General features: G+C 47.8%; 1 protein-coding gene, 1 long non-coding RNA gene and 2 pseudogenes across 3 annotated transcripts; 2 read left to right on the top strand and 2 right to left on the bottom strand.

The window, feature by feature from the left end:
- Positions 1–3185: 3185 nt before the first annotated feature.
- On the top strand, positions 3186–31402 carry LOC149361245 (uncharacterized). 2 transcript variants are annotated; one of them, XR_016288386.1, is made up of 5 exons: positions 3186–3301; positions 3383–3481; positions 17629–17721; positions 29713–29769; positions 31298–31402. It is a non-coding gene; the product is annotated as an uncharacterized LOC149361245 (long non-coding RNA). The 2 variants fall into 2 exon arrangements; XR_016288385.1 differs by lacking the exons at positions 3186–3301; positions 3383–3481 and adding an exon at positions 10636–10792.
- Positions 31403–46319: 14917 nt separating this feature from the next.
- Positions 46320–97430, top strand: LOC149361246 (neprilysin-1-like). The gene is made up of 8 exons (XM_089568032.1): positions 46320–46483; positions 47621–47714; positions 49841–49894; positions 62215–62319; positions 76426–76515; positions 81659–81987; positions 94441–94855; positions 95596–97430. Exons 1-8 carry the CDS (start codon positions 46320–46322, stop codon positions 96892–96894), a joined length of 2550 nt encoding a protein of 849 aa, XP_089424158.1. The 3' UTR covers positions 96895–97430.
- Positions 97431–100971: 3541 nt separating this feature from the next.
- Positions 100972–102157, bottom strand: LOC149361247 (uncharacterized; annotated as a pseudogene).
- Positions 102158–124846: 22689 nt separating this feature from the next.
- On the bottom strand, positions 124847–131526 carry LOC149361248 (uncharacterized; annotated as a pseudogene).
- Positions 131527–144179: the final 12653 nt, after the last annotated feature.

The raw sequence follows: 144179 nt of genomic DNA on the forward strand, positions 1-144179 counted from the left end.
AGCTTATTTAGCAGACAAGGGTAGGAACAGGAGCAGCTTCTTAGGACATGCGCATAGAGCAAGCCAACAGTCACCGTGACCAAAGGAGGCATAGAGAATGTTTATATTTTTATTTGGTGCGCTTATAAATGAGCAATAAGTAGAACAGTCATTTTATGCTTGAAAGAAAACTGAATAAAAAGTAGGAGAGAATATACACATGCTAATAGTGCGATTCTACCCACGAACTTATGACACTATCAACTGACTGCACAACACAGCTATCGACCGATGGCTCGATTAATGTACCCAAGATCAGGCGAAACAATGGCGGTCGTGGCGAAGACGAAGATGATAGTGTATGTCCCTTTTTTTTTGGGTGTAAGTGCGGCAAACATGGGCACTTCTGTTTCCATGTAGTGCGCACCAGCGTCCTTGAAGTAGAGTTTTCTCATCGCTATGCTCATCACTAGTCTCTCGCGGCTCGCGTTTGGGGAGGATATCAGGAAAGCAAAGACGCTGTATGTGCCTCACTTAAGCTTGGTACTGCAACAATTGTTGAAGTACCAAGAAATAAAGAATGAGCAAAACGATGGACATTTTAAAAAGCTGGGGAAAAAAAGTCTTGGTGCACACCACGCACGGTTTAAGGTGTAGGGCGGAAGCTGCTCGAAGATCCTCAGACAAGACAAGACGTCTGTGCTGTTCAACCGTTTATTCTCTGAGTAACGGAGCTGCGGCGCGGGAGGCGCGCCCCACCGCTGCAAGAGGGAAAAAGGAGAACGAAAGCGCGCGCCAGATGGGGGGGGGGGGGGGGGGGGGGGGGGTGCGGTCTGGTACTAAGCATACTAAGCAGCTTACAGTGTGTTGTTGTGTGGTGCCTATCGTTACTTTTCTCCTTCAGGCGCCCGACGACAAGAGCAACTACTCGCTAGGCCACTCCAAAACCAAGAGGAAGAAGCACCATTCAAGGATGCACACGAAGGGACCAGAAGTAAGAATTTTGATTTTATAAACTACCACGAAGAACTACTTAAGCCGAGTACATCGACGCATCAGCCGTTTACACCCTCTTCCAATTTAGAAGAGGGGATTTAAAAGTAGTAACGGCCATCAACCAGCCAATAAGAGCGCATGCTTATGCGTACAGAGTACTCAAAAGCGACATCTATTAACGTGATAGCGTTAGACGAACGTTCGGCGGCAACTCCGGGTCATTAAGAATGAAGTTCTTTTCGCCGTGAGCCTCTACAGTGTCAAGACGATTATTCCTAGAGGTCGGCGAGGACGTGTAGTCAGAGTCGGTCGACGTGTTAAACGGAAGCATGACGCCACAAATGAAAAATAAAAAAAGGAAGGAATTAAAATAAGTTTCAAAAGCTGCGAGGAATGCACCGTGGTAGTTTTATTTGTTTTATTTAGTGCTTTTCGACGACCCCCGTTCGCTTCTGAAGTGTGATGTACAGGCGCGGCCATAAGTAAATGGAGCACGCTATTTCGTTCGACGTGCAATCACGATTTCTCCATTGGGAATGAAGAAGCGTTGTTTGTCTACAAGAAAGCCCACCAACCTCCTCTACCAGCATGCGCGTACCACTGCTGGAAATTTCAATTAGGTGATGCGTGAAAAATATTCGAAGACAGTTGCGTGCTCAGTTTACTTTTGTCCGCGCCTGTACATTCCTTTCCGTCAGAAACTTTGTCGAAGTGCTTAGATTCCTACAAGAAGCAGGCCAAAAACTTGCAAACGCTCAGATGGTCAGATGGCACGAAACGCTTAAGCGTATGTACTTTTCGCATATACCTTTCCCTTTAGATGCTTTTATACTTGACGCTCTTGTATTTGACGCTTTTCAATTTCATACTTTTCCCATTTGCCTCATTCAATTGCATTTAAGTTGCGCAAGTTTATTTCGCTTTACATGGCTAGCTTTTATGGCTGAATAATGGTTTTATGCTTAACATTTGCTGCATTTGCATCTTGCTTCGCTTTGGTTGGCTCTGTAGCTCGCTGGTAATTATGTGATGATTTTACATTTGTTCCACTATACACATTTCTTCTCCCACTGTCACCTTCCTCCCTTCCCTTACGGCGCGGTTCAGGTGTCCACCGAGGTATGTGAGACAGATACTGGGCCATTTCCTGTCCTCAAAAACCAATTTACCACTTGGCATGCCGCGTTGGGTCAGCCGATGACGCGTTCTCGCTATTGGCGCCGATTTTATGCGAAGCATACTACTTTAGCTACCACTTCAGCCCTTCACCGTGGTTATGCGCCTCCAAATCACGTGATACATGACGTCACACCACGTGACACGATGACGCCACGACAGTAGAGAAACGGGGGCCCACTTCGCGCCGTCGCTGTTGTTGTGCGCCTCCAAATCACGTGATACATGACGTCACACCACGTGACACGATGACGTCACGACAGTGGAGAAATGGGGGCCCACCTCGCGCCGTCGCTGTGGTTGTGCGCCTCCAAATCACGTGATACATGACGTCACACCACGTGACACGATGACGTCACGACAGTGGAGATACGGGGGCCCACCTCGCACCGTCGCTGAGGTTGTGCGCCTCCAAATTACGCGACACGATGATGCCACACCACGTGACACGATGACGTCACGACAGTGGAGAAACGGGGGCCCACCTCGCGCCGTCGCTGTGGTTGTGCGCCTCCAAATTACGCGACACGATGATGCCACACCACGTGACACGATGACGTCACGACAGATCGCCGTCACGCGCTGGAAGAGGGAGAACGATGCCATCGCACAGACGCCGGAATGTCCTCGAGTGGCATTCCCGCTCATTTCGAACGCGCGTTCACACTCGGTGTAGGTGAAACGCTCGCTCCACTGGGCAGCCACCGGGCAGGCGGATGCGGCTTCCGTGGCAATCCAGGCGCTCACCCAACGCGCGTCTCGGGGTTAGTCGGCGTTCCGCTGTACCCATGCCGTTGTCTTCCACCACGACGAAGGCTTCTAGTGGTTGTATTAAAATGACCAAGCATTCAACCAAGGAAAGCCATGTATTACCAAGCCTAGCCATCAATATGCTTCGCATCTGACTAGGCTTAACCTTAGCTAAGCCTCAGCCATTTTTTCTCACTCTCCGCACTCGCCGTTCGCTGGGTACCGGCCGGCGCGTGCACCTTCGCCGGCGCATATTCCCTCTCGTACCGGGGCTTACTAGGGCTCTTCTCTCTGCCCGCGCCGCAGGATTCGCTCGCTGGCCACGCAGAGACGCATGCCGATATTTTCGCTTAACTGCGATGGAGTGAAAGAAAAAATGGTTGCAGTGGATATCAATTAGGTATTATTAACGCTGAGTTCGGTAAATTTTCAGAAACGATATAAATTTGTTTCCGAACCACTGCTGCACACTTCCCCGCAGGAAGCGGTCGATCCCTTGATCCATGTTGCGGAAAATGCTCTTCACGCCGAGGATACCAAGGTGGCAGAGCCTGAAATCGACCTGCAGAAGCAGCCATTGGTAAGCAGGTGTCTCTTCCAATGCCAGCGTGATACGACAGCAAGAAGCGCTGAGAATGATATTTCTTTCTCATTCATGTCTCAACATGCGCCTCTTGTGAGAGCTTCAAGCCTTGTTGCTTACACGCAGGGGATGTGATACGACTAGAAGTAATGACGAAGTGGGCGGGGAGGTGTAGTTGACAAGGCTTCCTGCCGTTCCCTGAGCAGCACGCGAACGTAATTTCGTGATATCACCGAAAAACTGTGGTACTCAATGACCAAAAATTATTTGCCCCTGTTCGATGCCGATGACACCACGGAGAAATTAGGACATTCAACGATAAAAATAATTATAGGGTTCTTAAGGTTCTAATCCTAAAGGAAGTTTCATGCTTGTCATAAAATCTTCCTGTTTGAAATTTTCATGAATAAGCAAGGGAGTACGTTCCTGTCTTAAATGTACTTTGCCAAGAACGCTCGAGCCGGTCTGGCGATCTCGCGGCATCTGCCCGCATTCAGAGCAAGCAGATGTCACCTAAGAAGAATAGGCGACAGTTCTGTGAATTTTGGGAGTTTTTATTGCATGGAAGGTATAGTACAGCGCATACAGAAGCACAGAAATCATAGAAATAGACCAAAAGGGATGAGGCCTTGTCTTTAAGAGACTAGTTTACATTAACTGTTGGTTCTTGTGGAGAGCAGACAGGAAGGAATCAAATGCATGGGCAGTATTAAAACAGCAAATAGGGTGTAGCGATTCTTGCAGTGCGAGAAGCACACCAGACCAACTGTTCACCCTCGGAGCGCAGAAAAAGAAAAAAAGCCTCTTTTATGATTGAGATCGGAAACTCTGGACACTGCCCGGTTTTTACAACAACAGCTGTTCTAGGGAGGCCACCCTGAGCCTTTGTATAAGCTTGGTCGGTGTAAGCGGGACTGGCCTGTTCTTTCCTTTGAGTCCTAAGGTGCTAGGTATTGTGTGTTCAAAAGATCATTATCAACTAGCCAAACTTCCGCTTTGATATGATTATGAGCCTCAGTCCACAGGCTCCAGAGGTTGTGGAAGACAAGAAGGGCAGTCACACACGCCTAAGTAAAAATTCGTTCTACGCCTGAAAACTTCGCCCAGAGCGTCACTTACATTCGTGAGGTATAAAAATGTTATCTAAAGCACCCCTAATCACCAAATCACCTTTATTGGTGATTTAGCAGCACCGGCGATGCTTTCATGTTCACGTGGCAACGCAAGCAATTTGGACTCTCTTTTTAGATCACACTGTATTCATAAATCTCAGGGCAGGCAATGAACAAGAAATACATACGCCACAGCCAAAACTGTTCCGCAGCGCGCAATATGTCAGTCATACATGATCGACATGATATACGTTTTTGCCACTGGATTTCAACACACCTATTTCTATTTTCACACAACGTGGGGCTATTTTATTGTCACAGGCTTCCACAGTAGCAATTACCAAATTTTACAACATATACTGCGCGCTTGTGACAGTTTTATACACAAAAAGTCAATCGACCGGGCAATGCATGTATGGACGCCCAGCGCTTCGCAGCTGTACAGTCGTGAACATGTTGTCAGTTGGATTCCCTCTCGATCTCGTAGAGGGAAATTTAGTTAATAATGATTGCTGTAGGATTCTTGACGTCTTGCAGATTCGTTTTGCTTAATCACATTGCAAGAGGACACTTTAGGAGAGGTTAACTTTTTATAACAATTAAAAGCACAAAGGAGGATACAAGCAAGGAGAAAACATATTTACACTAGACTGGCTCGCAGTTCTAGGTGACGAAACCAGCCCTCGGTCCTGCCGAAGCAGCGGGTTTTAAATCCTATGTCCCCGCCCTCGGTGGGAGAATAACCAATCAAGTACTATACAAACATCCACCCAATAACTTATTGGGGAAAGGAAAATACCACCAATCAGCAGTTGGGGAAAGAATAACACAACTAATGAATGATTGGGGAAAGAAGGTAACTCATCGCGACACTGTACACATATGCACACTTTCCACCATCACGATTTCGGATAATTATGCTTTCCCGCTGCGAGCTTCGCGAACACTCGCTTTCCCAACGTCCGGTTGCCGCCAAGTTCGAGGAAAGCCACTTCAATCCATCTCTTTCCCATCGTCGCTCCTCATGCCTGCAGCTAGCGTGACAATAGGTCAAAGCATGCCGCTGCAGACATGGTACAAAGAGCCACGCACTGTGACGCGGGTCAGCCTCGCCGTACACACGTGCACACAGGATGCCGCCTAACGACTCCGTCCATGAGGGGAGTTTGACGTCTCCTGTAATCCCCCGCCATTCGGCGCCTCCCTTCTCCCGCTGGGTTAACTGACCCCTTTCTGTGCGGTTGTACGGAGGGCCTAAGAAAAAGGACTTAATGGGCATTCCCATAAAGCGACCGGATGCAGCAAACAAAACACGGCACCGCGAACTTCACTCCTCCCAACCAAGAATGTCACACAGACACTTGTTGTCAGTGGGACATTAAAGTTCAGCCACGGTGTCCAACAACAAAAGTACATACGCACGCACACACACGTACGTCGGCTGTCCGGTCAGTCCACCAACACGCACACATGCGCCGGCTGTCCGGTCAGTACACCAGCACGCACACATGCGCGTACACAGCGGATATTTCAACCCGCACACACAAGGCTGAAGACCAATCTGCACATTCCAGAATTCACCATGTCAGATCGTTGCCCCAAACTGGCAGAAATTACTTCTAGCCGCCTACATCTCGAAACAAAACTTGTTTCTTTTGGGCTTTGTCCAGAAGACTGGTCCAAAATTCCGAATTATCCGGGACAACGCCGGTTGCAAAGGCTGCCGCCGCTATCAGATTAGTAGAGCTGACTGGCTCCCCGCGGGCTACGAAGATTGCTGCTGGCCTCGCGTCTGCATTATCCGCTTAACCGGGGAAATGTAAGCCGATGAAGAAGTGTCATTGAGAGAAAGAGACAGCAAAGGAGAAGCGAAATCGGCCGGGGAAAACAAGGTCTTTCGAGCAAGATGTAAAGAGAGGGAGGTCGAAATAATTTCTATTCATCAATTTGGTGGAATAAGGGGCGGGGGAGGGGGGCGCTATATACCCTCCAGGTGGTCACGAGCTCTCGGCGCACGGCGATCCTTTGTGCTCGGTACACGACTTGGAGAGTTGCTGATTCCTATGGAGAATGTCTGAGGGACAGGCAAGAAGAATGTAATTGAGGTGACCTCGGGAAGATAGAAAACATCTTTCAGGCTCCTTGCTGCGCGTCTGCGTCTGCACCTCCCTTTCAATTTTACATTTCGTTCAGGCCTCTCATCGGCTACTTCACATGCAGTTTTGCATCGAGATTCAAGTAGCGCTAGCTCTTCGTACAGGTGCCCACCGACGTTCGCTTCAAAGAAAATCGTGCTGTCACGCCTTCTTTTCTGACAACTACCTTCACCAGCTTGCTTCCCCACTTCTGGCGATGAAGCATACTGTGTCTCCTCCACGTCGATACCCACAGGGACAGACGCATTATCCGAATCCTGCAATTCCTTATCAGCTTCGAAAACCATTGCAGTGATCAAACGCGCATTCCTTCCTTCCTCGGCATCAAATGCAGCCTCATCGCTCGTTGTTAGCTCACAATCTGCTGCAAAAACTTTTGCAGCTACCGAATTGGCCTCAAGCTCTACCGGCGTCTCAGATTTGTCTCGAATTTTGAAATGCTCTTCCAAATCAGCTCTCTCATTTTCTTGATGTAGCCGCTCTCTTTCTATCTGGTCTAACAGCGAGTGCGTCTCAGGTGTCACCAACTTCGCTACACCGTCAGCTACATCTGCTGTCACTGCGCAGAGTGTCAGCTCCGGCTGGCTAACCGATTCATCTTTGGCAGCCAGCTTGCCTTCGCCTGCAAAGGGTGTTCCCGTTATGCGCGCCTGCTCTAGCTCTTCGTCGAGCGTTACAGCTGCGCCAGAGTTTGCGCCAACCTGTTCTTGCTCAATGCTGAACTCCTGTTCACAAACAAAACACTCCTGAGCCTCCTGGGTCTCCTCTATCTCGGCTTGCTCTGACAAGCAGCGCTTCAAAGGCGTGACTAACGCCCCTATGCCCTCGGCCATCTCTCCTGGCATGGCACACACGGTTGGGCCCTGCTGCCTAAACGCTGCAGCTTTCACACCTATAGCCATTGGCCCACAGGTCACTCTCAATACGGGAACATGCTGTTCTCGCTTCGATTTCGGACAGTCAATCATTAGATGCCCAAATTCCATGCAGTCAAAACATTGAACTGCTGCCAATAACATCCCTCTATCAGATTTCGTTCCCTGGTTGAATTTAGATTGCATCTGTGCAAGTTTTATCTTTTCTCGTTCAATTTCGAGTTTCAACTTGCCAATTTCAAGCAGCTGTTCTGCCTTCTGCTCAGTCTCCAAACATCGCATCATGCCCTCCCGATCGTACCGCACGGCAGCCATCTCCCTTTTCCGTGCTATCATCTATAGCACGAAAACACTACACCGACATGGTGAATTCGGAGGAAGCAGAAAGGTCTCCTACCTCGCAGGTTGCTTTCCTCTGCCACGGTAGTCACGTCGCCCTGAGTGACGACAGCGGGCTCCTCGATGCGGATGAGTTGAGTTGAGCCCCGGCTCTCACAGCAGCTCGCTGACTTGTCCTGCCTCGTTTGACTTGCTGGTCTCCTGGTTCTTCTCTTGAACCTCAACGTGGACGCCTGGTTCCTTCCGCAGCTCACGGACTAGGCACCTCCACGACACGTCGGTCGCCTGGCTCCTTCAGCTCCTCGCCGACTTGAGCCTCCTACGTCCCGTTGACAATGACCAGCAGTCTCATGAAGCTTTCAACGTCGCTCTATGACGCTGACGTTCCTCCTTTAGGACGTACCGCTCTGCAGCTTGTCCACCGACTTGATCCTCCGCCCCTCCGTCAGATACCCCGAGCAGGAAGACGTAGCAAATCCTGTCGCGACTGCGCCAGTTGGATTCCCTCTTGATCTCGTAGAGGGAAATTGGGTTAATGATGATTATTGAAGGATTCTTGACGTCTTGCAGATTCGTTTTGCTTAATCACATTGCAAGAGGACACTTTAGGAGAGGTTAACTTTTTATAACAATTAAAAGCACAAAGGAGGATACAAGCAAGGAGAAAACATATTTACACTAGACTGGCTCGCAGTTCTAGGTGACGAAACCAGCCCTCGGTCCTGCCGAAGCAGCGGGTTTTAAATCCTATGTCCCCGCCCTCGGTGGGAGAATAACCAATCAAGTACTATACAAACATCCACCCAATAACTTATTGGGGAAAGGAAAATACCACCAATCAGCAGTTGGGGAAAGAATAACACAACTAATGAATGATTGGGGAAAGAAGGTAACTCATCGCGACACTGTACACATATGCACACTTTCCACCATCACGATTTCGGATAATTATGCTTTCCCGCTGCGAGCTTCGCGAACACTCGCTTTCCCAACGTCCGGTTGCCGCCAAGTTCGAGGAAAGCCACTTCAATCCATCTCTTTCCCATCGTCGCTCCTCATGCCTGCAGCTAGCGTGACAATAGGTCAAAGCATGCCGCTGCAGACATGGTACAAAGAGCCACGCACTGTGACGCGGGTCAGCCTCGCCGTACACACGTGCACACAGGATGCCGCCTAACGACTCCGTCCATGAGGGGAGTTTGACGTCTCCTGTAATCCCCCGCCATTCGGCGCCTCCCTTCTCCCGCTGGGTTAACTGACCCCTTTCTGTGCGGTTGTACGGAGGGCCTAAGAAAAAGGACTTAATGGGCATTCCCATAAAGCGACCGGATGCAGCAAACAAAACACGGCACCGCGAACTTCACTTTGTCGTTCGCGTTTTGGCGCAGAATAGGCAACTTTATTGGCTGTAGACAGGAGCTGAACGGTATACCTTTTAAGCAGAACATCAAAAGCTATATTTTACCTCTTTTTCCTTTCTCTGACAAGCAGCGGCATTCCAAGCCGCCAGTCACTACGATTCCAGTATACCTTTCTTGCGGCAAGGCTTTAGCGTCCGCACGGGCAGCAACAGAGACAGCGGGGAGTAACTCATTAACGGGGACCAAAGACGTCGATGTTCCAGCCGTCTCCTTAATGGTTTCGAGGATAAACATTTAGTCCTTAAAGTCTGCACACTGTGGTCGCGTCGGCCAGTCAGTGCTTTTTATTGCGAAAGCAATATTGCTAGCACTTTTCTGCCGTCGGCGGAGGTCGTTCCTTCGCTGTCACGTGGCACGACCACGTGACAGCGTGACGTCACAACCACAGGAGAGCAGGGGCCCCAACTCGTCTGTTCGGCCGTAGTCGTTCCTTCGCTCGGCGTACGACCACGTGACAGCGTGACGTCACGACCACACGAGAGCAGGGGCCCCAACTCGTCTGTTCGGCCGTAGTCGTTCCTTCGCTCGGCGCACGACCACGTGACAGCGTGACGTCACGACCACAGGAGAGCAGGGGCCCCAACTCGTCTGTTCAGCCGTAGTCGTTCCTTCGCTCGGCGCACGACCACGTGACAGCGTGACGTCACGACCACAGGAGAGCAGGGGCCCCAACTCGTCTGTTCGGCCGTAGTCGTTCCTTCGCTCGGCGCACGACCACTTGACAGCGTGACGTCACGACCACACGAGAGCAGGGGCCCCAACTCGTCTGTTCGGCCGTAGTCGTTCGAGCGTGACGTCACGACCACAGGAGAGCAGGGGCCCCAACTCGTCTGTTCGGCCGTAGTCGTTCCTTCGCTCGGCGCACGACCACTTGACAGCGTGACGTCACGACCACACGAGAGCAGGGGCCCCAACTCGTCTGTTCGGCCGTAGTCGTTCCTTCGCTCGGCGCACGACCACGTGACAGCGTGATGTCACGACCACACGAGAGCAGGGGCCCCAACTCGTCTGTTCGGCGGTAGTCGTTCCTTCGCTCGGCGCACGACAACGTGACAGCGTGACGTCACGACCACAGGAGAGCAGGGGCCCCAACTCGTCTGTTCGGCCGTAGTCGTTCCTTCGCTCGGCGCACGACCACGTGACAGCGTGACGTCACGACCAGAGGAGAGCAGGGGCTCCAACTCGTCTGTTCGGCCGTAGTCGTTCCTTCGCTCGGCGCGGCGGCTACCACGTGACGGCCTCCTCGGCCCGCCGCGTGAGGGCGCTCGTTAGGAGAGGATAAACGGGGCACCGCTGGCGCGCTCCGCTTAGTCATGTCTGAGGAGTTGTACAAGGCGTCGCTGGAGCGACGTGCTACGCGCAAACGCCGGCGCCGTGCTGAGGAGACAGATGAAGAAAAAGAAAGGCAAGAGCGGTTGGCTAAGCAACGCGCCTATGCCGCAGAATGGCGAGCCCGGCGGCGTTCTACAAGTTCTCTTTCTTTCAGTCGCAACAAGGCATCGTGGCGAACGGGTGCTGGCGTTCTTCCCTTCCTTTACGGTGCGGTTAGGGTGTCCACCGAGATGACAGAGAATTACTGCGCCATTTCGTTTCTTCAAAAAGCCGGTAGCCACGCGTTACCTGTACACGCGGCGCACTGCGTTCCAAGACGCTTTCATTCGTCGCGGGGTGGTGGTGGTGGTGAAAACATTTATTACGAATGAGCAGGAGGTATGTTTAGATCAGCCCGTAAGGAACCGATCCTTACAAACACTAGGTGGAGGTCCCTAGTATGGGACCCCAGTGGCGGTGGCCGCCGCCCGGGCGCGCCCGACTAAGGCTTGTTGGGCCTGTAAGTCGTGGAAGCCGAGCAGGGTCGCCTCCCAGTCCTCCCGGGTTGGGTTGGGGATGGGGGGAATAGCGGGGTTGGAGGGGCAGGCCCACACCATGTGATAAGTGTCAGAAGACACTGCACTACAGTGTGGGCAGCTGCCGCTAAAGGAGGGGTCAAAATGTTTTAGGGCTGCCGGGCACAGCAATGTATTGGTGAGAAGGCGGAGAAGGAGCCGCTCATCCGCCTTCTTCAGGCCTTTACATGGGCTAGGGTAAAGGCGATGACAATTTTGATAATATGTTGTAATATCTTTGAATGTATAGACCGGATTAAAATCGGGTTCCTGATCGGACGGGGAGGAGAAAACAGCCCGGTGAGAGAGCGCGCGGGCGGCTGCGTCTGCTGCCTCGTTTCCTGCCAACCCCTGATGAGCAGGGGCCCATATGAGGTGACGGTGTGCGGGGTCCGTATCCCGTATGCAATTTTGGTATATTCGATAGGCTAGGAAGGGAGTGCAGCCTTGTTCGACGTTCCGACAGGCCCCTCGTGAGTCGGTGATTATGTATTTTGAATTGGAATGTGAGGCCGCGAGAGCAATCGCGACCTCTTCTGCTTGTGTTGCACTGCGGGCTCTGAAAGTTAGGCCGTTAACTGTGTTGCTGTTGTGAACTACCGCGGCCGTGTACCATCCCCCGTGGTGAGGGCCGGAGGCGTCCACGTAGTATACACCTGTTTTGTTGCCATAATATCGGGCTAGCGCTTCCGCTCGTGCCAGGCGCCGACCATTATGGTCTTCATGTGACATGTTTGCTGGAATAGGCCGCACGTGGAGGGCACGTCTCCACAGTTCCGGGATGCGAAACCTGTCTTCCATTGGAGGGGTGTGTTGGATATGGAGTCGAGCAAGAAGGCGGCGACCCGACTCCGTTAGCGACAAGCGCGTGTACTGGTTTGTAAGGTGCGCCTCCCGGAGTTCCCGGAAAGTATTCACCACCCCAAGAGCCATAAGCCGGCTGTTTGAAGTAGTGATGGGGAGGTCGAGGGCACGTTTAACAATTTTGCGAAGGATGACCTCAAGGGCGTCCTCCTCTTGTTTCCGTAGGTGGAGATAAGGAGTCCAATAGAGAATTCGACTAGTTACGAAGGCGTTTGCCAGCCGCAAGGCATCCTTACTTCGTAACCCTCCGCGTTTGTTGGAAACCCGGCGGACCATGCGGCCCACCTGGTCCCCCACCTTACGGAGTTTGGCCAATGTAGTGTCTGGCCGCCTGTGTTTGTGGATGTAGAGTCCGAGTACCCGTATCTCATCACTTTCGCGTATGGGACCACTCTCAAGAGAGAGAGATATTTTAGTTGTGCACTTCTGTGAGGGGCGGAGGTGCACAAATTCCGATTTTTGAGGGGAACATTGAAGACCGCAGCGGCGGGCGTAGCGGTCTACTATCGTCGCCGCTGTTTGCAGGCTGGTTTCAATATCTCCTGTGCTGCCCTGCGTGGCCCACAGAGTGATGTCATCGGCGTACAGGGCGTGCTGCACGCCGGCGACACCACTCAGCTGGGCCGGCAGGTGCATCATGGCCAGATTGAAGAGCAGCGGGGAAAGTACCGCGCCTTGAGGGGTTCCCCGCGTGCCGAGTAGGTAAGGACCATGGTCTCTATCTTGAATTCGAATGTAGAATTGACGATCTATTAAAAATTGGCTTATGTATTGGAATGTATTGAGGCCGCAGTCGGTGTGACTTAGGTTAGTGAGTATGATCTCATGTGTTACATTGTCAAATGCCCCTTTAAGATCCAAGGCGAGTACTACCCGGTCATTATGGGGGCATTCGACGGGGTCAAGGACTTCCCGATTGAGTTGCAGGAGGACATCCTGTGCGGATCTGTGTGGGCGGAATCCGAACATGGTGCTCGCAAAGACTTGTTTGTTTTCAAGATATGTAGATAACCGATCCCGCACCATCGTCTCCATTAGTTTGCCCACACATGAGGTGAGAGAGATGGGGCGGAGGTTATCTGTGTCAATTGGTTTGCCAGCTTTAGGAATAAAAGTGACCAAAGCCGTTTTCCATTCGATTGGCGGGGGGGTGTCCCCGCGCCAAATCGCATTGACGTATTCCAGGAGGGACTGGTATGCCAAGTCGGGCAGGTTCGTCAAAAGCTTGACGGTGACCTTATCCCGTCCTGGAGCAGTGCCCCGTTTCATTTTGGCGAGAGCCGCCCGCAGATCATGGAGCTGGAAAGGTTGATCCAGCTCCGTGTTCTCTCTGCCTGCATAAGAGTACGCAGATCCACGGGGGTCTTGGGCTGTACACAGATACTGGTCCCGAAGTTTCTGTGCCAGTTGAGTCGTATTGCCAGAAAAAGCGTGCAGGGCTCGGTGCAAATGTTTATGTGTTTCGGTTCGTGTTTGTGTTGGGTCGATTAGGGCTCGAAAGAGACGCCACGTGTTTCGGCTGGACATTTGTCGCGCGGCCGTGTTGCATCTATCTACCCAGTTGGAGTCGGCGAGTAGGGCCGCGTACTCTGCCGCTTTCTGGGTAAGCTCGGCAATTCGAGCTTTAAGCTTTCTATTGCGTTACTGGCGTCGCCAACGGCGGACGAGGCTGCGACGGGCTTCCCAGAGGTGTAGAAGGTGGTTATCCACGTCCGTGACCGCCTCTGAGAGCTGGATGTGTGTTTCGTGCGAGGAAAGGTGTGCCAGCAGCTGTTGGGACCATGCTGTGTAGCCTTGCGCGGAAATGGGTGTATTATCAAGTGAGTTAAAATTTTGCCTGAATTTCGTCCAATCTGGGATATGGGCTTGTGTTCTGGGACGCTTGAGGGGGCGTGTGCGTAGTGTAGTGTTAATGATGCAGTGGTCGCTACCGAGGGTCTCCTCGGTGTTGAGCCAGTCTGCGTGTCGTATGTTGCGAGTGAAGGTTAAGTCCGGACACGTATCCCGTGTCACGGAATTTCCTAGCCGGGTTGGGTGGACAGGGTCCGTGTGGAGGGTGAGGCCCAACGTGGACGCAAGCTCCGCCAGCTTACGCCCGCGCGACTCCTCCTTGCGATACCCCCACTGCTGACTGGGAGCGTTAAAGTCGCCCACAATCAGCAGGGGATCGCGGCCCGCTACTCTTAGCGCGCGGCTATACAGGTCCGCAAAAGTCACTCGCTTTAGTTTGGGAGAGCAGTACACGTTGAGTATATGCAACGGTGGGTCCCTGCGGCGGACTGGTAGGAGGGTCACCATTACATAAGAGTACTCTAGTTGGAGGTCGAGATCCACTAGATTGGCTGTGTAGTCTTTGTGAACGAGAAGACAAGACGCGGGATCCTGTTGGAACGTCGTGTAATTTGAAATTGTGGCGCCCAGGCCTGGCTCTTGGAGGGCAACCACGGCTGGTAAGGACTCGAAAGTTTCAAGGTAGAGGCGGAAATTGGCCCGCTTAGTGCGGTCCTTAAAGCCTCTACAGTTCCACTGTGTTATTGAAGTTGACATGGCCGAATTGGATATGGCGGAACTCCTTTGATTAAGGTGTCTCGCCATGATTTAAAATTCTTGAGGGGAGGAGGAGGGATTGGCTGCCTCAGAGCCAGCTACTTGCGCCATCAAGGGGGTGATGACGGAAGGAGCGGGGCAGCTGTCCTCATTGTCCGAATCAATAATCAGACGGTTGAATTTTGAAGGGCGGGATACGTCCCTAATGGGTCCCGTCCGACGGAGGAGGCGGGGGTTGTCCGAGATGTGTTTTGAGACCACCGCGGGGACGGCAGATTTGACCTTTGTCAAGATCTGGTCCATGGCGGTCTCGATCATATATCGCAATTTAGAGGTTAAGCGCTCCTCCATCGCAGAGATGGCTGTCACGAGGGCAGGCGGATCTCCGCGTCGCTCTCCATTGCGTCCGAGTTCTGCGGGCTCGGTGCGGCGGACGCCAATTTTGACTCTAAATTTTGAATTTTGTTGAGCAAAAGCTCATTCTGTGCCCGGAGCACGTCTATCTGTTTTTTGTACTCCGCGTCGGGTGCGGAGACGGTTACGGGGGAGGTTGAGGGATGGGAGGAAGAGGAGGCGATCTCAGCCCAGCTGCTCACCTGTTTGTCGTGTTGAGGCGCTGATGCCCGGGCGTCGGCAGCGCCAATTGTCTTGAGGGCCGGGAAGTGGCCAGTGTCTCTGCCGCTGGGCGGTGGAGGCGCCGTCTTCTTCCCGGGCGCTGGCTTCACCGACGGTGAAGAAGGTGACGATGTCTTGTGGTCGGTGCCGTGAGCACCACGCGGCGTTCCGCCACCGGCACCTGGTTTTGAGTGACTTGGCTGCTTGCCAGGCCTCTGGTTTTTTGGCACCTCTGGGCGTTTAGCCTTGGGGCCATACACCTTGAGCTGCCGGAATTTTCCCGTGCAGTCGCGGGAGTTGGTAGCGTGGGCTTGCCCACAGACTGCACAGGACAGAGTACATTCATGCGGCGCCTAGACTCCGTCGACGGTCGGCGCCGTTTGGCCACACAGGCCGCACTTTTCATCCGGGCAGGGGCAGGTGTCTGCTCGGTGGCCCACAGTGCCGCACCGCACGCAGGCCGGAATGGTTCTCTTGTACGCACGCACAAGGGTCACCTCAGAGTTATAGTGCACATATCGCGGCACCACTTTTCCCACGAAGGTGAGCGACGCGACGTCGGATTTGCCAAGCTTGCGGATATCGGCAAGCTCTCCAGCACGCCACTGGATCTTGTTTTGGAGGGACTCACTGGTCTCGTGCTTGGCCACGGTGATGACGCCGCGGCACACGTCTCCAGTGAGTTTCAACTGGCCGTACATAGAGAGCTGGCCCTTCGGTGATGTTAGTTGAAAATCCCGCAGAAGCTTGTCCGCGACGTGCGGCTCTCTGGTGCCTGCGACGATGAGGTTTTGCTCCCATGTGGGGAGCAGGCTGAGGGATGCTGCGGCCTTGGCGCCCAGGTAGGCCGCGAACGCTGCTCCCAGCTCGCCATGTTGGTAGACATCCCTCAGAGCGACGGCCACCCGGGGCTTCAGGATGATCACGATGTCTTCTGGATGAAGACGCGGCAGTGGCTTTGGTTTCCAAGAGGGTCCCGTCTTAGACTGGGCCCCTCCGTGAAGCGCTGCAGCGCGCGCAGCAGCGTTGTCCCGTGTTGAGCGGCCTGCCGACGTGGCGTCCGCTTTCTTCGAGGCGGCGTCCCGCTTGCGGGAGCGGCGTTCCACTAGTTTGAAGAGCCTCGGGTTCTCGATGGGCGCAGAATCCGGACTCTCAGGCGTTGGAGCTGAGGGAACCTCGGACCAGGCCATGGCGTCCGGGTCGTAGCCGCGTTGTACTTTTTGGGCAGCCATCTTGACACGGGTGGGCGACTCACTCACGGCCGAGCGTCGGCGTAGGCGTTAGGCCTAGCGCCGTCGCCACGAAACGCAAGTGAGGATCGGCCCTAAAATGCGTAAATGTTGCCCCACCTGTGTGTGAGTGGTGTCCACAGGTAGCTGTCGACTTCGCGAAGACAGACGCGGCTGCGTTGACGGGGTTCCGGCCGAGGAACCGTGGCTCCAGCCAAAAGTTGGCGGAGACGATGCGCTGTACGTCCACTCGCTCCGCGCGCTCACAGCGCCCCCCTTCGTCGCGCAGCGGCGGCCGGTAGCCGCGCCTGACCTGTAGACGCGGCGCACTGCGTTCCTTCAGTTGGAGGCGCTGTGCGCTTTCTCAACCTACCAGGCTTAACCAAAGCTAAGCCCCCGCCAATTTTTTTTCCTAATCTAACGTCGTGTACTAGGAGCAACGGTAGTTTTTAGTTTCAAAAGGACGAAAAATATCTTAAAGTGAACTTTCGATGCACCTCGCTCCTGTTGTTTAGGTATTCCACTCGTTTTCCATTTATTGATAAGCCTTTTTCTTCAATGATCGAAACTTCATGGTTAACGTATTTTTGTCCGTTACCGTGTTTCGCGGCTCATGAGCTGCTTGGGGACGTTTAACCCCACATGACATGGCATAGATGTATCCATGACGCCTCAAAGGTCTCGGCGCAGTACATTTGCAAACTCAAATTAGACTAGATACTCAAACTAGCAGGCTCTATTGAAAAACGTCACGACAATTAGCGACGTGGGAAGAAATCACGAGCATTCGTAATTTCCGATTTGTCAAAAGGCTCGAGTGCTTTGAAAAGAAAAAGTGCGCGAAATAATCGAATAGAAAGAGCCACTCGTAATTTAAGCTATTTGCACCCAGTAATAGTTCTATCTCTGCGTCTACGCGCTCTTCTTCTGTCGGTATTTTAACGATCGGTAATATCGAAACCCTGGAGGTTCATAACTTGCTTAGGATGCCCATGTGTCCGGAAGTGTAAACTGGGTCATACGTTCTGGCTTATGGATAGCTAGTCTTCAACAACGCACATTCTGTCTCATTGCGGCGTGGTCTGTGTGTTCCTTGGCAGGAGACACTGGACGACAAGAGCAACTACTCTGGGACGCAGTCAAAGAGCAAGCGGAGGAAGCACCGGCTCAAGCACCCTGCCAAGGGATTCGCAGTAAGAACTAAATGTTTCTCCGCGCTCACCTGGTGACCAATACACAAGACCATCTCGATGCCTGAACGAATAATCATATTTTCTAGCTTTAAAAAAAAAAACAAAGGAAGCAGCTACGCTATGCACATTGGTTTATTTTCTGGAACAACACGAGCACATGTGCTGCGAAAGAAAGCGGGATGCTGATTCCACAAGCGATCAAACTGCCTAAGGGTGTGTTCAGATAAGGACGGAAATACAGGTCGCATATTCATTTTTTGTTTACAATAAAATTTTTATTTGTGATGGCCAAATGTGTCGACACAATAAAATTGCACCTAGTTTTGCAAAAAAGCGCTTTAATTTGTAAAAAGCAACTGTATATCGCACAAGGCAGAAAAGTCGTCTTTGCGATTTCCAAAGGCGCTATATTAGACTGTTGGAGAAAGGAAAATAATATTTTGTCAAAGCTAATTATCTTTCTGTAACTGTATGCAAACTTTGCGGTTGCACGCAGTACAAGAATATTTTTTCGCTGCTATAATTCTGCGAGAAAAAGTCGCAAGCATTGTTGATAAAGTAAAAGCATTCGAATATGGGCAGTTTTTAAGTCAATAATTGGACAAGAAAGAAAAAGAAAATGAGCCTGAATTCTTTTCAGTACTAATACGTTCTTCTTAATACCGTCATAAAAAAAAATTAATTTCTAGTGCGGGCAAAAACATTTTTATTAGGCCTTGAAATCATCTGCTGTTCGGAATATTTGAAAAACGACGCCCTCTCCGATTTACATTAAAATTCTCAGAAGGCCTTCAGTGCCTGTCTATTCCAGGTCAAGAAAGAAGTTTGCATTATGCTGTTTTGAGCTGCAAAATCAAAGGCCTAACAGAGGCCATATTTCGTTCAGTTACTATTAGCGGATGTTGTCTGTTTATGGGTTTAAGGGGGTTTAACGTCCCAAAGCGAATCAGGTTATGAAAGACGCCGTAGTGAAGCGCTGCGGAAATTTCGACCACCTGGGGATCTTTAAAGTGCACTGACATCGCACAGCACGCGGGCCTCTAGAACTTCGCTTCCATCGAAATTCGACCGCGGTGGCCGGGATCCAACCCGCGTCTTTCGTGTCAAGAGCCAAGCACCATAACCACTGAGCCACCGCGGCGGCCTGGATATTGTCTGTTAAAAAGAGTAACGTCACTAATTGGCTTATGTATCAGCGCTTGATGTTGCATATTATAATATTGTCATTATCTCATAAACTGCCTTCTAAATATTGTTTTGCTTGTCAGCCCAGCTTTAATCACACTAAGAGTTAATATAAGCCCTCTATTTGTTGTAATCCCTCGGTCTCGCTAATGCCAGCAAAGACAAATATTCCATCGTTCGTAACCTGATCATTGTAATGTTATTTTATTTGTTAGCTATTGTGACTATTGCTACGTATTTTTTATTTAATGTCTTATTATCTTCTAATGAATATTATGCAACCTCCGATTGCCCATAAATTATTATTTGTGCGTTTTAAGAGAGAGAACTTTTCCCTATAAATATCGGTACTTTCATGTGAACAGGATATTTTAACTGGCAGGTTAATTTAGTCTCAGGTACAAGCGCAGAGGGTTCAATTACTGCGTGGACTTTCTCTACACAGAGCATTTGCAGAGCGCAATAGCTGAATAACGCTCTCGTCTCTTGGGAATACATCATTTTGCTATTATGCCGGACCTACATGCCAATGTTTGCTGTCACGTGTATTAGGTCAGCACTCCTCCAGTCATGTCCTCACAGAATGGGAATAATTTTCGATAGTCAGGTTCAAAGACCTCAAGAAAGCAGGCTTCCCTGCTGATGTTCCAGGGTCAGTCGCAGAAGAGTCAGAAAAAAGCTAAAAAAAGAAAAACATGTCCAGCTACCTCAGAAAAATGCGGTTGGAGAAGAACAGAAAGAATATTTGATATTATGCCATATTTACACAGGCTCTCGCACAACTTGAATAGAGTGGCAGCAAAATTTTAGGTCTATATCGTCTTTTCAGCGGCCCTTAAGCTTGTAAGGCTATGTGCTTTGGTGGACCATGCGGGGGTCAAGAGTTCGGCATGTGGCACAAAACGATGGAAGCCGCTCGTATCATGCGCCACCGGCATTTTTTTATCAGTTCTCTCTCAGCTCAGGGGGAGTGTACACTGGGCAGACGGGAAGATGCCTACACGTGAAACTGAATGTGCATGCCTCTTCACCTAGTTACCAAACGGCGCATTCTTGCCAGAGCACTGCAAGGGCTGCAAAGATTGTTATCCCTTTATGAATCGTACTCTGATATTACGAGGTGATATTTATCAATTGGCAAAAGAAATCTTGGGAGCCACTGAAATAGCGAAGTACGGTAGTGATAAACGCATTAGCGCACCATCTTTACACATCATGGAAAAGGAACGAAAGTTTTTAGAACGCATCTAAGTTTGCATATCAGCCTACATCAGCGGGCGCTCCTCTTTTTACATTTTTTTTCGGATATTTTTAGTTTTATTTTACCGCCTCTTTTCACATTATCAGTTTCGGGCATTCTTTTAAGATTTGCGCACGCGTATGCGTTGTTGTAGAGTGGTGGGACTTTTTCGTTGTTCAGTTTCATTCAGTTGTAAGTGTAGCACCGTCCTGTCGTCGTCTCTCTCCGTCCCGTCTTTAAAGTACGTTTTTGTTCTTTATTTCTGGATTGAAAGAAAAAACAGACAGCAAAGCTTCGGAAACAAAGGCAATTGCACAGCATAATAATATGTATACAATAACGAACAAATACAAAAGAAAGTGAAACTGCATTATACAATATTGAAACGATATTCACACTGCAATAAACAAGTCTAAGCTATTTAAGTGTAGTTTGGCTCCGACGTTGCCGATAGGTTTTTGTGCTTTGCTGTTTCGTTTTTTCGTTCTTTTTTTTTTTGTGGCGAATGTTGCCTCATTTATGCAAAGCTTGTCCTTAGCGAAGGCACAAGCGGGCTAGCTTGCCGACGTATCCACAGATTCTTCTTGTTTCTGGGATAGAGGAGGGTTCCCTGGCTCACTTTGGAGCACCAGAAGCACGACTACACCATTACGCGCACCTTTAGTTTAAGTTTAGTTAAAGGAGCTATGGCTGATCTAAGCGCTATAGATTTTAGGCGCACATCCATTTAGGCGCCCCTGACGACGCTGGTTAAGCTACAGGTTTTAGCTTGGATAACTTTGTTGGAAAGTAGAGATTTGCTTCCTCTAGTAGAGATTTGCTTCAGAAGTTTTATCAAAATTATGGAAGGATTTTCTTTGATTTTTTAAAAGCCCACGCTATAAAGATAACGGATTGACGGCACTGGTTCTCGCGCTTTTCTATTATATATAACAATAAAAGTCGGCAAACTCTTTTGACACCTAGACTCTTACCCTTTCTGTAGATTTCTAGATTACCTGCATTAAGACCCGGAAAAAAAAAAACTTGAAGGTAGCCTCTTCTGAAACTTGTGGCTTTTTCGAAATTTTTCTAGAAAGCTGAGTCCTCACATTGGCGTAAATTAGTCTGACACATTTTGCTGAATACTAGCTTTAGAATAAAAAACATATTCATCTTAGCTTCCATATCTTGCTTCTTACGTCATTGCAAAGTTCCGAAGCAGCGCTGTGCACGAAAACAGTGTTTCTACCACGGCGTCATTCCTAATTTTTGTCCCGAAATATTAGCATTCTTACGAAACAAGAGCGTCTATTAGCCTACTGCATAATCTGTGTATGAAATATAAAATATTCTTATGAAGAAAAATTTCAAAATATGATATATTTAAGTGCTCTGACCTTCTATAGAGCCACCCGACAGACTCCTGCGAAGTTCTGGTGAAAAGTGCCTAATTTCTTCCCCTGCTTACACGCGCTAACGAGTCATCACTGCTGCACCACGTCTGATGGCCAGCTTTTAGGTGGCGATCGATCCTTACGCAATTCGTATTGCGGAAAATTTTTTAAGGACGATTACGATTCTCCCTAATGCGAAATTTTAGCGCATCTCGGTCGATGTTTCAGGCTCTGTAGGCTTATTGTCTTGCTTTTCTCTGTCGTCGCAACGTTTGGCGAAAATATTAGTTGGATAGCAGTGTTAGCTCGTGAAGACGACGGCGTGCAATGCACGGCGCGAAAATGAGTATGCTAGTTTGATAGCAGTATTAGTAAAAGAAGATGATGATGTGCAATGCATAGCGCAGAGTGGGTTGCAGTTAACACAAGGCGTCGTCGGTTGCGGCGATAGCTTAGTGTGCTCGGTCTCCGTAGGCTGGTTGTTTTTCCTTTGCTGTTTCGTCGGGATTTCTAGCGACGATATTAGTTCGATAGCAGAATTAGTTGATGAAGATGGTGATCTGCAATGGATAGCACGCGAGAATGTGCAGATTATTCTGATAGCAGCATTAGTTGAACACAACGAGGATGTGGAATGCACAGCGGGAGAGTTTGCTGCAGTTTAACATGAAGCCTGATCGGCTCCGGCGGTAGCCTAGTGCTCTTGTGCAGTGGCCAGCGAAGCGCTTCTGTTCGTGGTGCGGCGGGCTCGAGTCCCAGTCACGGTGGTGTTTATTATTTATCTATTTATTTACTAATGGGTTCGGTTACATCGATGGCGGCGACACTGCTCAACGTACGAAGGGGCGCTTAATAGGTGCGCTACAAAAATGCAACGCGGCGCCCCGCGACGAATGCGTCGCGCAATCCCCCTTGCGAGGTTGGAGCGAAGGAGCACCACTCGCGGGCCAGGTGCGGTGAGTAGCCGTCGTTGCCCTCTAATATAATACCTGCAGCTGCTAGGCGCTAGAGAAGCGGCTACAGCGTACGACCAAATCGTACGCCAAAGGCAAAATAGCGCCACGACAAAAACAGCACTACGGATAGCGGCATCCTACCCTCCATTTTTCAGCAGCAGCCGGGCCAAAACGGTGACTTGACAGGCTAGTACGTATATTCACTGTAGCCGCAGGAGTCAGTTTACATATCCAGTGTAAGCTTTCTCCTCAAGCTTGCTTTGGAAAGCATCATATCGCATGAGCCATACGCTCAAGAGTGGTTCTGAGCGCTTTTTGGCGCTTTTTACCACAGCGCGAGCAAACGCGGCAAAGGTGATCGCGCGAGCGCATTCAGTGTCTTTTGAATCTCTCTGATGATTCCACGTCACAACTGAAGCACATGAGAAGACTTATTCTTATTCCTTGCAGCATTTGCATTACAACTAGCCAGCCTATTTGCATGATTTGAAGAGAGGGGAAACTTGTATTCAGTTCCCTTCAGAAGGCACCAAGCGAAGCTCGGCGTCGGCACATTTTGTAGCCTGAGCTACATCGGCCACTGTCTCGCCGTTTCGCGTGCTCTCTTGCTCGACCATACTGCGCATGCGCGAGCAGCAAGGGACGTCACTACGGACCGCTCGCATGCGTCGTTGGAGCGGCTTGAAAAAATGGGGGTACACAACAGATGGGTTGAGCTGGCAGAGGGGGTGAGGATATCCCAATTAGAACGGCTCGGCCAGTCTGAAACGGGCAGGACAATACTCGAATGGGTAGGAATCCGGCCAGAAAGTAGCACGCACAAGATGGTAAACATCCCGGCAGGAATCAGGGCCAAGATATGCGTCCCACCTATGCCGCGGAACATGCACCCCGTGTATAACAAGGAAAGGCGAGAACATAGGGCTAAGGCCTACGAGAGGAAGATGAAGGAGCGACCGGCAGACCAGGTGGCGTACGTAGACGCGGCGTGCGGACAGCACGGGGCGGCTGTATCCGCTGTGGTCGACGGGGCGGGAGTACCAACGGTAGCGGCTTCGAGCCGCACGAGAGATGCCAATGCGGCGGAAGAGTTGGCGATAGCGCTCGCTTGCGTCGGTACCAAGGCCACGACGATTTTAAGTGACAGCAAAACTGCAGTAAGAAACTTCGCGAAAGGAAGAATCTCGGAAGAGGCCAAACACGTCCTCGAGGCGAGGCCGATAGAACGTAACATAGAGATAATATGGATCCCAGCGCATGAGTCTATTGCAGGAAATGAGGCTGCACACGAGCTTGCCCGAGCTCTCTATCACCGGGCGGCCGCAGAGCAGCCCTCCCGCATAGACATGAAAGATAGCCTAATTTCATACCATGAGATCACGGAACATTATAAGCTGAGCAGGAGGGTCTATCCGCCGCCCGACCGTTCCCTCGCAAAAGAGGAGGCAATTGCGTGGAGAAGATTGCAAGGGGGGAATCATATAAGCCCCTTCTGGGTATACATAACAATCTCCAAAGAGGAGAAAGACCAATATTGTATAACGTGCGGGGAGAGGGGCACTCTCGACCATGTCATATGGGAATGTGCTGGAAGCCCGGGCGCCGAGCAAAAGATAGAAGATAGAGAAGCCTGGGAGACCTTGCTGCGGAGCGAGGACCCCGCTAAGCAGCAACAAGCCATCCGCCTGGCGGCCAGGGTTGCCAGGTCCTAATCTCAAAAAATAGCCAAGAAAATGATAAAAGTAGCCAAAAAGTAGCCAATCTACGGCCACGGTCTCAAAAGTAGCCAGAATTGGCGCCAAGACACCAAAAAAAAACGTCACCAGAGGCAGGAAATTTACGTTTTAAAGACAGAGGGCAACCTATGGGGCAACAGTGCTTGTAAACCTTGGGTTGGGCCTAGTTGGTACATGATGTTGTGAAGGTGTAGGTTGCGCAACCAAGGGACGAACCACGAAGAAAGACACAGAGACACACACAAGCACTTGTGTGTGTCTCTGTGTCTTTCTTCGTGGTTCGTCCCGTGGTTGCGCAACCTACACCTTCGCAACAGTGCTTGTAAATAACTTGGAAGCATAAGAGGTATTTATGACATGACTTGAGAAGTGACCAGAATAAATCATTTTCTCTTCGGCAGAGCAAATACTTTGTGTTCTTTTGACGCAGTCATAGTTATTAATGCGTGAGCATTAGAGGGGACATGTCGCGATTTCGTGACGGGTAAACAAAGTGAAGCCTTACGTGAAGCCCGACATGAAGCCCTTGTGAGTCCTACGTGAAGGCGTACGTGGAACTCTAGGAGTGAAGCACTGCCTACCAGATTATGAGTGCTCTCCCCACCATGGCTTGTGGAGGTTAAATTACTGGTTGGTTGAGACTGGTTGCTTGGGAAGAGCAACCTGGGCACAAGTAGCGTCACGACGCCAGGAGTGGTAGGACTCACACCGATCAGTAAATGTAGATAATGACCAGTTCCACATATCTGGGCATTAACCCATTAATGCTATCCGTCATGCCCTTAAGACGGAGCTCAAGTCTGATTAAGTTGCCGATCTTTGTCTGAAGCCTGCTTGACGTGTAAAACCGAGCCTCGAACCGAAACTGAAGTGAAAACCGAAGTGCCTGCACAACTAATTCGCATTTGGCCTAACCCCGCTAAATTGTTCCCCATTTATCGACAACAAGGCAGGTACAACAGGATAATGGTGTTCATAAATAGCACTTCTAAAGTAGCCAGAAAGTAGCCAAGTAGCCAAGCTCAAATTTTTGTCGCCAACAGCTCTCAAAAGTAGCCAATTTGGCGCAAAGTAGCCAAACCTGGCAACCCTGCTGGCGGCTGAGGCCGTGAAGAGACAGTGTGTCTTCACCAGACCTTAGTTTGCGAGGCTCCTAAGTAGGGCTCCCTTAGGCCTGCGTGCCGGGGGGTCCAAAAAGGAGTCTCATTTCGGTGGAAATAAACGTTTTGATGATGATGATGATGCATGCGTCGTTGCGCGCGCTCGGCGTCCACTGACACAGGGAGCCATTATGCACACTTCATTTCCTCAAAATGATCGCAGTGTAAAACGTTATCATCGCCAACGCCAGTGAATACAACGCCTACTACGGCCTATGGTTTCAGCGCTGCGTTTCTGGTACAGCGTTGTCAATGCCGACGCATGCAGCGTTCGTCTTTCACTACCGCCGCTTAGCTTAAAGAATGATTGAGGTGTCCACTGTTCCAAGAGGGCAGTTTTGCGCCTTTCATCCGGTTCAGGTGTCCACCGAGATGTGGACACCTCTCCGCTCGCCGCAGCAGGCTACTGCACATTCGCGAGGAGATTTAGCCGCGTGTATAAATGTAGAGGGATAAACAGCTATTGGGCCGTGTTCCATGGAGGAAAAAGAGAGTCGGGCTGCTGCAGAGCGGCGCAGGAGAGTTGAAAAAAAAATTCATCACTCCCCGAGGTTCTTGCGTGACGGTTAGCCGTCGAGAGGAAAAATGATACCAACCTGCGAATTTCACTGCCAATAAGAATTGATGCTGCACATTGTCTCGCCTTTAATTTAGTTATAGTTACACGTACCGGATTTTCAAGGTTTGACAGGGGGAAGCCAAGCTAATAACAACAAGCTTAACCAAGACATAACAAGGCCTCATGCTACGTATAGCCTGGCATAGCAGAGCTAAGTCACTGCCAATTTTTTCAAACGGTGCCTCTGGAGTGGAGGGACTAGCTTCGATCCAAGAGTTGGTTGTGTTTTATCAGAAATGTGAAGATTCATGCGAAATGAAGCGCTGATTTTACAATCGTTGCAAGGTTTTGCTGGAATCGTTGTGAAAGCCGGCGGCGGCAGCCATTGCGAGCGGGCGGGCAAGGAATGCGGAGAGCGTAGACCCAAGAACCACTTCTGCGCGTTGACTGGCACGGTTGGCAAGCGGCGGACGCCGGCCTAAAATATTCAAGCTACATCGGGAGCGAACAGGCTTTCTCCTGAATACAGAGACTCCTTCTTTTCTTTCGAGGTGCGTTCGTTAAAATAATTATCAACAGTTGGCGACATCGTGCAGATTACCCCTGCCCAATTCATAACTTTTCATGCTAATACAGGCTCCATCGTCGGGGAAAAGTGGTAGTGAACTTAAAATGCGACGCTTCGTAGTCTCGTATCGGAACCTAAGTGGTGCTGCACGTGAATGCAACGCGACAATAAGCGTGATGAAAAAATCACGTGACCACACGCATTTACAGGAATTACTGAGGGGCATCGGTTAATTAACTTGTAGTTTTTCGGGCTTGTAGAAGCTAGGTAAAACTGAATTAACACTAACCTCTCAATGTAGGTACGCGTCGCATACTGTTTCAGTACACCTTTCCAGGTAGCACCGAATCATAGAATAATGCTTTAAAATTTTATTTCAGTTGCATCAACGTTACCTTAATGTTAAAAAATTAAAAGTCTTCTCTTATCTTCAGCAGGCCTTCTAGGCCCTTAACGTGTGGTTCTGGTGCTGTAGGTTGAGGTCCTCAACATTTTCAACAAGCAGAAGTTGCTAAACTCTGCGTACTTCAACAGTGGGGCCGGCGTTATTTACCCGGTTTACGTGTGTCCTGCAGCTGTCCTTATAAAATTTCAAATTAAAACAAGCAAAACTCAAGAAACACTGATACATATAAATGAGGCGTAAACGAGGCACAGTCCATGGTTGAAAAGTGGAACTGTTTTGTCCTAGAGGTTTAATTTCCAGTTACTGTCGAACAGAGCACTGACCTAGAGGCGACGCTCGTGCGTGTTGGAGCATTTCTTTAGTAAGCAACCCTTAAAGCCACTATGAGGGCAAGGTCTAAAAAACACATTCTTGGAGACCAAGGCCACAGGTCACATGAATGAGAAAGGCAGCTGTGTTGAAGCCTACCAACTCCCTCTTTCTATGTTGGCTTTACGTCCACTGAAGATCCCCATTACACCCATCTGCCGCACCCAGGCACTAGAAGAACACACTCTGCTTCTTAAAGTCTCTGGTCCGCGCTGTGCTTTCGTCTAGAAGCGCCTTCCAGCCTATTAAGATGCGAGTACTGCATGGCGGTTATTAACGTTGTGCTGTCGATGTCCCACAGGAGACCTACGGCCGGGCCATGTTGTAAGGCAGGATGCTTTCGAGTAGAGCTATCCGCTTGATGACAAGCCACCTTTTTTCTTCTCCTACGATGGTTTTGATTAGGATTCCTAGAACTTTGTTTTGTGAATATCCGAGCGAAGACCTCTAATATTGTTCACCACTCGCCACGCATGGTGCAAGTGTCATCAGGACTTTCCCCTCAGGCAAGTCACACTATTACAGCGCATGAATGAACCAGCTATATAGGGTGACCCAAGAACATTCAACCTCACTGAGACAAATACACTCAGCAGTTGTTGTAAACATCGGCAGATTATTTCGTTCTGGTTTTCTTAGAGCAGCAGCTCCGTACGGAACTTTCTCCATAGGCTCAGTGGCACTGGAGCTTTCGCCGTATGTATTAACCGAGAACGAAGGTTTCCTTTACTGGGCGAAAACTACATTGCCCTGATTAGCTTGAGCCGCTAGGACTAAAGCTAAACACATCTGCTAGCTGCAAAGATGTAACCCTAGCTGCGAGCGTACCTGAGCAGGCGCCATCACCTTTCAGATGACCATGTTCGTCATGGCTGGTCGCACATTAGTGAGTTAGTGAGTGATAGAGACTAAGGTGGTACGAACAGCTATCAATCTCTAATTCCTTGCCCTGGTGAACGCTGTGAATGTGAGAATCTACAAACGCATCTTCTATGGAAGAGCTGTGGCTACATAGATTGAGCTCTGTGAGCCTAGGCAGCTATCCAGGTTAGAGGCAGTGTTGTAGGTGCCGTAGCCAAATTAGGGAAGGGTGCATTGCGGAGCAAATAAACACACAGGAAATAGCTCTGCCATTTGGCATACTAAATACAAATACTATAACACCTAGCACTGTACCAAAAAGTCTAATTTCAAAGGGCAGTCGCTACCGCACTCTTAGTTTTTGTCCTTTCAGGCAGCACAAGATAAGCGACGCTGCTTAATGGCACACACTATCTTCTCAGGTTGCAGCGCCTGCTCGATTTTGCCGCAAGGGGTCAGTGGCTTTGTCGTTCGGCTTTTGCCAGACCACGATGGCTATTACCGAAGCCGTGGCAGCCCCATCTCGATGGAGACGAAATACTTCGGGGTGCCCGTGTACCCTGCGACGTCAGTGCACGCTGAAGAATTCCAAGTCGTCTGAATTAAGCCAGACCTTTCTACTAAAGCTTTTTACATAGCCCACTCAAAATTCAGGACGCCGGACATCTCGATGGAGATGAAATCCTTTGGGAGCCCGTGTACCCTGCGACGTCAGTGCACGCTGAAGAATTCCAAGTCGTCTGAATTAAGCCAGAGCTTTCTACTAAAGCTTTTTACATAGGCCACTCGAAATTCAGGACGCCAAACCCTACATCTTACATTAAGCGCTGCAGTGTGTGCACTGGTCTTGAAATCAAGCATTATAAGCGATCTCCTAAATTTTGGTTGCAAAGCAGTTCATCCATTAGGCCTACGTGCGTGGAGATGCATTTCAAGAGTGTGTACCGAACGCTTGTAGAGTAAAATCGAAAGCAACGGCTCCTTCCACGTTTTCACAATTTCTTGTCATGTCATCTGAAGCAAGGAAACTTCAGGAAGCATATCGTTTTTATTTACTGCTTTCCTTCAGTTTTCGTTCCTCTAATCCACAGCGCCTCTCGACAGCTTGACAAGAGATGCATTGACGCCCCCCTCCCACGAGTTGTCTTCTGTGTGTACGCACAGAGGTTCTCCCAAAAAACAGTTGTAGCTCTACGCCAACCTTTCTAGGCCGTATACGTCTGTTTTTTTGCATTCTTCCGTCCCACGTGAGATACCTTTTTTCTGGCGGCATTCCCCCGCTTACAGGCAGCTGCAATTCGGACGGGAACAGGTAGTTCACATAGAAGAACGAATTCGGTTGTTGCGGCCAAGCTAACATTAGAATCGGCCCAAGGACATTATTCGTTCAGAAGCGAACTATTTACAAAAACAGATTTGTAGTTTTCAGTCACACATGTGACGTAATGCGCCATTGCGAATAATATACTCCCGTTTAGATTGGACGCACCCGTACATGCAGTGAGTGGCAATGACGTTCAAACCGTGTCTAGTATGCCTGTACATAAATTGTAACAAGACGAAAATCGCTTGCAGCATTCTCCACAGGCCTACGATGCCAAAACTGCGGAGGCTGAAACGGAACTACAAAAGGTGAGCACCGAGTTCACTCTCCGTTCAGCGTGTTATTTGATTTTTTTTATTGAAATCATATAAGCTCTCTCTAAAATGCATAGTGCCATGCTTTCGTTGGTGCCGTCCTTAAGAGGTGCGTGAAACTTGAAGTGCCGCAGGCTATTTGTGGTAGTCTATGGTTCTGGCGGTGGTTTGTGATGGCGCGGGTGGCGACAATACCGACACTTCCGCGTAATGGGGCATTTGGTTGTTCGAGCGTGAACTTTGTGTGTCAAGTTGGCAGCAGTATGAGTTGGACAGGTGGCCTGCGCAGCGTTGTAGGAAAGCCGACCCAGATTCTAGCCATCTTAATTAGCTTTTGGGTGGAAATCTGCTTTGTTGTTTTGTTTCCGGGCAGGTATTCAACGGCCAAGCGGGTAAATCAGTCGCAGATGAGAGGTTGTTAGTGGTTACAAGTTTTAATCTCACCTAGTATGTGGTCCTCACGCGTAAGACTATTCTAAATGAGGCGTTTATGTAGTATAAACAAAAAACTTTGCTCTTCATTTCATTATAGCTAGAGGCTAGTTTATTATTTTATTTATTTATTTCGAAGTATTACCAATTCCGTCCCGGTTATTTGCAGGAATGGTTATAAGGGACTACATACATTGTGGAATAGGCATTCATATTAGTATACAAAAGGATAACATAAAGTTTAAAGAAAATGATCCTATGTTAACAGCCATGGGTAGGGCAGGATGATAATGCCTAATAAACTTGTCTGAGTTTCATACGATATACTGCAAAAACAAAAAGAAAGGCGAGCACCTGATATCAACAAATTATAATAGCGTCCACAGTTTCACATAATCATAGATTCCCATAGTACATGGAACGTAAAAGAATGGTAAACTCTATAATGATAGCTTCACTTACTCGTTGCTGAGAGTACACCTTGGCCAGTAAGTTCAACAAATCTGTCAACCGTGGACTGTGCGACCACCGTTCACTGACCAATGAAGAAATCTAGCGCAAAGTTATTATTTTATTAGTTACTACAGAAGGTATTCCGTCGCATAGATGGACTGCCTAAGCAGAAGCAGTGCACTTAAGGTGCGTAAGTGAAATGCAGGCTGGTATATTTGTTACATTTAAAATGTCACTGTAACAGACTATTTAACTGGCGGTGGAAATTTGGAGAAAAAATACACTTTCGAAGAGGCTGCAGAGGACGTAACCAGAAAAAGAATAGAAAAATTGGTAGCAGCTTCAGTTCTTTCAAGCTTTGTGGGTTGGTGTAAAATCACGAAATTTCGATCGCTTTAATGTCCTAATGTAATTCTTCAACTGCATCTCAGAGACACGTTCGAGAATATAAGCTTTCAAGAAAAACATGGCGCCCTTCCCGGAGGCAGTGAACCTAACCAAGAAAGAATGTTATTAACAGATCGGAGTTCATTGTATCTTGCAAACCCTTGTTGGCAAAATTCTATCTCGTTCTACTACTCCCCACTTTTTGAAGGAATTCGATCACGCGCATGACACAAATGTTCTTTTTGTTCAGGTCGACGACACCAAGCCTGCAGACGGGACAGGCGAGCTGCAAAAGCCCACAATGGTAAGAATCTCTGCGATTCGATACTGTCCTTGGTAACGACCCATTCCAGCCTGTGCCAAGGTGCAGCCCTAGAGGGGGCTTATTATTAGTCAACGCACCTGGTGTTCAGTGTCGTTTCACGCGCAGTTCGGGCAAACTGTCTGCATACCAGAATTTATTAAAAAGGATTACTATGAACCGTATCTGGAACCAAGAACTAGTTAATGCCGCTTTCAAACCATATATATAGCTTAAATTACACAGATTCACACAAATTTCATTGTTTTTTTGGCGGCATTGTTTGATAAAATAAAAAAAATAACTTAATTCCAATAACCACCGGGAGGGACAGCGAGCGACCAAAGTTAAGCGTATGAAGCATTTGTTCCCTGGCGAGAAGCTGACGCTGACAGATCAATTCGTGCAACTTGGACTCGCCCCTGCGTTCATATCACGAGCCATGGCTACGGATCATGTGCAACTGGTTCATGAACACTCCATGGAATGAAAGCACGTTCTAGACAAGATTTTTGTGACAAACGTTGGTGACAAAACAAAATATTACTATACAAAATGTGGTATCCTCCTTTTGGAGGGCGGCTAAGGAGGACTTTGAACTTGCAGTAAATTTAGGAAACTGTCAAACCGGTTCAAATTTGTACCTTGCTGAGATTAATGGCAGTCAAGTAGACGTGGCAGTGGATCGCTTAAGAATTGGCTGCTCCGTTGTGGCAGTATTATTGAAGGGTTGACATAAACATATATATGCCTTTCCAGAAGTAATGATATTCAGGACAGTTGTTAAGAAGTTCATCTCCTCGCGGGCAGGAAACCTCGAAAGGAGCCTAATAGATTGTTCTTGACATAAGAGACAATGCGCTGCCCATAGAACTTGCTCTTACTTTGCCAGTTATATTAATAAACATGAAACAAGGTTACCCACTGTTTCACGCACGAATCTACGGATTGAAAAATTAATAAGATTATAAGCACAGTTCACACCGGCCATCTTCTGGTACTCAACATAGCATACTTGGAACAAAATGGTTACACCTGCATGCTAAATCATCATCTACGCCACCATCCCCTTCTCCCTGGCCTGTGCTGTGTTTTCTGATGGCAGCAGAGCTTTCCTCACTGCTTTCAAGGAGCTCTAGTTGATACTTGCCCATCTTTTATGGCGACGACTGCAACAAAACAGCGCTACCCAATGGAATTGGTTTACTAGCAGGCTCCTTTATCCTACGACGGGCTAAGTTACACATGAAATGCGTCGACACCAAAATTTTCTTACGGATATATGTATTGCTGTAGTGAACACCCAAGTAGATTTCAGGTATATTTTTGTACATTGCTACAAAACCTTGCGGTGTTTTTTTTTTCTATATTGCTTGTGGATACCTGCCGCAGGCCGCTGATCCATTGACGATGTTCATTTGACGATTATGATTTTTTTTCTTTTTGCCGGGCCCACCATATTGATTTCACCCCCAGCGTCCCGCAGCTTTATCGCAATCTAGCTACGAGAGAGTCAACAACACTGCTCTGCAAAAGCAGTGATCACGTAGGGTTTTTTATATGATGTTCCAAATTGTGCTTGTGTTTCAGTTTCTAGTCTCGAAAATTTGATAGCGTGTTTAAATTGAGTGAGGCTGAGAGCGATGGTCCTACTCAATTTTCGACGCCTCATGCCCCCCCCCCCCCCCCCCCCCCCCCGGAGTTGTTTTCTGTGTGTACGGGCGCAAGTTCTCCCAATAAACAGTTGAAGCTCTACGCCAACCTTTCTAGGCCGTATACATCTGCTTCTGGGCGTTCTTCCGTCCCACGTGAGATACCTTTTTTCTGGCGGCGTTCCCGCGCTTACAGGCAGCTGCATTTCGGACGGCAATAGATAGTTCACACAGATGAGCGAATTCGGTTGTTGCAGCTATGATAACATTAGAATCAGCCCAAGGACATTTTCCAATCAGAAGGTAACTATTTGCAAAAACAGATTTTAGTTTTCAGTGACACATCTGACGTAATCATTAGCCACAGAGAATAATATGGTCCCGTTCAGATTGGACGCACCCTTACATGCAGTGAATAGAAATGACGTTCAAACCATGTCTAGTAGGCCTGTACATAAAATCTAACAAGACGAAAATCGCTTGCAGCATTCTCCACAGGCCGACGATGCCAAAACTTCGGAGGCTGAAGCGGAACTACAAAGAGTGAGGACCGAGTTCAATCTCCGTTCAGCGTGTTATTTGATTTTTTTTATTGAAATCATGTAAGTTCTCTCTAAAATGCATAGTGCCATGCTTTCGTTGGTGCCGTCCTTAAGAGGTGAGTGAAACTTGAAGTGCCGCAGGCTATTTGTGGTAGTCTATGGTTCTGGCGGTGGTTTGTGATGGCGCGGGTGGCGATAATACCGACACTTCCGCGTAATGGGGCACTTGGTTGTTCGAGCGTGAACTTTGTGTGTCAAGTTGGCAGCAGTATGAGTTGGACAGGTGGACTGCGCAGCGTTGTAGGAAAGCCAACCCAGATTCTAGCCATCTTAATTAGCTTTTGGGTGGAAATCTGCTTTGTTGTTTTGTTTCCGGGCAGGTATTCAACGGCCAAGCGGGTAAATCAGTCGCAGATGAGAGGTTGTTAGTGCTTACAAGTTTTAATCTCACCTAGTATGTGGTCCTCACGCGTAAGACTATTCTAAATGAGGCGTTTATGTAGTATAAACAAAAAACGTTGCTCTTCATTTCATTATAGCTAGAGGCTAGTTTATTATTTTATAAATTTATTTCGAAATACTACCAGTTCCATCGCGGATATTTACAGGAGTGGTTATAAGGGTCTACATACATTGTTAAACAGGCTCATGATGAGGAAGTTAGAGCGCAAAAAAACAAAGACAAAGTGGAGACGTGGACGGGACAAGCGCTAACTTTCAACAACTGCTTTATTGAAGTGCGGGAAGGGAACCTAGCGGGGCCGCCGCGCATGCGCTAAACCTATTGTCTCCCAAACTTGCTGTTGTTAAATCCGGAGGCGAGTGTGCAGAAGGTGGGGAAGGCATACATGGTTCAAAATAGTTAAGATTGTACACATTATGATGACAAAAATCGATGTTCTTTTGGAGTCATGTGCACTGAGGGAGGCGTGCTGATGCATAGATCGTTCTGAGCGATCTTAGCGGCTCCAAACAACACACGTTCGAGCCTACCTTGATGCCTCCCGATTACCGAGGTGCTTTTCAGCAGCGGTAGACAGTTGCAGTCCTTACAATGGGGTGGGAGGTTCGAGCCGTAGCCTTTATTTAGTGAATTGGCGTGCTCCCTCAATCTGTCGTTTAAACAGCGACCTGCCTGACCGATATAGACTTGACCACAGCTCAGAGGGATATGATAAATAACGCCTTCTTTACAGGGAACAAATCTTTCTTCGTGCTTCTTATTGCACCCAGGATTCTTTTGACGCTCACCGGTCACCATGGGACATAACTTGGATAGCTTGCACGGCACCTTGAAGACAACATTAACCTGGAATTTAGCCGCAATTCTCTTCGGATTATGCGACACGCGGTGCATGTAAGGCATAACAGCGAAGCTTTTGCTCATTTGTTCCTTCGTGCGCCTTTGCAAGGGTGTGTTTATCTTCTTTATCAGCGTTTCCGCCACAGCTACGATCATTTCGGCGGAGTAGCCAGAACTACCTAAACGGTCCACTTGGGTGTGGAAACTTTCTTTTGTTTTATGGTGGTAAGACTTCAAGAGCGCTGCACGAAGACACGATGTAGCTATCCCTCTTTTGACTAACTTGGAGTGAGCTGAGTGAAAAGGAAGCAATGCCTTTTTCAAACGTGGCGTGTACGCCCAGCACACATGTCCAGGGGTAGTTCAAGGGTAAATTTTAGGCTTGTCGAGCACCTGTTAAAACATCTAAAATCGAGGTAGCCAAGAGGTGTAAAGTGTCCCCCGGCTTCACGTTAACAAGAACAAGAAAGTCATCAACGTATCTACAAACTTTTACAACAGGTAGGTCGTTAAGATTGTCTAAAATCAAAGAATCTAATTTAGAGAGATAATTTCACATAATACAGGTGCAATACGAGAACCAATGCATATGCCGTCCTTCTGCAAAAAAACAAACATCTCGGTACCTCACCAAAGTACAACTTAAGTAACAGTCCAGCAGGTCCAAAAGGCTTCCGCTGTAATGCCACAGGAGTTCTGGAAAGCCACGGTGACAGTCCTATCAATAACTTCACTGAAAACAGCGCTTTTCTGGGCAACAGTGCTTCAGAGAGTACAGGAAAACGGCAGAAGATGCAACGGAATTCCTTTGGAAGACAGTTATTCGCAATTTGCGCGAGCGAAACAAGAAGAAAGCTGGCATGGTTCCAGTGAACACCTTGGGCGACTTTTCACTCCCAAACAAAGTTCAACGCGTTCTGGAAAGAGGTCCTAAGTTCAGCTTGGAAGACCCAGGTGACAAGGTGACTCTTTTAGCAACTGTTCATAACATAGCTAGCAAAGCACCAGTAGAGGAGAAGGCACGCTGCATTTCAGAGGGCGTTGACGCATTGCAAAGAACATACCCCAGGAAGAAAGGTGGTCGTCCTATCCTACGTGACATTACTAGCCATTTCTAGGACACCGGCTTGTCACTCCTCTTATCTGACAAGGGGGCGGCTTTACTGTCATGCCGCAGGGCTTATACGAGGAAAAGGCCAAGCAGGCTGTAAGCAAAAATTTCAAGCCAGCAGGTATACGGCCAGGAAGAGCGAAATCAAAAGCACTCTCTCTGCTTGAGGAGCTCAACCTTGATTCACTTCCGAAAAGTGTTCGTGCCACCAAGGTTGATGTCCTGAAACTATTTTTCGCTGCCAAGACACACAAACTGCTTTGTCCTTTTAGGGTAATCGTGTCCGAAAGGAGCAGCTGGCAGGAACACGTCAGCAGGTTCCTCTTGCCACACCTGAACAGCCTTAATGTGGACAATCCCTACAAGATTGCAAGTGCAGACCGTTTGGTTGAACAGCTCTAGGAAGGTCTTCCCGGAGCGAACTGTGCCTTTTCAGTGGATGTGGAGGACCTCTCTACTCTGTACCTCGCGTGGAACTCTTGACAGCCGTCAGTGAAGTTATTGATAGGACTGGTACCGTGGCTTTCCAGAACTCCTGTGGCATTACAGCGGAAGCCTTTTTGGAACTGCTGGACTGTTACTTAAGTTGTACTTTAGTGAGGTACCGAGATGTTTGTTTTTTGCAGAAGGACGGCATATGCATTGGTTCTCGTATTGAACCTGTATTATGTGAAATTTATATAGCTAAATTAGATTCCTTGATTCTAGACAATCTTAACGACCTACCTGTCGTAAAATGGTAAAGAGAGGGTGTGGTAGATGGCCCTTGGCGATCACAAAATGAACAAGGGAGGGGAAAACCTCAGGTTGCTTGAACCAACGTTTCGACAACGGGACTTGTCTTCGTCTGGGCAAAGCGTTCATCATTGGCAGAGATTAAATAGGGCCTTCGCTTCGAGTAGGAAGGCCCCGGGTGGGGGAAGGAAAGTGGTGTGAGAGGGGATGCGTGTTAGGAAGGGGAGGGAGGTGAATCTTGATTCATTAAGCTGCAATAGTGGAAAAACTTATATCCGGGGGGTGTGTAATCCTCTTATCTGAGTTTTACAGGTCCACCCAGCGCCTCCCCCCCGTCGCAGCCCCTTCAAAGCCTTTGTTCATTACACACCCCCCGGATATGTTTTTCCACTAATGCAGCTTAACGAATCAAGATCCACCTCCCTCCCCTTCCTGACACGCATCCCCTCTCACACCACTTTCCTTCCCCCACCCGGGGCCTTCCTCATCGGAGCGAAGGCCCTATTTAATCCTCGCCAATGAAGAACGCTTTGCCCAGACAAAGACAAGACCCCTTCTCGAAACGTTGGCTGAAGCAACCTGAGGTTTTCCCCTCCCTTGTTCATTTTGCGATTACCTGTTGTAAACGTTTGTACATACGTTGATGACTTACTTGTTCTTGTTCACGTGAAGCCGGGGGACACTTTACACCTCTTGGCTACCTTGATTTTAGATGTTTTTAACAGGTCCTCGACAAGCCTAAAATTTACCCTTGAACTACCAATCTGAGTCGTTACAGTTTTTAGACATTCGCTTGTTTTTTAATGACCCGGGACATGTGTGCTGGGCGTACACGCCACGTTCGAAAAAGGCATTGCTTCCTTTTGACTCAGCTCATTCCAAGTTAGTCAAAAGAGGGATAGCTACATCATGTCTTCGTGCAGCGCTCTTGAAGTCTTGCCACCATAAAACAAAAAGTTTCCACACCCAAGTGGAGCGTTTAGGTAGTTCTGGCTACCCCGGCGAAATGATCGTAGCTGGGGCGGAAACGCTGATAAAGAAGATGAAAACACCCTTGCAAAGGCGCACGAAGGAACAAGTGAGCAAAAGCTTCTCTGTTATGCCTTACATGCACCGCGTGTCGCATAATCTGAAGAGAATTGCGGCTAAATTCCAGGTTAATGTTGTCTTCAAGGTGCCGTGCAAGCTATCCAAGTTATGTCCCATGGTGACCGGTGAGCGTCAAAAGAATCCTGGGTGCAATAAGAAGCACGAAGAAAGATTTGTTCCCTGTAACGAAGGCGTTATTTATCATATCCCTCTGAGCTGTGGTCAAGTCTATATCGGTCAGACAGGTCGCTGTTTAAACGACAGATTAAGGGAGCACGCCAATTCACTAGATAAAGGCTACGGCTCGAACCTCCCACCCCATTGTAAGGACTGCAAATGTCTACCGCTGCTGAAAAGCACCTCGGTAATCGGGAGGCATCAAGGTAGGCTCGAACGTGAGATGTTTCAAGCCGCTAAGATCGCTCAGAACGATCTATGCATCAGCACGCCGCCCTCAGTGCACATGACTCCAAAAGAACATCGATTTTTGTTATCATAATGTGTATAATCTTAACTATTTTGAACCATGTATGCCTTCACCACCTTCTGCACACTCGCCTCAGGATTTAACAGCAGCAAGTTTGGGAGACAAGAGGTTTAGCGCATGCGCGGCGTCCCCGCTAGGTTCCCTTCCCGCACTTCAATTAAAGCAGTTGTTGAAAGTTAGCGCTTGGCCCGTCCACGTCTCCACTTTGTCGTTGTTTTTTTGCGCTCTAACTTCCTCATCATAAACCACCAACACGCCCAAATTACTACTCTGGTGTAACAGGCATTCATATCAGTATACAAAGAGTTTTAAGAAAATGATCCTATGTTAACAGCAGTGGATAGGACAGGATGATAATGCCTAATCAACTTCTCTGAGTCTCATACGATATACAGCAAAAACAAAACGAAAGACAAGCAGGTGATATACAGAAATGATAATATCGTCCACATGGAACGTAGAAGTACTAGCGGCCAGAAAATAAAATGGACCACCGCTCATGGTAACGGAGCGGCTGCGGGGCCGCCCTGGGGCGCTGTTATCTCGGTTCGCTCACTGGCAGCAGGAGTGCCCCGAGTGAGAAGAAACTTCCCCCTCGCCCTCGCGCGGGGACTTGTCGCTCTTGATAAATATTTAGTGTTGCGTTCAGCTGCTCTGCTGTTGACGGTCCCGACGAAAGGGAGCGCGCATCGCCTATTCATCGAGCACATTGCGCTGTGGCAGATGAGTTGTGGCAGATCATCAATCCGCGGCTGTGTGAAGAAACGAGTCTAAGTTTTTTTTTGTTTTACTTTTATATTGCCCTCATGTTAGATGTTACTGCTAAACTCCTGTATCCACCATAGCCGGATTTTAGGCAGCGCGGTTGAAGACGCCGCATCGGCAGCCACCGTGACGGGTGCTTTTTCACGCCAGTGAGAAAAGAGAGACGGCGAACTTCTCTGGGGGCACTGCTTCTCTTTCGAAGCTGTCGTATTGGCACTGTGTTCGCAATCAGCTTGATATTCTGTTCACCAAAACATCTGAAATTTTTTTCTTTAGTTGGGGTCTACGAAACGTGGTCTTTGACAATAATTTCTTTACTAGAGTTCAGTCCCGAAGACATTCTTAGGAAAACGAATCACAAAAATTATAGTCACTGATGAAATTTATTTGCGAAAGCAGATTAAATATCTCATTGGCATTCTTCATAGTGACCTTAGTGAGACGAAAAGTTGCCGTCTGGAGCGGTGACTTGACTTAGTCGTCTTGGCATAGTGATATAGTGCCGCCACTAGGTCTGGTCGACAGGGCAGGGCTTCCCATTCCTCTTTGACGGCATGCCAGAGCTGGTCAGCTGTGCCACCACAAGAGCGCCGTGAGGAAAGTTTCTTCTTCATGACTCCCCAGTTGTTTTCGATGGGGTTGAGGTCAGCCCCGTTAGGCGGCCACTGGAGCTGACGCACGGCGCAGCGCTCAAGAAGGTCGCTTACAGCACGCGCCTTGTGCACGGGGTTGCGGTCGTGCTGGAACACGTAGCAGCCATCCGGGAACGGTCCGTCCAGAACGTAGGGAATCATGTGACCGGTAAGGATCTCGCCGTACCTCGGCCCGCTGAAAGAGCCCTCGATCCGTACGAGTCGGCCGAGGCCGTCCCTACTGAGGGCGCCCCAGACGCTGACTGAACACCGGCCCCTGCTGAGGACTTAGTGGGTGTAGTCATGGAGATACCTGTGCATAGGACAGCAAAGATTTTCCAACAAACATTAGCATATGTCTCCCCGCAGGGAGGCGTCTGCAGCATGCAGACGTTGGTGAGTGGCGACACCACGGGGTTAACCTGAGCATCCGCAGGGACATCCTCGCAGGGGGATGATGGTGAACAATGCGTCACCACGGACCCGAGCATCCGCGCCTAGCCGTGCGTGGCATCGCCGTGTCCGGGGAAAAGGGGATCCTGGTGGTTGAGCCGATGCCGAGCGTTTGGACCCTTAAGGCCCCTCGGCGGAGGCAACACACCACTTTGGCCCCAGCTTCCTGTAGACGGCACCTCCGGCCTGACCCGACCGGGGGAAATCGGCAGTCGCCTTTTCCTATCCTCCCCTATATCTTTCACTTTCCTATCTCTTTCTTACAACTCTCCTGTCTCCTCCTATTTTCTTTGTTTTTTCCTCTTTTTCCTGGCGGCGAGGGTTAACCGTGTGTGACCAACTACCCTGAGTTGAGTCATATTAGGTTATAGTTAAGGTGTACAGCTGGCGTGGGCAGGACTTGCCTTCAAGTTCCTGTCGCGTCCCCTTGTTGGACTCCATGGTGGGTGGCTGCCACCATGACCGAAAAACCAAATATTTTTATGGCTCCCCCCCTTTCAAAACTAGATCGCTCTCTCAAAAGAGTGCGGAACGAAGCATCAGACTTTTTCATGAAAAAGAAACCAACTTTCACAAAGTTTCACGTAATACACAGCAACTGTGAAGAAAAACAAGCCCGAATCATATCCCCCTTTCTTGTCACCAAATGCTTAACAGATGCCTTAGGGCCTGGCTACAAGGTATCCAAAATGTCCAGCGGCGACCTACTCCTCGAACTCCGTGAGAGCATCCAATGCTCAAAACTCTCAAACATTGCTTCCATAGGGGACATCTCTGTCTCCGTGACTCCCCACCGATCTCTTAACACAGTTAAAGGCGTTATCTCAGAGGCTGACTTCATCCATCTAACAGAAACCGAAATGCTTGAAGGACTTTCTGATCAAAATGTAATTGACGTGCACAGAATCAAAATCCGCAAAGACAACAAAGAAATAGACACCAAACACATGGTCCTCACGTTTAACACCAGCAGTTTGCCCGAAACGATCGATGTTGGATACCTGAAAATCACCGTCAGACACTACATACCGAATCCCCGCCGCTGTTTCAACTGTCAGAAGTTTGGCCACGGCTCACTGAGTTGCCGCGGCCGCAAAACCTGCGCGAAATGCGCTTCGAAGGACCACCCTTCTGAGGAATGCGACGCAGCCCTACGCTGCGCAAATTGTGAAGGAGAGCACGCTGCATACTCCAGGGCGTGTCCGTCCTGGAAAAAGGAGAAAGAAATCATCACCATTAAGACTAAAGAAAACATTTCATTCAAAGAAGCGAGGAGGCGTTTTGCGCTTACCAATTCATTCTCCTTTACAGCAAAACCAAACTTCGCTGATGTGGTGCGCGGGGGCGTAGCACCACACAGCGCTCCGGCATCTGCCGCGGCCACTTCCACCGCGCCTGTGGCAGTGCCATCCACGCCCCAGGCTGAGACAGCGAAAGCTGCTCTGCCAACTACAAGCCAGGGAGTGCCGGCCCACAAGTCAGCATCCCGCAGGACTTCCCCCCGTCGGGGGAGGCCTGACACCCACACACCCGCGGCTTCTTCGCGGTCGTCCAGCACCTCTTCCGATGTGATGGACCAAACTCCCAGCCCGCCTGCTCTACAGCGGCGGAACAGCTCTCTTGAGCGAAAAAAAGGCAGGGCTACCATAACGGCCCCAGAACATAAGTAAACCTCTCGTTGCTCCTACCCCAAAACATAAACATGGCTTTTCTAGTTCAGTGGAACTGTAGAGGAATATTGAGAAATTACGATGACATAAAAAACATTTTAGGATCAATGTCACCCGTAGCCTTATGTCTCCAGGAAACCAATCTAGGTCCACAACATATGAATATCCTGAAGCATTATAAAACTTTTAGACGCGATCGTGAGCAGGCAAATAGACTCTCTGGAGGCGTCGCGATTATCGTACAAAGCGGCGTTCCTGCTCGAGAAATAAAACTCAAAACAAAACTTGAAGCCGTTGCGGTCAGTGTCGTCAGCCATAAAACAATTTCTCTCTGTTCTGTATATATTCCTCCACATTCTACATTAACAGTCCGTGATTTACAAGAATTTATCAATGAACTTCCAGAACCGTATCTAGTAGTTGGGGACTTCAACGCTCACTCCCCTTTTTGGGGAAGCGAGCACTGTGACTCTAGGGGTCAAATAATCGAAGATTTTATCCTCACAAACAATGTATGTCTTTTAAATACAGGAAAAGCCACCTACTGCTCCCCTGCCTCGGGGAAAATGACCTTTTTAGATTTGTCTTTTAGCTCACCTTCTGTTTTTAATGATTTTAACTGGGACGTCATTGACAATCCATATGGCAGCGATCACCTCCCTGTACTAATCACTTTAACATCCCCACCGGAAATAATCCCCACAAGGCCACGGCGCTGGAAGCTTCACCTCGCCGACTGGTCACTTTTTAGAGCAAAGGCAACTTTAGAAAATATAGTTTTAGAAAATCTTACTATCGACCAGATAAACGAAAAGTTTACTAATTGTATCATAACTGCCGCACTCACAGCTATTCCTCAGTCGTCAGGAGTGACGCGACAAAACCATAAAGTATGGTGGAAAAAAGAATGTAAAGAAGCTAAAAAACAACAAAACAGAGCTTGGGGTAAATTCCGTAGGTATCCGACACATGAAAATCTCTTAATTTTTAAAAAAGCAAAAGCTAAAGCTCGGTACGTCCGTCGCAGTGCCGAGAAAGCTTCATGGCAGAATTATGTTTCATCTATCAACAGTCAGATCCCATCTAAAAAAATGTGGGAGCAGGTTCGAAAATTAAACGGTAGCTTTTCACCATTCACAATTCCGCTTTTAACAACACCCGGCACACAAACAAGCATAGAGGAACAGGCAGACATACTAGGAGAACATTTCGCTGCAGTTTCAAGTTCATCTCACTATACACAGTCTTTTTTAAAACACAAAAACACAGCTGAAAAACAGAGGCTCCCAACAAGTGGAGGCACAAATGAAAAATACAATTGTCTAATTACCCTCCAAGAAATCAATAAAGTACTATCTGCCGGCAAAAAAACTGCTCCAGGACCCGACGAAATACACTATGAAATGCTTGCGCATCTTTCGGAGCCAGCCGTGGACGCACTTTTAAGATTCTTTAACACAATATTCATGACTGGCAGAATACCGGAAGCCTGGAAGAAAGCTATTATTGTACCGCTTCTTAAGCCTAGTAAACCCCCAACTTCTCCTAGCAGTTATAGACCCATAGCCCTGACTAGTTGCCTTGCCAAATCCTTCGAAAGTGTCCTAAATATAAGACTAACCTTTGTTCTTCAATCTGGTGAACTTCTTGATATCCATCAGTGTGGATTTAAAAAGGGATGCTGCACTACAGACCACCTAGTCCGCCTTGAAAATACGGTCAGAGAAGCTTTTATACACAAGCAACACTGTCTTAGCGTCTTTTTTGATTTAGAAAAAGCATATGATACTACCTGGAGGTTCGGGATTCTTCAGGACTTAGCTGAATTTGGCATCCATGGCAGAATGCTGAACTCAATTAAAGACTTTTTGACTAACCGTTCATTTAAAGTTCGTCTAGGCTCAACCCTTTCAAGGGATTTTATTCAGGAAAATGGAGTGCCTCAAGGGTGTATTTTAAGCACAACTCTTTTTATTGTAAAAATGAATTCTCTTAACAAAATTATACCAAGGTCCATAACACATTCAGTCTATGTCGACGATCTTCAGATAGCGTGCACATCTTCCAATATATCTACATGTGAAAGACAGGTACAACTTACAATCAACAAACTGGCAACATGGGCAGACAAGAATGGTTTCCAGTTCTCACCACAGAAAACAGTAGCCTTACTTTTTTCACTCAAACGAGGCTTGCACACAGATCCCACATTACACCTAAACCAAACCAAACTGCCTTTAAAAAAACAACACAAATTTCTAGGCATCACCTTCGATAAAAAGTTTACTTTCCTGCCTCACATAAACGCACTAAAGAAGAAAGCGTCGCTATCACTGAACATACTTAAAGTCCTTTCACGCAAACACTGGGGTTCTGATCGGGTATGCCTTCTACAGATTTATCGCTCTGTAGTACGTTCCGTTTTAGATTATGGCTGCATAGTGTATGGATCAGCAAGGCCGTCGTACTTGAAGCGACTGGACCCTGTGCACAATATGGGTCTGCGTCTTTCAACTGGTGCTTACAGGACATCACCCATAAAAAGCCTTTACGTAGAAACTAATGAACCACCACTTGCAGACAGACGAACAATGCTAACATGCTCATACATCTTAAAGATCCGTTCCCAGCCTAAACACATCTGTTACCCACTCGTTACAAAGTGTCCATCTCGAACACTATTTACCAACAAACCTCTAGCAATCAGACCACTTCTTCTCCGCTTTGAAGAGAAATGCCAAGAACTAGACATAATGAACATATTACCTAATATTGCCCGCAAACCTGATCCACTCCCGCCTTGGTACTGCCTACCATCTGTGTGCGACTTCACATTAACACAATTTCAGAAAAAACATACACCACATGAACAGATATTACAAGAATATTTAGCACTCAAAGAAAAATACGGAGAATACGAAGCATTTTATACCGATGGATCAAAATCGGCGCACTACGTGGGAAGTGCTGTAGTTCAGAATAATTGGGAAAAAATAGTACGGCTACCTGAGTGTGCATCCATTTTCACCGCCGAGTGTTACGCAGTCTTACTGGCATTAGAAAAAATAATAAATGAGAACATTCAGAGCAGTATCATTTACACTGATTCTCTGAGCATACTAACCTCACTTCACCATAGAACTGCAGTGACACCACTAATCGGGGATATCATACATAACATAACGAGCGCCACAATACAGGGACAAGACATAAAATTTTGCTGGGTTCCCAGCCACATTGGAATCGCTGGCAATGAGAAAGCAGATGAATGTGCTGGAAAAGCTCGCAACAAAGAAATAAAGAAAGTGAACATTCCCTACAAAGATGGCATGAAGTTAGTACAGTTTAAGCTCAGAGATAAATGGCAGTCTGAATGGAATATTGAAGGTAATAATAAGCTCCACTTAGTAAAACCATTTATAGAAGAATGGAAGTCATGCTCCCACCAAGAACGTTTCATCGAAGTTATTTTATGCCGCCTCCGTATTGGACACACACATCTCACACACAACTTCCTACTTACAAAAGAAGACCAACCTCTTTGTGAAAAGTGCGGATATGATCTAACAATAAACCACATATTATTCTCATGTACAGAACTTGAATCACTAAGGAAAAAACATTTTACTACCTTTTACAAAGAACACATTCCTTTTCATCCAGCATTGATTTTAGGCGAAGATGCACTTGTCAGTATACCCTGTGTTTTTAGCTTTTTAAAGGAAGCCAGTATTCTTCATCAACTCTAATTTACTCACCCTGTTCTTCACTGCATACAGTTATACACCTCAGCCACTTTCTCAATCATGAGAAGGAAGCTGAGGTCTTTTTCTGAGTTGTTGGGAGCCTCGAAATCCTTGCCGAGCCAAGGATGTCTGCGGAGGTAACCCAACCTTTAAAAGTTTCTCTATCAGACATTTTTAAAATTCTTGTCTTTTATCAGCTAGTTAGTAAAATAACTTTTAGGCCCTTTACACCAACGTTTTTATCCACTTTGTTTTCAAACTCTGCTCAAGCATATTTTTTCCATACCTTGTTCTTGGCGCATGATAGCCTTAGCTGCTTATGCGCCAATAAACCCAACACAACACAACACATTAGCATATGTCGGCTCCCAAACTTAAATCAAGTAGCGCTAACATAAAAAATCCAACACTCTGCTGAAGCTTCTGTTCGGCAGAGGAGAATAGCCTACTTCGTATTCGATACTGAATCTACGTCAAATCAAACAAAAGGGAAAAACGAGGCTGGGCTGTATTCTCAATACTACGATGTGTGGCAAAACATACTTCATTAGATGTAAGAATGACAGGTCATACCTGCTGTCGAGCGGGCACCACTCACGTTGCTGCTGGACCCAGCGCGTGCAGAATGTGGACTCATCGGAGAAAATCACATCCCGCCACTTCTCTGGAGACCACTGCTGGAAGGCTCTGGCGAAGCTAAGTCTCTCTCCTCTCTGGTTTATTGTGAGGTGTGGCTTTTGAGCTGCAACGCAGTTCATTACACCTGCTTCTCGCCACCCGGGTCTAATGGTGTCGCAGGAGCAGCTCATGCCAAGTTCGTCACGAAACTACCTGGCGTTCAAGAAGGGGTCTAGAACTACTGCAGCAAAGATTAACTCGTCTTCTTCAAGCGTAGTAGTCCTTGGCCGTCCACTGCGCTCAGCATCGGAAATTCTGCCGTGTTCGTCCCTGTATGCTCTAAGAATACGGCTCACCGCTGTTCTTGTCCTTCCGGTACGGCAACATATTTCACTCTGAGGGACGCCTTCTATGCCGAGTCGCACGATCCGCCTTCTGTCCTCGATTAGAATCCTCAGTGGCATTCTTGCGAAGTACTGCAGCCGATGCAACCGTTCTCGGTTTTATACGTTCCGCGGTTTCCCGTTATCTAATGGTGAACCTGGATTGAATGTTCGTTTTTTACTTTTGTCAACGTTATAGGCCAGAGCCTTTACAGTGCGCGCTGCTATCCTGATAACATTCTGTCTGGTCATTGGTCACTGAGGGACCACTGAACCTATAAAACCGAGAACGGTTGTATCGGCTTCAGTACCACGCAAGAATGCCACCAAGGATTCCAGTCGAGGAAAGAAGGCGGATCGTGCGATTGGGCATAGAAGGCGTCCCTCAGCGTGAAATCTGTCGCCGTACCGGAAGGACAAGAACAGCGGTGAGCCGTGTTCTTAGAGCATACAGGGATGATCACGGCAGAATTTCCGATGCTGAGCGCAGTGGACGGCCAAGGAGTACTACGCTTGAAGAAGATGAGTTAATCGTTGCTGCAGTAGTTGTAGACCCCTTCTTGAACGCCAGGGAGGTTCGTGACGAAATTGGGATGAGCTTCTCCTGCGACACCATTAGATCCAGGTGGCGAGAAGCAGGTCTAATGAACAGCGTTGCAGCTCAAAAGCCGCACCTCACAAGAAAACAGGGAGGAGAGAGACTCAGCGTCGCCACAGCCGTCCAGCAGTGGTCTCCAGAGGAGTGGCGGGAAGTGATTTTCTCGGATGAGTCCACATTCTGCACGCGCTGGGACCAGCAGCAACGTTTGTGGTGCCCGCTCAACAGCAGCTATGACCTGTCATTCTTACAGCTAATGAAGTATGCTTTGCAACACATCGTAGTATTGAGAATATAGCGCAGCCTTGTTTTTCCCTTTTGTTCGATTTGACGTAGATTAAGTATTGAATACGAAGTAGGTTATTCTCTCCTGCCGAGCAGAAGTTTCAGCAGAGTGTTGGATTTGTTATATTAACGCTACCTGATTTAAGTTTGGGAGCCGACATATGCTAATGTTTGTTAGAACATCTTTGCTGCCCTATGCACAGGTATCTCCCTGACTACACCCACAGCGTGCTCAGCAGTGGCTGGTGCTCAGTCAGCGTCTGGGACACCCTCAGTAGGGACGGCCTCAGCCCACTCGTACGGATCGAGCCGGGCCGAGGTACTGCGAGATCCTTACCGGCAACATGATTGCCTACGTCCTGGACGGACCGTTCTCGGATGTCTGCTACGTGTTGTAGCACGAGCGCAGGCCCGTGCACAAGGCGCGTGCTGGAAACGACCTTTTTGAGCGCTGCGCCGTGCGTCAGCTCCCGTGGCCGCCTAATGAGGCTGACCTCAACCCCATCGAAAACATATGGGGAATCATGAAGAAGGAACTTTCCTCACGGCGCCTTTGTGGTGGCACAGCTGACCAGCTCTGGCATGCCGTCAAAGAGGAATGGGAAGCCCTGCGCCGACGACCAGACCTAGTGGCGGCACTATATGACTATGCCAAGACGACTAAGTCAAGTCACCGCGGCAGACGGCAACTTCTCGTCTCACTAAGGTCACTCTGAAGACTGCCAATGAGATATTTAATCTGCTTTCGCAAATAAATTTCATCACTGACAATAATTTTTGTGATTCGTCTTCCTAGAATCTCTTCGGGACTGAACTATTGTAAAGAAATTATCGTCAAAGACTACGTATCGTAGACCCTAGTTAAAAACAAATTGCAGATGATTTCTGAACAGAATATCGAGCTTATTGCGAACACAGTGCCAATACGACAGCTTCGAAAGAGAAGCAGCGCCCGCAGAGAGGTTCGTCGTCTCTGTTACTCACTGGCGTGAAAAAGCGCCCGTCACGGTGGCTGCCGATGCGGCCTCTTCAACCGCGCTGCCTAAAATCCGGCTATGGTGGATGCAGCGGATTAGCAGTAACATCTAACATGAGGGCAATATAAAAGGACAACCAAAAACAAAACTCCGACTCGTTTCTTCATACAGCCGCGGTTTGACGGACTGCGGCTGTCCATTTGATCTTCCACAGCCCGATATGCTCGATGAATAGGCGATGCGCGCTCCCTTTCGTCGGGACCGTCAACAGCAGGGCAGCTGAACGCAACACTAGATATTTATCAAGCGCGACAAGCCCCCGCGCGAGGGCGAGGGCGAATTTGTCGTCACTCGGGGCACTCTGGCTGCCAGCGAGCGGCGCGAGATAACAGCGCCCCTGTGCGGCCCCCCAGCCGCTCCGCTACCCTGAGCGGTGGTCAGTTTTATTTTCCGGCCGATAGTACATAGTACATGGAACGTAGAAGAATAGTGAACGCAATAGTGATAGCTTCACTTACTCGTTGCTGAGAGCACAGTTTGGCCAGTAAGTTCAACAAATCTGTCCACAGTGGGCTATGCGACCACCGTCCACCGATCAACAAAAAATCTATGCATTATTAGCGCATAGTACTTGGAGCGTAAAATAATGGTAAAAAATAGCACAGTTTCTCCAGTAACTTCAACGAATCAGTATACAGTGGGCTGTGCGACCAGAGTCCAACGATCAGCAAGAAAATGTATGCATTATTATCTCATAGTACATGGAACGTACGAGAACGGTGAAAACAATAGTGGTAGCTTTACTTCCTCGTTGCTGAGAGCACAGTTTGGCCAGTAAATTCAACAAATCCGTCAACAGTGGGCTTTGCGACCACCGTTCACCGACCAACGAAGAAATCTATGCATTATTAGCGCAAAGATATTATTTTATTAGTTACTACAGGGGGTATTGAGTCGTATACAAGCACTGCCTAAGGAGAAGCAGTGCATTTAAGGTGCGTAAGTGAAATGCAGGCTGGGAGATTTGTTGCATTTAGAATGGCACTGTAACAGACTATTTGACTGGCGGTGGAAATATGGAGAAAAAATACACTTTTGAAGAGGCTGCAGAGGACGTAACTAGAAAAAGACTTGAAAAGTCGGTAGTAGCTTCAATTCTTTCAAGCTTTGTGGGTTGGTGTAAAATCACGAAATTTTGATCGGGTTAATGTCCTAATGTAATTCTTCAACTGCATCTCATAGACACGTTTGGGAATATAAGCTTTCAAGAAAAACATGGCGCCCTTCCTGGAGGCAGTGAACCTAACCGAGAAAGAATGTTATTAACAGATCGGAGTTCATTGTATCTTGCAAACCCTTGCTGGCAAAATTCTATCTCGTTCTACTACTGCCCACTTTTTGAAGGAAATCGATCACGTGCATGACACAAATGTTCTTTTTGTTCAGGTCGAGGACACCAAGCCTGTAGATTGGACAGGCGAGCTGCAAAAGCCTACAATGGTAAGAATCGCTGCGATTGGCTACTGTCCTTAGTAACGACCGATTCCAGCCTGTGCCAAGGTGCAGCCCTAGAGAGGGGCTTCCTATTAGTCAACGCATCCGGTGTTCTGTGTCGTTTCACGCGCAGTTCGGGCAAACTGTGTGTATACCAGAATTTATTAAAAGGGATTTCGCACCCTCGCCGCAGGTTCTTTTTAAGCAGTGACGCCGAAAGGCGGACAAATCTGCCGACGCGTCTGTCGACACTGCTGCCGACGCGTCTGTCGACACGTCTGCCGACGCGTCTGCTAACGACAGTATGAGGCATTAAAGGCTTTCGCCTTAATAACCTAGCTGCTTCATGACTTACACTCTAGAACTGTCGCGGAACAAAGCGGCCCAGAGCTACTTCAGCCTTCGGTGAATGAAATCAGTAATAAGCAAGATAGCTTAGGCCAAGACCTGAAAGAAGTTGTCGGTAGGCTAGCTTGCCTGCTCGCTAAACTGACAGCATTGAAACCCTCCGGCAATAATGTACTAACTCCCGCGCGCCTGGATGGCGCCGAGGATAGATCCTGGGACAATAATATAATTTTTTATGACATACCTGTAGTGCCCCAAGAAAACCCAATGCACACCGAGCAATAGATAATTTCACTACTCTATGAGCTACCCGCCTTCTCTTCTCTGAGCTCTGATTACACTGGGCGTTCGCATTGTCTCGGACGTGCCAGTGGAAATTCGCGCAGGCCCATTAACGCCAAGTTTGTCTTTTCTAAGATCAAATAATTCTGTTCAATCGGACCGCATTAAAAAAGAACAATATTTCTTTCGGTGAAGACTTCTGCCCCTCAACTAGGCTCGCTAAAAAAACCCTTTTAGAATTTGCAAAGCTTCGCAGTACGTCATGCCAGCTCAAGTATAACAGGCTCCACATGAACGGGAAATGTTAAACCTACAACCCTGCCACCAATACGGTTATTGCATCTCCCCTAAAAAAACCTGCCATTACCGAAAAACCTGACGCTGAACTCACACTATCCTGTGCCGCTGCTCCTAGTAGCATCGACCAACCGTCTACCTTTTCACCGTAGCGATCACAGAGGGGTCGCGGGTCCTTTAACGAGCTTTCTGTTGTGTACACTAATATCGGAGTGTCCTTAAAAATCGTGTAAGTACATTTATTGATTCTTGTGCATCCCACATAGTAGTACCAACATAAACGTGGCTTTCAAATAAAGTACCATTAAATTTTAGAATGTAGCAAACTCTACAGCAATTTTTACCGCAATGATAGAAATTACAGATCAGGTGGCGTAGTACTAATTGCCGTAGACTATAATATATCTTCATGCGCAATTCAGGTGACAAACGGTCTAGCAATAGCATGGGTTTTATTAAACATAAAATGAACACAGCTCATAGTTGTTTGCATGTTATCCTCCTCCGTCCAGAGACCTAGAATTCGTCAATAACCTTCATGACGTCATTAATCTAGTCTCTGTTCAGTTTCCTGGATCTCCTATTTTTCTCCTGGGCGATTTCAGTTGCCCTAATATCTCTTGGAGCGCGGAAAGCTAAAGTAATCATCCCACAGATTCGGAAACCTAAATCTTCTATCGACTTGTGCTCAACGTTTAATTCCTCTCAAATTGCCACTCTGCCTACAAGATGCACGAGTCATTCCGAAAACACACTTGACCTTATCTCAGCAACGTGTCTAGAATTTGTCAAATCTCAGCATTTTTCCAGGCTTTAGCGACCATTCAATCTCTGTATTTACGCTGAGATTTTCTTTTCCCAATGCTGACAAAGAGTGAAGATTGTTAGGAATTACAGCCGAGGAAGCTACGAAGCAATTAATTTTGTGTTATCGCCTTTTTGTGACAAATTTCTGCGCAATTTTGAAAATCGTATCCTATAACAAAACTGGGATTTGTTCAAAAACATAGGATTCAAGCTCATCAACAAGCACACTTCCATGCGAGTAATTAAATACACCAAATCACCATGGTATAACGCAGCTCTTGGATGTCTAGCCAATAAAACCAAGCGTGTGTACCGCCCAGCTAAAACCTCAAAATTGTCAGAGCGATGGCATGCCTATCAAACCGCAAATGGTACTTACACTCACGCTTTACGCGAATCCAAACGCTACTTCGTTAAACACGCCCTCCCCAATTTGCTACGTTCTAATCCTCGACAGTTCTGGCAAACGGTAAAAGGCCCTGAAAGTGATGGCATGATTGCTAACTTCAGTGATGGTGTACCGTTTACTGATCAACAATGTCCCACTGCATTCAACTATTTTTTCGCAGCGTCGGTTTTCCAGTCATAAAGACGTCCCAAAGCCCCATTTCGACATATACTCGTTGTCACAATGATGCCTCCTATAACAGTTAATCCAGCTGGTGTGGAGAAGCTTATTGACTCCCTGAAGCTGTCTTATGCTTGTGGTCCTGATGGCATCATTTCAGAATTCCTTAAAGACACCAACTTTTACTCTTCTATCAATTTGACAAAACATTTCGAGCAATCTTTATCCACGGGCTTGATACCTGATGACTGGACGGTCGGGAGGGTTGTTCCCATACATAAAAATGGTGACAAGCATGTTGTTGAAAACTATCGACCCATTTCTTTGACAAGTGTCCCGTGCAAAGTCCTTGAGCATATCATTTTATCCCAAATCGATGCTCATCTTGATTGTCATTCTTTCTTCCATAGTTCTCAACATGGCTTTAGAAAGCATTACTCATGTGAAACGCAACTGGGATCATTCACTCACTTCCTTCACTGCATCCTAGACCGCGGCGGTATTGTCGACTGCATATTTTTTTATTGTTCTACGCGTTTTGACAAGGTATGCCAAAGTCTACTGCTCTTCGAATTTAACATATTAGTCTGGATCCTAATGTTTTTGCATGGCTGAGAAGTTTTCTTTCAAATCGCTCCCAATACGTAACAGTTAGGAAAAATGACTCCAACTTTATCCCCGTTTATTCTGGAGTGCCACAAGGCTCTGTTCTTGCTCCTTTACTCTTTCTAATCTATATCAATGACTTACCCACCAAAGTTCAATCTCGCGCTGGCCTTTTTACAGCCGACTGTGTAATTTATGACGAAATAACCAATCCTAATGGTGAAAGGATTTTTCAATCAGGAACTCAGGAACTGCATTGTGTCAGTATTGACCAATGACTCTTAACTCTGGAAAGTGTAAAGTGATGCATGTATCTCGACCTAACCCCAGTGTTTCATCGTATGTCCTACAGAATTCCCCACTGGAACAGGTAACGTCCTACAAACACCTGGGCGTATTCTTCTCATTCAGGTTATCAAGGGAACAGCACATAAACTACATAACTAGCGACGCTAATCGTTCTCTAGGCTATCTCAAACGTATTTTCGCGAACATTTCTTCATCCCTTAAGCTACAACATTATAAAACACTTATCCGTCCCAAGCTTGAGGATGCTGCCTCTGTATAGGATCCCTGCTTTAATTTTCTAGCAACAACCATCGAAGCTATTCAGAATCGGTCTACTCGTTACATATTCAGTAATAACCCTCTTACTGCCAGCACAACTAACATGAAAAACTCGTTACACCTACCACCGCTCCCAGTGAGACGTCAGATACTTGACTTCGTTTGCTACATAAAAAATACTACCACGATACACTTCACGATCTTTTGCTCCAGAGGCCCTCTTATGCGTCACGTCGCTTAGACCATCGTCATAAAATTAAATCTTTTGCATGCCGCACAAATGCCTTTCACAATTAATTCCTCCTGCTTTCAATAAAAGAGTCGAACCACCTCCCCGACGCTCTTGCGTCTATTACAGATGTTACCTTGTTCAAAAATGCTTTAACAGCTAATTTTATTGCCCTAAATGAATAGCATACGCGCTATTTATTATTTTTGATTCTTACCATCGTATTCTTAATTGTATTATATTCTTGGACTTTAGCCGTTATATTTTGGTTTTCTTATTTTAATCATTTTTGCTTTGTTTAATTCTTCACGACTGACATCGCTATTTGCATGGCTGTGCTTTTCTCTGATTCATGTTATGTTATGTATTCCACTCCCCTCTGTAACGCCCGACCCGGGCCATGAGGGTATCAGAATAGCTGAACCTGGTTAATTGGAGAGAAAGGTCGGTTCGAACATCTGCAATTTGGACACCCATAATGCTCAGCACATAACCAGAAGATAAGTTGCTATGACATTTACATTCACTAGGCGCGCCATCTGCTGAACCATCGCCGTACATCGTGTGTTGGGTGTTTCATTGCGCGCCGCATGACGGCGCTACGACTACATGCCAGGTCAGCGCCTCCTCTATTTTTACAATGCCTGCCGAGTAGGGCCGATCCGACCGTCCAAACCCCTCTCCTGTCCTCCTTTCCTACTCTCCCCCGTCGGCTAGCCTTCGTGCCTGCTGTGTGTCTGCGGGGGAGAAGACCATCTGGGTGGCGCCAGACAACGGAAAGCGGAAGAGGCCACTTTGTTATCATTTCTATCTCTCTTCGTGAGGCGGCGCTCTGCATCCTTCATGACTAAAGCCCCTAAATAAACTAAAAGTAGCGACATCTCCTCCCTCCTCCTCCTATGCCGGCGCTCCTTCTCTCGGCTTCTCCCGGGCGCCGACGGTGGCGGCACCTAGGTCGGGAGCAGCTAGCAGACGCTCCCAACCGTCGCCTTTTCGCGCCCAGTAGACCGCGCACCCAAATGAACTTCGTGTTGCGTTTTGTGACTTGGCTTCGGTCAAAATGACATCATGAAATGAGAGATTGAAAAATCAGTTACTGTAATAACTGCCCAGACCAACGTTGGATTCCTTTATAGAAACTTCTTGTCCTTCGATCGCTTTGACTGCGGAGCACACGTTGGAAGTGGTGCGCGCGAGCGAGTTCGCGGCACTAGAGTGACTACCATCGTTCGACGAGTGGCTTTCTCGTCACTCGCGCTTTGGCGCGCAGCGGACCGCGCACCCGCATGATTTTTGTTGCATTTTCTGCCTCCGATTCGGCCGCATTGAGATTGTGGCGTGGGAGATACAAGGCACGAAAAAAAATATAGAGCGTGACCTTTCATAACTGAAAAAAGAATACACAAGTGTTAACACGTCACCACTGCACATTAAAAGCCATGAGGAGCTTTTCCAATGTCGAACTTTGGAAATCGTCTGGATCATTGCTCGCGCCCATAGTGCTCATTTGACACCACCTATCCACGTTACATAGCTCCACGCAGCGTGATTTTCGCAGGAATTCGCGGCAGCGACGACAGCCTGAACCCAAAATGTCTGAAACTATGTTATACAGAGGTCCTTGCTTGCATTCTCAAGTATTATCCACGCAGATATCGAGTATTCAAGCGACAGGTGCGTTAATGTGCCTAGGCACAGTAACGCCCGATTTCGGTTTAGAACGCAGCTTGAAAAATACGTTCAGCAATGCGCGCAACATGAAAGTTACACCTTAATCGCAAGCAGCATGAGCAGGAGGAGCTTCAACAGCAAGTAACACACCTTTGGTGTCGAGTTCGTGAGCGAAGGAGTGCAACTGTAACAAAACAAATACGTCTAGCGATGCGCTCAACATGAAAGCTAGACCTGCACCGCGAGCAGCATGAGCAGCGTATAGGCTCAAACAGCGAGTACCGCCCCTTTAGTATCGAGTTCGTGAGCCCAGGAGTCCCGCTGCAGCAACATAAATACGGCAAGCAATGCGCGCAACATCAAGCCTGGACCTTCATAGCGAGCAAGGTAAACGGCCGGGCTCAAACAACATGCGAACGAGCCCGACTGAAACCAAGCCGACGCGCCGCGCAATGCGAGCAACATTAAACCTGCGCTTCAGCACGGCTTTCGTACCCGCTAGCGAACGAGTCTATTTAGAATCATGCCAAACGGCATTTAGTGCGAAGGAAGACTGCAGCCGCTGGCGCTTCACACCAAATCATCCGAAAAAACACGACTAACAACTGAAAAACGACCACTTATCTCACAAACACGCGGATCCACAACATTATCGAAGTTTGCCCGGCCGACCGGCCGATCCTGTGCTGCCAAACCTTTCGGCGAGCCGCCTTGCTTTTTCTGGAAGGAATTACAAAAAATCTTTTGCCACTGCCACCTCGGTTGTTGCATCCATACGCGCAACATAAGCTCGGCATCGCCGCAACACGTACACGCCGTCAAAGATGAAAAAAAAAATGCTTCCCGCCAAAACTGTTGCACAGAATGAAAACGAAGCGCGACTCCCAGCCCCAGCAATGGCGCCGGCGTCTGCTGCGGAGCCAAAAAGCGCGCTAACACGTGACTACGACGCCTCGGCCAATGGGAGGCTCGATTCTCCGGCGGCGCGCCAGGAGAGGAGGAGTGTCGGAAAGTTCAAAGCTTTTCGCTACTTTTGTTTCATTGAGGGGCTTTATTCATGACCATCAGGCTGCCTGTCAGGTATGGACGCGTCATTAAGCGCGCTGTTCGTGGCGCTGCTCACCGTGGAGCGCTGGTCATCGCGAAGCCGCTGCAGGCGCTGGTTTTAAAGAGTCACAGACAGTGCGGCGCAGCGCCGTTGGCATTGCAACGGAAGGCTGTGGCGGCTTTGCCGAATCATGTCGGTATTTTAGGTAAGCTACAGCGCTGAAACATTCCGGAAGAGGAACTGAAACTGCTTGGCGAAAATATGAAATCAGATGGTAAACGTATTTAGTAATAAGTTATGCTATTAGGATTCTATCATGTTCAGTAAGAAAAATTGGTGAATGAAATGAAGAAGGGATGGGAAATCTTCACGACAAGGCATTTTTCAAGACTACCAGACAGCAATAGCTTTCAAGTCGTAGCTGTACTTTTGTCAGGATAAGCTGTCATTGTTACGACGACTAGATAAAGATTATTCTGTCCTTGGCAACCTGCAGCTACTATTGTTTTGAGAAGCGAAAAATGAACTTCATTCGCAAATATACGGCGCAGCAGCTGTTGCCAAAGCAGATCGGAAGTTCTGCCTGGTCCTGACTGCAACCAGGTGCTAATAAAACGGTGGAAAACAAAGAAAAGCGCCTGAAGAAAAGGAGGCAGATAAAATGGAAATCGCGACCTCTTCAGCACGTGTTCAGGGGCAGTCACCGTAAAGGCCGAACCGCAAGGCAGAGTTTCTTCGGCGCCGCGTCAGCGTCTCTTCTACCGGCGTTGTCGTTCGGCGCCGCAAGAGAGGGCGAGCAAACACGTGAGGGCGTACGAACTGGCGTCTCCACCCGGGCGTTAGGTGTGTTTTGATTGTTGTTGAGTTCCGCTCGCGCACGAGATGCTTTTTCCTCCTCGTGCGTACAAAAGTGGTTGCGCTAGGTGCAAATTTCTTAAGACTGTTAATACCTGCTAATACAAGCAAATAGACACCAATTCTAAAAATGTAAATGGCTATAAATACAAATAGTTGTGTATACTATTACTGTAAATTGTTGTAAATATATGTGAATAAATGCACTTAAACGTCAACTTCTTTTGTACTGTCTGTGCAGCGAAGTTCCTGAGCTCCACTTAAACGCGCTTAAAATTGCCCACTCTTCACGCAAAACTGAAAGCAGCAGCCCTGTTGCAGATAATTATCCGGTGCCATTTTACTGCTGCTGCGAGGACACCTCGTCAGCTTCGCGGACCACATCATTTACCCGCGCAAAACAATTTTCGGTAACAATGGTGCCAAAAAACGAACGAGCCTTAAAACTTATAATACTCTACTCGTCTAGCAAGAAAGAGCAATAAGTAGCGCATGTACCTCAAACAGCGCATAAAGTATGCCAGCCGCCATCATCAAGGGATAGGCGAAGCGATAGCCACAGGCCACCTCTGCAAAGGGCGAGCAAAGCTGCCGCTACAGCCGATTGCCGTTGGAAAAAGCGCCGCGCCACGGATGAAGCGAGAGCTACACAAGAAGTTGTAGACAGCAACAACCTGACAGACGCCAGGAGTAGGAGCAGGACAGCGCTATCACCACCGCGCGCCCATACGCAAGCATGACGCAAGCAGTGCTACTATCTGGCTAGCGCCGCAGCGCGGCAAATAACTGAAATCAGGTGTACCGACGGCTCCCATTGCGAAGCGGCCGATGCGGCTGGCATTGTAAAAATAGAGGAGGCGCTGGCCAGGTAAAGCCCCTGAAAAAACTAAAGTAGCGACAAGACGCCCTCCCTCTTCTCTCCTCCTCCCCCGCGCGCCGGGCGAACGACTTTTGTTTTCGTTGTGATTTCATATGACTGCGATGGTGACCTCTAGCCCGCTCCGACGGAACTAATGCCGCTTTTCAATTGGTTGCGCTGGATTCCCGTGCTTGCCGAGTTCTTCTCTCTGTCTCCGCATTAACCGTGCGTTCCGCTGCATAAATACACCGGTGACTTAGGAGAAACATTTGCATGCTTCACTGAATCGTCTAAAGGCAAAAATGAGCACGCATAGATGGATTGTTTTGGTCGAGCCGCACGCGCACCATGTTCTGGAGCGCCGGGCGTGCCAAGTTTGATATCGAGAGTGGAGCGTGCATTGAACGTAACCGTGAATCACGAGGCCGTAGAACGAATTTGCGGTGATCTGTTTTGGTGAAGAGGGGTATGCAAACAAAACGACTGTCCACGCCGGAACGCTGGGCGTGCTACTACGGATGCAGAGGTTTGACATTCGAAAAGACACCTGCAAGTGAAGGCATTATAAATGCCTGTAGTTCATCCGCTCTTCTAGTGCCTTTCGGTTTTGGTCTGCTGCAGTGTATCGCGGACCAGGTTAGACGATTGAGGGAGTGCTCGAAATACGGTATGAAGGCCACGCTACGTCTGTACTTATCTGTGCCTCCCCTAATGTTCTCTCGCGTGCATGAACTGTAACGATATAGACTTCCGCATTAAAATTTTCTTTGGAATAGTTACTTAGTAAGGACAAAACCTACCTCGCAAATATCCTTCGCCTGCCAGCAAAGCGACAATAAAGTTCTACGTAAATGTTTCATCGGCATCAGGCATTTAGTGAGAAGCAAAACCTACCTCGATTTTAACATATCTGTCCGATAATATTTCATATTCGTATAGTCGTTATTAGAGCACTGCACGGGCCTTAATTATACACGCGTCCCGAGCCCGTCAACCTTTTTCGTTACCCGCCCCAGCCCGGCCCGATTTTTTCGATAGAGGCCCGAACCCGACCCGGCCCGCGAGGTAGACATGCCCGGCTAAGGTTCGGAAACAGTCCGAGTACTAAATGCACATCGGTAAAGCCAAAGCCTTTTGTTATACGGATATCATTTTAAAAAAAAAAGCGGCCACAAAGCGGAGATAATGGAGGCCTCACTGTGGGCAACGTTAACAAAAAAAAAAAACGTTTTAGCATTAATAAAAGAGGTTATCACAGATTTGCTCGCATTCGTAGCCTTCTCCTAACTAGTTAGGCGTCAAGGTGAAGCGAGAACGCGGAAGTGATGTTACAAAGTATGTGACAGAAAACGAGCGACCCACTTACGGTGGGCACTATCACGCATACCCACAGCTACTGGTCATATTTCGAGAGTAAACGCAAGCCAGCGTGCGCTAGCTGGTGTTTCCACCAACGGTGCCTACGGTGCCTTGACGATGCATATCGGCGCGATAATTCTCTTTTTGTCTTTTTCTGCAATATATCTATATATAATATACACGCACGCACGCGCGCACGCGCGCGACTGCAGAATGTCACGCGTGCGCTTCACCATGTCAGAGCGCAGTTTGATCTGCGCTTATAGTACGCACGTATGTCTAACTGCGGCATGCGCTCAAATTTAAGGAACGTCACTCTACAGTTAGACGTGTGCCTCGCGTCAGTTACACGTTTGCGTGCGTGCAATCACGATGCGCTCAACGCAAGCGCCCTTATGTCGAGCTTACTGCGGCCATACGCTCGATTGCGAACAAACCACTGCACAGCGTAGCTTGAAAAAAAAAGAAAAACTCAGCAGCTATTGAAAGCACGTCACTGACCTCGCAAAGTCTGGTTGATGGCGTTGCGTTAAATTTCGCCCGGCCAATTCTGTGTAACCAAACCTTCCTCCGGCCCGCGTCGGTTTTCGATGATGGGATCGCGAAGAACCGCTTTTCACCGTCGTGACGGTTCTTGCACCCGAAGGCGCAGCAGCCCGTCATGCCGCACAGATAGACGGCTTGAAGTTAGGTGACTGACACACGTTCCGAGCAAAACAAAAGCCGCTGTTCTTCACAGCAAGCAAAAGTGCAGTGTCCGCAACGACGCCCGCCGAACCTACAGTGCGCGGTTGTAGCGGACAATATGGCGTCTGCGGCCGCGAAAAGCGCGGGTTTAAAGGACTTTTGCGCGCGAAACCATCGACCAATGGGAAGAGGCGACGGGCGCAGGAGAGGGAGAGGCGGCGTTCTGCAAAGGTTGTCGCTACTTTAAAAATTTCCAGGGGCTTTAATGCCAGGTACGAAGGAAATTCACTGGAAACGTATACTTCGCTACTCGCTTAATTAGGATATGTGTAATTTACGTGGCAATAATTAAATTAACCATGAAAGGCTCAGTAGAGATCTCGAAGATACGTTTCTTAGACATCTGTGCATTTACTAGACGCGCCTTCGTTCACTTTGAAGAGTGGAACAAGCGTGGCGGATGACAATAATTCCTTTCCCTATAAATTTTTTTAACATATAATGTTCCGGTGATCTCAATGTTTCATTTGCAGAAAGCCGGGAACAATAGACCATGTTTTTACACTGTTTGGAAGGGGTTTATTTTTTGGATGTATTGCAGCGAACCCTAAAGAAAGAATTACCACTAGACTCCTAAGGCATCCGGTACTTACTTGTAGAAAATGAGGATGGGGTACAGTTTGACATAATAATGCAGATAGGCCTCCACTGTATATGGCGCTCCAGAATGGCAGGCTACCATTGTGACAAAGACGCAAGGCCCGAACTTACTTTCCGGAATGCATGGACTGGTTTCTGGCCATCCAGAAAGCCGCTGCGGAGCCTCCGAAGTGGCTCTCGAAACTAGCGCCGTTCTGAAGTTTGCATGAATTTTAATCTGACTTAGCCAGATTCATGCTGGCTGACACGACAGTGCCGTGTGTATGTACATAGCGTTTAGTGTGTTTTGTTGATTGTTTGTTTTGTTGAATGTTATTTATCAAAGCCAGGCAATAAAGAAAAAAACGGGCGTGGTGGAGTGTAAGCGTAATCGTCTGGCGTGCCGGAAGCTCGGGTTCGATTCCCACCTATACCAAGATTTTCTGTTTCTTATTTTCTTTTTCTTATGATTTTCTTATGTTCTCTGCTAATTGTGGCCGTCTCAAGGTAATATCTGCGCTCTTACGTAAACTTCAATGCTTGCAAGGAAAAGTGGAGCTCACGTTCTAAAAACAAGGCGAACTAATTGTTACGGGAACAAGTGTTCAAGACCGAAGGGGTGCGGTGAGAGTCGTTAAAAACTTTGGAGTCACGTCACTTGAGCGCCTAGCGCAAAAGAGCTGGGATGGTGTCTTCCTTTCGTACGCTGACAGGGCTTGAAGACTTCCTGGCATTTCAGGTTTCCCCCGGCAGAGCCGAAGCCCATGGGGCGAGTTACGGATTTTCGGAGTACGGAGTACACAGTAACGAGTGAGGTTATCTGCACAGAAGATGGTACTGAGATTTCCATTGAAAGACTTCGGAAACGTACCCGGCAGATCTATGCTGACTTGCTCGAGCGGAGCTCGGCGATGAGTAACAGTGTGCAGCAGACCCGCTGTGGCGGTTGCGGGCGTTTATTGTGCTGGCATTGCGTGCAACTGCCGGCTTACCATGCAGTCATGGGGCGCACTTTTAGCCGGTGAAACCGTTCTTGCGCACGGGGAGTATTCGGGCCGAACTGAGATGACCAGACGCGGGGTAATCATGCATTACGCGTAAAACAGACGGGAAAAGCCTTTTGAAACCACCACTAGAATCGTGCCCTCGGAGGGCAGTAGTATTTTCACCATACGCCACGGTCGTGTACGCAAAAACGGTAGTAGCCCCATGGTCATGCGCAGTTGTGAAGAGGAGTGTGAGGAGACAGAGATCCCTTTGTCATTAAGCTTGAAAGAAATGACCATCCCCCGCCGCCCGCCGTGACATATCTCCTGGTTTTCACTTATGGCTTCATTGTAGCTGATTGCAAGGCACCGCCTCTCCAATGCAGTCATGGTCGACGTTAATTCCCTGTGTTAGAGTATTGAATAAAAGCGCAGGGAGGGTTGGAAATCAGTACTGGGTGACCGTGGTGTGTGTGTGAAATCAATTCGCATGCGGCTTTTAAATGTGTTTCCTGCAGGAACCCACCGCTGCCGATGCTGACGCCCAAGCTGAACCGACTGCTGCACCTGCTACGGATTCCAGGCCTGCCGACAGCGCGGTCCAGCTGGCGAAGGGGCCCGCAGTGAGAATGGCCTAATTTCTAACATTTTTTTCAAAAGCGCCCAGCTCCAGGCCATTACAAGATGTTGCAGCTAGAAATGTTATTTTAGTAGAAGCGAATTCCCTGTTTCTAAGATTGTGCCGGCAGGGGGCTTAGTATTGGGTTTTAAATGTTTTTTTTTTCAAACCAAAGTAATCAGTTTTGACAGTTGTTCTCTCCAAAGGTAGCACGAGAAGATGACAGAAGAGTCGTCTTCGAACCCTAAACAAATAAAATTTATTTACTGCAAACTTAGCCAGCTCACGTTACTCTGAACTTTTTACACTGAAATTTTAGAGGCGTACGTGAACCAAAGTATGTTATTGAAGGAATCCTTTTTGGACTACCACAAAATCTTCCAAAGTTACGACTCACACAACTTTTCTTGCGTGGAGGAGATGTTGCTTATGGCGTAGCTTGGACTACGCGGGATCGCGGCAATTGCTTCACCCTCTGTTCTAAGCCATTCGGAGATGAAAATCGTACGGAACTACTTCATACCGCGGAGGAGTTTTGCACTGATCGCCACCATTTTGCGTACACGATTATGAGGACAGAGTTAGAAACATACGGATATCGCGGTGCATGGTCGTGCTCTTAGCTGACCCTTTGTTTATCCTGGTGTTTTGTTTAATTCTGATGCCTATCTTTGCACCGCTACTTTTCATTTCGAGGTAGATTTTTGTCATTTAAATGCATGTATCTGCGGAGACAAAAAGAAATGTTCTATGCATGACACGATAAATAGCGTAGATTTCTTTCCCGAAGGCTAGTTTCGTTTATGGTCTATGGAGGTTTAACGTCCCAAAGCGACTCAGGCTATCAGGGACGTCGTAGTGAAGGGCTCCGGAAATTTCGACCAGCTGGGGTTTCTTCAAGGGCACCTACATCGCACAATAAACGGGCCTCTAAAATTCCGCCTTCATCCAAAATTCGGCCGCCGTGCAGGGATCCCAAAGCTCGATCCAGAAGTACCCTTTTTAGAATTAAACACAAATATAAAGTACGCTTGCGCAAAAAAGAATGCAACAAAAGACCAGCTTGTTTGAACATTACGCCATCTTCAACTTTTGAAAACAGACTACCCTATTGAAAATATTGAGCGTGAATTCTGCGTGCCTATCTTTGCGTGTTTATTGCCACGCAAAATGCGACGATTGAATGAGGTCGCAGAACGCGAGACATTTTTCACATAATTTGCGCAAGCCGAGCAAGCTCGCAAACGCGAGACATCTCTCACATAAGTGCGCAAGCTGCGTAAGGATCGTACAGCAGGAGACATCCTCGCGTAATATGCGCAAGCCGGGTGAGGCTTCCAGAATGTCCGAGAGCCAAGGGTGAGTCCCAGAATGTTCAAGAGCCGAGTCTGGCTCACAGAGCACTAGACAGTGTCTAATGGAGTTACCATCATGATACCGATAATACCTTGCATGGCTGCAAGGCTCCTACATCACTGCTCAACACGGTACGATAATGTACTGCATTAAGGCCTCCTCATCTGTCTGTCACTGCCCTATTCAGCATGCATGTTGTGAGATAACAAGCTTTGCAGAAACGGTGCTTCGTGGGATGGCTCTCATGTGTGTAGCATGCTTGCAAAAGGACATAGATAAGGTCACCTTAACTGGCTTTATTAATGCCACATCCCTCATGATGGGTGCCACACAGTGGCTAAACAATTTCTTCAGTTTCTCCAAGTCCAGCAGGTTGGCGTCTTGATACAGGTTCTCACTATGCAGCACCTGCAAAAAGGTAGGAGTGTATACAAAAAAATTCAGTTAATCTGTTTTCTGGAAATTCCAGAAAAGGGCACAAGTACTTCTTCCATTAATGAACCAATGATGATTTCGAAAAGTTTCAGGTTTGAAATACAGACAGTGGGAAAACCCGACTCAAGCACGCAGACTGCTCAGCATCAAACCTGCACAAAACCGTGTCACACAGGCATTTTGAAGGCTTTCAAATGGCTATTAACTCAACGGCACTTGAATACAGCTAAATGGGCATTTCCAATAGCCACTGAGTCCCTAGAACAGTGTGGACATCTATTAAGATTTTGAAGGCTTTTCAGTGGTAGAAATTTGCACTCAGACATGAAGCACTCGCAACTATACACTAAGGAATAAAATCAAAGCAATTTAATCGCTGAAAGAATACTCAACATGAAATGTACAACTTATTTCACTAAAAAAAAAGAAGGCTAGCCACAAAACACTGCAGCAAGCATATTATCACTGTTGCCAATAGCACAAATACAATGAATACCGCCTTTTCAAAACTGTGTGAGCGCTACAACAGCTTCCCAGCAAAATTATCAACTGTGACAGTGGCGCCACAGCAGCTTGGTGCGAGATGATGAAATATCTCTACGGCGATCAAGTATTCTGTGTAGCAGTGGCATAACTCCCGAGTTGAAGTGCAAATCTCGAAGCTCAATCTCCCACCTTAACTGTTATCTTTAAATACATATTTAAATTCATTGGAGCGTGCTGCAGAAGTAGGTGCTCAGATCATGCGAGAGGATACCTGCAAGGTATCTCAGGAGACGAAAGGTCTGATGAAGAAACGCCAAAACATGAGGGCGTCTAACTTCAGAGATAGAATAGAACTAGGAGAGCTATCGAAGTTATTTATAAGTGCAAGGTAGCCAACATAAGAAAGTTTAACATGGAGAAAACCTAGCATGCTCTAAAGCATGGAGGTAGCCTAAAATCAGTGAAGAGAAAACTAATCACAGGTAAAAACCAGATTTATGCACTAAAAGACAAAGAGGGCAATGTCATAAGCAATATGGATAAGATAGTTAAAGTAGCCGAAGAGTTCTGCACAAATCTCTACAGTAGTGAATGTAATCAGAACGTTACGGAGAGAGGCAGTAGAGCATAGCAATGGGACATCCCGCCAGTAACGAGGGAGGAAGTAAAGAAAGCCTCAGGAGCAATGCAAAGGGGTAAAGCAGCTGGTGAGGATCAGGTAACAGCAAATTTGTTGAAGGACGGAGGAGAGATTGTGCTAGAGAAACTAGCCACCCTGTACACGCTTGCCTCGTGACCACGAGCGTATCAGGAGCTTGGAAGAATGCGAACATTATTTTAACTCATAAGAAAGAAGATGTGAAGGACTTGAAGATTTACAGACCGATCAGCTTACTATCCATTGTCTACAAGGTATTTACTAAGGTAATCACTAATAGAGTCAGGACAACCTTCGAATTCAATCAACCAAATGATCAGGCAGGCTTTCGTAAAGGATACTCAACAAGAGACCACATTCATGCAATCAATCAGGTGATAGAGAAATGGGCAGAATATAACCAACCCCAATATATAGCGTTCATTGACTACCAGACAGCAATTGACTCGGTGGAACCACAGCTCTCATGCAGGCATTGCGGAATCAGGGTGTAGAAGAGTGTTATGTGAAAATATTGGAAGATATTTATAACGACTGCACAGCTACCATAGTTCTCCATAAGGTCAGCAATAAAATTCCTCTATATTCCGAGTTTTCTAACACCACCATCATTTTTTGGCACCGTGACCATATCATACAAGAATGTGAGACCTACTGCATACCTAAAGAAAATATGTGTGTAAGCCAAGCATCAGCCGTTCTATGCAATAAGAAGTCTAAGTGAAAAAGATTCGATGTAAATTAGAGAAAGCCTTGCCATTTTTGTACTTCTGCTTCTATGACTGCTTGCTGGATTTTTTTCTTTAGTTGGAAGCATTCTTCCATCTTTTATCTCTATACACTATTCCTCTGCCAAATGACTGAGTAACCCAAATAGCAATTCCTAAGTAGGGAGGGGGCCTTCCACAGTGACCACACAGGGGCCTTCAAGTTCTTGCAGCAATCAAAACATCCCTTTGTAACACTGGCCTTGAATGCACCACAATACTTTTGTGGCAGGCCAAATACTTATACAATTTATGTTTTAAAACCACACAGAAATCCACAACTGCCATTATGAAAACAACCTAGTAATGTAACCATAAGCGTACCTGGCCAGCATGATCAGCATGGAAAGGCGCACAGCTTGTGTGCAGCTCCTAAAATGAAAGCAAATTCACATGATTAATTGCAATTTCCACAAAGACATTCTTGAAAAATCATGTTTTTGCACCACTCAGCCTCAAATCTGCCTTATTGCTCCTGCAGCAATGAGGCAAATCTGAGCACAGCTTGGGGTGAGCTGCTGGTATCACATTACGCACCTGACGCTACGTGCATCAATCCATTTGTATGATTGAATTTCAGAATGGCGAAGAAGACACACACACAGGAAAAAATGGTGGGTGGATGAGATTAAGAAGTTTGTGGGGATACAGTGGCCGCAAGTGGCAAAGGACAGACAAAATTGGAGAGACATGGGAGAGGCTTTGCCCTGCAGTGGGTGTAGTCAGGCTGCTGCTGCTGCTGCTGCTGCTGCTGATGATGATGATGACAGCCTGAGCACACCTACAAAGTAAAACTGTGATCTCGACCCAGCAGCACTTTACTGTGTTGAAAGAGAACAGGTACAATTGAATTACTGCATTGCCTTGTTATTATCATTAAAAAGTACAGGGCTCTAAGGACTTCCTAATTTACATCGAAACGAATGGGTTACAGTGAACTTTCACGGATTACACTAACAGGCACTGAAAATCCAACACAGCTGCCCAAGAGAATATTAGGCAGCCGCGCTAGCCTTCTTTTGCGCTATGCTACCTGATACCAGATTAAAATTCCAGAGCAATTTACTCATACTCTAGCACTGGGATACGTTATGCCCCAGACTGATGCAGCTGTCTTACTAAAGGCAGAGAAGCTTTCAGTGTGGGTCACGTGTGCTGTGGCGTGAACACATGCACAGCATCGCCTGCTACCATTCAAGTCCTCTGTGTACACAAATGCAGGTGCAATAGAAAACCCACATCACAAATTTGGCTAGTCTGGTCGGCCAAGCATGGGCCAGCTGATAGCACGAAGCAGCAGGTGCGACACATACCATCATCATCAGCCTGACTAGGCCCACTGCAGGGCAAAGGACTCACCCATGTCTCCACATTAACCCTGTCCTTTGCTAGGTGTGGCCACCATATCCCCGCGAACTTCTTAATCTCATCCGCCCATCTAACTTTCTGCCGCCCCCTGCTATGCTTTCATTCTTTTGGAATCCACTCCATTACCCTTAAGGACCAGCGGTTATGTTGTCTTCCCATTACAAGCCCCGCCCAGGCCCATTTCTTCCTCTTAATTTCAAGCAGCATGTCATTAACCCGCGTTTGTTCCCTCACCCACTCCGCCCCCTTTTGGTCTCTTAATGTTAGACTTATCATTTTTCTTTCCATAGCTCACTTTGCTGTCCTTATCGTTTGGCACGTGTTTTTATCTTTGTAATAAGGCATAAAGTATTATACACGGATTACCACATGGCATCCTCCTATGACCGCTAAATAATTTATAATCAAATTTCTTTCTCCTGCTGTATTTATTTCGGTTTCGACAGCTGAATGATGGCTGTGACTTCAAAGCGAGGTTATTGGTCACGTGAGGCATGAAAAACTGCAATACAATTGGTACTTCTGGCTCTTAAGGAATGCTGGCGTCAGCGCTGTAGCGAATTAAAATGATGAAGCAGCGATTATAAGTGCAGTTTTTCCACGCCTCACGTGACCTATAAGCTCTCTTTGATGTCATAGCCATAGTCAAATTGTTCACCGAAACAGGATGGCAGAAAAAGTTGATTATAAATTATTTAGCGGTCTCACGCGAATACCAGATGGTGATTCATGCATAGTAGTGTCTTCCGCATCATTATAGAGAAGAAAACATGCCACCAAGATTAGGTGTCTATACTATTTTAAGCTGAACTCTCTTCATTAGCCTCCACGTTTCTGTCCCAAAAGTGAGAAACATGCAGGCTAAAGAAAAGATTTCAGCTTAAGTACCAAAGTGGCTCTAATCACACGATGAAGCGGAAAAACTCTCGACACTTGAACAGAGAACAAATAGGAATTCCAACAAAATTTTAGATTCTTGTAAGGCTATCAAGCATTTCTGAATATTGTGAACTGCACTTTCACACATACAGTGCGCATGTATGCCAAGCTCACATTCAGTAGCCCTGTTTACCGGCTGTAATTATCACGGTCTGAGCTCAGTTACAGATTTAAAACCAGCCAAAAGATGCAACACAGGAAAAGAGAAGAAAACAGGTTGGACTATCAATTGAATTTTTTGTAAAGGAAAAGAAGGCTCGCATGAAGATGCGCCACACATGACCCACACCAGCGAAAGGCAGGACAACAAATAACTGTCACTGATATACAAGCACGTCATCTAAAAGAGAAAATTCTTTCCGTTGAAGATTGACTAATGGCTTCGCTACTCATACAGCCGTTGCCTTGGAGATATGCATCAAATACCTTACAGATTTGTTTACCACTTCTATACACCACTGAAGTGTCACAGAAATCAGGCGTACACACTGATGGGTCATCTTATGATTTACACTCACGACATTGGCACTGTGGTGCCAGATTAGAAGCTGCCTTCCCCCTAACGAGTTAGTGCTCACTCAGGAACACATTAAAGACACCTGCACATATCCCTGAAGTAGTTTCTTGCACAAGCTAGCGGAATGTGATAAACCACTTCCTGCAAGTCCTGAACCTAGTTTTATGGGATACCATACTGCTATCCCGGTTTTTAACAGCAGTGCAAAGGCCATCAACACAATGATTGGCGCAAAAATTACATTTAAAAATTTTCCCGCCACTCGATTTGAACTCATGAAGTCTACACAAAGGACTCCATGATAACCGTTCTGAGGTGAATGGCAGTTCAGCCTAGCCTCTGGAATCTGTGCCAAAAAAAAAAACGGAGTTAGCGCATCGCAATTTACTTCCGAAATCAGCCGGTGCTGATGAAAATTGTATGTTTTGCTTTCTCTGGCTTATAAAGCTCCACTTTCAGAAAAAGTGTCGTCTTTGTGGTTAGGATGCGGAACTTCATCATCACAGGTCAACTTCAGCTTGCCATCAGTGTCCCTTTAATGCCTCAAAGTTGAACAATAGCTCCATTCATAGAGGAAGGCTGTGCATAAATTTCGACCACCAAAGATTCTTTAACATGCACTGACATTTGCATAACACACGAGCAAATATGCATTTCGCCTTGTCGAAACGAAGCCACCACAATTCAATGCCGCGTCTTTGGGCTCAGTAGCCGAACACCAATGCAGTAGGCCACAGCAGCAGGTGAAAAACAAAAGAGAGCCCTTAATAGGCAACCTAACTTGCCAAAATCAACCTAACGAGGGGTCACACAAGTAGCAGTGGACTAGGAAAATAAAAGCTACTTGTGTCGGAAGATGTCTTCAGTGCTTACCTCAAAAGCCTGCTTGCTTGCTGGGAATCCTAGCACCAAGTGAAAGGCTGGCACAGCCATACTGGAGAGCTTGGAAGAGGCATTGCTGGTAAAGTTATGTGGAGATTGCTGCAAGGTAAAAAGACACATTAACAGCAGCACAGTGGAAAAAATGGACTAGAATCAAGCATGTAAGGCAAAGTGCAAGGGACAAAAAGGAGCCGGTCGCAGAATGGAACACAACTGTTTAACCACATTTCGAAGTGGGCCAGGCAACAAGAAATTCATAACCACGGCAGTCATTCACAACCTAGCCTCAGACGAGACATCACTTTCATATCGATATCCAGCATCGTTTCTACAATACATGCCACCATTCAAAAGAACAGACCACAGCAGAACGATATTTTCAGTAGAAGGCTGGTTTGCTTCAAATTCTGCATGCGTCCCTCAATTTGAAATCTGGCATGATTAGCACTGATTTCACATTCTCACAGGTATGATGAATTAATAGTGCCAATTGCAGAAAAACCACACTTTTTCCTTTAACATCAAATAAGGTATTGGAGAGGTACCTCAGCATATTTAAGTCAAAGTCAGATTTATTTGCGCCATTGGTTATAATCATGAAACAATCAAGTTTATTCTTCGTACATATTAAAGGCTCAATTACCCTTAAATTTCACTGCAACTTCGGGATTTAGGGCAAATGGAGCTAGGGCACCTGTGTGCATTTTGCAGTTGTTTGTACCATTTCAGCTCCGAGCCAAAGTATGAAAAAGCGAATGCCAAAATAGAGGCGAAAAACTTCAGAGCAATTTGTTTTTATCTCACCGTTCTGCTATTCAAGGCTCGACTACACTGGCTCGGCTATAAGTACGAACGCAGCTGGATCATATGGAGCTTCGTACCTTAAATACACAATTTATAAAAGTACAAGTGAAATACAAGTGAAAGAGGAGGAAGCTCAATCCAAACACATGCAGCTGAATCGCAGTCTACGTAGTTAAACTGCTCGAGCGCTGTTACTTCAATTACTTCAAGGTTAGAATAGTAGGAAACCGTAGGCAAAGGTGATGGAGAATCTTAATGAGAATTGCCAACACAGTAAACAAAAAAATAATAAATAAAGAAAAGCTGAGCATGGTGGCAATTGCCACCACCCCGTTTCAAAGGGGGCGCTCCTATCCATCCATCCATCCATCCATCCATCCAGCGTAACATGAGGCGAGAATGTAAAGCCCGGGCCGAAGATCTATTGGTGGGCACATATTCCATTATCGGCGAGAGATGAATGGCAGTACGGCGGCAGTACGGCGCCGATATCGTGCACCCCGCGATCGGATCAGCTGTGCATATTTGCATGGCATACTGACCATGACTGTGTGACCACTGACACTACACGCGCATTCATGCCCGTGTGCCGCCAGCAAACAACCTTTCAGCGCTGCGTGCTGCCGCGATAGGCACTGCGTCTTCGCGTCTCTGTACTAGCTGTGTTGACGTGGCCAGTTGTGCGCAAAGGCTTTGAAATAATGAACAGGTTCGAAGAAAATTAACTTACCCCCAAGATGCGAGATGTCACCCGGGTAGTGGTCTCCCACCAGCTGCTCCGCCATGGAGGAAATGAGCCCCACCGTCAGCATAGCGTTTCCAGTGAAGGCGCGCAAAGGACGACGCGCTATCCGTCGAGCCCGCTGACGCACGCTATAAACACAGGTTTACTCAGCACCTTACCACGTTTTCGTACATCGCACCAGCGAATTTCACTGCTGTCGGCACATCACATATCGGAAGAGTGACAAATGCTCATGCCAGAGATGGTTCACGCCCTCGGCACCACAAAGGACCACGACAAACGTAGTAACGCTGACCGCCATGCTGTCCCTCCCCAGACGCTGCGTTCGTTGGCTAGCGCTTCGGCCAGTTCCGGCTTCCTTCGGCCCGTTTAGAAAGGCATTGCCTCCAGGCATTCCTCCAGGTCGTTTCTTTCGGGCTCTATGCTTTTGGGCAGTGCGATAGCAAAGAACTAAAACCAAATGAAACTTTCGTTACAAAAATAATTAAGTTCTTGTGCACATATTAGCATTAAAAACTGGAGAAATTTGTGACGCATGGACGAATTAATATGCGTGTCGGTACATTCGTGCGTGCGTGCGTGCGTGAGTGGGCATGGTCTAGCTCGTCAAATCCAAAGCCTATCCGACATGCTGCATGGTTTCTGAGATCACTGCCGTGAGCTTCGCTTGTTTTCTCGTGCTGCTGCTGGGCTGTCTTGCGCGCCGCTGTTACTGTGCTGGAATCGCAAAAGAAGGAGGATTACCGGTGTGTGCTGCCGGTGGGCGCGCTCTCATCCAAGAGTAGTAGCAGCTCCCAATTAAGCGATCCGTCGGGGCATATGTGCTATGGATGTCTGGTCGACAACGATAATGAGGTCAGCAGTGCGGTGCCGTCGTTTGATGAGTCGAACCTTTCGGCCTATTGCACTGCTAACTTCGTTGCAAAAATGCCTGGCTCATAAGCAGCGACAGTGGCCATTGTTTCTGTGGTGTGTTTCGATTACAAGACGGCGCCCTTCTACAGTGTGGCTTCCTTGGAAACTTAGTCGGCGGTGTGCCTGCAACACCTGTCGCTGTCAGCTCAAACTGACCGCCTGCGAGCGCTGCCTTCTTTTGCGATGTGAACGGTGACGGGACACTTACTGCCTGTGGCCGGAGCTTATAGCAAAAGCGAAGAGTGTTTTGTGTGAAGGTTTGACGTGGTGCGTGTGTCAGTCTGGACCCTTAGCAAGTCATACGAGATGCGACATGCAAAAGTGGTCCACCAGTCGCTTCAGCAGAAAGGAGTGCGGATGTTTTTTACGTTACTTCAATCGAGAACTGCCCATGCAAATATTTCAACTCGTCCCTTGCCTAAACAGCATAGTAAAGAAGCTAAAGCAACAAAACTGCTGTTTCCATGCTGTATATTGATTCCGCACTCGTGCTAGAGGTGGGAAATATGTAGCAGTTATTGGCGGAGTTACAGCCTATGAAGCACGTGCAGCTTCATGTAATTGCAGGTTAGGATATGTGCCTTACTTGGTATTGACTTTGTAACCAGACATAGCCATCTGTCAACTAAAAGAAATTTTCTTGCTATAGGATTCTGCAGCATTATGTATGCTTCTGGACACTGAATACCGGGTGCGTCACCTCTCTTGAAAGCACTCAGATTTGTGTACTTACCAGTACGTTTGAGATGAGAAAATTTTATCAGCTTCTTTTCTTCATTTTATAATTAGCTACACAGCATGTCGCAAAAAAAATGTTTTAAGGAAAAGTATTTCAGTTTAGAGTAGAACAGTTCAACAAAGTTGTTTTGGGCATTCTGGTAACTTCAAGATGGTATCTGATGGTTGCATACAGACGCGCAAGTCAAACCTCAAAGGGCATCAAACTTAACAGTACCGCTGAGCTTATCCTTTCGTGCTTTTTATGTGTGTGTAGATCACCTGGGGAAGTTCAGTATTGGATGTTGGATTTCATAGTTCTGCTACAACTTTTACCTTCCTTTCTACACATGAAACATGACTGAACTCGATTACATTCCCCAAGCAAATACCTGACGCCTTACAAGCGTTCCTTACTGTGCACAGTTGTCCCAGTGCATTATATCCACTCATGTGCAGCACACTGTTGTGTTGCTCTTGGTCTCCGAATGTGACTCTCAGCAATATGATGGAATCATAGTCCATCCAGATGGTCTTTGTGGTAGTGCAAATTTCAAAACAGATTGAAGAAGAATGAAGAGTGTGATACTTCATCATGCATCATGCAATGCTGGTGCTAATCAGGCAACATGTGTGGTATATATACTTCGCACATTTGAGATTCATTGGATTTGTTCTGGAGCCATACTGGGAATTATAATCGATCAATTGTCACTGAATTTGAGAGAGGGCACTAATTTCTGAACTTTTGACACCAACTGTGAATTCAAAACTGTCTTTTCGTGTAGGCTTACATGGCCTTTTTACGTGTATGTAAATTTATGCTAATGACTTTGGAAATTGCTTTGGAAATGGTTTTGGAAATTGCCTCATAACATTCCTGTTACAGCTCACAATTCGCTTTCTGCACGTCATCTTTGATTGAACCTGATTATATCCCCAAGCTTGTTTGTTGCACCTAACAAACACTGTTGCCCTTTCAGAGTTATTCCATTGATTGACTCCTTTCGAGTGCAAGCAACAAATGGTTGTGTTGCTTCTGATTTCGAAATATGGCTGTCTGCATGACGGGCAACAACATAAGTGCTCTGAATGGCTTTCATCATGCATCTATAAGGTATCTGTAACTTTCAGAATTGGTTAAAAGAAGAACTGAAGGATGCTGTAAGAGTCATTAGCAGCTTGTTTTTTGCATTATTTTACTATGAACTTGCAATGTTGACAAGTTCTTGCTCAGTGTGCATGTTGTCATGTACAGGTCCCTGCAGTATCGAAGGAAACCATTTTGCACTAAAAGATAATTTTTTGGTTATTTGTTTGCTGAAGTTGAAAATGATTAATGGGTACTTACGCCAAGACGAAAATTATAAAACAGCGAAACGTGAGCTTATTGCTCATTATTGAGAAGTAATCATTAACTGAATGCTCGAACTTTGTTTGCTTTCACCCTAAATGGGCCTTTACAGTCTCGACAAGTTGCTACTAAGCAAGCAAACGCACACATGGCCACACGCAGCCTCACTGAGCTTGCTCAGTATGCACATAAGCACGCACAGCTTCGGCAAGCCCCCTCTCAGCACGCAGATGTCCACGTACAGAGAGTTCTCCACGAGAGTCCACGATTTTTTACACGCAAAGAGTGTGCGTGAACGTCTATCAGCTCACAGTACGTGCATATGTACACACAGGACGCACAGAATGCGTACAGGTAATGCACAATTTCTGCGCATTTGTGTGCAAAATGAACGTGATCGTACAAAAATCACTGTTCTCGTGCAAACTCACGCAGAGTTTTTTCAATAGGGTACGAAAAGAAGACGAGAGAACACATCCGTGATTTTCATCTTTTATGAACGCAGGCCAAACGAAATGGAAATATATACTCCGTCGGCAGGGATGCCGTGGGCTCTGTCTCTAACAGAGTGTACAAGTAACAGTGAACAAAGAGATGTGGGCAAGCTGAATATCAACGGCACTATTTACGCCGGTGTCTGAATTTCTTGGCAAAAATCCTTTAAGCACACTGCTGGCCATATTTTCACTGGAAATTCCTTTTTACACTTCGGGCCCGAAGCACGCTTGCTTCAAAACGATATGGCCTTTGCTATTTTTAAAGAAAACTCTCACTGCTGCTAGTGCTTTTCTGCGTGTTGAGTGACCCGGCCATTGCGCCTTGAAGCTCAGACCCCTTTTACTAAGTGTGCTCTATTCAAAGACGAATCTCATGGTCCGACGACAGAGTGTGGTCAACCTTTCATTGCCTAGTGACCACCTACGCAATACGTATGACATAACACTAAAATATGAGCAGAGCATTTAATTCCCTTGCATCGTAAAAAAATCATGACAATAGTATGACACATGTAATCAATTGTGCATTACACACTCCCATGCGGGAAGCTGGGGTGGGGTCTATTATGTAGAACGGTTCATAGCACAATCAAAGACACGGACAAGAGGAATGAAACACACACACAAGCGCTAGTGTGCGAGTTTCGTCTCTCTTGTCCGTGTCTTTGCACTATGAACCTTTTTGCATCAAGATGAACTACCAACTCGCCCAACAGGAAGTTTTAATGCGGTCTATTAGCAGCTATAAACATCTGAAGCTAAACTAAAGTGCCACTCGGGGTCGCTTGGTGCCTGATGGCTGCAGCATTTTTTTTTTAGTAGTCTGTTAGGTAAAACACCGGGCGAAAGTAAGCACTGGCCGTTTTGGAAGTAATGTAAGGATGCTACACCTAGTAGCATCATAGACTTCACTCGACCTTGTTGAATATCAAGGGCAGTTGGTGTTTAACACTTTGAGTCAAAAAGTGTCAGTAGTAAACGGTCTTTCCCGTGCAGAAAGCGCACGAACTAAATCTGGACAAGTGGCCAACCTTAGCGTACTTGTTGGAATATGCGTTGTTGTGGTGCGGCAGGCATCTGCCAGTATGTGAGCCTCAGAATAGAAATGAACTTTTTTTTTGCAGTGATTCTTAATCTAAAGTAACTATCATAGCAATCCGCGATAAAATGTTAAAATACTGATAGGAAGAAAAGGGGCTGCACTATCTTTTTATTCACAATGTTTTCAGTACTTCTATGTCGCATACCAAGGTCGCAATTTCCGGAGCCCTTCACTACGGCGTCTCTCATAGCCCGAGTCGCTTTGGGACGTTAAACCCCATAAAACAACCAACCAACATAGACGGGAGGCCAAGAACCCTCGCGTTAAGATTACACACACGGCGATAATTTAAATATAACGCTCCGGCCACAAGAAATTGCCTTTTGACATGCACAGCATGGGAGGCCAATGTTTTTCTTTAGCTTCTCTTGTTTTTATTAGCTTACGGCTATTATGACGCCATGTCGAAAAATTCTAAATAATATTTTGTTCCTGAAATAGTAGTCTTATTAGTTTACATTTCAATCTTCAAACTCAATACAGAATAACCAGAAAAGCACGATAACCCCTTTGTAATTCAAAGCTTAGTTCCCTCTCAATGGTACTAAAATTCCTTTGACGATTCCAGCAGCCAGCAGCCGAAGAACAGGAAAGCCACCACGGATCACCCGTCGTGTTGTCCCGTTTGACCGCCCTCGAGACAGACAAAAAGCCAACGGTGAGCGCTGACGGCCTTGGAGCCGTGCACATCGAACGCACCGCCTCCTTCTTTGTTATTTGGCTTTCCGAGCGGAATAAATAAACCCGAAGGCGATGGACAAAGCTGGATGTCATTTAGGAACACCAGCAGCTGCTTCTACGATCCAGTTTAAATCTACTATCCTGCTCAATGCTACAGTGGAATGGTCCAGCCTTCCTGAGAGGAGAAGCAAGAAGCCACTGCAAACAGGTGCTTTTTTTTCACCCAGAAAACGAGAAGCAAGCAACTAACCCAACCTGAAGTACAGTAACAAAGAGCCGCTTTGAAATGGCTTCCGGTTTGATTAGTAATACGAAGTGCTGCGTTATCGGGGTGAGGGTCTCATGCTTAGGAGAGGGAAGAGCCGCAGCATCGAAATATTAAGGCGAAATCCTTTAATGTCTCATCGTTGTCGACAGAAGTTTGTCAGCAGAAGCAGCAGAGGTGTCACGCTTCTTTAGTCAGACCAGAAAAAAAATCTTTTTGCACGATGGGATTTGAACCACCTTCCATCCGTTCCGCAGCCGAGCGTGCTAATGGCTACGCTACTTCTTGCCAATGCACATCTAGTTCTCCTTGTCTAGGACGCTAGAGAGTGTTTAAAGAAAAGCGTCGAATCAGACGGATACCTCCCAAACGCCCTCCAGTGTCTCCAGCATTTGAGATTTATAAACAATTGTGTATTCAATTAACATCTTAACCACACATCAGTGGCACAATTAGCAACACCGCGCTAAAGCCTTTCACCTCACCACACTTTAGGTCAACAAATTGCCTCCCTGAATTTTTCTGTAACCAGCCAGCTACAATCATCATGGATTGTTCTCGCTTTGTACCACGGTTTAGAACAATATTTCAGAGCGATTTACTTGAAAGAGATATTTAGTCTTGGTGGCGCGCCGTGTCATAATACATGTGATATTTGTGTTAATGAATTAATTTTAGGTGCGAAATATAGAAAGAAGGCTATGAGAAAATAATGTATGCAATAATCCCTCGTACAAGTAAGGTGCAATCATCGTAAAGTAGCGGCTGGCGGGTCCAGCTTATGCAGAGGATGTTAAGTTCACAGATCTGGTTAATTTTATGAAGACGGAGAGATTAAGGCGTTATTTTTAGCGTACTGGAGATCTTGCTTTGCCTGGAATTATCTACAACGCGCATGTATTTTGGTCCGATGAGGCAAAATTTGTTTTGCCACATCACAGAGGGTCAGTCTGTATTTTCGTAAGTATAAGCAGATATGGACATTACTTAAGGAGTGGTACACGCCTCTCAATAAATGAGACAAACAGTACCAGTTAAGTTAGTTGTTGAATATTAGTGAAACACCCTAGTAGTTCGCGCATCTTTGCTTTATTCTGATGAGATACGCCGCTGACAATGCTGTGCCAAAAATGCACTACTAAATAAAGCATAATTTCAAATATTGCAGATAATCTTAGGTGAAACAGCCGGTATACGTCGTCACGCGAACAGACCACGTCGCAGTGATGACCCTTCCTCTGCATGCAGTCCGATTGCCACAGCGTGCTGTGCTGCACGGCTCTGTTTAAAAAAAAGTATTACCTTAAAACTAGCGTTTTTCTTTTTACAGATTGTTAGAAAAGTTGAGAAAGTATTTAAGCAGTTTTTGTCGTAATTCTAAATGTGCAGTATTCGACTTGCTAAGGGAATCCACTAGCTGGATATTCAACTTGGTATTTTAAAGCTTGTAATGTTAATATAAAACCCTATAATTTGCGATTTCCAACATATAAGAATGAATCATTTGCTTCATTCCGTGATTCGTAAAGATCTGTGATATAAATCTTGTCGGCTATAAGAGAAAACACCTATTGGTGCTAACTTGCAATGCTCCGGTATTAATGAGTTTAGGCGGTATGACAGAAACTGTGTACAGGAAGCGTCAAAGGTTACCACGCTACACGGTCTTCTTTCCAGCATCTTATTATGGCACCTTAGATGCCTGCGAAGCTATCAGAGCACTGACGGGTGAGATTAATGCTACTTCTACGTGCTGCGTATATTTTGAGGTTCATGTGCATTAGTTAACGCCCCACTTCATGGCTTAAAAGCAGAACCTTGTACAAAATATTTCCCACGGTACTTAATGCGTCCATTTGGGATATTGAAAGCCTGGAAAGCCGACTTAAAAATGCTCGGATAACGAAATACACCCTAAAAAACGTTCACCAAGGAAACACTGATTATAACTTCCTTGAAGAAATAGACGCAATTTTGTTCAGAAAGTACAAATTCCATTAAAAGAGCCTTGTAACTTGCTTCAAAGCGCCAGGTCAGCTTACTAACTGATTATCGCATGATAGCAACGATGTGACTTAACTTGTACGAAATTTGGTGCAGTGTTTTGTCGTAATCATTGCTTTAATGTAATATGCTCTGTCTCTCATCAAGTTATAAATATTTCTTACGCAGCTTAGGAAACCTCATAACAAATCCTTGCAAAGCCTAATTTCATGTATTGTACTTAATTGTATTTTAGGCATATTTTATATGACACTTTATGCATTTTGTACAAGTATTCTATATATTGGTATAAAGTTACAAGAAGAATCGCTACCGTTTATTTCACGAAACGCTAGTATCATGACAACGTTTGAAATCGGCGAAGGCGAGGTGCCTTTTACAATAACTTAAATAGCTGCAATGCCTGCGATGCGAACAATTGAAAATAAGACATCGTACATACAACAATAAAATAATATTTACAGTACATATTCAACACTGCTCGGTCAACCTGTGTTCTTCCGAAATCATAGCATGCATCAAAAGTTATTTTGTGACAGAATCTTCATGAAAAATTCGAGAAGTACGTGGGTCCTTGCTCTTTTCCTAAGACATTGGAAAAGCTGATTCTTTACAGGTAGTCCGGTTACTTTAATAAGTACTCCGTACTGCGCTATTTTCTGCATCGCTTTTGCAGTCTACGCTGAACAGAAACAGCGTTTACGATGGAACAGGAAATAATTTTGAAATTTCTTTCACGTAAATATTCTCGTAATATATATAGATCTCTTGTAAAAGACTCTAACGCTAACTCGTTAAAACAGATTGTAATCTGTACACGGCGGCACGTATGAGTTACATGCCTGTTATCTAAGTCAACGAAAAATTAGTATCAGCTGTTGATTTTCTCCTTATAATAATGACATAAAAATAGAACCGTTGCCATACAAAGTATTCTAGGATGACTTAATTCTATTTGTATATCAGACTGTGTATTCTATACTGTATACTGTGTATACAGTATACTGTATACAATATACTGTATATTGTATATTTGACTTAATTCTGAGCCTTGTTTAGTCCGTTGTGCGGACGGCACAAGTTTACTATTTGCAAGAAAGACAGCCCAAGATGCAGAAATACTTCGTGAACATACGCTACCACTGCTGGCAGCACAGACAACACAACATTCTTTAAACATAAACGCAGAAAAAAAACTGGCTTCCGTACTCCTGGCTAAAAGTTACTCCCGGTAAGGGCCGGATTGAACTGGCAGATAGTATGCAGGTTCTCTGCGTTTATTTTCCCAGCAGTTTAACTTCGGATCACAATGGTATTAAAACCTACATAAACGTTTGCAGAAGTAATGACATCATGAACAAATGTAGGCATGTATACCGGCATATATACGCTTTTTAACGCACGTCTTATTCCTCAACTAACATATGACCTTACGGCATAGATAAAACAGCAAAAAGAGCCAAAAGTATCCAAAATAAACAATTTTCACAAACTAAAGTAATCACAATAATATATAATCTGCCGCATAAGTCTCGCCCATTCCTCTGCAAAATGTTTGGCAGTGATTAAGGTTGGGTTTTAGTTTAGAAATCTAACTTGCTGGATGGTACTGCGCAGCTGTACAAACAATAATTGTTTCTATAATAACTATACACATCAGAGGTGACATCCCACTTTGTGGTACATACCTACCTTGCCCTCTAACAACTACGCTCCTGAGTCATTTCCCATTTGCTGACCAATTTTCCCCAACAAATTGTATTTGTAAAAACCTTTAAAGAATATGCTCTTTTGACGTGATTACAATAACAGTGTGGATGCAGTGTGCGAAGGCATAGATTGAGGTGCCTTTCTGTTCATTTCAAGCTGCCACTGGTATTTTCTTCGGCACATCTCTGCACTTTTACCTGTAGTTTTGTGAACAACGGTTTTCACAGTGTGCCTCTGCTTCCATCGTGAGATGGGACACCCACCTGGTCACGCTGCGCATAGCGCTGGCTGTTTGAAGCTGCTGCTTCCTTCTAAGTGGCGTGAAGTAAAGTAAAATTTCTCAAAGCAGTGAGTTTTTATCACGGCTTTCACCATTTTCGTACAGACATAATTTACCGCCAAAAATTTCTCGCAGGCTATCGCCATATACATCTTCAAAGCAAAGTCTTCCCACGACCCCTTTATTGCTTATGTGGGGAATCCTTGATTTTCGGCGTTCATATTAACAAATGTGGCACTTCGTACAAAGTTTTCTACTTACCTGTGCGAAATTATTCTTTGGCGTTTTGCTTTCTGAAGTTGTGGAATCAGCTTTGGAGTGGCGTATATAATTGGTTTAGGCCGAAAGATATTTGTCTGGAATGCAAACAAGAATCGTAGCCTGAAGCAGTTAATTGATTGCAGTCTATCTTATTTTGTCTTTTCTCTGTTTTGCAAGCTCAGCGCAAAAAAGCGGCTACGGACAAGAGCACGGCGCTCACATTGCTAGCTAACGATTCTTGTGCTTCCCAGGCATCTTCCCTGCAAGAGGCATCTGCTCTACCCTGTTCTCATTAATGAGCCTTCTGTCACCACCCTCATGCCATAAGCTGCAGCCCCCTCTATACTTCCCTTAACGCAGAGGCGGTGTATGCTGGTGGATGGCAACACGAAGAAAGGGCACATAACGAGCTCGTGGTGCCATATTTGTTAGCGTTGAGGATTCACGAATCTCGTCAATATTCTCGACGCCTAATAAGCGATCGAAACAAAACGGATTTTCTCTCTCCTTCACCCTCAAAGAGAATCACGCAAACATTCGAGCTTATCCTGAAGCTCTCTGCATGTGCATTTGCTTAAAAAGTCACTTGTATGTCTGCAGATGGATACCTATTTAAAGTACGGTACGGGGACGCTTCGGACGATGGAGGGATCGTGGGTCAGCAACCGGGAAGGAAGAGGGCGTACCACCACGCTCTTCATGGCAGGCGTGCTTGGAGGCACCCTGTTCGTTCTGGCCCTAGCCGTGGCCCTGGTCATTCGCTACCAACAGCCCCTGGTGTGCCACAGCGCCATCTGCGACTACTACAGCAACCTTCTCAGCGAGTCCCTGGAGCCCACCGCCGACCCTTGCACTGACTTCCACAAGTTCGTGTGCTCCGGCTGGGAGGCGAGCAAGAACAAGCCGCTGGTTGTGGACGTCTACAAGCGGTACACTGTGTCCTCTTTGTTTTTCTAGAAAGCGTGCTTCTGAGAGCTACCATTTATACGCATTTCTTGCGTTAAAGGAAACATGTAAAACGCATGGCCAGTGATTTTGTCATTGCGGCAAATCTTTGGCCCGTTGAAAGAAGACTGGCAGTAGCGATGAGATGGTACTCCGCTATATGAACGAAATTTTTACAAGCGTAACTGGTACCACGTGATTAATGATAGCCATTTTTTCAAGAGTCGTTCCGAAAAGCTCGCAGTCGAGTTGAACTGCTAGTGTACGGCAACGAATTCTTAACTTCCGCTGCTGCTTTGCGAGAGCTTGGAATTGCCTGCTTGTGGAATGCGTCGCCGCAAGCTCGTGTCCTGCCGCAGCGTAGACTACTCTGTGAAAAAATTTAGGCAGAGTATTCCTCTGTTGTCTTAATATCGCAAGCCAAAATACGGTGGCGTTCAGCATTATCGAATTCGAGGACAATGATGTTTTTTTTTGTGCTGTAAAAGCAGTGAGGCTAAAAAGAATAATATTCAAAAAGCAAAGTCACAGACATTTTCCCCAACATTATGGTGAAGAAAAAGCCAAGCACTCGGCTGTTTTGGCTTAGGGTGGTTTTAGCGTCCCAAAGCGACTTAGGCCATGAGGGACGCCGTAGTGAAGGGCCCCAGAAAATTCGACCACCAGGTGTTATTTAACGTGCACTGACATCGTATGGTCCATGGGCCTCTGTAATTTTGCCTCCATCAAAATTCGACTCCGCAGCCGGGATCGAACCCGCATCCTTGGGTCAGCAGCCGAGCGCCATAACGACTGAGCCACTGTGGTGACACACTAGGCTGCGAGGCTGTGCACACTAAACACGAACCTACCGTATATATGCCTAGATGGGCATAAACTAGCTCGTCCTCTAGCAGATTCTCTTTTGAAAATTCACTTATAGCCGGCGAGGAAGGTTTTTCCGGGCGCGATGTGTATATTTGTTGCTGCCTTAAATTAATTGGGACAGAGTGCTGAAGCAATTGTTTTCTTGCCCACAGGGAGGTTTTAAGAGTATCCTCCGGGAATTACTTTTGGAACCATTTAGGCATTTTTGACGAAATTATTGAATTTTTTTCTTTACTTACAAACGTATATTTTTGGGGTCCTCTGCTCTCGTTCTAGCTTCGCTTGGACTTTCTGCAGTCTGAGATCCTTTGAGCAACAGACGAAGTGGCACTATGTAAAAATGTTATTGCAGTGCCAATATATGTTGTACAGTTACGGTACGAATTACAGTACCAGATTTCCTGCTCTCACGGGGATGGAGAAAGAGTAAAAAAGAATAAAACTAGGTTAAAGATGTCCCCTGGGGATCAGAGGTTATAGTCCAGAAAGGTAAGCCCACGCAGGACGGGAACACTGCACGCTATGGCCAAAGCGATCGGGCGACGATGAGCCGCTGCGCAAGTATTACGAATTACGACTTAGGGGCAGCTACAGCAGCTTTGGGAAATCGCAGCGCCGGCCTGGTGGACACATCTGCACACACTGCCGTCACCGCACACAAAGCAGTCACTTCCCACCCGCAGCTAAATACCCATGACTGCGGTTATACCTGAGCTGCACCAACTTCCACAAGCACCGAACACGGCGGCCGCGCAGCACGGCCGCAGCGCGCGGAGCCGCCGAACCGAGAGGCTGTTGACGGAGCCAGGTAATCCATAAAACGAGTGCCTCGAGGTGCATGTGAAACGGAGCGGGGCGTACAGAACAAACAGTCTGCGCAGGACAAATGCAGGCTGCAGCGTACTGGCGCCAGAGCCGCGGGAAGAGAGCCGAGCGCGACGTGCTCACCGTGGCCGCCGCAGAGTTGAGGAGCAGCGCGGTGGCAGGGAAACGGGCCGCTGAAGGACCGCTGCGTGCAGGGCAGCGCTAATGTACAGTCTTTGTCAAATGTAACCAGGCTAGGCGGTTCGCTTCTCATTCGTATATTAAAGCTATTACGCCAGCCCTCAGGCTCTAAATGTCTTTATAGTAAGGAGAACCAATGTCCTCACTTTCCAAGAACTTTTTGATCTCTAGGGAAGCCTTAAGGGCTCTGCTATTCGCATGAGAAGCAGACCATGCACCGTGGTTACTTTCGGCAAAGGCTGTACATACAATGGCCCTCAAAGACGGCTCAGCGGAGCAGAAGCTGCGCGGGAGCCGATGGGTTCCGATGAGTGCGGGCGTCATGGCTGGCACGAGCAGGGAAGCAGCAAGCGAGGAGGAAAGAATGGCAGGCGCCGCCGTCCCGTCCGCCACCCCGCAGGAAGGCGGGCCCGTTGAGAGAAAGGCTGGCAGCCGTGGTATGCACAGCACGACTGTTGTAACGAATTTACTTTACGGCACCACTCTTCCAAACTTGCTTCCGAACGGCGCAGAACTCCGATCGTACCCACACAGACTTCCTTACCTTGTAAGCAGATCGCGCGGTTGCAATGAAAGTTGTAGGAACTGGTTCCTTCTCGTCATATACTGCACTTCACAGAAGTAAGCGACTCCACCGGTTTAACTATAACCTAAACACACCACACCTCACACCGCCACAGCAAAAAGCGCAGTCGAAAGCTGTCGAACAAACAGCTACGCCGCGAGCAGCTATTCAGCCATACTGGCCTCCCGGAGCAGATATGGAGCAAGCCGCGGTCTCAGCGCCGTACTGCACGCCGTTGTTCCTTAGTTGTAGCTACCATACCAAAAATTTAGTTTCGCAGCGTATTTAAGGTTTGTATCTTGTTTAAGAGCTTCGTGTGGAATGCAGCTTTCATATTAGCAGGATGATTTTATTGTTTGAGACACTGCTCGCGCAATTCAGGTCAAGACAAGTTTGAAGTCAAGCCGCCACTCGAGAAATGTAAACAAACAATATTGCCATGGAGGATGGAAAGAACTGATAAAAGGCGGTTTCGTCGCATTTTTTCAAGCTGGCTCCACCCGGTCTGCCCCCCCCCCCCCTCCCCTCCCCCCTTTCTACTCGGCCGCCGTCACAGCGCGTTTGCGCATGTGCCGCAGGGAATGCAGCAGACGCCTGCGTTGCGCTCAGCGTTAATATTGGCTGCACCGGCGGCCAAGGACTCCATGTAATCCTTGTGAAAGCGCCTGACTTCCGGCGCACTATCTGGCATGCAGCTGGTGCAGCTGGTGCAGCATGGATAGCGAGAGCCTCTCCTGAGTTTTCCTTCCTCCATGAATATTGCGAACTGCAAGGATACCGAGGCAGCAATCAGTAGCTGGTTCGCAGTGAGAAAACTAAGCGGGCTGCTTAATAGGTATGGTTGCAGCTAACGGAAACTCGATCAGAGTCCAATAAAGGTAGCAGTCAACTCTGAGCTGGTGGTTCGCAAGATCTTCAAACGATCTTTTGGTACAGTTTTAACTACGCGATTGTGCAACGACCGGCGCAAACTACACGAGCCAGATTCTCAACACAGTGAAGTGCTCTAATCTGTTAGATTAAGCATACGGATAGCCGTCGTTGGTTAGTTAAGTACGCTCCCAGTTCTTTCACACTTAATAACGCGTAAATAGAGCTTAACCAGCTTCAAGTAGGTAATCCTGACGAGCAGCCATTGAATAAACTCCTACGGGGAGTTCGGCAGAATTCCTTCAGGTTTCAGAAGGGAACGAAACCTGGCGATGTAGTTTCTGTACCTCGTCATATATCACAAAAAATTTGATGAAAGCATGTTCCAGATTAATTCCTATGCAAGGGGAGCATGGCAGTTCAATCAGCGCATGTCGAACTGAAATTCTTAATATTGGCATATTTTTATTTGGTGTGTAATTTTCACACTCGATTATTTGACGACTTTTGTGGTTTCTCTAATTAAAGGTACAAAATTACCGGGACGTATTTTTTTTTTCAGAGGTATGTACTTGCGGAAGGAAACAAGGGACAAACGGAACAGCATAAATCACATTTATATTTTTGAGCTCTGCATACGTCAAGTTTACGCTCTGTAAATGTCGTTTGTGATCCTTCCTTTGTTCGTGCATTTGTTCAGCGAGCGCCATCGGAGTCAGAAGTCACTGAAACTCCTCAAATTTCGTAAGCGTGTAGCGCTGCATGTGGGATCCACCTCACGGTGCACTCCTGGTGTCGAGTCTGGTGCAGTGCACTCCTGGTGTCTGAGCGGGTGCAGTGCACCGGTCTTGACACCAGGAGTGCATCGATCATCAGGTGGCAGCCGCATGCAGCGCGGCGCGCTTCCAAACTTGGAGCGCACGATCACAGACTGGAACCTCGAGTTTACATACACATACACTTGACAAAATGAACCAACTTGCCCACACGACAGTGCTTGAGTAGCGTAGTTTTGTTTACTTATTTACGTAAACGTTGTACCACAGGAACGCATTCAAGGGCGTTATTTTCAGTTCGTCCTGTCTCAAAATTTTTCTGTCCACCTAAAACGCTAGAATGTTCAGGGAATGTACACCGAATAAAAACTTATGAAGTACACTCAGGTCTCTTTACGTGCGGAAACGCGAAAGCTGAGCGCGGTCCGCCATCTTAATTTACGTCCTGGGGCATGGCCACGGGCATTCCTAAGTGGCCGAGCTGGCGTACGCTGCGTTATTAACGCGCGCGCCATCTGCTGGGCCGGTGTCGTACATTGGGAGGGCGGTTTTCAGTAGGCTCCACGCGATGGCGCTAAGATAAGCCAAGTATGATGTAAATTTTCCAGAAACGTACTTCTGTACTGGGTTAATTGCGATATCTGTAATTTATCTCCTCATAATTACTTATGTCCACCTCAGTACATGTCTCGAAGATACGTTTCTAAGACAACTCTGCATTCAATAGACGCTCCTTTACTCAGCTCCTAACGTCGAACCGGTGGGGTGCAGTGGAATCGTTCCCATCTCGCACACCGGAGGCCAGGGTTCGATTCCAGCTTAAACCCTGGTTTCCTCCTCTTCCCTTCCTTTGTTGACAGTTCTTCATCCTGAATTCTGGTTTGGATCGTGGATTATGAGTTCGCGAGTTACATTATGGTTGCACGTAGTCATGTATTCGCTTGTGCCATGTCCATTGACTGGTTCGTGAAATGGCTATGGGTATATGAAAGCGTTATACATTCTCTTCGCGTGTGCCATAAAAGGCTTTAGCTTTAAAAGCGTAGCTTTAAGTGGCATGCGCTTGTCGCTCCGTAGGGGATTCCCTTCGAATCTAACCAGAGTTTTTAAAAAGTCGTCTATCTCTGCAAGCCTATTCCGAATGTTTGGAACTGATATTTTCCTTTACATAATCCAATGATGACTGAGTGGATGCTCTACGGACAGCCACGTGACATTGAGCAAAAAACAACTAAAAGCAGTCTCAACAAAAGATGAGCGACTAAAACAAAGTGATGAAGAAGGAGATATATTCAGAGTGACTAAAACAAAGTGATGAAGAAGGAGATAATATTCAGAGTGACTGTGGCTAGCGAAGAAGACATAAAGGAAGCAGGGGGTACAAAAGCGCTTGCGCGCCTGTGGTGGTTGTGGAAGAGAGAGAGAGAGCATTGAGGCAAGTGTGTTTCGTTCCCCGTTGGGTCCCTGGACCACCGCACGGTCCCACTCTACGGTGAAACATTTGGCGTTTGTTTATGAAGTCGGCATCCCGAATCACCGCAGCAAGCTGTGATGTCGGGTCCGGAGACGAGAGCACGATCTCCCAGTCCTCCCAACTTGATAACGCGGGATTTCCCTGGGGGAGGAGGATCAGCAGGTAAGCCGAAAAGGATGTGGAAGAGTGTGGCATGAGGGTCGCCGAACAGGGAGCATAGGGAGGTGCCACAGTAGAGAGATAGCAGCTGAGGGGATGAGAGAGGGCGGGTCTGGAGGCGTCTCCAGAGGATCTGTTGGGAGTGGGTAAGGGAGGGATGTGGAGGAGAGTAATTCTAATGGTCCAAACGGGGCATTTGCGCGAGCTCTGCAAAGGTGGGAGCCCGTTCTCTCGAGAAGCCCGGATCGAGGCTGTCCTCAACCCGGCAAATCAAACCTCTGGCCAATTTATCGGCAGCCTCGTTTCCTGAATTCCCAGAGTGTGCCGGCACCAACCGGAGCTCTACCCTGCGTGGTAAGTTTTTGGTGGGGGTGTTCAACAACTCCCAAGCAGGGGCGTGAATCCTGCCTCTCGCGAAGTTGAACAGAGCCGTTTTGGAGTCGTTCAAGATGTAGCTTGCATTGGAATGTACAAGGAATAGGGCGATGGCGGTTTTCTCTGCCTCTTCAGATGTAGAGCCCGAGGGAAGGCGGTGTGTTAGGTACTGTGCTAGGGCTGAATGGTAGCCAACTGCTTCAGTTTCATGCGTAGTGCACGCGGCTTCTACCGAAATGGCGTCCTGGGCTTGTCCGCAATACTTGCGAAGGGCCTTAGCGCGAGCAGTGCGGCAAGGGATATGGTACTGGGGATGAGCGTTTAAAAGAAGGGGTTTGACAACGGGGGGGGGGGGCATGAATATGTCCAGGAATGGCTATAAGGGATGACTATTTAGCGGGAATGTTGAAGTGAAGGGAAGCGAGGATATGCCTGCCAGTTGCGCTGGCGGCAAGTCTTAGATACTGCGTCTGAAGGTGCGCGTCTACTAGTTCCTGAAAGGTGCTATGCGGCTAAATGTAAAATGCCCTCCTTCCATGCTCTCCGCTTCGTCTGAACCTTTGTGCAGGGAGAATGTGTGGCGTAGAAGTTGAAACACGAATTGCGTGGAGGCCGCGATCGTTGCGTCCAGAATCCGGCAAGTAAAGGACAAGGATACGGAGGGTGGGCGTGACGGGGATAGGGGTTCCTTGTAAAGCGATTTTAATGGGCAAGTTAGCGGCCGATTTTGGATCTTTAAGGAGGAGCGGGGATTTTAGAGGGGGAGCATTCGAGCCCAATAGATGACGCGTGAGCGGAGATGGTGTCAGCTGCTGATTGAAGACTTTCCTCAATTTCACCATCAGATCCATGAGTGATCCATGCGGTAGTATTATCAGCGTACAAGGTATGGCTTAGGTGTGGGATGAGAGCGAGTTTATAAGCTGGGGGGATGAGAGCAATATTAAAGAGAAGGCGGAGAGGTCCGCGCCTTGAGGGGTTCGAAGCTCGCCGATTGTGTAAGGTGGTGTGCTCAGCTCATCTATGTGCAGGGAGGGAGCGCCGCCCGAGAGAAAGGCGGGAACGTAGTTGTAGGTATTAGAGCCTACCTGTAGTGCCTGTAGTTCTCGCAATACGACATCATGTCGAATCTTGTCAAATGCCTTTGTGAGGTCAACTGCCAGAATAGCTTTATTGAGGTGGGGGATCGTGTCATCATGCACGTCATGTGTAATTTGTGGTAGGGCATCCTGTGCAGATAGATGCGCACGAAAGCCCACCATGCTGTGCTGGAAAAGGTGGTTGTCTTCCATCTACATGGTTAGTCGAGCAGGAATTATGTGTCCGTAGGCCTTGCCGAGACAAGATGCCATAGAAATTGGTCGGATATCCTCTATGTTGATGGGTTTGTGGGGTTTAGGAATAAAGATGATTTTTCCATGCTTCCAGGTGGCAGGGAGGGTACCCGATTTCCAGCACCCGATAAAGTGGGTGACTAGATTGAGATATGGAGGCATTGTTAAGGTTTCGGATGGCAGCATTATACAATTTATCTTCCCCGGATGCAGTATTGCGTAATTTCAAAAGGGCTGTGCTAAATTCCTCCTCTGTAATAGGGGCGTCAAGCTGGGGTTGAGGTGGACCCGTGTAATCGGGGTTCTTGCAAGGGTCACCTGGGGCTGTATATATTGATTTCACCTGCGCGAGGAAGGCGTTCGTGTACTGCCTGTAGTTATGAGTAAGGCGGCGAATTCTAAGGCGTGTCTGGGTTTAAGATTTTGTTGGGTCTAGCATGCGGCGAAAGAGGTGCCAAGCACGGGTTGTGGAGAGATTGCCGCGGAGGCTGTAAGAAATCTGATTCCAGTTAGCTTTGGAAAGAGTGGCGCTGTGGTGTTCTAACTGGGGGTCTGAAGCTGTGCGAGTTTCGGTTTTAGTTTCCTGTTGTGTTTCTGAGTTTTCCACCTTTGTGTTTGGCGTTCTTGAGCTTGAAAGAGGTGCGCCAGCTTACTGTCAATTACGGGGGTGTCTGGGGTAATGTCTAGCGTTTGGGTATGTTGGCAAATGTGCTCCTGTAACTAGGTAGTTCATGTGCCTAGGTCAAAGGGTTCTTGGCGAAATTTTTGCAGCTGGTCCCGATTAGTTTCTCTAACGGTAAATTTGCGCTGAGGGCGACGATAGTTTAGTGTTATGGGAATTAGGTGGTCGCTGCTTAGTGTGGTTTGCGTTCTTTCACACTGCAGGTGGGACACATTTGTTCCAAGCGTGAGATCTGGGCTAGTATCGGTAGTGGGAAGAAATTGAACGGCACGAGCACGGCGATGCTTTCGACCGCGCTCTGTAGGGTGGCCTTACTCGGTGCTGAGGCAGCGCCATACGGCTTCGAGCAGTAGCTGCGGCATTTCACTGGTCCATCTTTTGCTTAGAGCGTGTAGCCAACTTCCGCTCCTCCGATTCATATCACCGCTCTTACCCTCGACAGCAGCATCCCGTCACACCCACAACGCGGCTTGAGGAGACTGACATTCGAACGTAATTTCTTGCACTGACTTGGAGGTCGGATAACAATACTTTAACGCTCTTTTCAACAGAGCGAAAGGTCGCGGCTTATCGATTAAAACGCAAACTGGCGCGATGGCTTTCAGACTGTGGCGTTCTCCTCGAAATCAGAAGTCGAAACATTTTTCGGTATTTCAAAATAAAGCCGAAGTTTTCTCCTGCGGGTGTTGTCCTTATTGCCGGACTCCAATGGTCGTAGCCTTAGAGGTTTGATCTCGACCGCGTGGTTCTGTTTCAGTGCAGCACAGACAACAAAACACCTCTTTCTGGTGTGATGTCATGAAATATTATACAACCTCAGGTGGAGTAAATTCTTTTTCTTTCTTCAGGTTCGTTTGCTTTTCTTCGGGGGAGTTCAGCCTCCTCCAAACGTGAGTTGTTCGGTGGTGTTTTGAAGCACAGGAGTCCAGAAGCAGAAGGTACGAAAGGGAAATTATATTTACAGAGTATATACAAGGCAAACTCAGTTGCAGAAGCGTGAAGTCACACAGACGTTCAAGTACTGTAACTTAGAAGGCACTTATCTCACACAGAGATACTATCTCACGCAGAGATACAACTTCGGGAAAATCTTACTCATCGACCGGCGGTCTCGGTTAGAGCCTAGAAGTTTTCCTTACGTGCTAAGCAGGGAGCCTGGTTGGGACCTATCTCACACAGAGATACGACTTCGGAAAATCTTACTCATCGACCGGCGGTCTCGGTTAGAGCCTAGAAGTTTTCCGTACGTGCGAAGCACGGAGCCTGTTTAGGACTGCCATTCCTGGCTTTTCCTTCCGTTTTTATTTCTTACATAAACAAAGGCGCTGGGGCGGTCATTTCTCTTGACCCGCCCCAGTCTTTGATCAACCAATCGCTACTTAATTTCGCAGTAGCCACGGCCCTGTGGGTTGGGCATAGCCTCGAAACCAGGGCTCGAATAAATAAAACATACAAATCAAGAAAACATTCGTAAAACGCTCTCCACGCAACACCCTCGCCTTTCCCCAAGAACGCACTTTTCATCTTAAGTGCATGCACGTGCGTAACTGCCTCAAGGCGGCCACCCTCTCGTGCTGCGTCCAACCGGAAGACTTTTGTTTACCTCCCCGCATGGCTACAACGCTATCAGTCAGCGGATCAGTCCTTTGATCAGTCGCGGTGGGAGGGAGACCACCCCTTTCGGGACGGCAAGGCCACGCCGTACGCGCGCCCTCTGCCCGAGGCGTCACGGCTGCGTTCCAAAGTGGCGTCCTCCCCATGCCGGTAATTGCTTCCGCATTTTTTGCTGCACTGCGCGAGCCACGCGGGAAGTACAAAGGGGAGAGCCAGCGAGGTCGTGTACGAGGCGCGATCTTACAGGTGGTCTAAGTGTGTCGGAAGCAGTCCAATGCGGCGTGCCTCAGCCAATGTATCTCTTCGAGACGTCAAGACGTCAGCCAATGTATCTCTTCGAATTTACAACTTAGCTTTGAACGGGAACAGTGCGCTTCTGTATTATGCGTTCTCTGCGGTGTTCAACAACGCGTTTGCGGCCTCTCGTGATCTCGCTGCGGGAGTTTGTCTGTGCTGGAACATATTTGTAGTGTCCGCATTTCTTCTCTTCGTGCGATAGTTTTGTTACCTTGCACTGTCTCGTATAGCCTGCCTTAAATGCCGGTGCTCGTGTGAACTACTGGGTCTCTTTCCCTTTATAGAGCGCAGCACTTAGGCACCCGTTTCTGCGTTTCGCGGCGTCGCCGTTGTCCGTTGCAACCTGCAGTGGACACCCTTTAAGCTGCGAAAGCAATGGAGTGGGAGCTTAGAAATGAGAAAGTAAAAGTGCAACCTCGTCCCCTCTTAAGCAACCGGTGCGCCGGTGGGGGGCGGAGCTGTGCATAGCAGCCGGGACGTCACACAGTAGCGGTAGAACGAGCGCGCGCACGTCGGCAGTGGCAGCTACACCGCAGCTCCTTCGCCAGACGTCTCGTTGCAGTCGAGTGAGTGAGACGCATGGCTCCGAAGCGACCCAGTGATTCCGCGCCATACGGTTCGGGGAAGCGGCAGTGGGCTGACGACAAGGTTTTCGCCAAGCACACTTTAGAATTTCCAAAGTGTCTTCGGTATTTTTTTGAGGAAAGGAAATGCGCAGTATCTGTCTCCCACAGCTGCGAAATCAATAGAGCGGGGGCTTGGAAGACAGAGTGTAAAATTTGTAAATTGTTTTTTGAGGGAAGGAAATGCGCAGTATCCGTCTCACACATCTCCGTGGACACCTGAACCAGACGGAAGGCGCATAACGGTCCTCTTGTAACAGTTGACACCTCAATCGTGCTTTAAGCTACGTGGCGGTAGTGACAAATGTGCGCTGCATGTTTTCGCATTGACAACGTTGTGCCATAAACGCTGCCACCTGCCAAGGTGGTAGGGTGGGTGGATACTTTAATGTAGATATAAAGACAAGCGGGAATTTCTTACCACTTATGCGCGAGAACCCGTTCCTCTCGCTCGTAACGGTTCCCACAGCTGTGACAACCTCGCGAAATACTTGCGCAGACCTCGTCTTTGAGAACCAGGCATTGATGCAGCAAGTGGAGCGTATATCCATCTTTTTCTTCTTCCACAAAGATTCCGTCAGACAATCAAGAACTGTTAGTGGAGTGTTTTTTGAAGAAGGAATATGTGTGATAAATAACAAGTTGTCTGTAATTGTACACACACGTCTTGCTCGAATTCTTTGCCTCCGTCCATCGAAAAGCTGAAACAGCTGATGAACTGCGCTCAAATTTTACATTAGGAAGTGAGGTAATCGTCGTCAATTTTTTTTTATTGACGTGGACATAAATGGAGATTTTGGTGCCTTATGGTGGCGCCTGCTACTGCTTTACACATAACTGGAGAAAAACACTGGAACTGGCGACATAACGTTCAACAAAGATGAGCTACAACATGTACAATCAACAAGACAAATAATGAAATGGACGCTCCAGAAACGCTAACATAAAATAGAAGAATAAACTTTGCGTAGGCATAATATAAGCAATGATATGGACTAATCACAGTAAACGGTATAAAAGCCACAAATTTAAGAAATGAAAAGGAAATGTGAGCTGCGGCAATAATATTATCGCATATATCAAGTACATAATAGCAAGACATAAATGATAACCAGAGCATTAAAGAGACGCAACGATAAAGATATCACAAACACTAGATTCTTAATAGGAACAATTATAAATGATATGTGATCATATGTTATAAATGATGTGATATAAATGATTTATATTGCATATAAATGATGACTGGACACTAGATGCCGAGGCGAACAATCACCGTTATTTACACAAGTAACATCTAGTACTTCCCGGGGATGCCACTGCCCTCAAGGAAAGATTTCAGTGCTATGATCGCCTATTTCTTTAGCGCATGCGTCGACTATGAACATAATACCTTTTGAAGGCTGAAAGGTCTTCTATCTTTTGTGGTCAAGCCCCTCTTCAGTCGAGTCCTAAAACCGTAATGCTCTAGGCAATCCAGAAGCAGATGAGGTGCACCCTCAGCCACGTGACCAAGTGGATTGTCTGCGCGCCCAATTCTATGCAGAAAATTGCTCGTGTAGGCTGTTCCCAATCGTAAGCGATAAATGAGTTTCTGGACTCCTGTTTAGTTGTAAATTAATTGTAAACCGTGAGTAGGGTCAATATCATAAGGATTAAAAGTTATGTATTTTGGCTAGGACCATATTTTTCGCTGTAATTTACTCGCATGTGTCTTCAGCACCATATGTACAGGGAACAGCAAAGTGCCATGCTGTTTATTTCTATGCTCCCTATTGTGCTTCTACCGCTTTCAGATTCATCAGCAAAGTGTCCATGCACGCTTGGAAAGCGGCCGTTCCAAGCTCGGGTCAGAGCGCTTCTCAGAAGGGGGCCATGTTCTACAAGTCCTGCTACGGCGTGTACGAATCTAAGCAAGACCACCTGGAGGAGCTCAAGAGCTCCCTCCTCTCGGCGGACGTGCTCTGGCCCGAGGCGAACAGCAACGCCAGCCTACTGCGCATGCTCTTCTCCTTGATGGTGGAGTGGAACTGGGCCAGCCCTATTAGCTTCGCACTATACCGGCCAGGAAAACTGGAGGTGAAGCCCACGGCGCTGTACTCAGCTGGGCTGGAGAAGAGGAGGCTGATGCTCCAGACGACTGGGCAGGACTCGTACTACGCTGAATACTACCAGAGGCTGGTGCAAGCGTTCTCCAGGCCGGATATTAAGGCACGGGTTACTTCTTACCCTTATAGCTACTTACAGGCCCTTAACAAAACACGTTGCATGGCTAGTTGGTGATACAATGTATTCTTGAAAAAGTAGTCCAGGGCTGCATTTTAAATTATGGTGCTGAAATACTTTTTCGAAAATAGTCTGTAGGGCCTGAACAGTACAATCAGGGGCCGAATTCTTCAGCTTGATAACCGCTTAGAAGGATCTTTGTTTAATCATTATCACGGCTGTCGTGCGCCGTGCTATCACTCAGCAGTCATGAGCGTCAGGAACTCGATTTTTAATTGCGAGATTTCCGAAGAACATGCGGTGCCTCAGTGGCTGCCAGTTCAGATACAGTTGAGATGCATGGCTCATTTAAATTTCTTTATCCGGGTAGAAGTAAAGAATATACACGCAAATACGCGCTTAATCGAAAAGCTGCGCCTCACGGTAAAACGACGAGGAACAGAGGGACAGTTACATTTTCTGTCCCATATTCTAAACTTAGGAAATAGCCAGAGCAGTCCACAATTTCTTCTAGTGATGGGTTTGAAGAGACGAGAGTTCTGATTCGTCAAAATAATATAAATTTTTAACGGAGGGGCAACTTTTCGTTCACAAACATACGGGGCTTGTAGCTGAACTCAGGGGAATTATAGCTGTGGCACTTTAAAGAATAGAAAAAACCCTAAAAGAAAGCATGTCGAAATTACGTTGAACAGCAGTCCATAAAAACGTACTGTTCTCTGCAGCCGCTACCCTACGCCGATTTGTCCGCGATCGAGAGCCGAGTTATATCGAAGCTGCTGGTTCCAATGCGGCTGGCCACCTGGAGGTCGGTGCAAAATGCTAGCCTGTACGACGTCATGGCCTTGGTGAAGGACGCCTTACCCAGGAACTCGTGGGAACAAGAGCTCTCCACGCTCTGCAACAAAACGGGAGACTGCGGAAGTGTTGAGTTCACGATCTCCAACGTCGACTTCTTCAGCGCCTTCTTCAGCCTGGTGAAGAGTGAAGGTGAACAGCGCATGGCCTACTACGTAGGCTGGTGTGTGGTACTGGCAGCTTCTCAACTGGCAAACCATGACCTGCTCCGCTCCTCGTACCTCAGCGACAAGGAGGTTCAAACCGGCCACGTCACTTTTTGTTACGGACTCTCCCGCCACTACATGGGTCTCGCGTTTTATGCCGACTACATAAACCTAGAAATTGCACCGTCGGCAATGAGAGGCGCCGCTAGCATGATTCGAAGCATCCGCGACGTGTTCCGGGCGAAAATCAATGATCCTAAGACACGGGCGCTGTTTCTCGACATACGTTTGCTTGAAGCAGAGAACGACCCCCGTGATGCCTTGCGAATGGAAAAGGACGTCGAGGAAAAAACACTGGAAGAGACTTACAAGCATTTTCCCGACATGGTGGATTACGCTGTGGAAAACATCGCTCGCGCGACTGCGGCCGCTCGCCGATCAGAAGTGGACATCAGAATGAAGGGCTACGCTAGCGGTGGGTTTCCAAGCGTATTCCACCTAAACCCAGGAGGCTTCGAACTGCTTCCGATCGCATTTGAGGTGCCCCTGTACAGCGATCAAGCCCTGTTATGTACAAACTACGGTTCTCTCGGCAGTTATATCGCCATGGCGTTCACGGAACTGCTCTTCGAAGCTCTGATCACGGCAGACAGCGAAACGCTAATGGAGTTTGAAAAGAAGTCTTCATGCTTCTACGAATCTCTCCAGGCGGGGGCAAATGAGACCCTTCTAGATGGGACCAATTTGGAGCTGGTGAAGCGGGCGGTGGCGGTTCGGATGCTGTACAGCTCGTTCTGGCCTCTCAACAGGCGCACGGCGCAGATGCGGTTGAGAGGGCATCCCCTAATCACAGAGAAGCAGCTGATGTTCATCTTTTGGTGCATCTCTCAGTGCGGCACACCCAACGCTCGGGACAAGTGCAACGTTCCACTGAAAGCATTCAGGATCTTTGGTGGCACCTTCGGCTGCCACCAGGGCAGTCAGATGTACACCGGCCGCGAGTGTCCGGTGCTGACGTGAGCCTCCTACAGAGTACTGCCCCTGAAGAGTGCTCCCTTGTGTTTTGATATTGCTTCCTGAAGGTGCTACCACTGAAATATGGATAATTTTCGACAGTTTCCAAGACAAAATTTTGCTCGTCATCATCGACAACGTCCTGGGAGCGATGTTTACTTCGGACGAGAGAACGCTCGCGTTCGAATAATGAGATTGATAACCGACTTAATGTCAATATCAGTGCATTACCCCATAACTGTTTCATATGTACAAGATCAGTTTTGTTTATTTGCAAACTGATCGTGCCGCCTGCCACTTAGATTTATTTTAACCGAAGAATGTTTTCATGTGCAATACAGCCTCGAATGTGTTGTTTCGCAAAATTAGAATAGCGAATTTATTTTGACTTCCTCCGTCAGATTTCGTAGAGAAATTAACACTTTAGCTAAGTACAATTGCTTTGGCCCCTCTGACACAATGACGACGCTGCCGCAGCGCCATTGCCAAAGCGAGATTTTAAAAAATTACATGCGAGAGAAATAAAAAAGAGCATTATTATTCTGATCTAAATCTGCTGGTATTAGAATGAATAAACGGTTCCAAGTGCTTGCAGCTGTTATGTCGGATGTACAGTTCCACACAAAGTAAATGGAGCAGGTCGAATGAGGAAAAACTGCGTGTCAGCGCCACCTAGCCGAGCCCTGCGACAGCTGAAAATCGCCACGTGCTTATGCTGGCCTTCAACTAGGAGGATCATTCAATAGTTCCGCTTGCCTTGCATTCTATCGACGTCGATGTTGCACTGATGAAGATTATAAGATGCATGCTTTCCAGCGAGCGGACATTTCGGAATCTGCAGACCATAGCCTAGATATGTCAGAGCATTCGGAGGTGGCCCTGCCATTAAAGGGACCATGAGCTGATATTTGCTGAGGTTTGAAAAGCGCATAAGCAATGAGTGTTCCAGCACTCGTCATATCTCCGAAAAAAATTTTTGAAGCTAACTTCATGACACCAATCGCAACTCTCCACGCCCCTCTCAACTCATATACACGCCGACGAGCCTCAAAGAATAGGGAAACAGGCTATGAGTGCACCCCCCGGCGCTCAATCCAGCCTCATTACGGTCGCTCCAGTTGCGTATGACCAATGAGAATCGCCGGGATTGCCCTCTGACGTCATTAGTGCAGGGTTGTTAAGACCGCGCGGTGGGGAGAAATTTTTATGTTATTTGTAAATCTGACGGTGCACGCAGAGCTTTTAAATTTCTCCCACTCAGTATTCAAGATGACCACCCCTACATATCTGTCCCGCTAGAATACGAGCATCAAAATCATTTAGGGTCCCTTAAGATTGCTTTGTCCAATATAGGTGCTGGCACGTGTGAACTTTTGGTGCCTTTGAGTCTCCACTAGGCGTCGCTAGCCACCAAGCCTGCTCGAGAGATGTGACCTACCGCCGCAGTAGTAGGCTCGATTTATGGAGTTGCCATTGATTTTCACATGGCTTCAGCGAGGCGCCGACGCAGCAGCAATGCATCCCAGTCTGTCCCACCTGCAGAACAGTGCTTCTGTACTGGAATCGCTTCCAGCTGGTGAAGTTAAAATAAGCAAAAACCGGTGCTCGCACTGCTTTTCGGAACGGGGGGCAGCGACATGAGAACAGTGGTCCCACTCTCCAAGAAACTGGAAGCGAGTGCCGAGTCGCAGCGCGTACACGGAAGAATACGGCGAAGTGAAACTAGCAGCCACAGCAGTGAAGCAGACAGCTCAGAGAGAAGCTACAAGCACTGCCTAGAGTCTGTGTGGCTCATTCTCGGATGAGTCCTAACCAACGAGTACGTAGGCCTAATTATGAACGCTTGCTCCGCTTTTCGTACTCGTAACGGGAGTCAGCGACGTAAGAACAGTGTTCCCGCTCACGAAGGTACTGGATGCGACTGCTGAGTCGTATGACACTGCAGCCACGGCTCTCACGTCAGGAGGTCACACCACGGCTGCTTATAGTCACCCTAAGATCCAAAAAACGACACACTGGGTGATAACCCCGAGCTCTCTTTCACACAGTGTAACGATGCGCACCGCGCTACCTGAGATTCGCTGATGTGTGTTCTTGCATTCTGCGCATGCTGAATGGTGCAGTGCAGCAATTTTGGGCTTTCGCCTTCCGGATGCTGTAAGAGCTTTTTGAATGCCAAATTTTGATTGAAGATATTTGAAAATGCAACCTGAAAAGTAACGCGCATACCTTTACCCACACCATCTTTACCAGCTTACCCACAGGGCTCCATGATAAATTTGCGTGCTGTTAGCTTGGTCAAAAAAGAGAGGGAAAAAGTACTTGCAAAAAGTACAACATTCGAAACACTGCGCTGCGTAGTGGAACATGCAGTACTAATCTACTACGCTACGGGAGCTTTTTGCTGCAGAAAAGCGCCCCAACACTGAGAGGCATAAAGGCCGACTTACCAGGTCGCATTCCGCAGCCAGTCATACACAATCGCATCAGCATCCTGCTGCCACTTTGCCTGCACATCCAAATTCCTGGAGACATACACTTGGATCGGGGAAAGACAGAGAAGCAGGTTGTCGATCTTGCGCAGCATATAGATCAGAGCACGAAACAAATGTGAGCGCCACCATTTGGAAAACGCTGTGGCGCCATCTATTCAACGCGCACTTCCAGGCTGCCATGCAAGGCGAGACGACGCAGGGCGCACACGGAAGCAGCGGCTTAGCGGCACTGCGCGAACGCTGCACGACGGCGTAATTGAAAACCTAACTTGCAGTGACCGAGATCGTTTTCTGGTGACTTTCGGGGAGGCCGTTGTGTCCCACTAGCGATGGTTTTGCAAGCCGCTCGTCCACCACCGGGAAAAATGCCTCCGATGAATGCAAGAACTTCGCATGCGATTTTCTCAAACCATGTGTTGTAAGTCCGATGGACGACGAGTCCCCATAGCCTTAGCCGTTTCGGAGCGTTAAGCCCCACACACAACCAAACCGAACAATGAGGCAGTGTTTAATAACGCAGCGAGCGTAGTTACGAACTGCATGCTTGCCGTTTGCGCGGTAATGCGGGACTACGTGAACAGATAGCAAGTCTGATATGGTTTGGTAAAGCCACTGTCGCAAACCCTCTGAGGATGGCAGTTGTTGCGAGCTGCAATTTCCGAACACGCGTAGCCGCGATGTTCAAAAATCTTGGATACAATTCGGGGGACCCTGAATAAGCGCTGTCCACCTAATAGCACTTGAGCACTCGAGCTACAAATGCGATCCGATTCCAACGACCAAAATCGGCACGCGGAGTGTCGCTCACTATACCAAATTCATTGGATTCTATCTGTCATACTGCAAGCTACTGCGCTATTTCAGCGCTACCGCATAAATCGATGGCGCTAAGGAACAAACAGGAAGAATAAACGCTTTAGCTTCCGGCTGCAAGGGAACTGCTGCGGCGCACGTAACCTCCGCAGGGAGGAGAATGGCAGAGCGACCCGCAGCAAGAATACAGGCTTCCAACTCCACAAAGGAGACGCTTATTCAGCCAGTCCCTAATGCTCCGACCATACCAGCATGTTCACATAACACGGTAACTGACTGCTGAATGTACTGCGGTGGCCACGCACTTAGGTCGACTGTTTAGAGCACAGTACTTGCTCGTGCTTTCGTACTTGCCTCGTATTTTGCTCTATGCACTGCAGCAGTCCATATTTGAAGCAGGTGGGGATTTTTAACTCCAGATGGGAAACAATAGAGGCTGAACACTCCGCAGCGGCAGAGCTCTCGCCACACATCGCGCACATCGCACACAGCGCTCCACAACCAAGCTGCTTCTTTCCCTCCGGCTGTTAATGCATGCGTAGACAACGCAGTGGCGCCCAGATGTCTACTTGTACTTCCAGGGGAATGACAAGGACATGTTTAAGCTCTCAGAGGTTACAGAGCTCGACTGAGCATGGCGCAAAGGCACTTCGTAGCGTTTTGGGAGCCTACGTATGTTGGGAGCCTACGTAAGGAAACTACGTATGTTGGTGAACACAGCAGACAGGGGAACATTTTTGGGCCGGATTTTTAGTTGTTTGCGAAGAGATGATTGCTAATCTGCTTGTGGTGTAGCGATTGTTATTTCTTTCACAGTTTGCGAGATCTCATCAAAAACGTAGCGCCTGGGACCTTATACGAGGTTTTGTAGCGTAGGGCAAATTTGTCGGAATTAGCTTTAGCAAAGGTGACTAGCTGCTAGCGGACGTTACGAACTCTGTGGGAGAAGTCTGCGCCGACGCTGAATTTCGTCCCTTTAAATTTGCGGCCGTTAGAGAGTATTGTGTCTTTGATTTTGTATGAAATAAATTTGACTATTATTGGTCGAGAGCGGTTGGGTTCATGGCGGCCGAGTCGGTGGGCACGTTCTACTTCCTCAGGATGAATGGTTAAGCTCAAGTGTTGAGCGCAGTGACGAATGACCTCTCCCTCAGAGTCCGCAAACGTTTAGGAGTGGTTAGAATCGGGAATTCTATAAAATATGAGGTTGTTACGGCGGGATCTATTCTCACTGTCGTCAATGCGGGCCTCGAGGGTTTCAATCTCACGAGCTAGCCGAGTATTTTCAGATTTTATAATTTGTAATTCAGATTTTATGGCTGTGATGGCTTCCAAATGCGTCTCAAGATCGGTCATGCGCTTACTTAAACCAGCTATAGCACCGTCAGTGGATATAAGCTGGTTTTTAAGACCTTGAACTTCGGAGATTAGTTGAGTTTGACCGGCGGATAAGTTTTTTAGTTCTGCGAATACAGCCTCGAGATTGTTAGGTCCTGGGTTGGTTTCAGTATCGCCTGCCAAGATCAGCAAGCAGGAACAACATGAGCGCATTCAAACACAAGAAAAATGCAGCATTGCGGGCTCGGCAGCTGCACTAAGAAATAATTGCTGCTTTTTTTAGCATGCAAGGAATGAGGATAACTAACCTGCGTTATGTAGACAAACGGATTAGTGGTGTGCACGCTTGCACAGCCACCGAGCCCGCAAAGCGGTGAAGGCGGTCGATCGTCTCTTATATTTCCTGTGGCTAATATTGCTGGTGATGAGGCTTTCCAGGATGGGCCGGGGAAATGGTATCCAGGGGGAGGCGCTGCCGGGCATGATGAAGTGATGACGTCGGGTTGGGGTCATGCGAAGATGCGATCGTCACTGCAGTAAACTGCAGTGGATGACGTGGTTGCTGGGGGAAGGGCCAACAATGCCGGAAGCAAGGCATTAGCGACGAAGGCGAACCCCTGCATGATGTAGACAAACGGATTAGTGGTGTGCACGCTTGCACAGCCACCGAGCCCACCGAGAATCATGAGTGATTCTAACGTCTTTTTGTTGCCACGCAAGCAGAGGCGCGATGGAAAGAAATGCGATAGTTTGTTGGTTGGCCTGAAATAAAATAGCACGTACCCACTAAGGGGGAGTGGCCAAGACACAGGCGGTGAACTGATGGAAAGAGTAGGATTTATGGAGGAAAAGGAGTAGTAATAGGGTATAGGCTGACAGAATGGACCGCGCAACGGCAGGGGACCTGTTAGCTGGGAGATCGAAGACGGGATGATGGCTTTTTTGTGCAAATTCGAATGCAATGCATGTAATGGTTCAATTTTGCACTGACTGAAAGAGAGCTAAAAAACAATGATGAAAGAAATTCTTGAAAGTCAGAAAAATAAATATGAATAGAAATAATAATAATACTACTACTAATAATAATAATAATAATAGTAATGAATAACAAACAGAAAAAAAGAAAAAAATTAGCATGGGAGTAGCTGCGTTTCGAGAAGAAAATTTTGAACAACACTGCGCACACTCCTGTTGCTTCGTCCAAGTGATGGAGCGCCAAAGGAAACAACAACCGCAGTGGACGCAGGCAGACACAGGTGATGAAACGGAATTCCTAGTAGGCGCCTCCTCAAAGGAGAGAAGCGGCGGCAGAACACTGTTCTGCAGGTAGTGCTCCAATGTCTCAGGCTCGGCACAAAATGGCACAGTGGAGAAACCGCCAGGCCAGATCTGTGAAGGTAAAAATTTAGCAGAGCAACTCTGGATCGCAAACCCGTGAAAGAGACCTCCAGTCTGTGCGAGATCCCGTCTTTGCTACTCCAAGGATGCAGATGATGATAATATTTGGGCGATGAAGTAAATGCCGTGGCTGAGAATCCCTGAAATAATGTGAAACTGCGAAACCTCACCGCAGCTGTATATGCGCAGGTTGGCAGGGCAGCAATTATTGGGCCGCAGAGAGAGGCCCTTGCTGAGGAATCGGCAACCTCATTCAATTGAATGCCCATGTGCCCCTGTACCCAAAGCAACCGCACCGAAGTTAGATGGAGCGGAATCAGCTGCTTAAAAAGGCGCAATACCCGAGACTCAGTGGGTGATGATAATGTAGAGCAAATAGATAGAGTCCGTCATAGCCATTACATGGGAAACGGCAGGGTTTCATTTACGTAAGGCTAAAATTACTGCTAATAATTCGGCCAGATAAATTGGAGTGAAGTCACGAAGACGGAGATAAACGGACCATCCCAATGTAGGTGAAAAAATGCCCACACTTGCCTTTTCACGATCCTACGAGGCATCGGTAGCAAGGAGAATATGAAAAGGAAAGGACCTTAAGTGGTCCTTAAGTGGACGCTGCTACGAACTTCACCGAACTTAACCGAGCTTACCCGGGTAAACACTGGTAGTCACTTGGGTTGCTATAGGCAATAGCACAAGATCCTACGGGATCCTGTATTCATTAACATCTCACTCTCTCTCTCGTACGTACGGTGAACATACTGTGACAAGATTCTTGGTAGATATTGGTGAACGTACGATTGCTTCCGCGCTCATATTCCCCACGCACACTGTAGTGGCACATTTTCGAATGGTTTACAGAGGCTTTTGAGCGCATTGTCTCCTCCTCGCTTCGTTCTGTCGTTGCCTGTCTGTCGCGACCTCCATAATGACAAGATCGCAGAGTCAGCCATCCCCACTGACACAGTCACTCTTTGGATGTTGCTACCTCCCTGGCCGGCACGACGCCGTCATGAGCTGTGAAACCCAGCGCCTATGCGAGGGTGGGGCCCTCTGGGTGTGTAGGATGGATGGATGGATGGATGGATGGATGGATGGATGGATGGATGGATGGATGGATGGATGGATGGATGGATGGATGGATGGATGGATGGATGGATGGATGGATGGATGGATGGATGGATGGATGGATGGATGGATGGATGGATGGATGGATGGATGGATGGATGGATGGATGGATGGATGGATGGATGGATGGATGGATGGATGGATGGATGGATGGATGGATGGATGGATGGATGGATGGATGGATGGATGGATGGATGGATGGATGGATGGATGGATGGATGGATGGATGGATGGATGGATGGATGGATGGATGGATGGATGGATGGATGGATGGATGGATGGATGGATGGATGGATGGATGGATGGATGGATGGATGGATGGATGGATGGATGGATGGATGGATGGATGGATGGATGGATGGATGGATGGATGGATGGATGGATGGATGGATGGATGGATGGATGGATGGATGGATGGATGGATGGATGGATGGATGGATGGATGGATGGATGGATGGATGGATGGATGGATGGATGGATGGATGGATGGATGGATGGATGGATGGATGGATGGATGGATGGATGGATGGATGGATGGATGGATGGATGGATGGATGGATGGATGGATGGATGGATGGATGGATGGATGGATGGATGGATGGATGGATGGATGGATGGATGGATGGATGGATGGATGGATGGATGGATGGATGGATGGATGGATGGATGGATGGATGGATGGATGGATGGATGGATGGATGGATGGATGGATGGATGGATGGATGGATGGATGGATGGATGGATGGATGGATGGATGGATGGATGGATGGATGGATGGATGGATGGATGGATGGATGGATGGATGGATGGATGGATGGATGGATGGATGGATGGATGGATGGATGGATGGATGGATGGATGGATGGATGGATGGATGGATGGATGGATGGATGGATGGATGGATGGATGGATGGATGGATGGATGGATGGATGGATGGATGGATGGATGGATGGATGGATGGATGGATGGATGGATGGATGGATGGATGGATGGATGGATGGATGGATGGATGGATGGATGGATGGATGGATGGATGGATGGATGGATGGATGGATGGATGGATGGATGGATGGATGGATGGATGGATGGATGGATGGATGGATGGATGGATGGATGGATGGATGGATGGATGGATGGATGGATGGATGGATGGATGGATGGATGGATGGATGGATGGATGGATGGATGGATGGATGGATGGATGGATGGATGGATGGATGGATGGATGGATGGATGGATGGATGGATGGATGGATGGATGGATGGATGGATGGATGGATGGATGGATGGATGGATGGATGGATGGATGGATGGATGGATGGATGGATGGATGGATGGATGGATGGATGGATGGATGGATGGATGGATGGATGGATGGATGGATGGATGGATGGATGGATGGATGGATGGATGGATGGATGGATGGATGGATGGATGGATGGATGGATGGATGGATGGATGGATGGATGGATGGATGGATGGATGGATGGATGGATGGATGGATGGATGGATGGATGGATGGATGGATGGATGGATGGATGGATGGATGGATGGATGGATGGATGGATGGATGGATGGATGGATGGATGGATGGATGGATGGATGGATGGATGGATGGATGGATGGATGGATGGATGGATGGATGGATGGATGGATGGATGGATGGATGGATGGATGGATGGATGGATGGATGGATGGATGGATGGATGGATGGATGGATGGATGGATGGATGGATGGATGGATGGATGGATGGATGGATGGATGGATGGATGGATGGATGGATGGATGGATGGATGGATGGATGGATGGATGGATGGATGGATGGATGGATGGATGGATGGATGGATGGATGGATGGATGGATGGATGGATGGATGGATGGATGGATGGATGGATGGATGGATGGATGGATGGATGGATGGATGGATGGATGGATGGATGGATGGATGGATGGATGGATGGATGGATGGATGGATGGATGGATGGATGGATGGATGGATGGATGGATGGATGGATGGATGGATGGATGGATGGATGGATGGATGGATGGATGGATGGATGGATGGATGGATGGATGGATGGATGGATGGATGGATGGATGGATGGATGGATGGATGGATGGATGGATGGATGGATGGATGGATGGATGGATGGATGGATGGATGGATGGATGGATGGATGGATGGATGGATGGATGGATGGATGGATGGATGGATGGATGGATGGATGGATGGATGGATGGATGGATGGATGGATGGATGGATGGATGGATGGATGGATGGATGGATGGATGGATGGATGGATGGATGGATGGATGGATGGATGGATGGATGGATGGATGGATGGATGGATGGATGGATGGATGGATGGATGGATGGATGGATGGATGGATGGATGGATGGATGGATGGATGGATGGATGGATGGATGGATGGATGGATGGATGGATGGATGGATGGATGGATGGATGGATGGATGGATGGATGGATGGATGGATGGATGGATGGATGGATGGATGGATGGATGGATGGATGGATGGATGGATGGATGGATGGATGGATGGATGGATGGATGGATGGATGGATGGATGGATGGATGGATGGATGGATGGATGGATGGATGGATGGATGGATGGATGGATGGATGGATGGATGGATGGATGGATGGATGGATGGATGGATGGATGGATGGATGGATGGATGGATGGATGGATGGACGGACGGACGGACGGACGGACGGACGGACGGACGGACGGACGGACGGACGGACGGACGGACGGACGGACGGACGGACGGACGGACGGACGGACGGACGGACGGACGGACGGACGGACGGACGGACGGACGGACGGACGGACGGACGGACGGACGGACGGACGGACGGACGGACGGACGGACGGACGGACGGACGGACGGACGGACGGACGGACGGACGGACGGACGGACGGACGGACGGACGGACGGACGGACGGACGGACGGACGGACGGACGGACGGACGGACGGACGGACGGACGGACGGACGGACGGACGGACGGACGGACGGACGGACGGACGGACGGACGGACGGACGGACGGACGGACGGACGGACGGACGGACGGACGGACGGACGGACGGACGGACGGACGGACGGACGGACGGACGGACGGACGGACGGACGGACGGACGGACGGACGGACGGACGGACGGACGGACGGACGGACGGACGGACGGACGGACGGACGGACGGACGGACGGACGGACGGACGGACGGACGGACGGACGGACGGACGGACGGACGGACGGACGGACGGACGGACGGACGGACGGACGGACGGACGGACGGACGGACGGACGGACGGACGGACGGACGGACGGACGGACGGACGGACGGACGGACGGACGGACGGACGGACGGACGGACGGACGGACGGACGGGTGGGTGGGTAAGTGGGTGGGTGGGTGGGTGGGTGGGTGTGTGGATGGGTGGATGGATGGATGGATGGATGGATGGGAGCGCCCCCTTTGAAACGGGGTGGCGGCAATTGCCACCATGCTCAGCTTTTCTTTCATTATTATTTTTTGTTTACTGTGTTGGCAATTCTCTTTAAGATTCGCCATCATCTTTACCTAGGGTTTCCTACAATTCTAACCTTATGCCACATCTAAGCTTTTCAGCCACCAACCCTCCAATCGCTTTTTGCTAACTTCCACTGCAGATTTATTTACATGACCATTGTTATCTTTTCTTCTTTTATTAGTACCTCAAATGCCCCTTGGTGTGGGGTATTACATGAGGGATGGGCATAATGTTCAAGTGAAGAGTGGTTCGATGGCAGTCTTGAAGGAATGTGGGTCGGAGTGGTGCACAGCGTCGACAGGCAGTTTGTTCCAGTCCCGAGCGGTCTGAACAAAAAACGAACGAAGCTGGATCTTTAAACCCTAGGGCCTCAGAAAGAGTGACTGTGCCTGCATCGACATCCGTATGGATACCATCACATTTGATTATGAGGTGTTCAATTGTTTCCACAGATCTACCACACACTGCACATATGTCATCTTCTTCGTTAAATTTGTTTTTGTAGCTGCGCTTTCTAAGACACCCTGACCTAGCTTCAAAAAGTAGGGCACTGCCTCTTGAGTTATCATAGAAAAATTCTTTCCTGGTCTGCCTTTTCTAGTACCGATATAGCTGTACACTATGTTTCTTTTCCATTGAATTCATCCAATTTTTAACTCCCGCGTTTTTAACCTGTCGTTTAATGCTCTTTCTTTCTCCGTCCACATGACCGGCATACTTACTGATTGGTTTTCTAGTTCTTTTCCGCCACTGTGAGTCAACGTTCTTTCTTTAAAAATATTTAAACACCTTAGCTGCCCACCTGTTATCGTCCAATTTCCTCAGGCGTTCTTCATATAGTATTTCACTCTTAGCTTCCCGTGCTTCGAACGACGCCCAGCCCATATCCCCTTGTACTGCCTCGTTTGTGGTTTTGCCGTAGGCACCTAGTGCTAATCTTCCAACAGCTCTCTGACTTACGTCTAATCTCGACTGAACTTCTGCCCTTAAGCACAGATCCGCATTGCCGAAAGTAAGTCCCGGCACCATTATTCCTTTCCAAATACCTCTTAGTACTTCATATTTGTTGTACCCCCATAATGCCCTATGTTTCATTATCCCGGCGTCTCTTCGTCCTTTTGCCCTAAGAGCATGTCCATGCTTTTCCGTGTATATCTGCCCTTCGTTTAGCCATATCCCGAGGTATTTGTATTCGGCCACTTTGGGTATTTCGTGGTCTTGTATTGTAAGCACCTGATCAGTTGTATCGTTAAAAATCATCACACCTGATTTAGTTGCGCTAAAACTGAATCCTAGAGCGTCTCCTTTGTCTCCACAGCAATTAACCAAAGTTTGTAAATTTTCCTGGCTATCTGCTAACAGTACAATATCGTCCGCGTTCATTAAACCCGGGAGTCGCTGCTCAACTACATTTCCGCCTAATCTGTACGACAGATTATAACCTAGATTTCTTTCTTCTAGCCTTCTTTCCATGTTTAACACGTAAAGCATGAACAGCAGCGGTGATAGAGGACGACCTTGCCTTAAAGGGATGCTGAAAGGTTTCCCAGAAAAATTGAGTGGAGAGATGCACTTTACAGTATTCCACCCTCGGAATTCGAATTTCTCGTCGAAATTAGGCAAAGGAAAGCGCAAATCTATTTTATTTTTGCGAGAAGTGCAGCAGCAGCCTCGGCCGAGCTCGCGCGCCTCGTTGCCGCCTGTGATTGGTTGGGCGCCTCGTGACGTCAACAATGGCGCTGGCTCGGTCGGCTTGGCCGCCGCCGCTGCATATGAACCGCGGCGCTCGGCGTTTCGAGGTTGTTATTTTGCTTCTTATACGACGATGGAACACATCGAAGATTACCCGTAGTATCTTGGCGTCATCCCCTACATGTTAGAACCGATTCTTGAATAAACAGCGCGAACGAAGACGAGCACAAAAGACAAGAAAACGGACGACACAGCGCTGTGTCGTCCGTTTTCTTGTCTTTTGTGCTCGTCTTCGTTCGCGCTGTTTATTTAAGATGCTTAACCAACTAGCCCGCCAAAACGTGTTAGAACCGATTGCAAAGAGCAAACCTCTCCAAGAAAGAAATGATGCTGGCGCGAGCCGTGATTATGACTCGAACGAAAGCGAAGTGTCAGCATCTTCACGTGTTGGAAATGACTTTGGCGAGTATACTTTTCTTGCCAAACTACATTCAGAGATACAATTGAGGCAAAATGGTATGAAGTACGTAATTACGGGTGCGCTGATCGTATCTGGTTGAACAGCGAGGCACCCGAAAACGGTGTTTAGGCCGGAGGCAACGCGCAGGAACATATTCAACTTGATATGTGTGTGACCAGAAATGTCTCAGGATAGCCGTTTCAGTGAGAAGAACTTTAGATTTCGAACACCTAAAGGCTTTGAACAGGTCAGCGCTGGAAGGTAATCCTAAATCATAGCTAATAATCTTCAGAATAGATCGAAGGATGGAGTTAATTCTATTTTTCCAGCGAATCGCGCCTTGACCAAACACCGTAATGCCATAACGGAGTATGCTGTAACGCAAAGCATGCAAAATCATTTTACGGACTGACAATAGGATATAATATCTAATACTGTATAAAGTTCCAGAAAATGCACGAAGCCTTGAACATACATGAGCCAGGTGGGAATTCCAGGCGAAGCCGCCGTCAAGTAAGACACCAAGGTATTTAACGGATGAAACATATGGAACTGGCGAACAGGTACAAGGAGAGCAAGAAAAATGGTGGACCAGCAGAGGAAGGTTTAAGCTAACTTTCTTCAGGGGATTGCGGAAACAAATAAGCTGCGTTTTGGAGACATTCACTTGAATTACGTTTTTAACGAACCAGTTCATAACGCTGAAAGTTGCATCTTGCAGACGGGAAATTGCATCAGAAAAACGGGAATCTTGAGACAAGATAACTGTATCGTCTGCGTACTGAAAAGCATGGGTAGGAATGGCAGCGGCGAGGTTATTTACATAGATTAAAAAGGAGCGGACTTAATACTGATCCCTGAGGTACTCCAGCTTTTATCACAGTTATGTTACTCCGGTACTGTCCAATGGAAACCCTCTCTTGTCCCCCTTTCCTACTCTCCGCCGTCGGCTAGCCTTCGCGCCTGCTATGCGTCTGTGGGGTAGAGTACCATCTGGGTGGCGCCGGACGACGGAAAGCGGACGAGACCATATTTTTATCATTTTTACCTTTGTTCGTGAGGCGGCGCTCTGCACTCTTCATGGTCAGCCGGCTGCCTGTCAGGTATGGCCGCGTCATTGAGCGCGCTGTTCGTGGCGCTGCTCACCGTGGCGCTGTCATCGCGAACCGCTGCTGGCTCTGGTTTTAAAAGGAGTCACAGAGAGTGCGGCGTTGGCACTGCGACGAGAAGCTGTGGCGGCTTGGTCGAATCATGTCGGTCTTTTAGCTAAGCTACAGCGCTGAAACATTCCGGGAGAGGCACTGAATCTGCTTGGCGAAAATAAGAAATCACATGGCAAACGTATTTAGAAATAAGTTATTTTTATTTATTTAATTTATTCAATACTGCCGGCTGCCTTTTGGTGGCCAAGGCAGGAGTGGGGATGCAATTGCAAAGTACTTTGTCAACAGTAAACAACGAAAAAAAAATGCTATTTTGGCATTGGATTCGATAATGTTCAGTAAGGTTTGGTTTGGTTTGGTTTACGAGGGGGTACCCAAAAGAAACCGGACTTATTTTTGTTTGAACTTATTTGTTCACATTTTAAGCACAGACCTTCAATCTCCCTCAAAGTATTCCCCACTTGCAATGATACGCTTGTCGAATCTTTCATTACATTCTTCAAAACATTGTTTAAATTCATCTTTTGTAATGCTTGACAGTGCCTCCGTCGTTTTTTTCTTCACCTCAGCAACATCAGCGAATAGCTTTCCATTCACCTATTTTTTTCATTCTAGGAAACAAAGAAAGTAGCACTGGGAAAGGTCGGGAGAGCATGGGGGTTGAGGAATAGGGGTCATGCCATTTTTGGTCGAAAATTGTCGTAGAGACAGGGCTGTGTGAGCAGGGGCATTGCCATGATGGAAAAACCAGTCACCCGACCGCCACAAATCTGGCCGCTTCCACCGCGCACTGTTGCCCAATCTTTTCAAAAAACATCCAAGTAGAAAGCCTGGCTAACTTCTGACCCTGCGGAACAAATTCTCAATGGACGACTCCTCTCACGTCGAAAAAACAAATCAGCATTGTTTTGAGGTTTGGTTTCACCTGACGAGCTTTCTTGAGGCGAGGTGGATTTGAAGGTTTCCTTTGGCATGATTGTTGCTTTGATTCAGGATTCGATTCAGGAACACTTGAGTTGTCCCCATAGCATCGTCCTTGTACATCTTTCTGAATATTTCAAGAGTTTACATACAACTTTTTTCGAGCAAAAATTAGCATTTCACCGGCGCACGCTGTTCACGAAAATCAGCCATTGCAAAAACGACGTTCACACAAAACAGTCGTCACTCTAAAATTCTGCCTAAACTAGTCTGACCTCCTTCAACGACGGCACTCGGCTTACTGACACTGGAATGTTCGCTCTATGCGCTCCTGGTGGCAAAACGCGGTACCACAGAAGCTTTGCCGAACAAAAAATTTAGTCCGGTTTCTTTTGGGTACCGCCTCGTAGTACGTTAGGGGGTTTAACGTCCCAAAGCGACTCAGGCTATGAGAGATGCCGTAGTGAAGGGATCCGGAAATTTCGACCACCTGGGGTTCTTTAATGTGCGCTGACATCCGACAGCACAGGGGCCTCTAGAAAATTGGAGAATGAAATAAAGAAGGCGTAATAAATCTTCCCGAGAAGGCATTTTTCGAAACTACCAGATAGCAATAGCTTTCAAGTCGTAGCTGTACTTTTGTCAGGATAAGCTGTCATTGGTACGACAACTAGACAAAGATTGTTCTGTATCCTTGGAAGCCTGCAGGTATGTTCTGAGAAGCGAAAAATGAAGTTCATTCGCAAATACACGGCGCAGCAGCTGTTGCCAAAGCATATCGGAAGTTCTGCGTGGTCCTGACTACAACCAAGTGCTAATAACACGATGCAAAACTAAAAAAAAAGTGCTTGAAGAAAAAGAAGCAGAAAAAACGGAAATCAAGTCCACTTCAGCACATTTTCAGGGGCAGTAACCGTAAAGGCCGAACCCCAAGGCAGCGTTTCTTCGGCGCCGCGTCAGCGTCTCTTCTACCGGCGTTGTCGTTCGGCGCCGCAAGAGAGGGCGACCAAACACATGAGGGCGTGCGAACTGGCGTGTCCACCCGGGCGTTAGGTGTGTCTTGAGGAAAAACACAGCGCACTCCTAAGACACGGACACAGAAAGGCAAGACGATACAGCGCTGCACCTACGATACACCTCCTCAAGATGAACTACCAACTAGCCCGCTCTTCCACCCTTGCACGTTAGGTGTGTTTCGATTGTTGCTGAGCTCCGCTCGTGCACAAGATGATTTGTCGTCCTCGTGCGTACAAAAGTGGTTGCGCTACAATGCAAACTTCTTGAGACTCTAAATACCTGCTAATACAAGCAAATAGACACCAAATATATATATGTAAATGGATATAAATACAAAGAGTAGCATATACTATTACTGTAAATTGTTGTAAATGTATGTGAATAAATGCACTTAACCGTCAACTTCTTTTGTACTGTTTGTGCAGCGAAGTTCCTCAGCTCCATATAGACGAGCTTAAAATCTCCAATTCTTCACACAAAACAGAAAGCAGCACCCCTACTGCACATAATTGACCGGTGCCATTTTTCTGCTGCTGCGAGGACACCTCGTCAGCGTCGCGGACCACACCATTTACCCGCGCAAAACAATTTTCGTTAACAAAGGTGCCACGAAACGAACGAACCTTAAAACTTGTAATACTCTACTCATCTTGCAAGGAAGAGCAATAAGCGGCGCAAACACCTCGAACAGCTCATCAAGTATGCCAGCCGCCATCCTCAAGGGCTAGGCGGAGCGAACGCCACCTCCGCAAACGGCGAGCAAAGCTGCCGCTCCAGCCGATTGCCGTTGGAAAAAGCGACGCTCCGCGGTTGAAGCGAGAGCTACACAAGAAGGGGTAGGAAGCGAGAATATGACAGGCGCCAGGAGTAGGAGTAGGACCGCGCTATCACCACCGCGCTCCCAGACGCAAGCATGACGTAAGCAGTGCTACCATCTGGCTAGCGCCGCAGAACGGCAAGTAACTGAATTGATTCGTACCGACGGCTCCCATTGCGAAGCGGGCAATGCGGCTGGCATTGTAAAAATAGAGGAGGAGCTGCGTCGGCTAACCTTCGCGACTGCTCGGCGTCACTGTAGAACATGGAGGAAAAAAATTGCTGAGGCTCAGCTTGGCTAAGCCTTGGGAATGCGAAGCATATTAGGGCTTAGCTTGGTTTACCTTAGTTATGTTGTAGCTAGATTAATCCACGACAACACCAGGATGTCATTCATCATCGTTTATTTTTTGCAAACCAATGAATACACTCTTGAGATCTGTAAAGCTGTGATTTTGATTCCACCGCTCGACTGCATCCTTCTTCGGAGGCTTCGTGTATCTACTGAGGGGGAGCGCAACCGCCTCCTCTTATATACTCCAATATGACGCCATAATGTCACGTGGTGTGACGGCTAGGGGTCCCACGGCGACGGCGCGAGGTGGAGGCCGGCTCTCTCATCCGATGTCACGTGTTGTGACGTCACGGTGTCACGTGGCGTGACGGCTAGGGGTCCCACGGCGACGGCGCTAGGTGGAGGCCGGCTCTCTCATCCGATGTCGCGGTGTCACGTGGTTTCACGGCTAGGGGTCCCACGGCGACGGCGTGAGTGGTAGCTCTAGAAATATGCTTCGCATAAAAAAAGTTAGAGGCTTATCAAGGTTAAGCCCAGTGGATGCGAAGCAGCCTCCGTTTTGCATTCTTATTATTAACGTCCTTAGCGTTTGGAGGTATCTTGACCGCATACACGCCCGGCGCAAAGACGCTGGCGCGGTTGCGGGCACAGAGACTGACGCGACGGCGGTCGCGCGCCGCTTCATCCCTGGCGTGACGTCACATATCACGTGATGCAGCGATGGTGGCGCCGCCGCCGCGTCGCGCGCGACGGCGCGAACCGAAGCGTGGAGGTAGTGGAGGCCCCCGCCGGGCGACGTCCGACGGCGCGATATGAGGCCCCATCTGCAGCCGGTGTGACGTCATCACGTGACGTCACATCATGTGATCTCACTTCAAGGTCAATGGGCTTCTTCGATTAACCGCTCTCGGGCAGCCCGCTGGCGGCCCGAGCGCATCAAAACGCATCATGGTCACGTGGGCTGGCGGCCACCGGAACCAGCCGGTCGGCAATCACGGCGGCAAGCAAGCGCGGATCACGGAGGGCAGATGCTCTCTCTAGCTTCGCGTTCTGCGTCTCATTGCTAAGCACGCGTACGGTAGAAATAGGCTTCTTGATATCGAAAACAACGACTTGCAGTTATTGAGGGCTGCGTGGCGCAGACTGCAGAACATGCAGCTGATCAAGCTCGCACTCGTATACATCGGCAACGACAACGCGAGCGTGTGCCTTCGGTGCACTGTGTAAGCTTCAAGAAATCCTCAAAAGCATGCGATGAGCAATCGCAAGAGCCCAAACTGCTCTCTCGCCGCAGCGGCCACCATCCCCGAGCGACGCGTGCGCTGACTGCGGCACAGTGGAGATATTGGAGCACATGTTCCTTCGCTGTGCCGCCTCTGCAGTGCCGCGTCGCGAGATTCTCGCGGCCTACAGGGCGCTGGGAATCATCCCGGAAAGTCTCGAAGCGCTCCTGTGGCCGCGCGGCAGTGCGCGCATCCGTGGCAGAAAAATGGTGAGCCTCTGTGTGTTCATCGAGCAGGCGGACTTGACTTCCCGCTTGCTCTTGGCCCTGTAGTGCACGCGTGACACGAACGCGGCCGGGCGCCCCACCCCGGCCGCTAGTGCAGTGTGTCGCGCGCGATTAGTCCGAGACAGGACGCTACATGCGCGCGGCTCTGTGGTACATACAGTTTTCTTCTTTTTGTAAGTAATGGTGCGCAGTGAAATGAAGAGGAAGAAATGGGCTTGGGCAGGACATGTAATGCGAAGGCAGGATAACCGCTGGTCCTTAAGGGTAACGGAGTGGATTCCAAGAGACAGCAAACGTGTCAGGGGTCGGCAGAAAGTTAGGTGGGCGGATGAGATTAAGAAGTTTGCGGGGATACAGTGGCGGCAACTGACCAAGGGCAGGGTTAATTGGAGAGACATGGGAGAGGCCTTTGCCCTGCAGTGGGTGTAGTCAGGCTGATGATGATGTGCGCAGTGGCCGGGTGACCCCGCGCAGGGGCAGACGTAAACAAGCCGGCACTCTCTCTCGACAGCGAGAGAGAGAGAAATACTTCACTGCTGCATTTCACGTCGGAACCGTGTATGTGCGCGAGCATATGCGGCGCGACTTGTGTCTCGAGAATGGCGGAGAACGGCGGGCCCATGGGCGGGCCGAAGTCCGCCTGCCCGAGAAATAGAATCTTGCGCAGTGCGCCGGAGCACTCGTCCGCCCGCCGTGAGCGCCTTGGAAGCCACTGCGCCCTTTTTAAGAGGCTCGTTTTCTTCGCCTACTCTCAAGTTCTCCGCTCATAGCATGCGCTGAAATAAACGCTCCGTATGTGTGTATAACGACGAAAGGAATTCCTCTCCATTCTCTTTATGAACCACAGTTGAACAGTGACGAGGTCGCGGCCGCACCGTTTAATGAAAAGTAGTAGTAGTAGTAGTAGAAGACGTTTATTCGGCCAAAATTTACAGGCCGAGCATGTCGACCGCCTGGGCGACCAGAAGTCACTGTTCTTCCTCCCCTTCAGCGCCAAGCCAGTCGAGCCAGGTGGTGATGGATAAAGAAGGTGGGGGGTAGGAACCCGACTGCTGAGCAGCCGGGCAATAGAAGAGGCAATGGGCAAGGTCCGCATAGATACAGGGGCAGTTGGGACAGGAAGGGTCCGATCGATAGCGATAGAGAAAGAGGCGAGACGGGGTGATGATTGCATTCATTTGAACGTGCCGCAGAAGGCGAGCCTCCGGCACTGTGAGTGATGGATGAGGGGGAGGGTAAAGGCGTTTGTCGAGGCGGAGCTCGAGGTAGACCTCTTTTATGGTGCGGCGAAGGGTGAGTTTCCCACCGTCCTCCGAGGGCTTGGGCCAGGGGATCAACGGTGCCCGGAAAAGTGTGTCACGGGCGAGTTGATGAGCCAGCTCATTGCCGTCAATCCCTGAATGCCCAGGGACCCAGCGGAGGAAAACGATGGAAGGCTGCAATGCGGAGACCGCTCGTTCGACCTCCTGTTGAAGAGAAGGGGTTAGGGTGCGTTTCTGTATGTGGTGTATAGCGGCTTGTGAGTCTGAATAGACTGTGTACTCTTGAAGAGAGGGAAGGAGGGCAAATGACTGGAATGCATGCGCAATGGCGAGGACCTCGAGGGACAATGCATCCGGAGGGCGTAGAAACGGCCCGCTGGTGTGAGTTTCAGGAGCGGGGAGGTGGGGGTGGTACAGGGCGTAGCCGCAGGAACCTCGAGGAGCCACGAAGGAGGCATCCGTGTAAGCTACACCCTGGGTATCAAAGAGAGGGGAATGGTGCTGTGCGGCCGCATGACGACGGCCGGCGTGGAGAACGGGGGACATGTTGGACGGAAGGGGGAGGATGCGAAGATTGGGAGCCGGGGTGGGAATAGGAGAGGTAAACGGGGCGCAGGGAAGGGGCGAGATACCCGCTTGAGTCAGTAACCACTGACCCTGACGGGTAAGGGAAAGCCGGGCAATCTGCGAGTCATGATGGAGAGAGAGCAGAGAACGGAGAGGATGAAAGAGGCCTGTTGCAAAGATCTTTGCAGTAGAGGTAGTGATAGGGAGGTTGAGAGCTGCCTTGTAGAGGCCCACAAGGGCAGTCTCAAGAGCGTTGAGTCTGATTGAAGGAAACGTAGGGTGCAAAGTACAAGACCTTGTTGAGGGCCAGCGCGTGGGCAACTCGGCAGGCATGAGCCTCGTGGAGACCTGAGCGTCGAGTGACCACGCGCCGCAGGAGGTGAGTTACGGAGTGGCAGGTGGTGACAGCACGGTGGAGGGCTTGCACGTTCTTGGCTGCATGCAAAGGAAAGCCAAGAACTTTGCACTGCGTGACGACAGGAATGGGAGAGCCAGAAAGGTAGAGAAAGACGAATTGGTTGTGTGAGCGCTGGTATGAGGAATGGTTGAGGAGAAGGAGCTCGGATTTTTCAGGAGCAGGAGAGAGGCCAGCAGTGGTGAGAAAGGAGTCGATGAGATCTAGGCCACGTTGCAGGGTGTCCTGTACGTGACCGGGAGAGCCAGACGAACACCAGAGAGTGATGTCATCGGCGTAAAATATATGATCCAGGTCGGGAATTTCAGCTAGCTGGGAGGAGAGAGGGGCCATAGCAAGATTTAAAAGGGTAGGAGAGAGAACAGCACCTTGAGGAGTGCCTCGGGTAAGGTTGTGGGGGTCGGACAGATAGGTGTCGACTCGAAAGCGAGCGACACGTTTAGAGAGGAATTAGCGGATATAACAGTACATGCGGGAGCCACAGTCTAGGGAGGCGAGTTGGGAAAGGATGTGGTCGTGGCAAACACCGTCGAAGGCCTTGCGAACATCGACGGTCACAAGTGCGTGAATTTGAGTGGGGGTAGGTGACAGAAACGTGTTCTGGAGAACCAGAAACATGTCCTGTGCACAGACTTGGCGTCGGAAGCCGATGAGAGAATGAGGAAAGAACTCCCTCGTCTCGAGAAAATTAGAGAGGCGAGTCAGGGCCATTCGCTCAAGGGTCTTACCAACACATGATGTCAGGGAGATTGGGCGGAGGTTAGAGAGAGAGGGAGGCTTGCCCGGCTTTGGAATCATAGAAATGAGGGAGGAGGTCCAGGAGCTGGGCAGGCAGCCGCTGGCCCATGCATCATTGTAGGTTTTAAGGAGGAATTCTTTGGCGCAGTCAGGAAGGTTGCGAAGTGTGGTGTATGTAATGGCATCCTCACCGGGAGCCGAGCGTGTAGCATTAGCAGCCAGAGCCGATTCGAGATCCCGGAGAGTGAAGGATTGGTCCAGATCGGGGTTAGGTCCACCGCAGTACACCGGGTAGGAGCGTGCCAGAGGGGGCGGGAGATAGAGAGAGGCGAGCTGATGGAAAACATCGGAGGGAGTTCCTTGAGTGAGGGCTTTAGCTAGAGTGGGAGCAAGGGCAGGTTTAGTGCCAAGGAGGGATTTGAGGAGAGACCATGTGGATCGCGAGTGCAATGCAGAGTCAAGACGGTCACAAAGAGCACTCCAACGAGAGTGCTCGAGTGAGGCGCAGTGGGCGACGATCTCGGCCCGCAGAGCAGTGATCCGGGAAGAAAGTTGGGCATTGTGGGGTTGGCAGCGGAAGGAGCGTTGAAGACGTTTACGGCGACGCCATAAACGGAGTAGGTGAGGATCTGGGTCTGGGACTGGGTGACAAGAGCGAACACGACGGCTACTGGACGTGAGCGCTGCAGTGATGCGCGACGTCCAGTCGTCGTAGGATTGAAAGGAGTCAGAGGCGAGATTAGCGCGGAAGGCGTTCCAGTCAGTATGAGTGACCGGATGACATCGAGGGATGTGGGAAAGAGAGGTGGAAATGTGGACAAGATAGTGGTCACTGAGAAGAGTTTCGGCTGTCACTTGCCAGTGAAATGAAAGTGAACCCCGAGAGAAAGTGAGATCGGGTGTCGTGGGGCGCTGTGAGGCAGTGCCCGCTCGTGTAGGGGAGCCAGGAGTATTGAGAAGGGTGAGGCGGCGTTCCTGGGCCAGACAGTGGAGGAGGCGGCCGGGTTTGAGGGTTTGAGGGTAGCCCCAGAGTGTGTGAGGGGCATTAAAGTCACCACCAAAGAGGAGATGGGAGTTAGAAGGAAGAGAGTGAAGGAACTTGCCAGGGCGGAAAATAAAGAGGAGGTAACAGGGGGGTTGTAGAAAGACAAAAGGGCGAGTGAGACCCGGGAAGAAGGGTGGTAATAGACCACACCAACTAAATATTTAAGAAGGACGGAGGGGATATCAAGTGGCTCCACGAGCACGTCGCTACGTACATAAATAGACGCAAGTGGTGTGGCCGTAGCGGCATGGTAGGCGCGGTAGCCTGGGACAGTGCGGGCCGTCCGCGTCTCCTGGAGAAGGAGAAAATGGGGCAGGGAGGGGCGGGCGAGTAGATACTGGTGGAGGGGGGTCTTATTATGGCACAGGTTTCGGCAGTTCCACTGCACAATCTCGAGGTCCTCGTCAAAAGCCATTATGATAGTGTAGAGGTAGAACTTCGTGAGGGTACGCGTTCCTTCTTTTTGGCCGGGGGCAGTGACTCATGCAGGTATTGGAGCGTAGAAGTGAACGATTTTAATTGTTTGGATTGTGCTTGGAGGGTGGTAAGAATCTGCAGAACCGATGTCTCTAGCTGAACCAAGCGAGTGTGGTGTGCCTGTGTGGTGGTTTCGAGAAGATCAGCCAAAGGGGCGACCTGGGCGGTGGAGGAGGGAGTGGTGAGTGTGGCAAGGTGCTCATTTAGCTTGGTAAGCTGGGAGGTAAGAGAGGAGGTGGTTGTCTGGAGGGTTTGGGTCAAGGCGTGGATCTGTTGTTTTAGGTCGTGGGAAATGCGCTGTTGCTCTCGCTGCTGGCGTTCCAGCATAGCGAGCCGGAGGTCAAAGGAGCGGCTCTCGTCAGTCAGGGATGGAGAGGGTGGTGCAGTGGAAGAGACGCTGGAAAGGGACGCTGGAACCGAGGAGCCTTTAGCTTTGGCGGCATACGAGCCTGGTGGTGACGTAACCGGAGCTGACGGAGGTTCATGATTAGAGGAGGAGGACGGGGTGGGTTGCGTGGCCCGGCGCAAAGCTAGGCGTCGTAGGTACGCAGCTTTGGCACACTCGCGTTGTTTACCGAGGAGAAAGGGGCAAGTGGGGTCGAGGGAGGGGTGGGTGTTTACCTGGCAATGAACGCACCAGGGCTGGGCACATACATGAGCGGAAGGTTCGGCGGGTAGAGGAGCAGCACAGCGACGGCACTTGCCGGAACGCTGTGCTGTGGACACTGGTGGGCGCGGTGTCCAAAAGCGAGACAACGGGTGCAGGTGGGAGGCTTAGGCTTATGGGTTTACCTGCAGTTTTCTACAGTGCCCCCAAAAACTAAAGAGTATAGACCATTTTACGAGGAGCGGGCAGGAGAGGGAGAAATACTCTCAAACACGTGCGCGGCGCGACACCCCACTGTTGCCGTCCTCCCCTGGGCTGATAATCCGGCGCGCGGAGCAACGTCCGCGGCTGCTTAGCTACCGGTCAAGCGCGTGTTTGCGTCTGTACAACAAAAGCAGCAATGTTTTACGAAACACCAACGTCTTCTAGACATCATTGTTTTATTGTCGGTTGCGGAAATAGTCGACGAAAGTAGAAAAAAACAAACGCCGCCAGTATGTACGCGCACCATGTTATGCGAAGGTCTCAGCACGTCTGCGGTGTCCATTTCTTCACCGCTTTTCCGCCGGTCCCGAGTTGCATTGGCAGTAGGCGTAGTTGTGGAACAAAAAATACTTGCGCCAACAAAAAGCTTAAACGTTAGCGCACTTTGTGAACGAAATGCAGACAGAAACAAACCCACTGCCTGTGCCTAATATCGGGCGCGGAGCGAAGCGTAGCGCCTGGATTACCAAACTATAATCTGTGCAGAATTTTAAGAGATCAAGTATTTGGACGGCCTTGGCAGAGTTCTTTTAATTCAGCAGTACACTATGTGAGGACTTCACAAATTTGGCCACAACTTCGTTTCGCCGCCCCACATGATCGTCAATATCGGGAGGGTATGGGCATCGCCACCTGAAAAAAATAAAGATGTCGTTAGTACAAAAATACTAATTTGCACAGAATGGCATGAATAGAAGCGGCGACATGAACTTTGACCCAACTGCAAAGTGAGGAAAAATGCAGCCATGGCAACGCAAGATGAAAAAATACACGGCATGCACAGGACGGTAAACTCTGCCACGCATTGTAATAAATTATTCGACTGAAACCGCATCGCATGCACTGCAAAAAAAATCCACACTATGCATAACCGTGCCAGAGATACAACAAACGCAGCGACTTGAGCAGTGCCCCGACCCGATTGAGATTGGAATTCTCAACACAGGTGCGGCGATTCTGCCTGTCAGTAAGGGGTAATAGCGTTCCATTAGCGTACCAACCTATTAGATCGTGTAATTGCACATTTTCTGGTATTTGTGCACCAGTGAGTACTGGCGGGAGCGGAGAAGGCGAGAATGCGAATTGCTTTCAGTCAACTGGCTTGTATCGCTCGTAGTACGAACAGCCCTACGCAAACGGCAGGAGGGGCCGAATTTCAATTTCATCGCGCGTATCTCCGCAAACAAACATTCTAATCATCAGAAGTGGATTCGTTTCGGTCATGTACTCGCTGTTTCCAAAATGTTCAGTTTGTAAACGGGGTACTCTGTCGCAAGCTCAGCATCTAAACTGTCACACTCGCCATGTCCAAGCAGGCAGCGAAAGCATTCATGAAAAACTGCGCTCCACGAAAAACTAGATATTCATTGCTCTCCGCGATCTTGTGTTTCAACACATTTTGCTTTCGTTTTTCTAACATGCAACACCGTGCCGCATTCGCCCTTGAGGCAACCGGCGACCAAAAAGCACGCGTGAACTGCTAGCATGGCACTCACCGATGCTGACCGTTCGCTGCGTCGAGGAATGGTCGCTTGCTCCCAGTTGGTTATTGCAGGAGCTAATGGCATAGCACACACGAGGATGGACACGAGGCAAACGCCCATCCAAAATTTCTAGGCTTCGCAGGAATAAAACGGGCGAATGACACTTTCAGAGATCGCACGCTGCTTCGTCTACAGCCCACCGGCTGAAAATTATCAGCCCAAGATGGCGTCGGCGGTAGGCGGCGCTCGAGTAAAACAAACATGGCGGCGCCCAGGTATCGAAACTAAAATCATGTATAATCAACAGAAGTGTTGAGATGCGGAGCCTTCAGAGAACCTCGAGCTCGGTACGCATTCTGCCAAAGCTGCAACACAGGCGCTGCGCTTCTGCGCTACATCGGAGCACGGACGTTGATTAAAAAGTACCGCTGGTTGGCAGTCTGGTAACTGTGGGGGGCCTATTTCCCAAGAGTCAGTGCGCAAAAGGGCCTTCGGCAGCGGCGTCAGACGAGGATGGCTTGCAGAGGCTGAGGGCACTCTCTCCTAGTTTTTTTTTCCTCCATGACTGCTAGCGCAACCGCCATTTTCTTGCATCTGCTGGTCGCGAGGCGCGCGTTTGCTGCGTGACGCGCGTAGAATTTGATGGCCCCGTTTGCACTGGGAGCTTGAATTTGACTTTACCTTTGATAATCATTCCTTTTCTAGTTTAGATGAAAAGTAAGAAAAAAGATTCGGTGATGCATTCGCTATTTCGAGACGATTAGCGAAAGTATAGCGGATATCTTTGTTTCGCGATCGGTGATCACGGCGGGCAGCTACTAGCCGCCGTCGCAATACCGGCGCCGCGAAGCTGCTATCATTGCGCTTACGTGTGGATATAGCGGGAAGAAGGTGAAGTACGCCAAATGAACCGCTGCATATTGAAGCACGAATGCATGGCATACTTACGTCCACTTACATTATTATGCCATGGTGGCAAACTGTGGCATGCATACATTATGCAATCCAAACATAAAGACTTAGGCGCACGCAAGAACAATGATTGAATACCTTAATGCACAAATACATCTACAAAATCATTACGAACGACGATTAACTGCAAGCATAATGCAGCCTATGATTCTTAGGCTTTAATTTCTCTTACGCTTATGTGCATGTGCACGAAAAGTTCCCACTGATTACAGCGTCTTTAAGGAAGGAAAACACCAGCACATGTTTTGCTTCCGTGACCGCCAGCACGTGTGGCTGGGTACTGACATAGATGGATACGTAGCCGCAGTCTTGTGTAGGTGGCTATAAGCATTTTCCCTATCGCTTCCTTGTCATCTCCAGATCTGTTCAGACATGGCCGGTCTATTATTTATTTATTATTATTTCATAAATACTGCCGACTGCCCTTTGGCGGTCAAGGCAGGAGTGCGCAAAGGAAAAAAATTAAAAAAAATTATAAAGTAGTAACAACAAAATAACAGCAAGAAAGGGCGATTACAGTTCGAGAACAAAATTCAATAAGACCAACGCAATAAGCAAAAGCAATAAGCAAAAACAGTACAGGCAAATCATCCTGTAATCGCCCTTTTGTTGCTGTTATTTTGTTGTTACTACTTTGTAATTTTTTCTTTTCTTTCTTTGCGCACTCCTGCCTTGACCGTCAAAGGGCAGTCGGCAGTATTTACGAAATAATAATAAATAAATAATAGACCGGCCATGTCTGAACAGATCTGCAGATGACAAGGAAGCGATAGGGAAAATGCTTGTAGCCACCTACACAAGACATGGCCGGTCTACCTTCGCAAACTATTCTGTGAGCGATTTCAGAGGGAACTTCATCGTGTGTATTTTGTTTGCACACCACGCGACAGCACCTGGTGAGGTACTGCTCCTAGTTCTTGAGAGTGCGTAGCACATACTTCTTGAGAATTGTCATAGAGGCATATTCATTACTTGCTGTTCCGACGAGTGCATCTTTGCCTTGGGAGCAAGATATGGACTTTAAGACGCTTTTCAGGATGAAGCCGCCAAGGTAGCATAAAATGTGTCATTGCGTTGACGTCAGTTCATCAATGAACAAAATCGCAAAGTCGTCTTTTTCTTCAGGCAAACATTCTGAACACTGCTTCTTTGCTTGGGAAAGGAGGTCGACTAAGTACTCTCGACCATTCAGCTCACAGCTTGTTGTTGGCGGTGTATGTAGAAACTGGCCCGCACTCACAAGCCTCAGAGCACATTTTAAATCATCTGTCGACGGCACTGGTTCCGTTAGCCGCACTACGAAAAAAGATTTTCTAGCCAGTCTTGAAGTTGCCTGCCTGTTAAAAACTGACAGCGTTCATTGCCCCGGAAAACTTCTTGGAGGCGAAGGACAACTGTCGTGGAAATACGCAGCCCAGCTTGGGATGGTTTCCACTGTGAGGTGGCGCCCATATTCATCCCTTGTATTGTTTCTGCTGCAAGGCGCGAGGTTTTCAGAGGAGCGTAATGTTTCTCCTTTCGGTGCTTAAAGCTTAAAGCTGAAGTGGGATGGCGTGATGAAATCAGGGCTTACTACTTTGACATTTGACATCAGATACAAGGACCATATTGTCGTTTCGGCCGATGGGTCAAGCAGCCCTTCTTTCACCAAAAATCGGATAGCCGGTGCAACTTCTCTGAAGAATTGAAGAGCTACTCCAACCTTCATTTTTGTAAAGTGGCCAGAGCTGACGTGAACCTCCGATAGGGTAGGGGCTACTTTAAGTTCCCCCTATGCTTCATAGTCCACTACTGCCTGGACGTGCTCCAGTTTCACGTTTGGTGACGGGAGGTTGTTAAGCACGGTGGCATCGCTCAGTGCAAAGAATTTCTAGCTGAAAAGTTGCCCTGGCAGGTTTTTGAACACATGTGCTGCGCCAGCCGTGAAAAAGGCTCTTTCCCGTCCAAGCATGGTTGCGGTACTGAGCACTCTGCTGTAGAACTTCTACGGCTTGAAAGTCCTAATTCGCCCGATTTGCTGATCCAATGTCACATGTGACAGGACGGACCCTGAGGGAAATCTGGCCACAGCGCCGGACGGTGTCGAGCTCATAGTCATTGAGCAGGGCACCTTGCACGTGTTGGCCAGTGAATTCATACCCGATGACCTGCTTCCACCTATGATTCATTCCTCCCAGCATGAATACCAAAGCGTGATTGGTGGGCTCCTCTGGCTTCGAAGGAAGTGTTGCATTTCCAAGGAGAATGTATTCACCTCGATCCAGTTCAAACGCTGTAATATTTCCATCTCGTCTAGAAGCAGCACGCAGTCTTTTTCCACGTTTTCCTTGTTTCAACCTTCCACTTCATGACATCAAAAACTTCTTGAAGAATTCCTGGAAGGAACCTCACACCCTGGATCATCCATGCCAACGTTCTGCTGGACGGAAGAGGGTAACCCAACTTGCTCAGTGTCTGATATCCGGTGATTCTGCAAGACAAATTAGTTTTAAACCCTTTTTAACCGTCTCCGCAGACCACGTGTGACCCTGAGTGATATTTTAGAAAGAGCGAAAATTTGGTCTGCATCCAAAAACCGTGTATTTTTTGCAAAATTATCAGCCTTGCTTTCATGCTTTTGAACTAGCTTTCTGAGCTTTTGGATTTTGTACTTAGCAACTGTGTGATGTTCTTGAAGCATGGCCTATTTCCTTTCCATGTCTACCAACTGTTTTTTCAACTCAACGCAATCCGTTTTGTCTCACTAGCTATAAGTGTTTCATGTGCCTAGCTTGGACTTCCGGCGTTCGAAGATTCTACATCTGATCTGTTGACTTGGAGGCTGACCGATGACGTATCTCGTGACACCATTTGAGGTGAATAGGGGAGCAAATCTGCCTCTGATGCGGTGTGAAGTATTCATCGGGGTTGTTCACCTCTTCATCGGCGGGTGCGGGCATAGGCTGCGTTCGGTCTCTAGGTGGCTTTCGCTTCCTTAGAACGACTGGAAGCAGAAAGATGTACAAACCAATGATCCAACTGAGCACTAAATAAAGGAAAAATGCGGGAATCACGGAATATGGAAAATCAAGACAAAGAGCAAAGCGAAAACAAGGCGTGACCAGCGTCTCGACATTTTTTTTTCAGTTTTTAGTTTTCCACAAAAAAATGTAAAGGCAGTGGCCGAAAGATGCATATAAGTACATGGCTGAGTCCGCGCTCCCTGTATTAATTCAAATGTCGCCTTGGTTAAATCCATTTGTGTTAATTAAAGAAGGCGACCGATTCTGCGTTTTCAAGTGTAAATGTGTGAAGTGGATGTTGGAGATGAAGGTTGCTGCATGAGCCGATCGACAGTAGAATTGAATAATGGGAAGGCTTCTCGATAAGATCGTGGGAAGCAGAATTAATATATGCAAACATGCACTCCTAACCTGTTAAAGGCGAAATAAGTGACCCATGCCGAACAAGCGGCTCAAATTCCACCAATTTTTAAAATAACCAATGTATGCACTTATACAGAATCAGGCAGTGAATCAGACCGGAAATACCTACCCCTGGATGGGAAAACCGTTAGTACAGCATTCGGCTTCAGCTTTTTTCACCTATCTGCCCGGTTTTGCTCAGAACATGATTCTTCAAAGTGAGCCTACAGGAAAAATTTTTGTTGCTAATACAAAAGGCTTATTCCTCGAAAAATAAGATTAAGTTACGATAAATAAAAAAAATCAAACGCACACCGGCACGCATATGAGCCCACATCCGCACACATGCACAAAATAGAGATGTACTTCACACTAATTTGTTTTTTCTTCATTTGTATGCGCTACTTCCATGTCATAGGACAAGGTAGAATAAATGTCTTGAACAACATATTTTTCGCGCAGAACAAAAGTGTAGAAGATCTGAATTTCATGCAACGCTCAGAAACACAAGCCTGACGCGTCCCATGCTATTTTGCACTCCGGGATTCACTTTTCACGCTGCTATATGCGCCTCTCGAAATTAAGCGGGAAGCGAGGGCTTTTTGTGAAGTATGCGTTATGCACTGGTTTTCAAGCTTCGTGGCTGAGAAAGATCGCAACATTTGTACAAGGCTGAGCCTTATTCCGTGATGCCAAGTGGAATTAACGGAGATGTAAATGCGCCGGAGGTTTCATATCACCCCCAAGCTCTAAGAGACTATGACCGTTTGCAGCGATGAAATATCAGAAACCTGCAAAAGCATGATATAACGCCTCCGGCACGAACACGAAATCGTACGTATGGTCATCAGAAACAGCCGCACAGACAACCTGACATAAGCCCAAAAATGAATTTAGCACTGCTGATAAGTCGGGTTCTTACGCTGCATATGCAAGAGTAGTTCGCCGGCTGCCACTTGTCCCGCTTCGATTTCACAGTCCATAGAAGACGTCGGTTTTGATCTCTAGGAAACGAAAACATTCTCCAGCCATTTTTAGCGCTGTTAGTGCAATGGACAGCGCTAATGCTAGATAGCCTGCTGGGGGCGGAGAAAAAATGGCCGAGGCTTAGCTAAGGTTAAGCCTAGTCAGATGCGAAGCATATTGGTGGCTAGGCTTGGTAATACATGGCTTTCCTTGGTTGAATACTTGGTCAACCACTAGAAGCCTTCGTCGTGGGGGAAGACAACGGCATGGCTACAGCGGAACGCCGACTAACCCCGAGACGCGCGTTGGGTGAGCGCTTGGATTGCCACGGAAGCCGCGTCTGCCTGCCCGGTGGAGCGAGCGTTTCACCTACACCGAGTGTGAACGCGCGTTCGAAATGCGCGGGAATGCCGCTCGAGGACATTCCGGCGTCTGTGCGATGGCATCGTTCTCCCTCTCCCAGCGCGTGACGGCGCTCCGTCGTGACGTCATGGGTCACGTGGTATGTCACGTGGTGTGCCGTCACTGTACCACGTGGTCTGCACGGCGTGCAACCACAGCGACGGCGCGAGGTGGACCCCGTCTTCCTCTGTCGTGACGTCATGTGTCACGTGTAATGTCACGTGGTGTGACGTCACTGTAACACGTGGTGTGCACGGCGTGTAACCACGGCGAAGGGCTGTAGTGTACCTCTAGTAATATGCTTCGCATAAAAGGATCTTTACATTATATATGTGGCCTATCTTACCCAAATTGTGCGAGATTTTAGACATATTGAATGACTTTCATGTCTGTCTTGGAAGTGACAGGCTGAAGGTCTCTTTTTTGCTTTTTACTCGTATCTTCTGTGGAGAACTGACAGTGACACTGCTGATGACTTCTTTGGGGTGTCCTGCTTTCTTCATTCGGGGGATCTGGGTTTCGAAGCTCTGCTTTATGAAGTTCATGGTTAAACTGCGCGAAGGAAACAAGGACAGAGACAGAAACACACGTACACACAGAGCGCAGAACTTCCAACTTTTATTCGAAAAACGCTTCGGGCATTACCTTTTATACGCTCTAAACAACCACCACATGACACAGCCGGGATAAAAAACCGATAAGTATTGACAGTAACGTGTCCATGATGCGCCGACCCGCCAGAGCGCCAATCTAAACTATACCAGTGTGTGCAAGCTTATGCACCATTGACACCTAGATACAAGGAAAAAGAAAAGGGAGACTGGAAGATTAAGAACATAAAAGTGAAGATAAAACCAATACCACCAAAGAGGTCATCAACAAAACGCTGTAATACTAGCGCAACCTACTCAGCGATGGGATGAGACGCGGAACCAACAGTAATAACAATAAACGATGAAGGTGCAAAGCCACTGAAACACGTAGGCTGAAAAGAACTAAGAAAAAAACACGAGAGGCTAAAACTGTGAAACTGAGAGTGAAGGATGGAGACAACAAACAACAAAGGTAAAGGCGACGCGAGCAATGAAAAGGCGAAACCAGGCTAAAATCTATGAAGGATGGCAAAAAAAAAACAAACAACAAGAGTACAGGTGCAGGGTTAAAATGGACGGTTTAAAGTGTTCCCTTCTAAAAACGAGATTTCTTTATCAGAAAGCATAATGGACGGTGTGCTCACACAGTTCTTCGAATTCTTTGCGATTAGGAAGGCCTCTATTATCTCCCTTTCCGTTTTGGTTCTAGCCGTAGCGGGGAACTCTGTGCTTTCGAGAAACGGTTGACAATCACTTTTCTCGCACTTCTTACAATGTAAGGCTAAATTTCCTCCTGAGTTGGTAGAAAGATTGCGAACATGTTCAGCCGCCCTCTCATTAAAACATCGCCCAGTTTGTCCGATGTACATCTTTCCACAGGATAATGGCACCTGATAAATAACTTCTCTGGCACAATCAGTGTACTCAAGGCTGTGATTTGAGGTGCACCTTTGCTGCCTATCATCTCGGTTCATGAATGCACACAGTTTAGCTAGCTTGCACGGTGCCGCAAACACGAGTTGGACACCGTATCTTCCTGCTACTTTCTTTAAATTGTGAGATACTCGGTGCAGGTAAGGCATGACACACACTGGTTTTCGGTCTTCGTTCGTTTGGCGGTTCGTATTCTTCATCCTCTGTAGCAGACTCTCACAAACACAGGCTATCAGTTGCGGCGGATACCCGGCAGCATACAACCTCTCAGTCTGACGGTTAAGACTTGAACTCATTCTGTGTTCACATGATTTTTCTAGGGCTGAACGGCAGGCAAGGTGAACAATCGCTCTTTTAACCAACTTTGAATGCGCACTATCAAAGGGTAGTAACTGCTTGTTCATTCTGGGGTTGTAGGACCAATAGATGTGTGAGGGCGTAAATTCCAGACTAATATCCAGAAACTGGATTTGGTTGCCTTTGGGCAATTCATGTGTAAAATTAAGCCCTTTTCCTTCACGCTTGAAAACATTAAGGATAGTACCAACTGACTGAGGCAGACTAGATTTAGAAGAAAGGTTTAACATCACGAGATAATCATCAACGTACCGAAAAATGCGCACAATGCTTTGGTCGGAGAGACAACTTTTTAAGCGCTGGTCCAAAGAAGAGAGAAAAATACTACATAAAACAGGTGCCACAGATGACCCTATGCAAATACCACTTTTCTGAATGTAAAACTGTCCTTTGTGGCAAATCGCAGTCGACGCAAGGTAAAATTTCAACAGTTCAAGGAATTGTTCCAAAGACATGCTAACAGCGTTGCGGAAGCTGACTTCACCGTATTCTTCTACTTGCTGTTTGAGTGCTGCAAACAAGGCTTCATGCGGAATAGAGTAGAACAGGTCTTCTATGTCTATCGAGAACGCCGTGGTGGCAGAGGTAATGTCACCTAGAGTGGCAAGAAATTCCTTCGAGCTCTTCACTAAAAACGGGTCCGGTCCCACTACTTCGTTTAGGTGCTTCTTTAGAAAATCCCCTACCATTCGCTGCGAACTGTCCTTCTCTGACACAATGACGCGAAGAGGGCAATTCACCTTGTGGGTCTTTCCTGTGAAGAAAACCTGAACGAACCCCTTTTGCTCTTTCTTGACGTCCTTGGCCATTGATTCGAGCTGTACCTTCCTGAGAAGCTTCCTAGCAGCCCTCTTTTGTCTTTCTTCACAAAATTCTATCGGCCTGAAGTTCTTCGTTAGTGCCTGCAGAGCCTTTTCGTCATACATTCCAACAGGCATAACAACGAAGCCGCCTTCTTTGTCGGCTTGGATGACTGTGAGGTCGTTTTCTTTCAAGTGGTTCACAATTTTTTTTAAAGGGGGGTTCTTAGGTGGCTGTTCACTTACAGTACGGATGAGGCTGTCAACTCCGTCGCCGATAACACGTCCTTTATCTTGGTTTGTTGTGCTGCGGGCAATTTGTCGCACCGTAGCTAGAAGCTCAGAGCGGTTGGTCCGAGGTTCAAAGGAGAATTTCGGACCCTTCTCCAGGATGCTCTGTATACCCCCAGGGATGCTGATGTTGCCTTCCACGAAGATGTTCCTGGCTGCCTTGTCGACACGCTTCCGAGAAGGAAGCTTCGGCCTTACATGGTGCCAAAGAAATTCGGTGCAACTGGCAGCAGTCTTCTTCAGTTCTGAAAATCTTCGGTTTGCCAAGGAGGGATCTTCTTCTTCATAGACAAGGGCGCGTAGCCAGTCCGTGTAGAAACGGACTTGTCTCCAACATTCTGACTTCATTACTTTGCTGATCCTTCTAGCGTGTCCCCATGACGGCTCCGGCGTGCCCAACATTACTTGAACCAGCGGAGGGGTGATCTTCATCCTCAGGTAGTATGCAAGAGCCGTCATGGGGACACGCTAGAAGGATCAGCAAAATAATGAAGTCAGAATGTTGGAGACAAGTCCGTTTCTACACGGACTGGCTACGCGCCCTTGTCTATGAAGAAGAAGATCCCTCCTTGGCAAACCGAAGATTTTCAGAACTGAAGAAGACTGCTGCCAGTTGCACCGAATTTCTTTGGCACCATGTAAGGCCGAAGCTTCCTTCTCGGAAGCGTGTCGACAAGGCAGCCAGGAACATCTTCGTGGAAGGCAACATCAGCATCCCTGGGGGTATACAGAGCATCCTGGAGAAGGGTCCGAAATTCTCCTTTGAACCTCGGACCAACCGCTCTGAGCTTCTAGCTACGGTGCGACAAATTGCCCGCAGCACAACAAACCAAGATAAAGGACGTGTTATCGGCGACGGAGTTGACAGCCTCATCAGTACTGTAAGTGAACAGCCACCTAAGAACCCCCCTTTAAAAAAAATTGTGAACCACTTGAAAGAAAACGACCTCACAGTCATCCAAGCCGACAAAGAAGGCGGCTTCGTTGTTATGCCTGTTGGAATGTATGACGAAAAGGCTCTGCAGGCACTAACGAAGAACTTCAGGCCGATAGAATTTTGTGAAGAAAGACAAAAGAGGGCTGCTAGGAAGCTTCTCAGGAAGGTACAGCTCGAATCAATGGCCAAGGACGTCAAGAAAGAGCAAAAGGGGTTCGTTCAGGTTTTCTTCACAGGAAAGACCCACAAGGTGAATTGCCCTCTTCGCGTCATTGTGTCAGAGAAGGACAGTTGGCAGCGAATGGTAGGGGATTTTCTAAAGAAGCACCTAAACGAAGTAGTGGGACCGGACCCGTTTTTAGTGAAGAGCTCGAAGGAATTTCTTGCCACTCTAGGTGACATTACCTCTGCCACCACGGCGTTCTCGATAGACATAGAAGACCTGTTCTACTCTATTCCGCATGAAGCCTTGTTTGCAGCACTCAAACAGCAAGTAGAAGAATACGGTGAAGTCAGCTTCCGCAACGCTGTTAGCATGTCTTTGGAACAATTCCTTGAACTGTTGAAATTTTACCTTGCGTCGACTGCGATTTGCCACAAAGGACAGTTTTACATTCAGAAAAGTGGTATTTGCATAGGGTCATCTGTGGCACCTGTTTTATGTAGTATTTTTCTCTCTTCTTTGGACCAGCGCTTAAAAAGTTGTCTCTCCGACCAAAGCATTGTGCGCATTTTTCGGTACGTTGATGATTATCTCGTGATGTTAAACCTTTCTTCTAACTCTAGTCTGCCTCAGTCAGTTGGTACTATCCTTAATGTTTTCAAGCGTGAAGGAAAAGGGCTTAATTTTACACATGAATTGCCCAAAGGCAACCAAATCCAGTTTCTGGATATTAGTCTGGAATTTACGCCCTCACACATCTGTTGGTCCTACAACCCCAGAATGAACAAGCAGTTACTACCCTTTGACAGTGCGCATTCAAAGTTGGTTAAAAGAGCGATTGTTCACCTTGCCTGCCGTTCAGCCCTAGAAAAATCATGTGAACACAGAATGAGTTCAAGTCTTAACCGTCAGACTGAGAGGTTGTATGCTGCCGGGTATCCGCCGCAACTGATAGCCTGTGTTTGTGAGAGTCTGCTACAGAGGATGAAGAATACGAACCGCCAAACGAACGAAGACCGAAAACCAGTGTGTGTCATGCCTTACCTGCACCGAGTGTCTCACAATTTAAAGAAAGTAGCAGGAAGATACGGTGTCCAACTCGTATTTGCGGCACCGTGCAAGCTAGCTAAACTGTGTGCATTCATGAACCGAGATGATAGGCAGCAAAGGTGCACCTCAAATCACAGCCTTGAGTACACTGATTGTGCCAGAGAAGTTATTTATCAGGTGCCATTATCCTGTGGAAAGATGTACATCGGACAAACTGGGCGATATTTTAATGAGAGGGCGGCTGAACATGTTCGCAATCTTTCTACCAACTCAGGATTAAATTTAGCCTTACATTGTAAGAAGTGCGAGAAAAGTGATTGTCAACCGTTTCTCGAAAGCGCAGAGTTCCCCGCTACGGCTAGAACCAAAACGGAAAGGGAGATAATAGAGGCCTTCCAAATCGCAAAGAATTCGAAGAACTGTGTGAGCACACCGTCCATTATGCTTTCTGATAAAGAAATCTCGTTTTTAGAAGGGAACACTTTAAACCGTCCATTTTAACCCTGCACCTGTACTCTTGTTGTTTGTTTGTTTTTTTTGCCATCCTTCATAGATTTTAGCCTGGTTTCGCCTTTTCATTGCTCGCGTCGCCTTTACCTTTGTTGTTTGTTGTCTCCATCCTTCACTCTCAGTTTCACAGTTTTAGCCTCTCGTGTTTTTTTCTTAGTTCTTTTCAGCCTACGTGTTTCAGTGGCTTTGCACCTTCATCGTTTATTGTTATTACTGTTGGTTCCGCGGCTCATCCCATCGCTGAGTAGGTTGCCCTAGTATTACAGCGTTTTGTTGATGACCTCTTTGGTGGTATTGGTTTTATCTTCACTTTTATGTTCTTAATCTTCCAGTCTCCCTTTTCTTTTTCCTTGTATCTAGGTATCAATGGTGCATAAGCTTGCACACACTGGTATAGTTTAGATTGGCGCTCTGGCGGGTCGGCGCATCATGGACACGTTACTGTCAATACTTATCGGTTTTTTATCCCGGCTGTGTTATGTGGTGGTTGTTTAGAGCGTATAAAAGGTAATGCCAGAAGCGTTTTTCGAATAAAAGTTGGAAGTTCTGCGCTCTGTGTGTACGTGTGTTTCTGTCTCTGTCCTTGTTTCCTTCGCGCAGTTTAACCATGAACGAAAAGAACCAACTAGCCCGCCAGAAGACTATTCTTTATGAAGTGCGGGCAGCTTTTGTCGTGCGCTGCTCGAAGAAGTTCTGCTACAATTCCACATTTTATAAGTTTGGTTTTGCTACGCAGAGTTGGTTTTAACCATTTACCGGTTTTAGCGTGTGTCGTGTTTTTAGGTTTCTTGATACTGCTTTTCCTTAGATATGTCTTCTACACTCATTTTGCTACGACAGGGTTTTTGACGCTGCTGTTGCTAGGATATATTATCTTCTTTTGCTACGATACGTTTTCGACAATGCTTTTGCTAAAACAGGTTTTTTGACACTGCCTTATTAGTTATGTTTTAATGCACATACCTTCATTGTTCGCCTCATGATTCATCGCTTTTGCCTGCTGCTTTTGGGGTCTATGTCTTTCATATTTAGATGTGATGATTTTGGGGACACTCTTGGCGATGGATAACTGACACAAAGTGAGCACGCGTTTTAAATTATTATCATCTTTGTTGTTGCCCTCACTGTTATATATGCAGCTACCGTCTTGAAAATAAAACCAGTTCCAAGTTGCGCCTCGCACATGTCGTATGTATTTCTTCTTTTTGTCCTTTTTTGTTGTCCGCGCAAGTACATACCTTTACCAAGAATACTTAGTCTTCCCTCAACTGCCCTTCCAAATTTTAACATCGTATATATCGGTACGGAGAACTTTGAATCGTTACCCACAAGACTAAATACTGCAGTTTTATTTATTTTTGAGGGCAAGAGAATTTGGCATATTCATGGTCTCCACAAAAAGAAAGGATGACTGTGTCGCAGAAAACATGGTTGACTAGTCATGTAAGTTTGGCACCTGTGCTTTGATGCTTTCCGCTTGAGGACTTCGAGAATTGCGAAGCATGATACAAGAAATGTGCACGGAAACTGTACTTCTTGTTCACTCTTGAGCACATCCAATGACCACACTTAACTGCTGGAGTGATTTCAGAAGATTAAAGAGGGGAAGTGCACTCAAAGTTCCCTGTTCAATCTTCACACTTAAACGTTACTATATTCCGACGCAAGGGACGGCTGCTTTGACTCTGCATGTGTTTGTTATTTTTATATATATACTGCAACTTCTCGTTTTGGACATTTTAGCAGGGTGGGAGAAAAACAGTCTAAAACACAGTAAAATTTCAAAGCACAAATTAACAGTGGCAGTTTGAAGCAAAATATAACAAATGAAAACATAGTACCAAAGAACATTACCGAAACAGGGAAGCAAATGATGTCAGTGATGGTCGCAGAACTTCAATGTACCCGCCGTGGTGGCTCAGTGGTTACGGCGCTTGGCTGCTGACCCGAAAGACGCGGGTTCGACCCCGGCCGCGGCGGCCGAACTTCGATGAAGGCGAAATTCTAGAGGCCCGTGTGCTGTGCGATGTCAGTGCACTTTAAAGAACCACAGGTGGTCGAAATTTCCGGAGCCCTTCACTACGGCGTCTCCCAAAGCCTGAGTTGCTTCGGGACGTTAAACCCCAATAAACCATAAACCAGAACTTCAATGTCACTAAGGCTATTCGAGTAAGTTGCTTTTCTTGGGAAAAAATGCTTGTAACATTTATTGTGATGCTAGAATTGAGTTATTTCTAAAGAATGCCATTGGGTAGTGGAGAATCCGGTTGAGAAATAGAATATTTCTGAAAGGTCGGTTTTATAGTGGTGTTTAATTAATGAAAGTATAAACTTAAGACGGCTCAGACTGTTGCTTTGACTTATTGATGTCAAGTTAGCTCTTGTTAATAATTCACTAACTGCTGCTCGCTTAAAGTTGTTATAAATAAACCTTACCCCTTTTCTCTTTATTTTTTGTAACTTATAAGGTTAGATTTAGTGTACGGCTGGCAGATAATAGATGCATAATCAAGAGTAGGAAGGACAATTGATTTAGAGGCAGAAAGCCATGGGTAGACACTTTTAGAGCCCGCCTCAGGAAAAACAGCTTGATGTATGTGTGATCGCCCCTTTTATTGCCTACCTTTGTCACCGGTTGCAAACTAGACGCTGGGCTGATTTCAGGGGCCGTAAGTAAATTCTTGTTTTAGCTCCTACTTTACGATCAGTGCACGAAATTTTTAAGGCGATGACCTGCTAAGTCTCGCCGACAATCGGCGGAGCGATCGATTTTGAGCGCTCTTACTGGCAGCAATCAGATCTTCTTCGCTATCGCTTGCGTGCCGAGCACTTTCCCACCTTTTGATAGTGGAGATGATAAAACTCGTCGGAGTAATAAAAAAGCGAATAGTGCATTTCCTAGGGACAGAAAGCGCTTGCTTTCTTCTGGCTGTGAGAAGTCCTATAAAACTGAATTTTGTTGCACCGGAGAGATGATACACTTACATTCCACGATTATTAGTGCTGTAGCAATAAAGTATGGCACTTACCTTTGTCCTAATATAGCACACTAAACATACTTTAAAAATAGCAATGTGATGGTGATGGGACTCAAAGAATGCATTTTGTGTTTTGCAGACTGCTAACCTCACGTTTTCGGTGGTTTTTCCGTTAACTTCAATTGAATAGAAGTTCTGAGTTGCATAGCGGCAGCACGCGCCACGCACAACGTAGTGCATGTATGCTGTCATAAAGGTTGTGGGATCGTCAGCACCCATCCAGTGACGGTGTGCTAATTAGGTAGCACTTTGCCCACATACCGCGGGTTCGGGCCAGAGCAAGCTGAGGGCACTGCCAGCGTTTGGTGCGCGCCTGCGCTCTCGCTCCGAAGGAAGGAAGGCGCAGTTATTCGAAAGCACAAGTGTTTATTACACAGTAAGCTGCATTGCATAACACTGCACTAATCCCCAGACCTCGGTGCAACCCATAACCCCGCCGCAGCACCCGAAAGCGGGCCCGCGGAGCCGCGCGCGCAAAGCAAAGACTACAAACGCGCGTGACAGCACAGCTAAGGGCGATCGCATGCCGCGCGGCCAGCCAAAGGGTTAAATCACGCGCAGCGCAACACGAGGAAGGATGGGGTATACGCGGAGCACATCTTGACGACGCAGGTCGCACATCGATGGCTCATCGCGCGTCGTCACCAGCAATGGCCGGCGATGACGGAGAACCAGCCAAATCAGGCCCTCCCTAATCCGGAGCGCGTCGGCGCCGCACAGGCGGGCTACACGACTCCGGAGGTTCGGGCCTGGACTCAAGCATACATACTAGATGCGCACGTTAAAGCACCCGCGTTGTTGGGCCCCCGGCAAAGGCCGAGGCACCCGGGAGCCAAACTCTACGCACCTTTCTGCTGCCCGAGTCGGTGGCGATCTCCCCGTTCATTTCCCGCTCGAGACCTCTCGCCGAAACAACGCCGCCCAACTGTCACTCGGTGTGACCCAATGGGGAAGCGAGGTCGAAGCGGAAAGAACGGAAGGGAGGGTGATTTACTGCGGTTCTCGGAAGAGCTTCCCTTGCAAGGGAGGACAAGCAGCGCAGCTGCCCCCATTCCGCTCGCGGACACCCCACGGGGGGTCTCTCTAACGAACGAAACGGCAGAAGCGGGCGCACACTCGGGTAGCCCAAGAAGCTCAATCCCCACAAGGTGGTGGGAATGGTTGGGAGTTTGAATTGAGCATGCTCACAATTTACTTCTGGATCGTCTTGAGATCTAGCTTGGTCAGTTTAGAAAAAACCTAGTTCGTATCATGTTCATGGTAAAAAGGGGGCCGGAATGTCGGTTTCTGGACAATTTAAGACAGTTGCGATGGGGGAGGGGAGAATCAGGGTGCTCAGTGGCAACACGATTTCGCTAATGTGGTTTCAAATGAATATGAGACTATCCGTCGCTTTACCAACATTGAGTGAAGGGAGCGTAATGCATAGACGGGCCTAGGCAAGTCGTCTTTTCGAAAAGTTAAGTCGGGCAACCTCAGGCATTCCCCTGCCTTGTTAACTTTGTTTTGTATTATCCATTTCGCTCACGGTCATGCTGCCGAATCTTTCACTAATAACTGCTTCAAAACCTGTTTTTTTTTCTCATATATTAGTTCCGTTAGAGTTAACGAATGCTACTTGCACTATAATTAACCTCCTTTTTACTTGTGCATTATACGTAATTTGCAGAAACGAGCTGTGTGTGCGTACATGAGCTCATCCAAAAAGACACAGAAGACCAAAATCTCAATGCTGATTGTAAATAAACAACAAGATACGCTTATCTATTATCAAATCGCGCAGATGTCGCATTACAGCGTGAACGGTACGGAGCTGCATTTCGTCGCAAACTGCATTAGATCATGAAGACATGAGGACCATAAATTCTGAAACAGCGCGTGCTCATGGAACTGAAGTTAGAAAATTCTCTATTTGTTTTTCAAGCTCACACATCTGAACACAGGGTGCTGGAAAATGACCATCAGTTTGTAAAAGGCAATGAAGTATTGGCACTGGTAAGTGAATAAATTTGTTTAAGGGTGGCAGTGACGCAGATACGGACTACAAGATGGAAATCAATAAGAGATCTAGAACAGGGCGCATGAAGTAATTTTGCTGGGACTCAAAGGTCATGAAGATCAAATTGTCGGTATACCTGAAGAGAAACGTATACAACAGCTGCGTCTTGCATGACGTCACCTGTCGAGTTGAAACTTGCTGTCTAACGAATACGCTTAAACTTCAATTCAAGACAACGCAGCGACCTATATGAAGGAATATGTTAGCATTAAGGTCAAGAGACCGGTAAATATGTCATTCAGAAAGAGCAAAATTGACGCGGACATAGGGACACAGATATAGAAGAGCACTGCTCGCAGCCGACTTATTCAGTGAAACCTCCACTCATTTTATGCGCGCCCTAAAACTGCTGGAATTACAGAATCAGCAAGAAGAATATATGATGACAGATTATGATGATGACTAGGCCATACTAAAAAATGGAAGAGGGCTTAGCTCAGCTAGGCCAGGATATGCAGAAAGAAAGCAGTTTCGTCTGCTGACATTTCTTTAGCGACATGACGTTGTTGCCTTTGAGCAGCTTGGCGGCGTCTCTTCTCGTTCTTCGGGTGTCTCGGCCGCCCGCTTAGCCTTTCTCGCCTCGTTTTCACGCTGTGGGCCGGCCGTGTACCATGAGACGACTTCTGGATCCGAAGGCACAATTTCACGCAGCCTGTACTGCTGCGGTGAAGAGCACGGCCGCTCTCCTTCTTCCATGGTGCGCGTCTGAGGAACGAGCGCATCGCTTCCGGCTTATATCCCAGCGGCGTGGCGCTACTCTGCGCATGCGCAGTGGCTGCGGCGCCTTTTTGCCATGGTTTTGGCTGCCATGGTAACGGCGCATGCGCAGTAGTCACTACGAAATGCGCTTCTGCTAGCCTAGTGTAGATTTCGCTACAAAAACGCAAGCTATGTTGCTGATAGAGATGGGGGGTGAACTACTTGACAGAGATGGGGGGTGATAGAGTTACTCCCATGTGATGCTACTTCTTGTGCTTCAGTGATTTAACCTGTCAGCTGATCACTGACACTGATTTAGAAACAGAAAACTGTAGCGCTGTTTTTCCAGCGAATGAGTACAAAACCACCGCGCAAATTTCTCACGTTGTTTTCCTGTTGCGCAACCGGTCAGTGATACCACACCCGGTATATCCCACGCAGTTCTTGCTACAAGACAGCAGGACGCAATAGACAACATCCTAAGTGAACTGAACGTACGCTGTGTGGTGTCTCGTGCCGCATTTTTGTTTTTTGTTTGAAAGAAGCGTGGGGCTTCGTGAGCCTGGAAAGTTGTTAAGCTTATGAGGAGCAGTCAACGCTACTTTCAGGTTCGGTTTTTGCTATTCTGTTTAGTGTTCGTGAAAAAATTTGACGATTAGGGCCTACAGCCCCGATTTCATTTTCTCTTCATCCCTCTAGAGCATTTAAAAAATTAAAATATCCACATACCAGATATCCTTGAACGTTTAAAATCCTTAGATGTCTCACTCACAGGAAAAAAAATACATCAATATTTACTGCACGGAGAGCTCCTAAAACAAGAATCTACGTACAATAATTTCACAGTAATGCTTTCAGAAGGCAGTTCTTTGACCACTCACGTTAATAGTGTAATTAATAGCTCTGGGTGATCTTCCAGCTTATTACAGTGCAATTTTAAGAACATAAGTAAGACGGCGAAAGAGGCCACATATCCTTCTCAGGTCAGGCCTATACTACAGAGTGCCTACCCTGCGCTGGATGCGGTCCGCCCTGTTCATATTATGACGAAAAGGAAGCTGGCAGTGGCGCGAGACGGAGCAGTGCCACTTACAAAATTGTTTTAGACAGTCTATAGAATGCCCATAGACTTCTATGAAGTCTATAGAGGGCCATGACTCAGCTTGCGACCTGCGTTTGACCAGACGACGACCGCAAAGAAGGATGCCGCGCTGAGAAAGTGCCTGGGGTAATTTCTCACGCTTCGCTGGTTGGGGATGAGCAATCCTGGCGAAGGACGCTTGCCCGACTCCTAACAACTGGTTGCCAGCGGTGGGATACGAGGCCTGGGTGACCTAACAAGAGTCTCTATAGGCAAATCCTAGACAACATTCTATAGCCAATACAAATGATATAGACAGTATATAGCCAATCTACAGATTTATGGCCACGCACTTCTAGTAGATTTTGCCTGTCGACACTCTATAGACTATGAATAGACGAAAGAAATATCTATAGGAAGGCAAAAGCGAATATTAAAATGTCATCAGTGAATAACGAAATCTTAAAACATTTATTTTCGCCTTTCAAACCCCCAAGTGACGAAGGACTGTTTAGTAAAGGTGAATTAAAAAAGTAACTAAGAACAGGCCCCAATCATGGCCCAATACACGCCCTTTTCCTCTCCAGGTGGTACTCGTCATTCCATGTTACGAGCGTATTTTACCCGTAAAACTAAAATATGTAGCAAACCAGTAGACAAAACTCCCGTTTCCTCTAGTAAACCCCAAAGTCGTAGCTGTCCATGTAGCCATAAACATATTGCTGCAGAGAAGTATGCATGATGGGAACCTTTGGCACTGATTGCGAAGGCCTGAAGAAGAAGTGACACAAAAGATCCCTCTCCTCTTTACCCCGGGGAGCCGTGGACACCTCATACGAATTCAGCACTAAAGAGGAAACCAATACCTTTAATACCATCACAGACAATCAGGAAAAGAACAAAAGGATCTATCCTCCTCCGGATAGATCGCTTAGCTCGGCTGAGGCCTGTGACTGGAGAAGACTCCAAGCTAGAAACTTCGCATCCCCGCTCTGGAGGAGCTGGACAGGAGGTCACACGAGGGAGGATGCGGAGGTGTGCGAGTTCTGCGAGCATACCGCTACACTCGAACACATACTATGGAGATGCCCCAGTGCCCCAGGATATGGCAGAATTAATAATGCAGAGGAATGGGAGACCATACTCAGAAGTGCCGACCTTAGCATACAACGATACGCTACCCGCCTGGCAGCAGAAGCTGCGCGACTATACCGTTGCTAGTCTTCCAGCTGCGACGCTGCCCCTCCCCGGACGCCTGCGTGCGGACCCGGAGGGGCACGGGTCTTCATCTGGCGGAATTAAAGTTACTTCACTCACTCACTACTCACTCACTCACTCACTCACTCACTCACTCACTCACTCACTCACTCACTCACTCACTCACTCACTCACTCACTCACTCACTCACTCAATCACTCACTCACTCACTCACTCACTCCTCACTCACTCACTCACTCACTCACTCACTCACCCACCCACCCACCCACTCACTCACTCACTCACTCACTCACTCACTCACTCACTCACTCACTCACTCACTCACTCACTCACTCCCTGAAGCACAAAAACAGCCCTATTTGCCAGCAACTGCGTCGGCCCACTGTCCAACGTTATCAAGAAAAGACCCATTGTTGCTTAGTGTAGTGTACTAATATGTTATTCTTTTTTTTAAAAGATGGCATTGTCCTAGCAGCTTGGGGATGCGTATAAAGCACATGCCATCATCATAATCAGCGTGACTACGCCCACTGCAGGGCAAAGTCCTCTCCCATATCTCTCCAATTAGCCCTGTCTTGTGCCAGCTGCGGCTACCCAATCCTTGCAAACTTCTTAATCTCATCCTCCCCCCTAACTTTCTGCCGCCCCCTGCTACGCTAGAATTCACTTGGAATCCACTCCGTTACCCTTAAGGACCATCGGTTATCTTGCCTTCGCATTACGTGCCCTGCGCATGTCCATTGCTTTTCACTTCATTTCGGCTAGGATATAATAAAGCGCATTTGTTCCCTGACTCACCCTGCCCTCTTCCCTCTTAGCGTGACACCTATCATTTTCTTTTCCAAGGTCACTGAGTAGCTTCAGGGCTTCCGAAATGACGTTTAAGCACCAACTAGCCCGAAGGACCACCCTTGTAGACGGGTCGAGATCAGAGTGGGTTAGGGAACACTGCATGGTACGGAGTGTTGCACCAAGGCAAGGTAGCCTGTGGTCCCTCAAATTAACCCAGTAGCAGAGGACGGCCGACATTTAGGCGGATGGATGCGAGGTTGCTGTTTTCTGGGGATACGGAGAGGCCCTTGTACAGCAGTTTACCTGGTTAGGCTGATGATGGAGACTAGTTTCAAGAGCGGCGGTTTCAATATCATTGTTATTATTGCCAGTTGAAAAAAGAAACTTAGTGGAAATGTTGCACGCAGCATACTTTTAAGTGCACTAATGTTTTTCTGTTCCTTCACTGTGGCAGACATCGGTGAGTCGGTGGAAAAAAAATTCTTTTAATTCGAAGCACTTAAAGCTCGTATTGCTTTGAAGTCATTTTTCCTGCGCTCACATCTTTTAAAAAGAATATTCGGAACGAATACTACGCGCTGCCTATGATTGCGTACTTACGCGCAAATGCTAAGGCACCATGAACATAACAAAAACAGATAATGAAATTATTTACGGAAGTGTTCAGGGCATGTGCAGACTGCCTGAACTGTCAAACAGTACGGTGGGGGCCTCTTGCAACCGGCGGGTATGGCGGGTTACTCACTAAGGAAAGTTACCTGGATCGGGCGCTGCGCCAGTATACCAACAACTGATCCTGTACGCACACTTTAGTGTGTGCAGCTACCTGGAGAATTATCAGCTTTTAGGGAGAGCACTTTATGTCCAATTAGGGAAGAGTCACCCACTGGACGATTGCGATTCTCGTCAATGCAAATTTTCAGCGCAGGGGTTGAGATATCTTGATTTCCTGACATACCGAGCCGAAAAATTTGAAAAAGAAATGCATATATGTGCCGTTGTAGACCACATTCTATTTTCCACACATACTACTCGCTGTTCGAGTAGCACTCCTCACCAGTCCACTGTTCCACGCACGGGACCGAGAAGCCGCCGCAGGCGTTGCGTTCCGCATTCCTTCGCTATCACCTTAACCGAACTTGTATGCATACTCACCTCTCGGTCCTCAGCAGACGCAGTAACCACTCTCCTGCGCTCGCACGATGGCCAACGCCGCCGACACCGAAGCTTGATCGAAGGAATGGGTGCTTAATAGCTGGCAGTCAAAAATATGATTCTGTATCTTCTCTGACCTCAGCTGGTATCTTGTGGTATTGCTTGAGTGATATTTAAACAACCTATTGAGGTTTCATTGCGGCTATAGAAGCAGCGTGTAATTAATATGCCGTGGACCTGGTTGATGAATTAGCAGGGACTGGTCACCAGCTGTACTGCCGCCTTAAATCTCCCAAAATTACATCGCTCCTCCAATGTCGTTCAATGCTTTCCTTGGCCGTCAAGCTTTGTATTAGTAGGCAGCCACTCATCACCTGAGATCGCCCCGCAAATGCATTACGCCCCATTAT

The sequence above is a fragment of the Amblyomma mixtum genome, chromosome 2 (genome assembly GCF_055824585.1).
Source record: "Amblyomma mixtum isolate Tamu chromosome 2, ASM5582458v1, whole genome shotgun sequence".
NCBI lineage: Eukaryota > Metazoa > Arthropoda > Arachnida > Ixodida > Ixodidae > Amblyomma > Amblyomma mixtum.

Coding starts and splice junctions, on each gene's coding strand:
- LOC149361246 (XM_089568032.1), top strand. CDS start 46,320: ATGGTGTCGCAGGAGCAGCTCATGCCAAGTTCGTCACGAAACTACCTG. Junction 47,715..49,840: donor GGGACGGCCTCAGCCCACTC/GTACGGATCGAG, acceptor CTTTTTGTTCAG/GTCGAGGACACCAAGCCTGT. Junction 62,320..76,425: donor AGCTGGCGAAGGGGCCCGCA/GTGAGAATGGCC, acceptor TGACGATTCCAG/CAGCCAGCAGCCGAAGAACA.